This window comes from Hyla sarda, chromosome 1 (assembly GCF_029499605.1).
Source record: "Hyla sarda isolate aHylSar1 chromosome 1, aHylSar1.hap1, whole genome shotgun sequence".
In the NCBI taxonomy this organism is placed as follows: domain Eukaryota; kingdom Metazoa; phylum Chordata; class Amphibia; order Anura; family Hylidae; genus Hyla; species Hyla sarda.
The window spans coordinates 190278390-190422568 of record NC_079189.1 but is presented as its reverse complement, the minus strand read 5'-3'; the positions used below and the strand labels follow the sequence as shown (position 1 = coordinate 190422568).

The following is a 144179-nucleotide window of genomic DNA, read 5'->3' as shown; positions in this document are numbered from 1 at the left end:
GATAACCCCAAAGATAAAAGTCTAAGGGGTCAGATCAGGAGAACTTGGGGGCCATTCAACTGGCCCACGATGACCAATCCACTTTCCAGGAAACTGTTCATCTAGAAATGCTCGGACCTGACACCCATAATGTGGTGGTGCACCATCTTGCTGGAAAAACTCAGGGAACGTGCCAGCTTCAGTGCATAAAGAGGGAAACACATCATCATGTAGCAATTTCACATATCCAGTGGCCTTGAGGTTTCCATTGATGAAGAATGGCCCCACTATCTTTGTACCCCATATACCATACCATCAATTTTTGTGTTCCAACAGTCTTGGAGGTATCTATCCAATGTGGGTTAGTGTCAGACCAACAGCGGTGGTTTTGTTTGTTAACTTCACCATTCACATAAAAGTTTGCCTCATCACTGAACAAAATCTTCTGCGTAAACTGAGGGTCCTGTTCCAATTTTTGTTTTGCCCATTCTGCAGCACCTGAAACTACAGATACTGGAAGCCTGTGATAGCATTTTTCTCCTGCGGTGTTGCTAATAATCATATGTGGTACCATTGCATGCATAAATGTCTAACCTATTAAAATATAAGGTTAATAGATGGCATATAAGTAAAAAAAATGTTGGTCACTTCATATACCATAAAAAATTTATAAAAAGCGATCAAAAAGTTCCCTTAAAAAAATGGTACTGATAAAAACTACAGAACACGGTGCAAAAAATATCCACGTACGTGGAAGAATAGAAAAGTTATAGGGGGGTCAGAAGATGACAATTTTAACTCCTTAAAGGGGTATTCCAGGCAAAAACTTTTCTATATATATCAACTAGCTCCAGAAAGTTAAACCGATTTGTAAATTACTTCTATTAAAAAATCTTAATCCTTTCAGTACTTATGAGCTTCTGAAGTTAAGGTTATTCTTTTCTGTCTAAGTCCTCTCTGATGACACCTGTCTCGGGAAACGCCCAGTTTAGAAGCAAATCCCCATAGCAAACCTCTTCTAAACTGGGCGTTTCCCGAGACAGGTGTCATCAGAGAGCACTTAGACAGAAAAGAACAACCTCAACTTCAGAAGCTCATAAGTACTGAAAGAATTAAGATTTTTTTATAGAAGTAATTTACAAATCTGTTTAACTTTCTGGAGCCAGTTGATATAGATAAAAAAAGTTTTTGCCTGGACTACCCCTTTAAGCGTACCTGTACACCCTGAGTCCGCTCCCGTTCTAACAACAGCCGGCACCCGTGGCTAATAGCGCACGGCATTGATCGCTATGCCGCACGCTATTAACCCATTAGACGTGGCATTCAAAGTTGATCGCTGTGTCTAAAGTGAAAGTAAAACACTGCCAGTTAGCTCAGGGCGCTGTTCGGGACCACCACGAGGAAATTGCGGCTTCCCGAACAGCTGTAGGACAGCAGGAGGGTCCCCTACCTTCCTCCTCACTGTCCGATCGCCGAATGACTGCTCAGTGCCTGAGATCCAGGCATGAGCAGTCAAGAGGCAGAATCATTGATCAATGATTTCCTATGAGAAACCATTGATCAATGTAAAAGATCAGTGTGTGCAGTGTTATAGCCCCCTATGGGAGCTATTACATTGCAAAAAAAAAAGTGGGAAAAATGAAGTGAACAAAGATCATTTAACCCCTTCCCTAATAAAAGTTTTAATCACCCCCTTTTCCCATTTAAAAAAAACAAACAATGTAAATAAAAATAAACATATGTGGTATCAACGCATGCGGAAATGTCTGAATTATAATAATATATAATCAATTAAACCGCACGGTCAATCATTTTAATCGTATGGATCTACCTTCTTACTAAAAATGTACTGTGTAGAAACAAAAGCCCCAAAAGTTAAAACATTTCGTTTTTTCTTCAGTTTTGTTGCACAATGATTTTTTTTCCCATTTTGCTGTAGATTTTTGGGTAAAATGACTGACGCCATTACAAAGTAGAATTGGCTGCGCAAAAAATAAGCCATCATATGGATTTTTAGGTGCAAAATTGAAAGGGTTATGATTTTTTTAAAGGTAAGGAGGAAAAAACTAAAGTACAAAAATGGAAAAACGCTCAGTCCTTAAGGGATTAAACATATTAATTTTGGTGCATGTAGTTAGGATTTTTTTTGTAAAAGAAAAGAAAACTGGGTATCCTTGTAACCGTATGGATAAAATATAGGATAGTTTGCCGCAAATCTATATATATAAAACTCAATGTGTGTGTGTGTGTATGTGTATGTGTATGTGTGTGTGTGTGTGTGTGTTTGTGTGTATGTTCCAGCATCACGTCTAAATGGCTAAAGATATTAACATGAAACTTGGCACACATATGTTACTTATATGTCCACAACAAAAATAGGATAGGTAATTTAACCCTTACTCACCCCCATTTGCCAGGTTTGGGGTTTTTGTTTAAAGACCCATTCAAGTCTATGGGAAATATATGTTACTGAACAACTTCCAAACGACTGGAGATATTTCGAAAATACTTGGTCACATGTTACTTATATGTCCACTTAAAATATAGGATAGTTAATTTAACCCTTAACTATCCCCATTTGTGAGGGTCGGGGTTTTTGTTTAAAGTCCCATGCAAATCAATGGGAAATGTACAGTATGTTCCCACATAACTTCCGTACGACTGGAGATATTTCAATAATGCCTGGTACACATATTACTTACATGTCAAATAAAAAGATATGATAGTCAAATTAACCCTTACCTACACCCTTATATAAAAGATGGGTTTTTGTTTCAAGTCCCATGCAAGTATATGGGACTTCCATTACCTTACTCTACAAGCTCCTTTCTGCATCTCCTGGTAAATGTGTCAGTCCGACTTGCAAGCCACACCCCATCTCACAAAGGCATGTTCACATTTTATGTCCCACCGCTTTTATTCTCTACCCTTTTTGTGCATCGGTCTGGCTTGCAAATAACGCCCAGTCCCTCAAAGCCATGTCCCCTTCTATTTTCAGCTTACAATATCTTCATCACAAATCAGTCCCACCTGAGGACAGGATATGAGGATGGGACATAAGGACGGGATATTAGGTTGGGATATTAGGTTGGGATATGAGGTTGGGATATGAGGACGGGATATGAGGATGGGATATAAGGACAGGATATGAGGTCGAGGTAGGAGGATGGGAAATGAGGTCGAGATAGGAGGTCAGGATATGAGGATGGGATATGAGGTTGAGATATGAGGACAAAATATGAGGATGGAATATGAGGATGGGATAGGAGGTGGGGATAGGAGGTCGGAATAGGAGATCGAGATATGAGGTCGGGATATGAAGTGGGGATATGAGGATGGGATGTGAGGACAAGATAGGAGGACGGGATAGGAGGTCGGGATATGAGGACGGGATATGAGGTCGGGATAGGAGGGAGATATGAGGTCCGGATAGTAGGACGGGATATGAGGACCTGAGACCGCTCCCGTTCTATAACGCGGGGCCCGGCCGTATTAATCCTTTAGACGTGGCGTTCAAAGATGAACGCTGCATCTAAAGTGAAAGTAAAACATTGCCAGTTAGCTCAGGGGGCTGTTCGGGATCGCCGTGGCAAAATTGCGGCATCCCAAACAGCTCTAGGACAGCAGGAGGGTCCCTTATCTTGCCTCCTGTTGTCCAATCGCCGAATGACTACTCAGTGCCTGAGATCAAGGCATGAGCAGTCAAGCGGCAGAATCATTGATCAATGATTTCCTATGAGAAACCATTGATCAATGTAAAAGATCAGTGTGTGCAGTGTTATAGCCACCTATGGGAGCTATAACATTGCAAAAAAAAGTGGAAAAAAAAGTTAATAAAGATCATTTAACCCCTTCCCTAATAAAAGTTTGAATCACCCCCCTTTTCCCATTTAAAAAAAACCTGTGTAAATAAAAATGAACATATGTGGTATCGCCACATGCAGAAATGTCCAAATTATAAAAATATATCATTAATTAACCTCTTCAGGACATAGGGCGTATGGATACGCCCTGAATCCCGAGTACTTAAGGACCGAGGGCGTATCCATACGCCCGTGGGAATTCCGGCCCCCACCGCTAGCCGGTTGGGGACCGGAGCCGGATGCCTGCTGAAATCGTTCAGCAGGCATCCCGGCATATCGCCCAGGGGGGTCATTATGCCCCCCCATGTCGGCGATCGCCGCAGATCGCTGGACAATTCAGTCCAGCGTTCTGCGGCGATTCCGGGTCAATCGGGTCTCCGGTGACCCGGTGACCCGGAATTACTGGCTGTTCGGGGCCGTCTCTGACGGCCCCGAACAGCCAGAGCCTGCAGGGGTGAGGTGGCACTGGTGCCACCTCACGATCGCCCTGATTCGTCGGCCGGATTACCGGCCGACCAATCAGGGCGCCTGCTGCGGGTGTCACTCCCGCACCCGCTCCGCCCCTCTTCCGGAGGACGTGAGCGGGTGCGGGAAGACGACCCCCGGTGCTGGGGACCCCGATCCCCGGCGCCCCTGTTGGGATCGGGGCCCCAGGAGCAGCTGCGGCGGCGGGACTGACCTGCAGCGTCTGGATCGTTGGAGGTGAGTGACAGCCTCCTGCTGTTGCTTAGCAACAGCTCCCAGCATGCAAAAAGGGCATGCTGGGAGCTGTAGTTATGCAACAGCAGGAGGCAGACCACCACAACTCCCAGCATTCCCTTATGGGCATGCTGGGACTTATGGTTTTGCAACAGCTGGAGGCACATTCTTTCTATGGAAAAGTGTACCTTCAGCTGTTGTATAACTACAACTCCCAGCTTGCACAAACAGCTAAAGTGCATGCTGGGAGTTGTAGTGGTGCATCTGCTGGTTGCATAACTACAACTCCCAGCATGCCCGTTGGCTGTCGGTGACTGCTGAGAGTTGTAGTTTTGCAACAGCTGAAGGCACACTGGTTGTGAAACTCAGAGTTTTTTTTTACCTAACTCAGTGTTTCACGACCGGTGTGCCTCCAGCTGTTGCAAACTACAACTCTCAGCAGTCACCGTACACCATGCACCGTACATGCTGGGAGTTGTAGTTTTGCAACAGCTGGAGGCACACTGGTTGTGAAACACTGAGTTAGGTCACAAACTCAGTGATACATAACCAGTGTGCCTACAGCTGTTGCAAAACTACAACTCTCAGCAGTCACCGACAGCCAACGGGCATGCTGGGAGTTGTAGTTATGCAACAGCTGGATGTCCCCCCCAATGTGAACGTACAGGGTACACTCACATGGGCGGAGGATTACAGTAAGTATCTGGCTGCAAATTTGAGCTGCCGCAAACTTTCTGCTGCAGCTCAAATTGCCAGCGAGAAACTACTGTGAACCCCCGCCCGTGCGACTGTACCCTAAAAACACTACACTACACTAACACAAAAAATAAAATAAAAAGTAAAAAACACTATGTATACACATACCCCTACACAGCCCCCCTCCCCTCCCCAATAAAAATGAAAAACGTCTGGTACGCCACTGTTTCCAGAACGGAGCCTCCAGCTGTTGCAAAACAACTCCCAGTATTGTCGGACAGCCGTTGACTGTCCAGGCATGCTGGGAGTTTTGCAACAGCTGGAGGCCCCCTGTTTGGGAATCACTGGTGTAGAATACCCCTATGTCCACCCCTATGCAATCCCTAATTTAGGCCTCAAATGCGCATGGCGCTCTCACTTTGGAGCCCTGTCGTATTTCAAGGCAACAGTTAAGGGTCACATATGGGGTATCGCCGTACTCGGGAGAAATTGTGTTACAAATTTTGGGGGGTATTTTCTGCTTTTACCCTTTTTAAAAATGTAAAATTTTTGGGAAAACAAGCATTTTAGGTTAAAAAAAAATTTTTTTTTACATATGCAAAAGTCGTGAAACACCTGTGGGGTATAAAGGTTCACTTAACCCCTTGTTACGTTCCCCGAGGGGTCTAGTTTCCAAAATGGTATGCCATGTGTTTTTTTTTTGCTGTCCTGGCACCATAGGGGCTTCCTAAATGCGGCATACCCCCAGAGCAAAATTTGCTTTCAAAAAGCCAAATGTGACTCCTTCTCTTCTGAGACCTGTAGTGCGCCAGCAGAGCACTTTTCACCCCCATATGGGGTGTTTTCTGAATCGGGAGAAATTGGGCTTCAAATTTTTAGGGGTATTTTCTGCTATTACCCTTTTTAAAAATAAAATTTTTTTGGGAAAACAAGCATTTTAGGTAAAAATTATTATTTTTTTTTACATTTGCAAAAGTCGTGAAACACCTGTGGGGTATTAAGGTTCACTTTATCCCATGTTACATTCCCCGAGGGGTCTAGTTTCCAAAATGGTATGCCATGTGGTTTTTTTTTTGCTGTTCTGGCACCATAAGGGCTTCCTAAAGGTAACATGCCCCCCAAAAACCATTTCAGAAAAACGTACTCTCCAAAATCCCCTTGTCGCTCCTTCCCTTCTGAGCCCTCTACTGCGCCCGCCGAACACTTTACATAGATATATGAGGTATGTGCTTACTCGAGAGAAATTGGGCTACAAATAAAAGTAAAAATTTTGTCCTTTTACCCCTTGTAAAAATTAAAAAATTGGGTCTACAAGAACATGTGAGTGTAAAAAATGAAGATTGTGAATTTTCTCCTTCACTTTGCTGCTATTCGTGTGAAACACCTAAAGGGTTAAAACACTGACTGAATGTCATTTTGAATACTTTGGGGGGTGTAGTTTTTATAATGGGGTCATTTATGGGGTATTTCTAATATGAAGACCCTTCAAATCCACTTCAAACCTGAACTGGTCCCTGAAAAATACTGAGTTTGAAAATTTTGTGAAAAATCGGAAAATTGCTGCTGACCGTTGAAGCCCTCTGGTGTCTTCCAAAAGTAAAAACACGTCAATTTTATGATGCAAACATAAAGTAGACATATTGTATATGTGAACCAAAAAAAAATGTATTCGTAATATCCATTTTCCTTACAAGCAGAAAGCTTCAAAGTTAGAAAAATGCTAAATTTTCAAATTTTTCATCAAATTTACGGATTTTTCACCAAGAAAGGATGCAAGTATCGACAAAAATTTACCACTATGTTAAAGTAGAATATGTCACGAAAAAACAGTCTCGGAACCAGAATGATAACTAAAAGCATTCCAGAGTTATTAATGTTTAAAGTGACAGTGGTCAGATGTGCAAAAAACGCTCCGGTCCTTAAGGCCAAAATGGGCTCCGTCCTGAAGGGGTTAAACCACATGGTTAATGGCGTACGCGAAAAAAAATTCCAAAGTCCAAAAAAGCATATTTTTGGTCACTTTTTATATAATGAAAATATTAATAAAAAGCAATCAAAAAGTCCAATCAATACAAAAATGATTATTAGCAGCGAGATTGAGTCCACTATTACCAAACTCCAGATCACGGTGCAAAAAATTAGCCAAATTGAAAGGGTTATGATTTTTAAAGGTAAGTAGGAAAAAACGAAAATGCAAAAATGGAAAAACCATGAGTCCTTAAGGGGTTAAATGGGCACTCTCAATAAAACTAATAATTGATATTCCGTCTTATTTTGGTAAATAAAAATCTTTCTAATGTACTTTGTTTAAAAAAAATGAAGTTTTCTATGTTTAATTTGTGTTTAAAAAAGCTGCCACCAGGTGTCTCCCTACTTGTTCAGATCCCATTTCCCCCATCTATTGCACAGACTTTGGACACCTGCTGGCCTGTCAGAAGTCCAAACACAAGCTATGTAGTCTGGAATGCTGAGGGGGGGGGGAGGGGTTGTCCAGCCTTATCCAATCATAGCTCCTCTCACACTTAACTGCTGTTTGCTGTTGGTTGCAGAGTGAGGAAGGAAGTTTTCCCCTGTATGGCTTCAGATCATGTCACACGTAACACCCCTTCCCAGTCTGTGAACCTGAACCTGAGGCTGAGCAGAAAATACAGAGCAATATAAAGGTAGAAAACTTAAAAAAAATTATAAAAATAAAGGCAGGGGGTGATTTATCATACAGTGAACTGAGAGGATTATAAAATGTATCAAGTTAATGAGAAGTATTCTTTAAGGGGTTAATATAATGATCCACCCTAAATACATCAATATTGTTGACTTTACAATATTATTTTTTAAATAATTTGTAAGAATATGCATGAACTACATTGATTACCCTATTGCATTGTAATAACACAACTTTGCTATACATTTATTTGATGAGAGAGTCATCCTATCTTTTCCTGGTTCAACACTAAAAGAAGGTATTATTCCAGTATTCTTAAAGTGGAAATCATAGGATTATGAAATCACACATTATTAGTTGCAATGTTTTAACCTCTTAATTCATCTGCCCCATCATAAGCTTTCAGCATGTCATAAGATATTATCAAATGGCATCATCATCTACTTAACTTTTAATTGTCTCTACATAAAAAAACTGCAAATCCTTAAAGAATAAAAAACATGAGAAAAGACCAGACCATGATGATAAGGTAAAACATAGGGATTAATATGCCTAATTAACCCTAGAGGGTCCTGCCTGTAGGTAACCCTACCTACCTAGCGCAAGATGGCCACCCTAAAAAGGATGATCCTGCTGGCCTTGGTAGGCCCTGTATATAATGTATCAGGAGATCTCTTAGTGGAGTGCTATATTATTAGCCTGAGATGTGAGGTTGAAACCTAGGCTATCCCTCAATTATTCCTTAACTATACCTAGCAACATGGCTCAAGTCCTGCAGGAATGCATGGGAATGGAGTTCCTGCACTTTTCCATAAGAGGTACACTGTTCCCATTAGCAGTCCTGCAGGAACGGCCCTTGAGTGGAAATCTTGGGATAGTTCCCACACTTTTCCCCCAGGACTTGACCCCTGCCTAGCAAAGCAAGATTTCCACACTAACGCCTCATTCATATTGCTGTCAGACTCTGTTATTCGGAGTTCCGTCGGCAATCCGGCCAAAAGGATGGGAGTTTAGTGGAGAAAAAAGAAGTGCAAGCTCAATGAATAAGTGCAAGTGAATAAAGGCCGGCAGGACCCGGCAGTAACCGTTTGCATCCGACCCGTTTCAGGGTCCAATCGGCCCAAAAAAAAAAAAAAGAGACAATCAGACCCTCCCTTAATGGGTCAGATGCAAACGACTGTGTGAACATAGCCTAACAAGGGCAATATTTCACTGTAAACTTCGGTCCCGGCAGTTTAACCCTTACAGCTGTAAGTATTTTGACAGAGGGAGGGAGCTACCACTGTCTTCCCTGCAGTACCCTGCAGCCCGATTGCGGGATGCTGTGTGTGACCCCCGGTAGGCGGGGGCCTGCTGGACTGCCGGGACTGAAGTAAACTTCGGTCCCAGCGGTTTAACCCTTACAGCCACGTTCGGAAGTGACTGCGAGCTGTAAGGAGTTTAAACAGAGGGAGGGGGCTCCCTCTGTCTCTCTCCTGTAGCATCCCACAATGATCGCGGGGTGCTGCTAGTTACCTGGGCAGCCGGGGGTCTTTACAAGGACCCCCAGGTCTGTCCGGGTTATTGCCAGAGGCATGTCCTGATATGCTACTTGCCAGTGTAAAACTGGCAGGCAGCATATAACTGCAATGCTTTGGAATACTAAGTATTCCAAAGCATAAAAAAGTGTAAAAATTTAATATAAAATAAATAAAAGTGTAAAAACTATAAGTGTAAAAAAAAGGGTAAACTTTTTAAATTTTTTAAAAATTTTTTTATATAATGAAAAATAAAAATGCATAATGTGTAGGATCACACGGCGCACATCCGCAGCATTTTACATGCTACGGATGGCCACCAGCAGTCAAAATAATGAGCTCCCTGCTGCGGCTGTGTAGCTTTGTGTGTCCACTCATAGCGCCAGCAGTCATGAGCGGACACACTGAGCTATGCAGCTGCAGCAGTGATCTCACCCTTGTGACTACGGGTCGCATCTACAGTGTGAAATATGCTGCAAATGTGCTCTATGTGACCCTACACTGCGTCCCGTTCATACTGCATTTCAGCTACTGTAGCAGCTCCATTCATTTCTGAATGAGACTGCTACAGTATACATCGGCATCGCTTTTTTGACATGACAACGGACACCTATACTGCAAAAATGCTGTATGAATGGAGATTATCACCCAACCCCCCCCCCCCCCCTCAACATAATAAATCTTTTTTTTATTTTTATTTTTTTAACACCCAGTGATGGATTTATTCGCCATGAGTGGGTGCTTATTCTACAACATGACGGATATCTACATCAGGTACTTTACATATCACAGACAGCCGCGCGTCACTGCTAGCCGACCAAGGACCAATCAGAGCGGTCCCTGGTCCAGCCAATGCACTTGTAGGGGTGCGGTATTGCTCTGACAGCTCCGATCCTTTGCAGGCATCGGGTGGGGTCTATAATTCCTATAATTATGCCCTAAAAGCCAAAGGGGGCTCCTCTCCTTCTTGGTCCGACCGGGCGGTCAGGCAACCAGATATGTATAGGGGAACTGCCCTGCCCGGGGTGAACAGCGTGATAAAATATGGGGCGCATTTTCTCCAAAAGCGACTTACCAAAATGATGTCTCACAAATATAGAGTTTTGGGGAAAAAAAGCTAATTGCTATTTTTTTCAAGTGACTTTTAAATAATTCTAGCCACACAATAAGGGCTCAACATACTCACTTTTGCCCTAGGTGAATACTTTAGTGGGCGTCACAAACTCAACATACTCACTTTTGCCCTAGGTGAATACTTTAGTGGGGTCACTTCTGGGGGTGCGGTATTGTTCTGACAGCAGAATGCTTTGCAAGATGAAGTACGGCCTATAATTTGTATAATGATATCCTGAAAGCCAAATGGTGCTAATCACCTTTTGGGTCCGACCATGTGGCCATGCAACCAAATATGGTCTAAGCGGGGGTATTACCGAACACGGTACAAACAACATAATAAAATATGGGGTGTATTTTCTACTTTTCAGATGCAATGTATAAAAAATATGTCCCACAAATGATGCATTTGTGAGAAAAAAAAGAAAATTAAAATTTTTCCACTGATTTTGTAACCATTCCAGCCACACAAGAAGGACTCAAAGTTCTCGCTTTTGGTGTAGATGAATACTTTAGGGGGTGTAGTTTACAAAATGGGGTCACTTGTGGGGGTTCTTTATGGTTCTGGCAGCTAATATCCTTTGCAGGCATGAAGTGCAGCCTATAATCCATTCGGCCTAAAATGATGCCCTGAAAGCCAAATGGTGCTTTCCTTCTGGGTTCTACCACGCAGCCAAGGAATCAAATATGGCCTAATTGGGGATATTTCCAAACACAGGCCGAGCAGCTCAATAAAAAATAGTGGGCATTTCTTTCAATGTCAGAAGTGATGTACAAAAAATATGTCCCACAAATGATGCATTTGTGAAAAAATGCAAATTTCGAATTTTTTACACTAACTTTTTAATAATTCTTGCCAAAAAACTATGGTGTTAAAATACTTACTGTACCCCCTAGCAAATACCTTGAGTTTTTAAAATGGGGTCATTTGGGGGGGGGGGGGGGGGCGGTTTATGTTCTACCACCTTCAAATTTCTGCAAACCTTGCATAGAACATTAAAATAAAGATGTACTGTATTTCAAGTTAAATTGTTATCAGAGGAAGGAGAAGAAAAGACCAATGTAGTCCTGGCGCTGCTCACCAGGTTATCAGATGTAGAGAAAAGGCCAAATATACCTTTGGTTAAAATCAAACTTTAGTTTATTGTATAAAAATAATAAAAGGACATATGACACGTTTCGAGGGGGGGATCCCCTCTTCCTCAGATCGGGTGTGCATACATAATGACAGGGGTCCATATTTATATGACAAAATGGCGCCAAACACATAAGGGGCATGGCCCAGACGTGGGATGTTACAGATGTTACATAAAACAGTATTACAGAAGCAACAAATCAAAATGCAGAAGTATGGGTTAGTACGCATGCAGAGACCCAGATTACTTGCTCTGCTCAGTGCTGGTTATAGAAATAATATAAAGTAGTATAATAGATTTAAGGTAGTGGAGAGGAGCAGGAAGTAAGGTTGTCAGGAGCGGGGCACTGCCCACTTGTGCGCCGACGCAGGAGTCTTTATGGACGCGTTGCTATGGATGCCGGAAGTGTCAGGAGAGGAGAAATGTCCGTTCCTGCACCGGCGCAAGCGTCACTACGGACGCGTTGCTAGGGACGCCGGTCATATGGCATGTTGTGAGCCAATGGGGGCGCAGGGCATGTTTAGCTCCGTGTCCCATAGTAAACAAATGGGCGCAGCGGAGATACGAGCCTCATAGTAAAGTGAAGGCAGGGATGACATTATATAGAATCATATAAATCCAGTAGGTGGCATTCATTTATGCAAGGGGGCAGTGTTGAATATTAGTAATGCATATCAAAGTGAAAGCAGGCAGGAATTACATTGTATAGAATAATGTAAATCCAATAGGTGGCATTTATATAGTATTATGCAAGGGGGCAGTATTAAATGGATGGCGTACTGTAAAAGGACGTGTCAGTAGGCATGTGCAATGAGGGGCATGCCTAGAGTGGTAGAGCAGTAAGGACCGGAGGTAGGTAGTGGTGTTACATGCAGGTCCAAAAAAGGAGAGGGGGTTCATAATTTAGGGATATGGCACAAGATATAGGTAGAGAGGCATGCATGTGCTGGTGTATGTATGGGTATATGCATATATCTACAACACAGTGTAGGTGAGAATGTAGGGGAAGGAAGGGAAGTAACTACAGTGCTGATAGTTTTGGCCCTTTTATGGATCTAAATAAATATATTAGAAAACTTACCGTTAAAAGATTTTTTAACATGAAGGATCACAAGTTAGAAGCTACCGGATCACGGCAGTCCCAAAGGGGTGTAGCCCAGGCCAGGGCTTTTCCGGACAGAAGGCTAATAACAAAGGCTACCTTAGCACGTTCAGTCAGTAACAGTTCAGACATGAGCTCCAAATGCATGGAGCACTGTGTAACGAAGCCTCTGCATAGCTTGGAATCACCGTCATATTTAGAGGGTAATGGTAGAAGTAGCTGGGAGCCAGAAGACACTGCAGGAGCTGGAGGAGGCAGTGGGACAGGTTGCGGGTGCTGCTGCTGTTGCAAGGCCAAAAGCTGTTGCATCACAGCAGACATTTGGGTAAGTTGCTGCAACTGTCGCGCCAATTGCTTAGACTGATGTACCACAATGGAGGGAAGATCCACGACTTCAGGTAGGGGTACCTCAGCGGGATCTATGGCCGGATCTTACTGTAACACTCATATTTCAGAAGACAGGAACACCGGTGGATGTGGATCCGCTGGACGTGTGTGGCAGATGACTCGGACTGTACCAGGTGTCAGGATTCGGCAGGCTGGAGGTGGATCCTCTGTGTCAGAGAGGGATTGGCGTGGACCGTGTCGGTGGACCGGTTCTAAGTTGCTACTTGTTTTCACCAGAGCCCGCCGCAAAGCGGGATGGACTTGCAGCGGCGGTAGCAACCAGGTTGGATCCACCGGCAACGGCTCAACCTCTCTGACTGCTGAGATAGGCGCGGTACAAGGGATTAGACAAGAGCAGGGTTGGATGTAGCAGAAGGTCAGGGCAGGCAGCAAGGATCGTAGTCAGGGGCAACGGCAAGAGGTCTGGAACACAGGCTAGGAACACACAAGGAACGCTTTCACTGGCACAATGGCAACAAGATCCGGCAAGGAAGTGCAGGGGAAGTGAGGTATTATAGGGAAGTGCACAGGTGAAGACACTAATTAAAACCCATGCGCCAATCAGTGGCGCACCGGCCCTTTAAATCGCAAAGACCCGGTGCGCACGCGCCCTAGGGAGCTGGACCGCGCGCGCCGGGACAGCACAGACGGGGAATGAGTCTGGTAAGCGGTTCGGGATGCGCACTGCGAGCGGGCGAGTCCCGCATCGCGAATCGCATCCCGGCTGGGGACATTATCGCAGCGAACCCGGTCAGCGGGTCTGACCGGGGCGCTGCGAACAGGAGAACGCCGTGAGCGCTTCGGGGAGGAGCGGGGACCCGGAGCGCTCGGCGTAACACCAGGGAGCGGAGTCTAAGGAGTTTTGCCCAGAGCCCGCCGCAAAGCGGGATGGACTTGCTGCGGCAGGTGCCACCCAGGTCACTACCCCTGGCACGGCTCGACCACCACACAGGCGGCTGAGGAGATGCGAGGCACAGGAGGGATAAGGCAGCTCGTAGTCAGGATAGCAGAAGGTCAGGGCAGGCAGCACATTAGCATAGTCAGGACATAGCAGGAGGTCAGTAGGCAGGCGGCAGAGGAGTAAGGTCAGGTCAAAGAGCAAAGGATCCGATACACGGCAAGGCAACTCTCAGGAATGCTTTCTCTCAGGCACAAGGCAACAAAGATCCAGCAGGGAAGTGTGGGAGGAGGAGGAATTTATCAATGAGCCACAGGTGTACTACACTAATGGGCGCACTGGCCCTTTAACTCCTTAAGGACGCAGGATGTACTCAAACGGCCCCTTTTCCAAGTCCTTAAGGACTCAGGACGTTTGAGTACGTCCTGTCAAATCCCGGCCCCCCACCGCTAGCCGGAGGGGAGCAGGTGCCCGATGCCTGCTGAAATTGTTCAGCAGGCATTGCGGCATATCGCCCAGGGGGGTCATGATGATGATCGCTGGACAATTCAGCCCAGCAGCGGATTCCGGGTCAATCGGGTCTCCAGTGACCCGGTGACCCGGAATTACAGGCTGTTCGGGGCCATCTCTGACGGCCACAAACAGCCATAGCCAGCAGGGGTGAGGTGGCACTGGTGCCACCCCACGATCGCCCTGATTCGTCGGCCGGTTTACCGGCCGACCAATCAGGGCACCTGCTGCGGGTCTCACTCCCGCAACCCGCTCCACCCCTCTTCCGGAGGACATGATCGGGTGCGGGAAGAGGACCCCGGCAGCTGGGGACCTCGATCCCCGGCGTCAATGTTGGGATCGGGGCCCCAGGGGCAGCGGCGGCGGCGAGGGACTGACCTGCAGCGCCGGCTTGCAGCAGTTGGAATTGAGTGACAGCCTCCTGCTGTTCCTTAGCAACAGCTCCCAGCATGCAAAAAGGGCATGCTGGGAGCTGTAGTTATGCAACAGCAGGAGGCAGACCACCACAACTCCCAGCATTCCCTTATGGGCATGCAGGGACTTATAGTTTTGCAACAGCTGGAGGCACATTTTTTTCTATGGAAAAATGTACCTTCAGCTGTTGTATAACTACAACTCCCAGCTTGCACAAACAACTAAAGTGCATGCTGGGAGTTGTATTGGTGCATCTGCTGGTTGCATAACTACAACTCCCAGCATGCCCGTTGGCTGTCGGTGACTGCTGAGAGTTGTAGTTTTGCAACAGCTGAATGCACACTGGTTGTGAAACTCAGAGTTTTTTTTTTACCTGACTCAGTGTTTCACGACCGGTGTGCCTCCAGCTGTTGCAAACTACAACTACAAGCATGCACCGTACATACTGGGAGTTGTAATTTTGCAACAGCTGGAGGCACACTGGTTGTGAAACACTGAGTTAGGTCACAAACTCAGTGATACACAACCAGTGTGCCTACAGCTGTTGCAAAACTAACACTCTCAGCATGTACAGTCTGTCAGCGCATGCTGGGAGTTGTAGTTTTGCAACAGCTGGATGTTTCTCCCCCCCCCCCCCCCCAATGTGAATGTACAGGGTACACTCACATGGGCGGAGGTTTACAGTAAGTATCCGGCTGCAAGTTTGAGCTGCGGCAAATTTTCTGCGGCAGCTCAAACTGCCAGCGAGAAACTACCGTAATCCCCCGCCCGTGTGACTGTACCCTAAAAACACTACACTACACTAACACACAATAAAATAAAAAGTAAAAAACACTACATATACACATACCCCAACACAGCCCCCCTCCCCTCCCCAATAAAAATGAAAAACGTCTGGTACACCACTGTTTCCAAAACGTAGCCTCCAGCTGTTGCAAAACAACTACTCCCAGTATTACCAGACAGCCACTGACTGTCCAGGCATGCTGGGAGTTTTACAACAGATGGAGGCACCCTGTTTGGGAATCACTGGCGTAGAATACCCCCTATATCCACCCCTATGTAATGCCTAATTTAGGCCTCAAATGCGCATGGTGCTCTCAATTTTCAGCTTTTACCCTTTTTAAAAATGTAAAATTTTGGGGAAAAGAAGCATTTTAGGTAAAAATAAAAAATTTTTTTTTTACATATGCAAAAGTCGTGAAACACCTGTGGGGTATTAAGGTTAAATTTTCCCCTTGTTACGTTCCCCGAGGGGTCTAGTTTCCAAAATAGTATGCCATGTGTTTTTTTTTGTTTTTTTTTTGCTGTTCTGGCACCATAGGGGCTTCCTAAATGCGGCATGCCCCCAGAGCAAAATTTGCTTTCAAAACTAGGGCTAGGAACTCTAGAGTCTCTGTATGAAAAATTCAAATATCCATCTGCAGTGGCACGGTACCGAACTGCCCTGTGGCAGAGAGTCTCTCACCGTTAACCTTAGAAATAAAAAGAGGCTTATTTAGGCGGACAACCGGAATGCGGTACTTGTCGAACAAGGAGGCGTCAATGAAGTTGCCGGCTGAACCGGAATCCAAGAAGGCTTCAGCGGTGAAGAAGGACTTGGAAGAGAGGAACAACTGCACGGATATGATCCACACCTAGCTACGCCTCTCCCACGTTTACTAGGTGCGAGCGTTTCCCGAACGCGGTGGACGGAGAGGACAGTCTCGCAGGAAGTGGTCAGTACTGGCGCAGTACAGACACAGGTTCTCGTCTCTGCGACGGCTTCGTTCTTGCGGAGTCAGGCGTGACCGATCCACCTGCATGGCTTCCACGGCGGGAGGCCCGGAGAGAGGTTGAGGTGGACGCTGAAAAACGAAAGCCAGACGAGGGTAGCATCTAGGTTGAGCGTTTCCTTTTTCAAGAAGGAGTTCCTCTCGTCTCTCGGCGAAACGCTTGTCGATTCTAGTGGCCAACAAGATGAGGTCACTAAAGGTGGAAGGTAGTTCACGTGCAGCCAGGACGTCCTTTAATTCACTGTTAAGTTCCTTCTTAAATGTGGCACAAAGGGCATCATTGTTCCAGTTCAGTTCTGAGGCTAGGGTGCGAAACTGAATGGCGTAGTCACCCACGGCAGAGCCTCCCTGGGACAAATTTAGTAAGGCAGTCTATGCGGAGGTAACCTGGGCAGGTTCCTCGAAAACATTCCGGAACTCTTGGCAGAAGCTCTGGACAGAGGAGGTGTCAGGATCAGCGCGGTTTCATAGCGGTGTAGCCCAGGCCAGGGCCTTCCCGGAGAGCAGACTGAGGATAAAGTTTACCTTGGCTCGCTCGGAAGGAAACTGGTCAGACAGTAGCTCGAGGTGGAGAGAGCACTGTGACAGGAACCCTCGGCACTGCTTGGGATCTCCGTCATACTTGTCCGGTAGGGATAGGCGGACTCTGGAACTGGTGGCAACTGCAGGCGGAGGAGAGACAGCAGATGCAAACGGAGAAGCTGGCTGTTGCTGAGACGGCAGGAGCTGCTGCAGCATGGCGGTTAGCTGGGCTAGCTGCTGACCTTACTGGGCCACAATGGAGGTGAGGTCCACTAGGCTTGGCAGAGGACCATCAGCGGGATCCATGGCCGGATCTTACTGTCGCATACCGGCAGGACTGGTAGTGGATCCTCTTGACCAGAGAGGCGATGGCGCGGGATGTACCAGAGGACCGGTTCTAAGTGGTTACTGGTTTTCACCAGAGCCCGCCGCAGAGCGGGATGGACTTGCTGCAGCGGTAACCACCAGGTCGTATCCTCCAGTAGCAACTCGACCTTTCTGGCAGCTGATATGGCGTGGTACACAGGGAGCAGGCAGGAGCATAGTCGGACATAGCAGAGGTCAGGGCAGGCGGCAAGGGTTCAAAGGCGAGTAGGCGGTAGCAACGGGTTCGGCAACAGGCAAGGCAATACACACAATATGGAACACTTTCTCAGAGGCACTAGGGCACAAAGATCCGGCAAGGGCAGGAAGGGGCAGGTAACTTTTATGGGGAAGGAGCAGGGAACAATTAGCCAGCGCACCAATCAATGGTGCGCTGGCCCTTTAAATTTGCTGAAGGTGGCGCGCGCGCGCCCTAGAGAGCAGGGCCGCGCGCCGAGAAGTAGAACGAGTCGGCGTATGGAGCGAGGTGCTAGGTGAGTTAGACAGGGACACGGCGCGTGAGCGGGGACCAGCCGCCACGGCAGCCGCGTCCCCGACACAAGGAATCCCGTGCTCCTGGTCGGTATGTCCGAGCGGCAGATGCTGGGATCCCGGGGAGAGGAGGCGAGAACGCGGGCGCTCCGGTCCGGAGGCGGGGATCGGAGCGCTCGCTGTGACAAGCCAATTGTGACTCCTTCTCTTCTGAGACCTCCAGTGCGCCAGCAGAGCACTTTTCACCCCCATATGGGGTGTTTTCTGAATCGGGAGAAATTGGGCTTCAAATTTTGGGGGGTATTTTCAGCTATTACCCTTTTTAAAAATGTAAAACTTTTGGGAAACCAAGCATTTTAGGAAAAAATAACTTTTTTTTTTACATATTCAAAAGTCGTGAATCACCTGTGGGGTATTAAGGTTCACTTTAACCCTTGTTATGTTCCCGTTGGGGTCTAGTTTCCAAAATGGTATGCCATGTGGGTTTTTTTTTTTTTTTTTTGCTGTTCTGGCACCATAGGGGCTTCCTAAAGGTGACATGCCCCCCAAAAACCATTTGTTGCTCCTTCCCTTCTGAGCCCTCTACTGCGCCCGCCGAACACTTTACATAGACATATGAGGTATGTCCTTACTCGAGAAAAATTGGGTTTCAAATACAAGTAAAAATGTTCTCCTTTTTACCCCCTGCAAAAATTCTAAAATTGGGTCTACAAGAACATGCGAGTGTAAAAAATTAAGATTGGGAATTTTCTCCTTCATTTTGCTGCTATTCCTGTGAAACACCTAAAGGGTTAAAACGCTGACTGAATGTCATTTTGAAATTTTGAATACTTTGAGGGGTGCAGTTTTTATAATGAGGTAATTTGTGGGATATTTCTATAATGAAGACCCTTCAAATCCACTTCAAACCTGAACTGGTCTCCGAAAAAAAGCGAGTTTCAAAATTTTGTCAAAAATTGGAAAATTGCTGCTGAACTTTGAAGCCCTCTGGTATCTTCCAAAAGTAAAAACATGTCAACTTTATGATGCAAACATAAAGTAGACATATTGGAAATGTGAATAAAAAATTTTTGGGGGAATATCCATTTTCCTTACAAGCAGAGAGCTTCAAAGTTTCACCAATTTTTGGATTTTTCACCAAGAAAGGATGCAAGTTACCACAAAATTTTTACCACTATGTTAAAGTAGAATATGTCGCGAAAAAACAATCTTGGAATCAGAATGATAACTAAAAGCATTCCAGAGTTATTAATGTTTAAAGTGACAGTGGTCAGAATTGCAAAAAAATGGCAAAGTTCTTAAGGTGAAAAAGGGCTCAGTCCTTAAGGGGTTAAATCTTAAAGCTCTGGCACACTCTCGCCCTATGGTATGGGGACACGCACGCCAGAGCAGAGAGGCAGAGGCGGGGACAGGAGAAGCACCTGGTGAGTGACGGACTGGGATTCGCATGCAGGCGCTTCCCGCAATGCGAATCCCAGCCCCGCCGACAGCGACAGGTAACGGGACCATGCGCTCACAGCCAGCGTGTAAGGCCGGAGCGCATAACGTAACAACTATTTGGTCAGAAAACATAAAATGAAACCTATTAATGATAAAATATCCCAAAAAAAATTATTTTTTTAAATTTCATGATTTTTTGCACTGTGAAAAAAAAAATACAAATGATATCGGCTTACTTTTACTATGTACATGAAGTACAACTTGTGGCAAAAAAACTATGTCAGAATTATCATGATTGGCAAAACGTTACCAGAGTTTTTCTCTGATAAAATCAGACATCACCGATTTGAAAAAACAGGCTTGGCCTTTCAGGTGCGTACAGGTTTACTTGTATTGGTCCTTAAGGTGTTAATATACAAAGATATCTAGCTGGAAAGACCTTTATAGTATAGGCAAAATGTAGGTACAGAGAGTGGTCATCGCAAACATCTATGCAATCACCATGACTTATGCGTGGCACCATAATTGTGTCAATTTCAAAAGTATCTTAATTATGAGTCATGGCTCTCCTCAAGCTATACCTTCCTGCTGTCTAACTTAGCTTCATTTGTAAACTTTGGGTGTAGTACAGTAACTACAAATTATAATGTATTAAGAACATAAAGTAGAATTTGCAAGAAGAAATGCAGTCCTACTAATACCCTTAGTTATTGTAACATTCACGTTTCTGAAGACAGGAACTCCGGTGTATGTGGATCCGCTGGACCTGTGTGGCAGATGACTCGGACCGTGCCAGGGAGCGGAGTCTAAAGTGCCGCTTGTCTTCACCAGAACCCGCAGCAAAGCAGGATGGGCTTGCTGCTGCAGACAACACCCAGGCCGCAACCCCCGGCAACGGCTCGACCACACAGGCGGCTGAGGAGATGCGAAGCACAGAAGGGATGAGACAACTCGTAGTCAGAATAGCTGTAGGTCAGGGCAGGCGGCACAGTAGCGTAGTCAGGACTTATCAGAAGTTCAGTAGGCAGGCGGCAGAGAAGCAAGGTCAAGGTCACAAGAGCAGGAGATCTGGTACACGTCAAGGCAATACAAAGGAACGCTTTCTCTAGGACACAGGGCAACAAAGATCCGGCAGAGAACTGAGGAGGGTGGAGGAATATATCAACAAGGTGGTTACACTAATGAGCGTACTGGCCCTTTAAATCTTAATGCTCCGGCGCGCGCACGCCCTAAGGGACGGGGACAGTCGAGCCGAAGCAGAGAGGTGGGAGCAGAGTCCAAGCCCCGTCGGCAGCAGAAGGTAAGGGGACCATGCGCTCACGGGCAGCGTGTGAGGCAGGAGCGCATAGCGTAACAGTACCCCCCCTTTGGTCTCCCCTCCTTTTACGAGAGAGGAAACTCCTGAGAAGATCACAGTCCAGGATATTCAGGTTCCCAAGATCTCTCTTCAGTACCGTAACCCTCCCAGTCGAGCATAGTTTTTGCAGAAAGGATCTGTTTAACTTTGTAGACATCTGAGGAGCCGGAGACAGGTGTTGGGAGAGGATTCTTCTGAGAAAACCAGTTTACAACCAGAGGCTTGAGGAAAGAGACGTGGAAGGAATTGGGAATATGTAACGTAGCAGGTAGACGGAGTTTGTAGGAGACAGAATTGTTCTTTTGTAGAATCTGGAAGGGACCAAAGTAGCAGGGACCGAGCTTGTAACAGGGGATCTTGAAGTGGATGTATTTGGATGAAAGCCACACCATGTCACCAGGAGAGAAGGACGGAGGAGGTCTTCTACCTTTATCCGCTTGCGCCTTCATGCGTGAAGAGGCCTGAGACAATGATTGTCGGGTCTGTTGCCAGATGGTGGAGAAGTCACGGACCAGCTCATCAGCAGCAGGCACACCGGAGGAGACTGGGAGAGAAAGAGGAGGACGGAGATGGAGTCCATAAACAACAAAAAAGGGAGACGTCCTCGTGGACTCGGAATCCTTAAGATTATATGAGAATTCAGCCTAGGGGAGAAGGTTGACCCAATCATCTTGGCGAGTTGAAACAAAATGCCGAAGATAAGTCTCAAGGATTTGATTGACCCTTTCCACCTGACCGTTGGACTGAGGGTGGTAGGCCGAGGAGAAGTCCAGATTGATGTCCAGGCGGTTACAAAGGGCTCGCCAGTACTTAGAAACAAACTGCACACCTCGATCCAAAACTATATGCTGTGGAAGACCATGTAAGCGAAAGACATGCGACAAGAAGTACTTTGCCAGCTGCGGAGCAGAAGGAAGACCTGGTAGAGGAATGAAGTGAGCCATCTTGGTAAACCGATCTACCATGACCCAGATGACAATGTTATTATGAGAAGGTGGCAGATCGGTGATGAAATCCATGGCGATATGGGTCCAGGGAGTCTCTGAAATGGGTAAAAGCTGTAAGAGGCCTGCAGATCTTTGCCGAGGAGTTTTGTCACGGGCACAAGTTACACAGGACCGAACAAAATCAGAAACATCACATTCAAGATAGGGCCACCAGTGGTGCCGGGAAATAAGATGTAGGGCCTTGCGTATTCCAGGATGTCCAGCTGTTAAGGAAGAATGACCCCATTTCAAGACCTTGCTTCTCAATCTGGGGGGCACAAAGGATTTTCCCGGAGGAATTTGCTGAATCTCGGCAGGAGCGGCAGGAAACATACGGTCAGGAGGAATAATGTGCCTAGGCGTGGAGTCCAAACCAATGACATCAGAGGACCTGGAGAGTGCATCAGCCCTGATGTTCTTGTCTGCAGGACGGAAGTGAATGAAGAACTTGAAACGGGAAAAGAACAGTGACCATCTTGCCTGGCGGGGGTTCAAACACTGAGCAGACTGAAGGTATAGAAGATTCTTATGATCGGAATAGATGCTGACCGGATGAGAAGAACCTTCCAGTAAATGTCGCCATTCCTCCAAAGCTAGCTTAATAGCGAGAAGTTCACGATCTCCAATGGAGTAATTCCTCTCAGCAGAAGAGAAACTCTTGGAGAAGAACCCACAAGTTAAACTCTTACCCTTGGCGTTTACAAGCTAGAGAGTTGCAACCAGTGGAACAGTCAGATGACAAACAAACAAATAAAGAAGTACAATAATGGCAGGCAAAAGGAAAGTCAGGCAAAGCAGAGGTCAAACCAACTGAGTAATGGACAGTAGAAATGCCCACCCAGGAGCCATGCACACTGAACACCACACTGACTGGCCAGTGCTCCTGCGCAGCAGATAGGACAGAATGAGCTGTCATTCACCTGTGCACCGCTCTATTAAGTGCCGAGCCATTGCCACAGTGACACATTATGCTGCCACCTCTGGGCCTGGAGAGAGAAGGCTATACAGAAAATTCCGTCTGGATCAGGACAGTTCTTTCGTGCTTTTGGATCTTCTGGTTTTGGACCTTGTTCAACCATGTACTTGGTAACCCATTAGTCTACTGATTATGATTATTGGGGACCTCTTGGCTTAGAATTCTAGACTGTCAACCTGTTAACCCCTTGGCTTATGTTTTTTGTCTATATGTGACCTCCTGGGTTTTGACCCATAGAATATCCCTGGTTATTCTACTGCTTTCTCTCTTTTCCCTCCTGGTACCAACCTGGTGAGACAATCACACATCTCCCTTCCTGGGCTTCTGTGACAGTTTGCAGACTCATGTCCTTTGTCATTATAACCTAACTGCTCTACAGACACAACCTTGGTCACTGGCAGCCAAGTCTGTCTAACTTTGCATAAGGCTCTGGTGAAGTCACAGGGATAGTTTTAGGCATCCATATATGAGTGGATTATTGGCTGCTTTTTTAGGAAAAGTTCACTATAATTCAGGACTCCTATCTGCCATTAAACATGTAAATGTTTTATAGCATAACTGTGACCAGACTGTAGAGAGAACAGAAAATGGCCCAATAAAGGGTATAGGAAAAAAAAATCTATTTAGTCTCTCGGTTTTTGTGGTGGATTAAAGGGGTACTCCGGTGGAAAACTTTTTTTTTTAAATCAACTGATGCCAGAAAGTTAAACAGATTTGTAAATTACTTCTATTAAAAAATCTTAATCCTTCCAGTACTTATTAGCGGCTGTATACTACAGAGGAAATTCTTTTCTGTTGCAATTTCTTTTCTGTCACGACCACAATGCTCTCTGCTGACACCTCTGTCCATTTTAAGAACTGTCCAGAGCAGGAGAGGTTTGCTATGAGGATTTGCTCCTGCTCTGGACAGTTCCTGACATGGACAGAGGTGTCAGCAGAGAGCATTGCGGTCGTGACAGAAAAGAAATCCAAAAGAAAAGAATTTCCTCTGTAGTATACAGCCGCTAAGAAGTACTGGAAGGATTAAGATTTTTTAATAGAAGTAATTTACAAATCTATTTAACTTTCTGGCACCAGTTGATTTAAAAAAAAATCTGGAGTACCCCTTTAAAGGTGTTAAGAAAACTACTGATGTAAAACTGTTTTGTTTTATCACTTCAATTTATTGGTTTTGCAGTAAGTTTCTACTTTTGATAAATATTTTTTTTCCAATTATTTATGGTGTCCATGGAGTTTCAAATAAAATGAAGCAGAATAAATGTGTTGATGAGCAAAGCGTAGTGATAACATTAATCAGCCATTTATTGCTTAAGACCAAATTATAACCTGCTCATTTTCATTACGTGGAAATTAAATGTTAAATGTCAGATTGTATTGATTCTTGACACTTTCCGCATTAGCAATTATCTCTCTTGACCTTTTTTTTTGTAACTTGAAAAAATAAGAGTATAACAGAATCTGGAATCATATAATGAATAAGAAATGCTACAAACAACAATGTAAATATATATTGTTATAAGATTGCGAATCCATTACAGGGGTTTTCACCCAAGAACTAAAAGTAATTAAAAGTCATTTTAAAATGTTAAAACATTGTTTTATTCTTTTATAGTACCTATTGTATTGTATCTTTCTTGTTTTCTGTTTTCCTCTCATCTCTGCCCTGAATGAGCAGTATAGTGGATGAGCAGAAGAGGCGGCACATGTGACTCTCTAACTTCATACTACTGTTATAATGCATCACCAGTTTCCATGCTGCCCCTCCTCCTTTTTCTTGATGTCTCAGCGTGGGGTTACTTTTTTCTTGCAACCTAAAAATTTGTTTTAGTCTAATAAACAAACATGAATAGACTGTTACCCAGGAAAAAATACTGTAATATAGTAAAATAACATAGTCTCAGCATTTTCATCACTGCAAAGTTTCTGATAAACAGTGAGATAGTCAATGTACTGCATTGGTTTTAATGTCTCAGTCCCCAAGGATCCAGCTAAAAATACTGATTCAGATTCACATATGTATTCATTGGCAGATGCATCATTCTGTAGATGTTAAAGGGGTACTCCGGTGAAAACTTTTTTTCTTTTAAATCAACTGGTGGCAGAAAGTTAAACATATTTGTAAATTATTTCTATTAAAAAATCTTAATCCTTCCAGTACTTATAAGCTGCTGAATGCTACAGAGGAAATTCCTTTCTTTTTGGAACACTGATGACATCACGAACACAGTGCTCTCTGCTCACATCTCTGTCCATTTTAGCAACCATGCATAGCAGATGTCTGCTAAGGGCAGCATGGTGGCTCAGTGGTTAGCACTGCTGCCTTGCAGTGCTGGGGACTTGGGTTAAAATCCCACTAAGGACAACAACAAATAAAGTGTTATTATTATTATAATAATGTCAGCAGAGAGAACTGTGCTCATGATGTCATCAGAGAGCATTCCAAAAAGAAAATAATTTCCTTTGTAGTATTCAGCAGCTAATAAGTACGGGAATGATTAAGATTTTTTAATAGAAGTAATTTACAAATATGTTTAACTTTCTGCCACCAGTTGATTTAAAAGAAAAAAGGTTTTCACCGGAGTACCCCTTTAACATAGTTATACTGTACATTGAAAACACCAAGAGACACTATTATAGGCAAGGGAAAGCTGTATTGCCAAAACAGAAACATTTTAAAAGCATTACATGCATCATTGTTCTGTATCGGAAGATTATTCATTAGCATTTTTAAGCACAAGGAAAACCACTTCAAGGCATTTAAAGGGTTACTCAGAAACTTTAGTTGAATGTGAAATGCTGGTTCTGATATCATTGAGCCCATAAAACTTTGAAGCTCAAGAAATATTTCAGTCAAGGTAAGCATTTTCCAAAAAAAGAATTGTACTGACTGCTTAAAGGCTGAAAATAAAGAACAGACTTGAATTGAGGCTAAAAAAATGTAACAGATCTATTATTATTGGCTCTATGATATGATCTGTAAGATGTATGTTATGCACTTGCAGTAGAAATGTATTCTCTGTGTTTGTACTCTAATAGTACAAGATAGAAGAGAGGCAGGGTCTATGGGATTATAGGGCCTTCAACTTTGGGTCTATAATCCTCAGGTTCATGGTATCCAGAGTTTAGGAGTGCTGGTCTCTGCAGCTCAGAGCGTAAGAGCCTCAGTGAAATCTGAATAAGACAAATTTTGTAAGACCCTTGATGTATGGCCAACATTATTTATGTCCGCTAGTCATGATTAAAGGAAAACTGTCAGATATTTTCTCCCGCACTATCCACAGGTACTGACGTCAGCGCCGCTTATGAATATTCATCCCCCCTCCCTCCAGTTAGGAGCGGCGATGAGAGAGAGACTGGAGGGAGGGGGGATGAATATTCTTAAGCGGCGCTGATGTCAGTGCCAGTTAAGCTGCAGAAGCCCTGCCCGTGCAAGTTACAGACAGATTTCCACATATAATAAAACTACAATTGCGGGAAAAGGGCCGGGCGGATCCTGGCAAGGTAGGGCTCCTTGGAATCAGCGTCTCCTGCACTATCCATCATTACTTGTGGATAGTGTGGGAGAAAATATCTGACAGTTTTCCTTTAATATCCTTCTTCCTATTTAAACAGGAGAATACAGCAGCACACTGCTAGCACAAAGATACGGATAAAACATGAAATGCTATATTGCTACAATGCAAAATATGAACAAATGTAGGTGCTTTGCTCACCATTTGGCCAAATAGTTTGGACCATCCCACCGCAATAAGGTGACCTCATTGGGACTGACCCTATACCAGGCTTGTAAGGTCTGGAACATCCAGTACCTCATAAGATGGGTGGAGTGCAGGAGCCAACATGCAGGTAGCCACTCCCCCATATGTATAACACAAAAAAGGATAAGTTGGCCAGCACATACTGATACCAAACTATTGCATGGACCTGGCATACAGGTGCATGCTGCTAGGCTAAATATACATAAACAGGAGAATACAGCAGTACACTGCTAGCACAAATCTACAGATAAAACAAGAAATGCTATATTGCGACAAACTCAGATGTGTTGGGAAAATGATCCAACTGCATGATCGGATCATTGATATGAATGGGAGCATGGACATGTCAGCATATATGTGTCATTTTCCCGACATATCCATGCCTCCGAGACACCAATCATGGTGTTAACCAACCCACAGAAAGAAGGCCAGGACAACTTCAGATCAAGAACGAAGAAAAAACTTTTTTGGCTTAATATATTAAGGATTAAAGAGGGGACTCAGGTTTTTTTTTTATATTTCAATAAAGTTTTTCTTTTAAACCTGGTGTATGTCTGTGTCTTTTTTTTCCTACTTAACCCTAAAGTTTACCCTGCTCCATTATTACCTCAGTAACCACTTGCACTAGGGGTACTGGTAGCAGACTGGTAGTATTAGGCTTGCAACCAGTGTTAATTTTAGTCATCAGTTTTAATCATATTTTAGTCACCTGAATTGTTTAGGTCTAGTTTTAGTCGACTAACTGTCTAAAATCAGGTTCAGTTAAAGAGTAATGCTAATTCTGGAGAAGTGCTTGAATAAAGCAAACTGATTATATACTGCAGAAGTAAAAGGCTATTAGGATGTTATTACTTATGGTATTAAGGTATGGACATTGACTACAGGCAAAAAACATTATTTTTGATGGGATCTCTTCCTAAATCTACTCAACCTAATATTTTTGTCGAGTTTTAGTCAGTTGACTGAAATAACGATACACATAGTTATTAAGTTTAAGCCACTAAAAAGTGCTGTTGACTAAAACTATGACGAAAATGATTAGTTAAAAAAACTAACACTGCTGGCTATGGGCGAGATAAATGAACCTTGCCATCCTGGTTATGTTAAGCTGCAGATATTGGGTTTAGTACCTGGCAGAATAAAAAAAAAATAGAGAGGACCCCACTTTTTTTTATGATTTGTTTATTTAAAAAAAAAAGTGTGAGGCCTCCCATATTTTCCATAGCCAAAAAGGTACAAAAACCAAACAGCAGCAGCCTGGCATTACTATGGTGGCAATGGCCATTTATTTTAGCCATTGCCAGCTTAATAATTCCAGCCTGGTACTGCCCAGTCTTGGAACATTCATTTTTTAATGATTTGAGCTGGATGATACCTGGTTCTTCCTATTACCCCTGGTACTGGTGGGTACCAGGGTAATAATGGAAGGTTTTATGTAAGCCTTTTTATGGGCTTAAAGGGAACCAATCATCAGATTTTACCCTATATAATGCTTGGCAAAGCGTTATATAGGGTAAAATTGTTGTCCTCACCATCCCCGGGGGAAGCTCCTGCCCCCAGGGATGGTGAAGATATGAAGTTATAAACTAGTCACCACCGCTGCCGTAAGTAGTCACCTGGGCGGGGAGCTCTTCTCACCTACTCCCGTTCTTCGGCCAGGAGCGACGCCCCCTCCGCTTGATTGCTGGGCCGCGTCATTGTTCCGCTCACTGAACAGACAGAGCAGAGTGATGACGCAGCCCATCAATTAAGCGGAGGGGGTGTCACTCCCGGCCGAAGAACGGGAGTAGGTGAGAAGAGCTCCCCGCCCAGGTGACTACTTACGGTGGCGTTGGTGAATAGTTTTAACTTCATATCTTCACCATCCCTGGGGGCAGGAGCATCCCCCGGGAATGGTGAAAATAAAGATTTTACCCTATATAACACTTTGCCAAGCGTTATATAGGGTAAAATCTGATGATTGGTTCCCTTTAATGGTAAGACGGCTTCCACTACAATACCAAAAATAAATATGTAACAAGACACACGCATCAGATTTATAAGAAAAACTTTATTTAAAAAAATAAAATAAAATAACTAAGGTCCCTCATTAGACCTTTAATTTAAGGGATTGTTTGGTGACAGGAAAAACTGGGTATGGTGTCAAAATCTGTAATAAAGCAATTTGCTTATATAGTGTTACTAGCTGAGTACCCGGCATTGCCCAGTTTTTCCATCCTAATCCTTGTTGGGGAGGAAAATCAACAAAGGTGGAAGCTTTTGACTTCATATCCCATCCTCATATATTGTTGTCAAATCCCAACCCCACATCCTGACCTCATATGCCGTCCTCATATCTCGACCTCATATCCCTACCTCCTATCTCAACCTCATATCCCATGTTCCTATCCCGTCCTCATATTCCAACCTCCTATCCCGACCTCCTATGTCGACCTCATATGCCATCCTCATATCCTGACCTCCTATCCCTTCCTCCTATCTTGACCTCATATCCCATCCTCATATCCCAGCCTCATATCCCAACCTCATATCCCGTCCTCATATCCCGACCTCATATCCTGACTTCCTATCCCAACCTCCTATCTTGACCTCATATCTTGCCCTCATATATTGTTGTCATATCCCAACCCCATATCCCATCCCCATATCCTGTCTTCATATCTCAACCTCATTTCCTGTCCTCATATCCCATCCTCATATCTCGACCTCATATCCCGACCTCCTGTCCCAACCTCATATCCCATCCTCCTATCCCGTCCTCATATTCCAACCTCCTATCTTGACCTCATATCCCGTCCTCATATCCCGTCCTCCTATCCCATCCTCATATTCCGACCTCATATCCTGTCCTCCCTATCTCGACCTCATATTCCATCCTCATATTCTGTCCTCCTGTCCCGACCTCATATCCCTTCCTCATATCTCGACCTCATATCCCAACCTCATATCCCGTCCTCCTATCCCGCCCTAATATTACAACCTCCTATCCCGACCTCCTATATTGACCTCATATCCCGACCTCTTATCTCGACCTCATATCCTGTCCTCATATTCCGACCTCATATCCCATTGTCATATCCTGACCTCATATCCAGTCCTCGTATCCCGACCTCATATCCCGACCCCATATCCTAACACTATACCCACATCCTCATATCCAGACCTCATATCCCGTCCTCATATCTCAACCTCATATCCCGACCTCCTAGTTCATCCGTCTATTTCGACCTCATATCGCGACCTCCTATCCCATCCTCCTATCTTGACCTCATATCCCATCCTCATATTCCGTCCTCATGTCCCGACCTCATATCCCATCCTCATATCCTGACCTAATATCCCGTCCTCATATCCCAACCTCATATCCCGTCCTCATATCTCGACCTCATATCCCAACCTCCTATCCCAACCTCATATCCCGTCCTCCTATCCCATCCTCATATTTCAACCTCCTATCCCAACCTCCTATCTCGACCTCATATCCCGTCCTCATATCCTGACCTCCTATCCCATCCTCCTATCTTGACCTCATATCTCGTCCTCATATCCCAGCCTCATATCCCAACCTCATATCCCGTCCTCATATCCTGACCTCATATCCCGACCTCCTATCACAACCTCCTATCTCGCCCTCATATCACGTCCTCGTATCCCGACTTCCTATCCTGTCCTGCTATCTCGACCCCATATTCCGTCCCCGACCTCATATCTCGTCCTCATATCCCTACTTCATATCCAGTCCTCGTATCCCGACCTCATATCCCGACCCCATATCCTGACACCATACCCACATCCTCATATCCAGACATTATATCCTGTCCTCATATCTCGACCTCATATCCCGTTCTTATATCCCATCCTCATATCCCGACCTCCTAGTCCATCCGCATATCTCGACCTCATATCCCATCCTCATATCCCGACCTCATATCCCGTCCTCATATCCCGTCCTCATATCCCAACCTCATATCCCAATCTCATATCCCGTCCTCATATCCCGTCCACATATCCCAACCCCACATCCTGACCTCATATGCCGCCCTCATATCTCGACCTCATATCCCTACCTCGTATCTCAACCTCATATCCCATGTTCCTATCCCGTCCTCATATTCCAACCTCCTATCCCGACCTCCTATGTCGACCTCATATGCCATCCTCATATCCTGACCTCCTATCCCTTCCTCCTATCTTGACCTCACATCCCATCCTCATATCCCAGCCTCATATCCCAACCTCATATCCCGTCCTCATATCCCGACCTCATATCCTGACTTCCTATCCCAACCTCCTATCTTGACCTCATATCCTGCCCTCATATATTGTTGTCATATCCCAACCCCATATCCCGTCCCCATATCCTGTCTTCATATCTCAACCTCATTTCCTGTCCTCATATCCCATCCTCATATCTCGACCTCATATCCCGACCTCCTATCCCAACCTCATATCCCGTCCTCCTATCCCGTCCTCATATTCCAACCTCCTATCTTGACCTCATATCCCGTCCTCATATCCCGTCCTCCTATCCCATCCTCATATTCCGACCTCATATCCTGTCCTCCTATCTCGACCTCATATTCCATCCTCATATTCTGTCCTCCTGTCCCGACCTCATATCCCTTCCTCATATCTCGACCTCATATCCCAACCTCATATCCCGTCCTCCTATCCCGCCCTAATATTACAACCTCCTATCCCGACCTCCTATATTGACCTCATATCCCGACCTCTTATCTCGACCTCATATCCTGTCCTCATATCCCGACCTCATATCCCATTGTCATATCCCGACCTCATATCCAGTCCTCGTATCCCGACCTCATATCCCGACCCCATATCCTAACACCATACCAACATCCTCATATCCAGACCTCATATCCCGTCCTCATATCTCGACCTCACATCCCGTCCTAGTTCATCCGCCTATTTCGACCTCATATCGCGACCTCCTATCCCATCCTCCTATCTTGACCTCATATCCCATCCTCATATTTCGTCCTCATATCCCGTCCTCATATCTCGACCTCATATCCCAACCTCCTATCCCTACCTCATATCCCGTCCTCCTATCCCATCCTCATATTTCAACCTCCTATCCCAACCTCCTATCTCGACCTCATATCCCGTCCTCATATCCTGACCTCCTATCCCATCCTCCTATCTTGACCTCATATCTTGTCCTCATATCCCAGCCTCATATCCCAACCTCATATCCCGTCCTCATATCCTGACCTCATATCCCGACCTCCTATCACAACCTCCTATCTCGCCCTCATATCACGTCCTCGTATCCCGACTTCCTATCCTGTCCTGCTATCTCGACCCCATATTCCGTCCCCGACCTCATATCTCGTCCTCATATCCCTACTTCATATCCAGTCCTCGTATCCCGACCTCATATGCCGACCACATATCCCGACACCATACCCACATCCTCATATCCAGACATTATATCCCGTCCTCATATCTCGACCTCACATCCCGTTCTTATATCCCATCCTCATATTCCCACCTCCTAGTCCATCGGCATATCTCGACCTCATATCCCATCCTCATATCCCGACCTCATATCCCGTCCTCATATCCCGTCCTCATATCCCAACCTCATATCCCGTCCTCATATCCCGTCCACAAATCCCAACCTCATATCCCGTCCTCATATCCCAACCTCATATCCCATCCCCATATCCCATCCTCATATCCCGGCCTCATATCCCGTCCTCATATCCCAACCTCGTATCCCGTCCTCATAGCCCGGCCCCATATCCCATCCCCATATCCCCTCCCATATCCCGACCTCATATCCCATCCTCATATCCCAATCTTATATCCCGTCCTCATATTCCGACCTCACATCCCATCCTCATATCCCGACCTCATCCTGTCCTCATATCCTGACCTCATATCCCATCCTCATATCCAGACCTCATATCCAGTCCTCATATCCCGACCTCATATCCAGTCCTCGTATCCTGACCTCATATCCCGACCCCATATCCCGACCCCTTACCCACATCCTCATATCCAGACCTCCTATCCCGTCCTCATATCTCGACCTCATATCCCGTCCTTATATCCCGTCCTCATATCCCGACCTCCTAGTCCATCCGCCTATTTCGACCGCATATCCCGTCCTCATATCCCGACCTCCTAGTCCATCCTCCTATCTCAACCTCGTATCCCATCCTCATATTCCGTCCTCATGTCCCGACGTCATATCCCATCCTCATAGCCCGACCTCATATACCGTCCTCATATCCTGTCCTCATATCCCGACCTCATATCCCGTCCTCAGCCCGACCCCATATCCCATCCCCATATCTCGACCTCATATCTTGCCCTCATATCACGTCCTCGTATCCCGACTTCCTATCCTGTCCTGCTATCTCGACCCCATATTCCGTCCCGACCTCATATCTCGTCCTCATATCCTTACCTCATATCCAGTCCTCGTATCCCGACCTCATATCCCGACCCCATATCCCGACACCATACCCACATCCTCATATCCAGACATTATATCCCGTCCTCATATCTCGACCTCATATCCCGTCCTTATATCTCATCCTCATATCCCGACCTCCTAGTCCATCCGCATATCTCGACCTCCTATCCCGTCCTCATATCCAGTCCTCATATCCCAACCTCATATCCCGTCCTCATATCCCGTCCACATATCCCAACCTCATATCCCGTCCTCATATCCCAACCTCATATCCCATCCCCATATCCCATCCTTATATCCCGACCTCATATCCCGGCCTCATATCCCAACCTCGTATCCCGTCCTCATAGCCCGGCCCCATATCCCATCCCCATATCCTGTCCCATATCATGACCTCATATCCCATCCTCATATCCCGATCTTATATCCCGTCCTCATATTCCGACCTCACATCCCATCCTCATATCCCGACCTCATCCTGTCCTCATATCCTGACCTCATATCCCATCCTCATATCCAGTCCTCGTATCCCGACCTCATATCCCGACCCCATATCCCGACCCCTTACCCACATCCTCATATCCAGACCTCATATCCCGTCCTCATATCTCGACCTCATATCCCGTCCTTATATCCCGTCCTCATATCCCGACCTCCTAGTCCATCCGCCTATCTCGACATCATATCCCGTCCTCATATCCCGACCTCCTAGTCCATCCTCCTATCTCAACCTCGAATCCCATCCTCATATTCCGTCCTCATGTCCCGACGTCATATCCCATCCTCATATCCCGACCTCATATACCGTCCTCATATCCCGTCCTCATATCCCATCCTCATATCCCGTCCTCATAGCCCGACCCCATATCCCATATCTCGCCCCATATCCCGACCTCATATCCCGTCTCCATATCTCGACCTCATATCCCGGCCTCATATCCCATCTTCATATTCCGTCCTCCTACCCCGTCCTCCTATCTCGACCGCATATCCCGTCCTCATATCCCGACCTTATATCCCATCCTCATATTCCAACCTCATATCCCATCCTCATATCTGACCTCACCCTCTCCTCATATCCCAACCTCATATCTCGACCTCATATCCCGACCTCAAATCCCTACCCCATATCCCGTCCTAATATGCTGTCCTCATATCCCGTCCTTATGTCCCATCCTCATTTCCTGATATGTGATGAAGATATTGTAAGCTGAAAATAGAAGGGGACGTGGCTTTGTGGGACTGGGCGTGATTTGCAAGCCAGAGCGATGCACAAAAAGGGTAGAGAATAAAAGGGTTGGGGCTTAAACAGGTGGCGTGTATTTGTGAAATGGGGTGTGGCTTGCAAGCCGGACTGACACATTCAGGAGATACAGAGCTGAGTGGAGTAAGGTAACGGAAGTCCCATATACTTGCATGGGACGTGAAACAAAAACCCATCTTTTATATAAGGGTGCAGGTAAGGATTAATTTAACTATCATATATTTTTAATTGACATATAAGTAATATGTGTAGCAGGTATTATTGAATTATCTCCAGCCGTTTGGAAGTTATGCAGTAACATATATTTCCCTTAGACTTGTATGGGACTTTAAAGGGGTACTCCAGTGGGAAACTTTTTTTTTTAAATCAATTGTGCCAGAAATTTATACAGATTTGTAAATTACTTCTATTAAAAAATCTTAATCCTTCCAGTACTTATTAGCTGCTGGATATTACATAGGAAAATTATTTTATTTTTGGAACACAGAGCTCTCTGCTGACATCATGACCACAGTGCTCACTGCTGAAACCTCTGTCCATTTTAGGAACTGTCCAGAGCAGCATATGTTTGCTATTGGGATTTTCTCCTACTCTGGACAGTTCTTAAAATAGACAGAGATGTCAGCAGAGAGCACTGTGGTCATGATGTCAGCAGACAGCTCTGTGTTCCAAAAAGAAAATAATTTCCTCTGTAGTATTCAGCAGCTAATAAGTACAGGAAGGATTAAGATTTCCTAATAGAAGTTATTTACAAATCTGTTTAACTTTCTGGCACCAGTTGATAAAAAAAAAAAAGTTTTCCACTGGCAAATGGGGGTGGGTAAGGGTTAAATTACCTATCCTATGTTTGTTGTTGACATATAAGTAACATGTGTGCCAAGTTTCATGTTAATATCTTTAGCTGTTTGGATGTGATGCTGGAACGTACACACATACATACACACATACACATACACATACACACACACACACACACACATACCCACACACACACACATTGGCCCTGATTTACTAAGAGTGGAGTGTAGGTTTCCTTGTGTGTTTTAACCCCTTCAGGACTCCGCGTTTTTCAGTTTTTGCATTTTCGTTTTTTCCTCTTCACCTTTTAAAAATCATAACCCTTTCAATTTTTCACCTAAAAATACATATCATGGCTTATTTTTTGCGCCACCAATTCTATTTAAAATGACATTAATCATTTTACCCAAAAATCCATGGCAAAACTGAAAAAAAATCATTGTACGACAAAATTGAAGAAAAAATGCCATTTTGTAAATTTTGCAGAGATGTGGATAAGATCCAAAAAGAAGGATATCCCAGATGGCGCTTCTCCTCCCAGGAAAGATGCAATGCAGCAATCCACAGAAAATATAGGTTTATTGCAACATAAGTTTCAAGCCCGTGCTGGGCTCTTCTTCAGGCATAATGTTAGACATTGTATAATACATGGTTTAAAAAGCCCGGGACCAGAACTACAACCGGGTCAAAGGTCATCAAATGTTACATAAGATACTTAAAATTTTTAGAACAATAAGAAATAATGGTTATAAATGATTTGTATAAAACCACACACTTAAAATAAACATACAGAATATAAAATATATAATATAATGTGGTGTAGTTATTCCTCTGCAGCACTGGTACTCCAGCCAGTGGCCCACTCTCACAGTGACTGAATGAATGGCAACCATAGTGAGGCTGATAAACAAACAGTAGTAGGGCTGCACACTCTCACAGTGACTAAATGAATGGAAACCAAAGTGAGGCTGATAAACAAACAGTAGTAAGGCTGCACAGCACAGTCCCTGCAGTGCAGCATCATACGATAGCGATTGCTATGTTTGGGCTATCAGGTAGTGGTGAATTTTTTAAAATTAGCGTGTGCTGACACGATCCTGTCAGCCTGTGCGATCATTTTTACAGCGCTGGCACAGCAGTGAGTAGTATTTGATTAGTGCGTACTGACTGTAATGACAGGAGTGTGTTTCAGAAATACATGTGTGCGCTACAGGCGGCGATCCCTTCAGATATCGCCATCAGGAGTGCAGGCTCAGTTGTGGGCAATAAAAATTTTAAATTATTCGGCGATGTATACTGTGGGCTTTGAGCAAACATGGGAACGGAAGAAGGAGAGGGTGTGTGGGCTCGGAATGATAACCTGTAGGATTAGAGCAGGGAATGTGATGGAGGTAATGGGTGGGATGAGCGAGGGGGGGGAGGGAGAGAAATGGGAGAGCTAAGAGTATGATGGATATGGAGGGAGAGGGAGGGAAAGGAGAGCTCAGAGTATGATGGATGCATGAGAATGATAATTATATAAGAATGGTTATTGTGTGGTATTCCTAAAGGGAAGAACAAATGGAATCATATAATGGTTTTCACTGTTTCATTCCCTTCGGGAAGATGGTGGACAGTTTGTACATCCAGTACACTTCTTTCTTTTTTTTATATTTCAAAACGGTTAGCTCATCTCTCATCAGAGAGATGAAATTTTCAACTCCTGGATGCAAGATGGCGCAATGCCTGGACATGCTGTGGAGCATGAATTTATTTTTAATGTTCTGTCTATGTTTGTTGAGGCGGTTTCTTAATTGCTGGATGGTACGTCCCACGTGTTGTTGTCCGCAGGTGCAATTTAGTAGGTAAATGACAAAAGAAGATTGGCATGTGAGTCTATATTTTAGATTGTACTTCTCACCGATGCTGTTGGAGCTGAATTCAGTGATTCCATTCCTAATCTCTTTACAACACATACACCTTGCATGATTGCATCTGAAGGATCCGGGATGTGATGTGAAGTGGGTGGTGATGCTCTTATGTTGTTTAATGACGCTTGGGGGGAAGATATTCTTCAATGTTGGTGCTCGTCTGAACGTAACTTGTTGTGCCCTGGGTAATTTCTTGCAGAGTAGCTCATCATTGTGTAATATGTTCCCAAAATCTTTTTAATCTCTGTAGCAGAGTTGCAATAGGTGGTGATGAAATTAAGTTTTTGACTTTCATTGGTGTCCGACACCGCACTGGCAGTTCTGTCCGATTTTAGACATTCCTTCTGGGGATGGGCTCAGGGTAGTTCTACTCTTTGAACCGGACGGAAAGTATTTTAGCTTGTTTCTTAAAAGTTTAATTGTCCGTACAATTTCTCCGGACTCTCTTGTATTGCCCGTACGGGACATTTCTAAGCCACTGTTTGTGGTGGGCACTGTGATAATCCAGGTAGCTATTTACATCCACCTGCTTGAAGTAGGTGGATGTAATGTAATTTTCTTTATTATGGGAGATGTTAAGATCCAGGAAGTTTATTTTCTGTTCACTCATTTCAAGGGTGAATTTTATGCCCCATAGGTTGTTGTCCAAATGTTCTAGGAAACCTTCAATGGACTCTTTTGGTGTACAAAGATGTTACGTCACAAGTGATAAAGAATATGCCTGGTTCCCACTTCATGGTCAAGAGTTTTTCTATAAGCTGTGTTGAATCACGTAAATAACTGGGTAGCTGGATGATGTATTCTTGGAGAAACAGGTCGATATAATGAGATAGGTTACTTGCAAGACAGTTGGTATTGGAGATGATGGGGCCAAGTGAGTTATTAATGGATTTATGTATTTTTGGAAGGAAATAGAAATAAGGTTTATTGTTGTGTTGGAACTGTAAATATTTAAATTCTTTTTTTGTCCAAGAGACCCTTTTCCTGCTGTCTCTATGATGTTATGGTATTCTTTGGAGATTTTAATGAAAGGATCTCCATCATTTTTTTCATAGAAGGCTTCATCGGATAGTATGTTTGTAGCTTCATGCTCATAATATTGCAGGTCCATGACGACCACTCCCCGCCCCCTTGTCGGCTGATCTTATGACAATATTCTTGTTATTTTTCAAACCCTGGAGGGCCAACTTTTCTTTAGATGTGAGATTACTCTTTGTTTTCTTACTTTTGTTTATTTGCTGTTGAGTTTCTTGAAATCTTCATAAACGAGATCCTGAAATACTTGTATGTGTGCCCCCTGCGCATGCATCGAGTAGAAATTGGATGCCAGCTTAACCGGTTGGTGCTTGGATTTATCTGGAGATCCTGAGGAAATGGGGGCAGGGTCCACCTTACCACAATGGTCAGGTTTTGTTAGGAAAAAAGTTGTAATGTTAACTTCCGTATGAAATGGTTAAAATCAAGAAAAAGCTGGAAAGCATCACCCTTATTAGCAGGACAAAAAGAGAGGCCCTTCTCCAGTAAGGAGGTTTCATATGGATTTATATTTGCATATGTTGAATATTTTTATTTGTTCCTTATTTTTGTTCGGTTGGTCGCTGGATTCCTTGTTTAGTTCCACTGTGTGCATACCAGTTTTGCTTTTTCTTTTCTTGCCACCTCTTCTCCCTCTACTTCTGTGATTTTCCTTTTTGTTCTGTTGTGTATGAACATCTCTGGGATCCTGTAAGTGGTCTTGGGGGGTACCCCTATAAAAACCTTGGAGGGACTGTGACGGTGGCGGTAGAGGTTCCTGATTAGTGGGATCTTACTGGAGACAGAGGATTGGTTCCCTGTCCTGGGTCACTGGAATCCGAGGTCAATTCAAAGGGATCTAGTGGCAATATCTCAAGTAAAATTGATTGAGTAACCTTGGTCTTCTGTGGTCCTACGTCCAGGTTTCTCAGGTAAGGGGCTAGACACCCTTTGCTGTTTATATTGTCGATAATTATCACTTCAGATGCGGCAGAATGTGCCAAGCCTTCCTTATCCGGGGGATTAATGGCCTCATGGATAGAAGGCCAAAATCAATGAGATGTGTCAGAGTGTTGTCGCCCAGTGGCTCATCCCTCTTTGAGTTTAGGAGGGGGAACACAGTTGTATTTTTGATGATGTTTTCATTTCATTTTTTATATTTATTTGACAGGCTCCGGCTGGCTTGCAGAAATAGAGAGCTGGGCGTGCTCGGCTGTGTGGTTTTCACAGGGTTCCTATTGGGTCTAACCAGTGTCCCAGGGTTTAGTGGTTTATCATTCTCTCCCTACTTAAGAATTGGTGGAACAGGGGTCCTTGTCTCAGGGTTTGTGGATGTGTCTTTTTTGTTGCATTTGACAGTGGATGCACTAGGTGTCCCTTTAACGGCCCCATACCTGTTTCTGTGGGTCCCTGGTTTGTATTCGCTATTAAAATATTGCTTGCCATTATTGGTATTATTGTCCTGGATGTGGTTCCGTGGATGTTGTTGTTCCTGTTGGGTATCTTCCTTTTTGTATTCTTTCCTCTAATTATTCCATGCCCATAGGTTGCCTGTTAGGTAATCCAGGTGGTCTCTTAATAATTTAGAGGCCTTTTTCTTGATAAGTTCCTTCTCAGTTTTCTTCAGGCGGTTATTAATATTATTGTTAATTTTGTGATATTCTGGATGAGTTGTATTGGTTGAGTTGTTCTAAAACACCATTCATTTTCTCATTCAGAAAATGACATAAAACATCACGTTTTTTACAGACAAACAACAACATTTTGAAAGAACAAGAATCAATCAAATCATACCATTTTTTATGTAAATACTGTCATTCTTAAATGTAGACCCAAAGGGTATCCTCAGACCCCTGGGTATGATCTTTTCTTTGAGATAAATGTTCAAAAACCTAATGTTCACCTGATGTTGCATCTCATTTCTCAGGTGATCCTCAAGTGCTTTAAATACATCAGTCATGTTTCTAAGGTCCTCCTCACTAATACTCCGAACAACATTTTTACTGTGCTCGGTCACTTGAGTTGTCACTGAAGGATCAGCCATAAGCTGATTAATTAGTTCATACCGCTGGGTGAGGCGATTTCGATAATATTCCATAATTCCTCAGGTCAGGAACCCGCACTAGATGCAACAACCTTGGTGCACCTCAGATCCCTCCGGTGCTGATGGTACCAGAATAAACTGAATAAAATAAAAAACAAGAAAGAAAGAAAAACAAGGTGAGCTCCTAGTATAGGCGTTTAAACAGAGCTTCAATGTGCACAGAAAAAATTGGGGCTGATAAACAAACAGTAGTAAGATTGTACAGCACAGTCCCTCACTTTGGTTTCCATTCATTTAGTCACTGTGAGAGTGTGCAGCCTTACTACTGTTTGTTTATCAGCCTCACTATGGTTTCCATTCATTCAGTCACTGTGAGAGTGGGCCGCTGGCTGGAGTACCAGCGCTGCAGAGGAATAACTACACCACATTATATTATATATTTTATATCCTGTATGTTTATTTTAAGCGTGTGGTTTTGTACAAATCATTTTATAACCATTATTTCTTGTTGTTCTAAAAATGTAAAGTATCTTATATAACATTTGATGACCTTTGACCCAGTTGTAGTTCTGCTCCCGGGCTTTTTAAACCATGTATTATACAATGTCTAACATTATGCCTGACGAAGAGCCCAGCGCGGGCTTGAAACTTGCAATAAACCTATATTTTCTGTGGATTGCTGCATTGCATCTTTCCTGGGAGGAGAAGCGCAGTCTGGGATATCATACTTTCTGGATCTTATCCACATCTCTGCATCATTATAAACGATTGGAAAGGCTTCTGGACAGGACCCGTGGCTGCTGACCTCCTTTGCCATTGCGAGTCTACATGCTTTTAGCACAACACTATCTGGTAAGCTCACAATGTTTTTTGCGCACATAGAAGCTCTGTTTAAACGCCTACACTAGGAGCGCACCTTGTTTTTCTTTCTATTTTATTTTGTACATTTTGGGGGCTTCCGTTTCTACGCAGTGCATTTTTCGGTAAAAATGACACCTTATCTTTATCGTTATATTATCGTTATATTGCGGGAGCCTGCGCAGGATGTAAATATAGGTCCTGTGTCGTTAAGGTGTTACTTCCCTAAAAAAAAAATTCTGCAGTATTTACTAAGGTTTCCCTACATTTTCCGCTTTCCCTACATTTTGCTTTTTTTTACACTTGCTCTGATCTGTAGGGTTTTCCTCAGCTGAAATCCACCACATTTTCAGTGGTAAATGTCAGGAATATGCCACTTTTCTTTGACCACGCCCCCTTTTCCTGACAGTCACGCCCCCTTTTCAGTTTTCTTAATAAAATGGAGAGTTAGTCGGGGTTTTTTCAATTCTGGTGCAAATTCTGGTGCAATTCTGGTGCAATTCTGGCACACAACCCGACAAAATATGTCAGGTTTGCAATAGTAAATGAGGGCCAATTGAGATATATATATATATATATATATATATATATGTTATTATTATTATTATTATTATTATTATTATTAAAAGTGCACAGATCATGCAATTCAGTTGTGTTCTTGTGGAAGCCTAGGGTTTCCTTAAAAGCTGTGACATTAGCTTTAGGACTCATTAGATAAGTAGACATGACCCACAACTGTTTATTTCTTTTAATAGATTCCTTCACACTGCAGTGCTTGCTGACAACTGCTAACAGCTACAAGGTCAGGTGCCTGCCAGGAACCCAGTTGCCAGCAGTCACCAGCTAAAACTGCCATCGGGCTTGCGAGCCATTGTCTGTGCCTCTCCTTCCTGATGACAGATATATCCATAGATGAGACTGAGAACGGACCTCCTGGCTGCCTTATCTTTTTTTTTTATTTTTTTTTTTATTTGTATTTATAAAATTTTACAAACAATATTGCATTAAATAAACAGCATTATATGGAATCAACACAATTACTTAGAAAAGGTTAGAATTTCAATGTTCACACAAGATTCCATCATTTTGGGGGCTTCCGTTTCTACGCAGTGCATTTTTCGGTAAAAATGACACCTTATCTTTATCGTTATATTATCGTAATATCGCAGGAGCCTGCTCGGGACGTAAATATACGTCCTGCATTGTTAAGGTGTTACTTTCCTACAATTATTTTTCCGCTGTATTTACTAAGGTTTCCTTACATTTTGCTTTTTTTTTTTTTTACACTTGCTCTGATCTGTAGGGTTTTCCTCAGCTGAAATCCACCACATTTTCAGTGGAAAATGTCAGGAACATGCCCCGTTTCTGTGACCACGCCCCCTTTCCCTAACAGCCACGCCCCTTTTTCAGGTTTCTTAATAAAATGGAGAGTTAGTCGGGGTTTTTTCAATTCTGGTGCAAATTCTGGCGCAGACAGAATTTCTGACGCAATGCGCCAGAACCTGTCATACAACCCGACAAAACATGTCAGGTTTGCAATAGTAAATGAGGGCCAATTGATATATATACCGTATATATATATTTATATATATATATATATATATATATTATTATTATTATTATTATTAAAAGTGCACAGATCATCCATTTCAGTTGTGCTCTTGTGGAAGCCTAAGGTTTCCTTGTAAGCTGTGTCATTAGCTTTAGGACTCATTAGATAAGTAGACATGACCCACAACTGTTTATTTCTTTTAATAGATTCCTTCACACTGCAGTGCTTGCTGACAACTGCTAACAGCTACAAGGTCAGGTGCCTGCCAGGAACCCAGTTGCCAGCAGTCACCAGCTAAAACTGCCATCGGGCTTGCGAGCCATTGTCTGTGCCTCTCCTTCCTGATGACAGATATATCCATAGATGAGACTGAGAACGGACCTCCTGGCTGCCTTATCTTTATTTTTTTTGTTTTGTTTTTTTATTTGTATTTATAAAATTTTACAAACAATATTGCATTAAATAAACAGCATTATATGGAATCAACACAATTACTTAGAAAAGGTTAGAATTTCAATGTTCACACAAGATTCCATCATTTTGGGGGCTTCCGTTTCTACGCAGTGCATTTTTCGGTAAAAATGACACCTTATCTTTATCGTTATATTATTGTAATATCGCAGGAGCCTGCGCGGGACGTAAATATACGTCCTGCATTGTTAAGGTGTTACTTTCCTACAATTATTTTTCCGCTGTATTTACTAAGGTTTCCTTACATTTTGCTTTTTTTTTTTTTTACACTTGCTCTGATCTGTAGGGTTTTCCTCAGCTGAAATCCACAACATTTTCAGTGGAAAATGTCAGGAACATGCCCCGTTTCTGTGACCACGCCCCCTTTCCCTAACAGTCACGCCCCTTTTTCAGTTTTCTTAATAAAATGGAGAGTTAGTCGGGGTTTTTTCAATTCTGGTGCAAATTCTGGCGCAGACAGAATTTCTGACGCAATGCGCCAGAACCTGTCACACAACCCGACAAAACATGTCAGGTTTGCAATAGTAAATGAGGGCCAATTGATATATATACCGTATATATATATATTTATATATATATATATATATATATATATATATATATATATTATTATTATTATTATTATTATTATTATTATTATTATTAAAAGTGCACAGATCATCCATTTCAGTTGTGCTCTTGTGGAAGCCTAAGGTTTCCTTGTAAGCTGTGTCATTAGCTTTAGGACTCATTAGATAAGTAGACATGACCCACAACTGTTTATTTCTTTTAATAGATTCCTTCACACTGCAGTGCTTGCTGACAACTGCTAACAGCTACAAGGTCAGGTGCCTGCCAGGAACCCAGTTGCCAGCAGTCACCAGCTAAAACTGCCATCGGGCTTGCGAGCCATTGTCTGTGCCTCTCCTTCCTGATGACAGATATATCCATAGATGAGACTGAGAAAAGACCTCCTGGCTGCCTTATCTTTTTTTTTTTTGTATTTGTAAAATTTTACAAACAATACTGCATTAAATAAACAGCATTATATGGAATCAACACACTTACTTAGAAAAGGTTAGAATTGCAATGTTCACACAAGATTCCATAATTCCATACAATATACATGAGGAACCAATAAAATTACCCCCCCCCCCCCATTCCCACTAGACAAAGAGAGAGAAAGAGAAAAAAAAAAGAATAAATCATTTCATACAGAGACTTTCTATAATTCCATAGATGACTTGCTTTGGTTTCTGAGGAGAGACAATCAGAAATGAAAATGTTACAGTGAGCACTTCCAGCCCTTTGTATTGCCTATTTGTGGGGGTCTTGGCGTCCAGACCCTAATGGTCACTATGTAAATATATGTCAAAACTTTTTAGATTTTTACTCTTTTACTATTCCAATTGTCAATTACCATGATACTAACTGAAAAAATACCGAAAATGAGAAAATGAAAAGTAGCCAAGCCAAGACAAGCTATAGTCTTAATGATATCCAGCATTGTATCCATTTCGATATCTCCCTAAAACAGCATGGTAAATATATTATGTCTTAGTTTATTAATTAAATTGGGCTTCTTACCTAATAATTACTGTCTCATGCAAATCAGATAAATGGAAATGAAAATCGCTATGTATGGTTTGCTGGAACATACTGGTTATATCTTAAAAAAACAAAACAAGTAGTTTACAAAATGCCCTAATAATGTATTGAAGGTTTTTGACAATAAATTCATTATGTTAGGGGAAAATTCACATGTACTGTATCGGCTGTGGATTTTTCTGCTGAATTGATGTTGTCTACAATTATTTATTTGTATTGATTAACCACCATGAAATCTACAGCAGCAAATATGCAGCAGATACGGTACATGTGAATGTACCCTAAGATAATTATATTATTATAGAACTTATTATACATAAGTTCTAATTGTTTTAGGTGTAAACCATTTACTTTTTAAATACAAATTGGCTAAAGGTTACAGATTGGTTGGAACAATTTTTTTTTCAATTTATATATGCATATACTTTTACAACTAAGACAGATTTGCAACTGATTTTCATAAAAACATTTCTACCCTTTGGCATCTATAGCTTGAATGTATACACGGTATACTACAATGCAAGCTGCTTTCTAAGGCTAGAATTCAACTTGTTTTTTTGGGGGTTTTTTTGGGCAGGGGGTGAATAGGGAAACCAAAACGCCAAACCCACTTTGCATTTTTGGATTTTTGGTTTTTTTCCCCTGTCCCCGGCGTTTTTCTGCAATCTAAAATTGCATCTTGCTGAGACTATGGCATTGTTTTAAGCAAAAACACCATTGTTTTAGCTTCCCTTCACAGCCATACAGCTTACAGCGCAGCATATTGCTGCCCTGGGAGATGTCCCTACAGAGATCGGGACTTCAGCTGTGCCTCAGGTGTACAGCCGGGAGCAAAAATAATGCTGAGCAGTAGATATACGTTGTATATCTACTGCTAGGCAACAACGTACAGTGAGCCGGGGATGTGTATACAGTATACATATTGCTGGTTCACTTAACCTCTTGCTGAGCTGAGTGCTATTTGCCAGCCCAGCAAGGAAAGGGTTAACCAGGACTTCAGATCAATGCTGGTTAACCCTTTGGGGCTATACAGTATATACAGCAATATACAGGCTGTATATACTGTATACAGAAGCCATCCACTTACCCCATCCTGGTGCTCCGGCTGATACATGTAGCTCTGCCCCCTTGTGATGACATCATTAGCAGAGCTACAGACGGGAGCCAGGAGTAGTAAGTGGTAAGGCAGGCTCTGTTCATATTGTACATTTGCATAATGTGAACAGACCCTTCTGGCAATGTCTTCCAAAACAGAGAGACTCCAGTTGTTGCTAAACTACAACTCCCAGCATGCCCAGACAGTCAGGGCATGCTGGGAGTTGTAGCTTTGCAACAATTGGAGGCTCCCTGTTTGGGAAGGCAATGCATTATGCATGTACTAACCCATTTTTCCTGTTTTTTTTTCTTCTTGTTTCAGATCCGTGTATTATGACAGATTTGTTGGATTAAGGCGATGACCAGCATTTTTTTTCTTCTACTAAAAAAACTAACAAGGGCTTTGTGAAGGAGTGGATTTTTTAAATAAAAGAATTTTGCCATGTGTCATGTTTTGTTTATTTTTTATTAAAAATTGCAGGCTTAGTAGTGGAAGCTGTCATATAGATGGAATCCATTCCTCAGCCGGGGCTTAGCATTAGCCTCCAAAACAGTTAGTGCTAACCCCCAATTACCCCGGTACCCACCACCATAGGTGTACCAGGAAGAGCCGATACCAACAGGCCTGAAGCATCAAAAATGGTGTTTCTAGGCCTAGGTGGTAACAGGCTGACATTATTTAGGCTGGGCAGGGCCAGTAACAATGGTCCTCGCCCACCCTGGTAATGGCAGGCAATTTCTGCTTGGTTGGTATTTAGCTGAGAATGAAATTAGGGGGAACTACACTTTTTTTTTTTTTTCAAAAAAAAAAATTTGGACAATCTTAGTCAGATACCAACCAAGCAGCAACAGCCTGATGTTACTAGGGTGGGTGATGTTAATAGTTACTGCCCCCCCTAAATAACCTCAGCTTTTTATCGCCTAGTAACGCACCTTCCAGGAAACCGTGTGATGGTGGGATCCGGAGGTAATAATTGAGGGTTAGCGCTAGCAGTTTTGGGGGCTAATGCTTAGCCCTGGCTTAATAATGGACTCTATCTATAAGATGGCTTCCACTACTAAGCCTGTAAAGTAAATAAAAAGAAACACAACACATTGGAAAAGATTGTACTAACCCATTTTTCCTGTTTTTTTTTCTTCTTGTTTCAGATCCGTGTATTATGACAGATTTGTTGGATTAAGGCGATGACCAGCATTTTTTTTCTTCTACTAAAAAAACTAACAAGGGCTTTGTGAAGGAGTGGATTTTTTAAATAAAAGAATTTTGCCATGTGTCATGTTTTGTTTATTTTTTATTAAAAATTGCAGGCTTAGTAGTGGAAGCTGTCATATAGATGGAATCCATTCCTCAGCCGGGGCTTAGCATTAGCCTCCAAAACAGTTAGTGCTAACCCCCAATTACCCCGGTACCCACCACCATAGGTGTACCAGGAAGAGCCGATACCAACAGGCCTGAAGCATCAAAAATGGTGTTTCTAGGCCTAGGTGGTAACAGGCTGACATTATTTAGGCTGGGCAGGGCCAGTAACAATGGTCCTCGCCCACCCTGGTAATGGCAGGCAATTTCTGCTTGGTTGGTATTTAGCTGAGAATGAAATTAGGGGGAACTACACTTTTTTTTTTTTTTCAAAAAAAAAAATTTGGACAATCTTAGTCAGATACCAACCAAGCAGCAACAGCCTGATGTTACTAGGGTGGGTGATGTTAATAGTTACTGCCCCCCCTAAATAACCTCAGCTTTTTATCGCCTAGTAACGCACCTTCCAGGAAACCGTGTGATGGTGGGATCCGGAGGTAATAATTGAGGGTTAGCGCTAGCAGTTTTGGGGGCTAATGCTTAGCCCTGGCTTAATAATGGACTCTATCTATAAGATGGCTTCCACTACTAAGCCTGTAAAGTAAATAAAAAGAAACACAACACATTGGAAAAATGATTTTAGTAAAAAAAAAAAATACTCCCCCTCAGCCCATTAGCCATTTTATTAAAACAAAAAAAAATGCAGATCATCGCCATAATTCAACACACCTGCCGTAAACCACAGAATACACGTATCTGGAATGAGAAAACAAATACACAAAAAATTGTATAATGCATTGTCTTCCCAAACAGGGAGCCTCCAATTGTTGCTAAACTACAACTCCCAGCATGCACTGACAGCCTTTGGCTGTCTGGGCATGCTGGGAGTAGTAGTTTAGTAACAGCTGGAGTCTTATTATTAAGACTCTTATTAGGTTTTTTATTATTAAAAGTAGAGCAGGGAATCACCTTTGCCTGACAACTTAATCTTCTCTGCAGTCAGCTCTATGTCAATCCAATCAACACTATGCCAGTCCACATATGACCTACATGTCATGTCTGACAGTGTACATACAACCTACAAAAAACAGCCATATAATACAAATATATCCAGTTTTTCTCTCACACATTTTGATAAATCTGTGCCACTATGTACCAAACAACATAACAATTGAGGTTTGAGATATCGCACCAAAGCCACATTTATCTACAGTTCTCACAAATATACAATCTATGTATCTAAGAAATGAGATGCAAATAATTGCAATTTAGTCTGTATTGAAAATATTTGTAAACATATGTGGCAAGCACAGTGAACTGCAAGGAGTCTTTATGTTCTCCCATGTTTGCGTGGATTTCCTTCGGGTACTCCAGTTTCCTCCGACACTCTCCGAAACATACTGATATGTGAATTTAGTTTGTGAGTCCCAAAGGGGACAAGGACCAAATGAAGTGTACAGCTCTGCAGAATCTGTGTGCATTATATAAATAAAGAATTATTATCTTTATGTATATACAAACTGTAAGTACTTGCCCAAAAATAAGTGGTGGACAAGAATAATAAAAAGTCAAAGACATGAATTCAGTCTGAGCTCCTAAACAAACGATGTGACATCATCAGAACATAATAACACATCTGACATAATAATAAAACTGTAGACTACACAACATAACTGAAAAGTGTTGCAATGTGCAATATAGCAAACGTAAAGTCAGACAAATGTGACTTGTTCCACATTAATTTCTTGTGGATGATAAGACAGATAGCTGCCAATCAAATTATCATACATAAGTCAGTTCACATACGGCATGTTCTGCAATTAAACATCTGGCTCACAAGACCTAAGTAAAACACAGCAGCATACTCATTTTGCTAAGATATACAAAACAGTGAATATAAGGTTTATTTATTTACATATAGAGATGAGCAAACTTTAAAAAAAAATTGGACCCACCAGGCTTGCCGAACTTTTCCGAAATTGCTGGTTCGGTTTGGCTCGGTTTCACGTGAACCGGCAATGAAATAAGCCCCTAAATACATTTATAACACTGCCTAAAAGCTCTAAAGCCCTATATGACACTGCTAGGAATGTATTCAAATCGTTTTAAAGTGGTTTTAAGGCTCAGCTATGGTGACATGCGGTAACCCATCCGGTCATGGATTTTTAGGCTTATTCACAATAAAATAAAGTGGCATAAAGTATCTCTGGTTGTTGGTACGTACACAAAATGCACACGGAGGTATCAGAAGACGCAATGGCTTTTTTTCAAGAGTGCCAAAAATTATCCCTTTTTGGGAGTAGCAACAGGATTGGTGATGGTATCTCAACATAGTGAAAAAACTCAAGACAATGAAGAAAACGCTTTTGTAACATGAAAAAAAAATTGTACAAAATTCTCCATTTGGCAGTAAAGAAGTGTTGTTTTTTCACCTTTCAAACTGAATAGATTTTTTACATTTATCCCCCAAAAAATGTTGTTCTTAAATTTTGAAGGTTTAAAATGGTGGCTCAGTGGTTAGCACTGTTTTCTTGCCGTGCTGGGGTCCTAGGTTACAATCCCACCAAGGACAGCATTTGAATTGAGTTTGTATGTTCCCCAGTGTTTGTGTGGGTTTTTAAAGGGGTACTCTGGTGGAAAAAAAATTTTAAATCAACTGGTGCCAGAAAGTTTAACAGATTTGTATATGACTTCTATTAAAAAATATTTACCCTTCCAGTACTCATTAGCAGCTCTATGCTACAGAGGAAATTATTTTCTTTTTGAATTTCTTTTTTGTCTTGTCCACAGTGCTCTCCGCTGACACCTGATGCCCGTAACTGTCCAGAGCAGGAGAAAATCCCCATAGAAAACCTATGCTGCTCTGGACAGTTCCTTACACGGACAGAGGTGTCAGCAGAGAGCACCGTGTACAAGGCAAAAAAGAAATTCAAAAAGAAAATAATTTTCTCTATAGCATACAGCTGCTAATAAGTACTGGAAGGGTAAAGATTTTTTACTAGAAGTCATTTACAAATCTGTTTAACTTTCTGGCACCAGATGATTTAAAAAAAAAATGTTTTCCACCGGAGTACCCCTTTAAGCCATGGCTGGAAGTAGCAGCAGTAAGGGTGTGGTCGGACTACAGGGCTTAGTAGTAGCCTGCATACAGTTGGGGGTTCAAAAATTGATTTTATAAAAAAAATTACGCCCAGGCCTTGCTCAAAGAATCAGCAGTAAGAGTGAGGCCAGCCTATAGAGGATGGTGGTCACTTGCATACAGCAGGAATTTCAAGAATCGAAGTTTGTCAAATTTTGCACTGCATGCTCTGTGCTGAACACCGACAACTGCATGGAGTGGCCCACCCTTTGCACCACATGATTGTGCATAGCGGGGACTAGTGGTAGCTGTAGCCAGCGGACAGCAGGCAGTTGTAAGGTAGTGTTAGCTGTAGCTACCAGACAGCAGGCATTGGTGGACTGGGGATACTTGTAGCCAGACCTTGTGATACCTCCCTATATGCTGATGTAGAGGCCTAATTCCTACAGCTAGACACTGGCTATGCCTTACTTTCTTTCTGCAGATACGGCACTGTGCCTGGTTTTCTGCATTTGACAAGATAGTAAAGACTTTCTACACGGTAGGATACTGTAAAGAGCTAGGTACACCACCACCCGACTTGTTGCTCTTGTTCTAGAACATTTCTTTCTCAAGCCTGCAGATCCAGCACCAGTGTTACCATCACCTGCTCCTGAGCTGCTCTGACCAACAGGTTTGCTGACATCTTTATCCTTAACCCCTTAAGGACCAAGGACGTACCGGTACGTCCTTGGTCCTGCTCTTCTGATATAACGCGGGGTTACACAGTAACCCCGCGTCATATCATGGCGGGCCCGGCGTCATAGTGAAGCCGGGACCCGCCTCTAATAGCGCGCAGCGCCGATCGCGGCGCCGCGCGCTATTAACCCTTTAGCCGCGCGCTCAGAGCTGAGCCGCGCGGCTAAAAGTGAAAGTGAAAGTTCCCGGCTAGCTCAGTCGGGCTGTTCGGGATAGCCGCGGCTAATCGCGGCATCCCGAACAGCTGACAGGACAGCGGGAGGGCCCCTTCCTGCCTCCTCGCTGTCCGATCGCCGAATGACTGCTCAGTGCCTGAGATCCAGGCATGAGCAGTCATGCGGCAGAATCGTTGATCACTGGTTTCTTATGAGAAACCAGTGATCAACATAGAAGATCAGTGTGTGCAGTGTTATAGGTCCCTATGGGACCTATAACACTGCAAAAAAAAAGTGAAAAAAAAAAGTGAATAAATATCATTTAACTCCTCCCCTATTAAAAGTTTGAATCACCCCCCTTTTCCAATAAAAAAAAAAACACAGTGTAAATAAAAATAAAAATAAACATATGTGGTATCATCGCGTGCGGAAATGTCCGAATTATAAAAATATATCATTAATTATATCGCTCGGTCAATGGCGTGCGCGCAAAAAAATTCCAAAGTCCAAAATAGTGCATTTTTGGTCACTTTTTATATCATTTAAAAATGAATAAAAAGTGATCAATAAGTCCTATCAATGCAAAAATGGTACCGTTAAAAACCTCAGATCACGGCGCAAAAAATGAGCCCTCATACCGCCCCATACATGGAAAAATAAAAAAGTTATAGGGGTCAGAAGATGACAATTTTAAACGTATTAATTTTCCTGCATGTAGTTATGATTTTTTCCAGAAGTCCGACAAAATCAAACCTATATAAGTAGGATATCATTTTAATCGTATGGACCTACAGAATACATATCAGGTGTCATTTTTACCGAAAAATGTACTACGTAGAAACGGAAGCCCCCAAAAGTTACAAAACAGCGTTTTTTTTTTCAATTTTGTCGCACAATGATTTTTTTTCCCGCTTCACCATAGATTTTTGGGCAAAATGACTGACGTCATTACAAAGTAGAATTGGTGGCGCAAAAAATAAGCCATCATATGGATTTTTAGGTGTAAATTTGAAAGAGTTATGATTTTTTAAAGGCAAGGAGCAAAAAACGAAAATGCAAAGACGGAAAAACCTCCGGTCCTTAAGGGGTTAAAGGGGTACTCTGCTGGAAAACTTTTTTTTTTTAATCAACTGGTGCCAGAAAGTTAAACAGATTTTGAAATTACTTCTATTTAAAAATCGTAATCCTTCCAGTACTTATCAGCTGTTGCATGCTCCACAGGAAGTTATTTCCTTTTTTAATTTCCTTTCTGCCTGACCACAGTGCTCTCTGCTGACACCTCTGTCTGTGTCAGGAACTGTCCAGAGCAGAAGAGGTTTGCTATGGGGATTTGCTCCTACTCTGGACAGTTCTTGACATGGACAGAGGTGTCAGCAGAGAGCACTGTGGTCAGACAGAAAATAAATTCAAAAAGAAAAGAACTTCCTTTGGAGCATACAGCAGCTGATAAGTTCTGGAAGGATTAAAGGGGTACTCTGCTCCCCAGCGTCCAGATATTTAGTTCCAAACGCTGGGTGCATGATTTCACTCCCCGCCCCATCACGTCATGCCCCGTCCCCTCAATGCAAGTCTACGGGAAGGGGGGCCTAAATGTTCCGAAAGCTGGGGAGCAGAGTACCCCTTTAAGATTTTTAAATAGAAGTGATTTACAAATCTGTAACTTTCTGGCACCAGTTGTTTTAAAAAAAATAAATAAATAAACAATTCACCGGAGTACCCCTTTAAACCCCTCTACATCATCCCCACCACTCCTCTCAGTAAGAACTTCTGATGAGTGATCGTGGGCTCCTTGTTCCCTCTCAGCACATCCACCATGATGTCTTTGAGTATCACCACAACGCCTACCACCATCAGTCCCACTGGTGCTATGTTCGGCCACTGCATCCGCCTCTGCCATCTCAGCAACACGCTTCTAAGGCTGACCGTGACACAACTCCTCCTCCTGGCTAGTGCTAGTGGCTAGGAGAGGGAAGCAAAGACAGAAATGAGGAAACAGAGCATCTAGGATGGACATTTCCACCATGTCACGTGACTGTAGATGAGGAATCCACTGACAGGTGGCTTATCTTCATTTTGTTAGACTCTTCATCCTTCTCCTGAGAAGACCTACGACTCACCCAGGCCAGTATAGCCATACTATCCTGTGAAACCACACAACCTCTGGCAGGCAGTGAGAATATTTGCAGCCCCCCTTATACGTAATACTAGTAGCCCCCCTACATAGTTTTAGCTGCCCCCCTGTATGTAGCATTAGCAGGTCCCTGTACGTAGTGTTAGCAGCCTTCCATGTACGTAATATCAGCAGCCTCCCTGGTACATAGTTTTAGCAGCCCCCTTTTAGGTAGTATTAGCAGTCCCCTTGTAGATTGTATTAGCAACCCTCCCTGTACAGAGTATTAGCAGCCCTCCCAGTACATAGTATTAGCAGGCCCCTTGTACGCATTAGCAGCCCCTTGTATGTAGAATTAGCAGAGCCACTATATTAGCAGCCTCCCCTTTACGTAGCATTATCAACCCCCAGTAAGTAGAATTAGCAGCCCCCCTATCTGCAGTATTAGCAGCCCCCTATATGTAGTATTAGCAGCCCCCTTTTGTATATAGCAGCTCCCCCTGCAAACAGTAGCCCCCACCCCGTATGTAGAAAGTAGCCCCACTGTATATAGTAGTCTTCTGTATACAGCAGCTCAACCTGTATACAGTACCCCCCCCCTTGTGGGAAGTAAGTAGCCCCCTGTATCAAGCAGACTCCCCCAAGAGGTATTAAGTAGCAGATCGGTCTGCATGTAACCCCTCCAACACCCCCCATAGGTAGGTAGCCCATCTGTCCGATTCCCAGTCTAAGCCTAAAACACCGCCCAGGGGGAGCTGTGCACAAAGATTTAAAAAAAAGTGTAAAAAAAGACAACCTTACAACTGCTCCAGTGTGGTAATGTACAGACCTTAGCAAACTGTGAGAGATAAACGCAGATGCCTCTGTCACTGCGGCCACTCCCTCCGATGTTCCAGAGAGTAGAGGAAGAGACGCTCTGCGGCCACCTAGAAACACTGCAGGTGGCCACAAGAGTGATTGACGAGGCAAGGAGCCGATGGCTCTTGGCGTTATCAGACTCTGAACAAAGCTTCGCGGCAGCCCTGATGTGTTAGTGATATGTTATAATGCGACACATCACCTGCAGTGGCCAGCTGGGGGCATGGTCCAGCCCACTGGGCAAATACCTGGTGTGCCCAATGGCCAGTCCCGCCCTGGCTACCACTGATTGACTGAGTGGGCATTTCAGGAAAATCAAAAGCATCAGAATAAATCCCTGGATCAATGTTCTGTTCCTATAAATTAATTATCCATAACCTCTAATGTTATTACTCTCCAGAAAACAATGCCTCACATCTGCTCCTCATAGCCCCCTTCCTGGTAACACTCTGCCCCGTGACAAGCTTCACCCTCTGCCCCCCCTCCCCATTCCAACTTCTTCTGGATTGCCTGCCGCTGATGTAGCTTCCCAGGACTTCTCTTTTTTCCGGAAGGAAACTCAAGAGTTCTCGTCTCATTTGAAGGGACAAGGAGACAAAAAGAGGGGGAGACCTAAGGGGGGGGGGGTACTGTTACGCCGAGCGCTCCGGGTCCCTGCTCCTCCCCGGATCGCTCGCGGCGTTCTTCTCTCTGCAGCGCCCCGGTCAGACCCGCTGACCGGGAGCGCTGCACTGACACTGACGTTAGGGATGCGATTCGCATAGCGGGACGCGCCCGCTCGCGAATCGCATCCCAAGCCACTTACCTGTCCCGGTCCCCGGCTGTCACGTTCTGGCACGCGCGGCTCCGCTCTCTAGGGCGCGCGTGCGCCAGCTCTCTAAAATTTAAAGGGCCAGTGCACCAATGATTGGTGCCTGGCCCAATCAGTCTAATTAGCTTCCACCTGCTCCCTGCTCATATAACCTCACTTCCCCTTCCCAGCATTGCCGGATCTTGTTGCCTTGTGCCAGAGAAAGCGTTTTGTGTATGTCCCAAGCCTGTGTTCCAGATCTTCTGCTGTTGCCCCTGACTACAATCCTTGCTGCCTGCCCTGACCTGTCCGACCTTGCTCTTGCCTTGTCCTTTTGTACCGCGCCTGTCTCAGCAGTCAGAGAGGTTGAGCCGTTACCGGTGGATACGACCTGGTTGCTACCGCCGCAGCAAGACGATCCCAGGCTGGATTTTTCCTCCCCATGTGCATAACCTAAGATTTGTCAGTGTTGAATCTCATCTGCCACTTCCCAGCCCAATCCTCCAACCTATCTAGATCCATTTGTAACAGTGCACTGTCCCCTATTGTGTTAATCACTTTACAGAGCTTTACTATTCAACCGCTCTACAAGGTCATTAATAAATATATTAAAAAGGATAGGACTCAAAATTGACCCCTATGGTACACAACTAGTAACAGTCACCCACTCAGAGTATGTAGTTCTCTCTAGTTCTACCCAGAACCCTGGCTATTGTTTAATTGCCCTAAATGGCGAAAACCCCTACTCTTAAACAGTGCAGGGTCTTCACAGGTCAAAATAACAAAGTACAGCAACACAGTAAGGTCAGGGAAAAACAGTCAATACACAATAGGTAAACACGCATTAAATACAATACTACTTGGGAGATAAAGTAATCAGCTGAATCAGAGAGCCAAGAGGACAGCAAATGTATTAGAGGGTAAACCAAATACAGAGCTGAAGTCACAAAACCAGCTAAACAGAATAAGATGCAGATGCAGGTAAACGCTAACTACAGAGACAAACTCTTTTTACAAGCAAGGCCTAGTAGAACACTGCAGGCTTAAATAGGCAGAGCTAGCAAGGTGATGTCACACAAGGCATTTAATTGGTTAAAGAAACAGAACAAATGATAGTATAGGGTGTAACCACGGCAACCACAAACTCTGCATGCAGCAAGGGAAATTTAAAGTGATACACCTTTTCCAACAAGAAAGAAAGAAACAAGAAACAAGACAGAAACAAGATGAAGCAGAGAATAGCATGGACTGCAGTTTTGAGACAAGTGAGCATGGCTTTTTTTTTTTTCTTCATTTTTTCTGCACCCAGAAGCTTTTTGGTTAATATAGTTCTCAAACAATGGAACTAATTAAATATCTCGAGACTCTGCCTAAAACATATGCCAGCATTTAGACCCTGTTTACTTGCCATGCTACAGCATCAGTTACCGTATATACTCGAGTATAAGCCGACCCGAATATAAGCCGAGGCCCCTAATTTCACCCCAAAAACCCAGGAAAAGTTATTGACTCGACTTTAAGCCTAGGGTGGGAAATACATCATCCCCCCATGTCATCACCCCCCTGTCATCATCCAGACCCCCGTCATTAACACCATTGTCATCATCACCCTGTCGCTATCACCCCTGTCATCATCACCCCCGTCATCATCACCCTCCTTCATCATCACCGCCTGTCATCATTACCCTGTCATCATCCCCCCCTGTCATCATCCAGACTCCCGTCATCATCACCCCTGTCATCATCCCCCCCCCTTCATCATCACCGCCTGTCAATCCCTTCATCAATGGTCTTCAACCTGCGGACTTCCAGATGTTGCAAAACTACATTTCCCAGCATGCTCAGACAGCCATCGGCTGTCCGGGCATGCTGGGAGTTGTAGTTTTGCAACATCTGGAGGTCCGCAGGTTGAAGAATACTTCGGCCTTCGTCATCATTCAGACCTCCCTTTAGTTTTCTACTCACCTCCCCTCTATGCTGCAGGGACCGTCTTGTGGCCTCCCGGTGAAAATGGACAGCCCAGAACGACTAACCCTCCCCACCGGAAGGTCCCTGCAGCATAGATGGCCCGGACCAGCTCACCCTTCCTTCCCACCGAGGGGAGGTGAGTACAAAACTAAAAGGGGGTCTGGATGATGAAGAAGGCCGCAGTGGTCTTCAAGCTGCGGACAGCACAAAACAGCTCTTGACCTCCAATGCAACAACTATGCAAAATCATGCAATTTTCATTTATATTTTCTTAATAGTGGAGCTCAAAAAAGCATGCTAAAAACTTTACAAGCTGGGTATCCAGGAATAATAGAGAGGAAATGCTATCTGTGGACATGAGCTAGCAATCTAAGCAAATGTGTACTGAAATGAATTACTCATACAATATCATTCTAATAATGTCATGTTAGAGGAACACTGGTAATTCCCTTTAACACTAATGTCAAGCGTTCAGGGTGACTTGGACTGTAGCAATTAAACCATTTATGCTAATGATTCACAGTTTCTGTCCTCAGAGACCAATGGCTGTATAGCATTTAGAAATAAACAGTGCAAAGAATTTCCATCTAAATAAATAGCACAGTGGACATGAAATGTCAGGTCAGTATTTAATTATCAGTATCTACATGACACTAAATAACAACAATAACTTCAGGTAAATGATTTCTCCACAGGGATCGCCTTATGGGTAAACTCACACAAGGGGGAAATATTGAGTATAATACCTGCGGATCTTTGCGGGTAAAACCCCAGCAGAATATAGTAGCAAATGAGGAACACTGCAGAAATTTTGTGGACAAAGTATATTCAGAAAATAAATAGCTTAAAGGGGTTATCCAGGAAAACACTTTTTTTTATATATCAACTGTCTCCAGAAAGTTAAAAAATTTGTAAATGACTTCTATTAAAAAAAATCTAAATCCTTTCAGTACTTATGAGCTGCTGAAGCTGAGTTGTCCTTTTCAGTCTAAGTGTTCTCTGATGACACGTGTCTCGGGAACTGTCCAGAGTAGAAACAAATCCCCATAGAAAACCTCGTCTACTCTGTGCAGTTCCCGAGACAAGCAGAGATGTCAGCAGAGAGCACTGTTGCCAGACAGAAAAGAACAACTCAACTTCATCAGCTGATAACTACTGGAAGGATTAAGATTTTTTTAAATAGAAGTCATTTACAAATCTGTTTAACTTTCTGGAGCCAGTTGATATATAAAAAAAAGTTTTTTTTCCTGGAATACCCCTTTAAGTACACTTTTTATGCTCCTTAACATAGAAATTGCAGCACCAAGAAGGAAAAATTGTGGAATTATGGAGATTGCAGGATCAATAGACATGTTTATGATATGCAAATTATAGAAAAATGGAAATAAAAAATATTTAACACATCTTGATTTATTCAGTATCGAGTATGAGGGCCAGGCTCAGAAATACACACCTATACACCTTGGCATGCTATCAATCTGCTGTTTACAGCTCCCATTACAATTTCTAAACAATGACTTCCTAGATGTGCTAAATGTGAGACAAGTCTGGAGATGCTGCAGGCCATAGTACCTTATTTAGGCCATACAGGCTGCTCATAGTAGCACCGGCAACATGTGGCCAGGCATGTGTCATGTTGAAAATCGGCTCCAGGGACACTTAAATAAAATGGCTGTATCTCTGGTTCCACAACTATGTTAATGTAACGTCAAGCTGTTAATGTACCTGAATCGCCCAGAGTAGGATTGTTATGATGTTTCCATGTGACAGTGTCTTTATGGTATTGTCCACATGGTCTCCATAAAATGTTACAGCTATCACTGAATCCAAGATAAAAGCGGGACTCATCACTGAAGGGTTACACCTCCATTCCTGCCTCCATTGCCATCTTGCTCGTCACCATTATAGACTTTAATAGTTGTGGAGTTCTCAATGGAATATCTGTAGCTGGACATCTGGCTCAAAATCCAATGCTGTGCCGGCACCTTCTTATGGTTTGTGTAGACACTGTTCAATGCCCTAGGGTTGGTATGTGAAGTCCAATTTCCCTTGCAGTACAGACTAGATCAGTATGTGCCAATCCATACATGCAGAGGTTAACATCTGTGCACCTCTTGTCATTTTGTTCCAGTTTGTTGTTGGTCTCCCAACCACTAAGTCATACAACACTGAACAGCGCTGACATCTTGGCCTATGTGCGTAGCAATGAAAATAAACCAAGGATTCTCAGTTTAAAGGGTTACTCTGCTCCCCAGCGTCCGGAACATTGAGTTCCTGAATGCTGTGTGTGGGTTTCCGTGTTCACGCCCGCCCCCTCGTTACGCCACGCCCCGTCATGTGATGTCCCGCCCCGCCCCCTCAATGCAAGTCTATGGGAGGGGGCGTGACGGCCGTTGCGCCCCCTTCCCATAGACTTTCATTGATGGGGCAGGCCGCGATGTCACGAGGGGGCAGGCCTGAACACGGAAGCCCGCACACAGCGTCCAGGAACTCAAGATTCCGGTGTGTGATGGAATTTTGCGGACCCTGGGGAGCGGAGTAACCCTTTAAGGATTCTGCCCCCATCAGTTTGCGACAAGTGGTCATAACTGGCATGTCAACAGACAGGAGACATTGTACAATCATACTGCATTGACTAAATTCTAAGGTTTAATGTGGATGAACAAATTTGCTTTTAGTCTGGCTCTTCTACCATTAAAGCCCCTCAAACATGTCACAGATCTTAGCGATACCTTCTACTTTATTGATTTGTATAACCTTACAGCTTGTTCTTCTAGGTGTTGCAATTTCATTGTTGAGGAGTATATGGTAAGCATATTCTTTACTCAATTTTATTAATTTTTTATTAATTTGTAAGTTATCTATATTTTAAAAAGAATTCACACTGGCCACTAAGCATCACAATATGCTGACATCTTACTTTTCTTCAGTCCTCTCATTCATCACAGTCAGGATTACAATGAAAGATACTGTGATGTCTCTATTATAAAAACTCTAAACTGTAGATATGATCCATCATTCACAATAGGTGATGGATTCAACTCACTCCTCCCCATGCTGCACACTGATCTCTACATGTCACAGAACATACTCAGAACCCTCATCCATAGAAGTCAATGACATCTCCAGACAGCAATTACCCTTATCTATGTGGCTGTTTAACAGAGCAGATTGGCAGATATGGCAATATAGCTGCTACAATAATGATTTTAGAAAATAAACCAAATATATCATAAGAAAATAAAATCAGATTAGAAAGAAGAATTAGTTTTTACATATCTGTTTTCTTTAAGGAGTTTTATTAAAGGGGTACTCCCCTGGAAAAAAAATAATTAAATCAACTGGTGCCAAAAAATTTTACAGATTTGTAAATTACTTCTGTTTAAAAATCTTAATCCTTCTGGCACCAGTTGATTTAAAAAAAAAAAAAAGGATTTCCACTAGAGTATCCCTTTAAGGTTTAAAGAAAATAAATAAATAAGACACATACTTTATATAAATTACAAACAGGAAAATGAAAGAATAAAGTAAAAGGTAATAAAGTATAAACACTGCTAGACTCAGGGCACCCTAAGATGTTATGATGTACCCTAACTGTTTGAGGTGTCCACAGGTCCTCTATGAGTTTGAGCTGCAGTTTTGTGGCACGAAGGTGTCTTGTGTGCAAAGGAAGATAATACAAGTGTAAAATGCTGTGGAAGCAAATGGTAAAAGTGGAGTATAGGGTAGACCATGTATGTGCATAGGTCAGAGATCTTCTATTATGACCATTGCCTGGTTGGCAGAGGAATATACAGAGCATGCAGAACACTATTGCCTTATCTTTTTTTGGTGGGGCCTCAGAAGTGACTGTGCGAAGTGCTACTTAGCACATGAATAAGATCTATTGGCATGACACATTTTGTCAATTAGTTTGACAAGTTAAGTCCACTGTCAACTTCAAGAATTTTTAAGGGCTATAAACCTAAAGGGGTACTCCACTGCCCCAGTGTTTTGTTCCGATCACTGGGTGTGGGGGTTGTGATATCACGGCCACGCCCTCTTAATGCAAGTCTACGGGAGGGGGCGTGGCAATTCTTCTGAATGCTGAGGCGCTGATGGTTTGTGCAACATCTCTAGTCATGTACGTGAATGGAGTCATGTTGCGATCCACAAGTAGCCTCACCCCCACAGTCACAAAAAAATCCATTATGATCATGCGGATGCTGTGTAGCCCTAGTCTTAAGTGGATATTTTGTTTCATATTACTTTCTTTGATACCAGAAATGAACTTAACCAATCCAGGCTCCATTTAATTGAAAATGCAATGGTTTGCTTGCAGCGAGTGACCTTTGTGCAGTTTATGCTTGCAACAAGAAAAGTTAAAAAAAAAATGAAAAAAAGAGTCTCTCTCTTTTGATCCTTCAGGTCAAGTGAAATAAACAGAAATAATATGTGTCTGCTTATTTTATTTATTTATTTTTTTTTACCAAAAAATGGTTCAAAAATCTGTGCTGATAATTTTTATAACATCTGTATGGATATAGTTTGCAGCTTTCACACCTGAAAAAAGTCCCTCCAGTTAATTTAGGGAAAAAACAACCATCATAATAAATCTCTAGATCAATTACCTACCTTCAGTAATTTGGTGCATATTGTATTACTTGTAATATTGTTACACTCAACCTCACAACTTCCTCCTGCTGAGAGAATTATGGTTTCACTGCATTTACAGTAAAGAATCCCCTTCTGTGTTGGTGCAGAATCTTTCTTTGTTCTAGACATATTTTGATCGTTTTCATTGGTACTGTTTAGCCCCTTTCCATAATCTTTAAGACAACCACCAGTTGCATTGAAAAATTGTCTTCAAGAGCTATGGTCTTCCAAAAGAGAATATCCTTGATAAAGGGCTAGTCTTCTCAAAGATGTAGCAGGAAAAAGAAGTAACACGTAGCAACTCACCACTTCTGTAGAAACTTGTTTAATGGTGCAGGTTGGCATACAGCTGACACATAACAACGGGAACGATGTACAGGGAGGGCTAGACGTGGCGGGGGGAGCTCGAGACGATGGATCCTATTTCGCGTCCAGTGACGCTTCTTCCGGTCCTAGTGAGCCCAGGTGAGTCCGTATCTTATGCATCCCACCCCTCTCGGGGGTGGAGCCATTAGGTACGAACAGACAATGGGAAAAGGAACATATACGTAAGTGTTACACCAAATACAATGTGATCACCCAGTTAAAAAGTATCAATCAAACCTGTCACAGGTAAGGGGATAGATCATGTCGGTCATTCAGACCCATTGCGCCTAAAGCATTGAGTCGGCTTATCCAATCAATTTCTTTTCACATAAGTATATTATCGCGATCTATCCCCTGTCCCTGTATTAACACCCTTTCGATACCTGCAAACTTTACGGTAGTAAGGTCATTTTTGTGGACGTCTCTCATATGTGAGATGAATTTGGGGGCCCCTTTTCCAGTTTTTAAACTATATAGATGTTCTCTAATTCGTTGGTTCAACTGTCTTTTAGTTTTTCCTATATAGTAAAGACCGCAAGAACACATGAGGCAATAAACCACATGTGTACTGCGGCATGAAATAAACTGCCTTATGGTAATTTTAATTCCACCTAGTGAAAACTCCCGTTGTCCTAGATTATATTTACAATAGCTACAGTTTTTACATAGATAATTACCATTAGGAGCCGTTTTGTGTAGCCATGTTGTAGCATCCTGTTTATTTTGCCTAGCGGCTAATTTTTTAATATATCTACCTGCGTTTATAGGTAATAATGGGACGATTTTTTGCTATTTTTTCTAGGTCGGGATCAGCTTCGAGTATATACTAGTTTTTTTTGATAGCTTGGCTAATGAGTCTATTCATAGGTGAGTTATGGAACGCAAAGACAAAACGCTGCATCTTATTTTTTTGCTTTTTTTTCCTGATTTCTTGTCTGTTTTTAATCTCTACCTTTTCATAGGCCCTCTCTATAATTTGTATCGGATAATTTCGTTCTTTTAGTCTTTGTTTTAACTCTTCTGCCTGTACTTGGTATCCTGTGTTTTCTGAATTAATTCTCTTAAGTCGCATGAACTGGCTGTATGGAATGCTATTGTGGACGTGTTTGGGATGGGAGCTATTGTAATGTAGTAATGAATTCTGCATGATATCCTTCCGATATCCTGTAGTTTTTATTAGGTTGTCCTCTATCCAAATTTTAACGTCCAGGAAATCTAGTGAAGCACCTCCAAACTGATACGTAAAATACATATTTTGTTGGTTCTGTTCGTTCATGTACTTAACGAATTCCTGGAAGGTTGTTTCATCTCCATCCCACACTATGAAGATATCATCCACATAGCGTAAGTATTTTTTAATTTTAGTAATTTATGGGTTGGACTCAGAAAATACCATTTTGTTTTCTAATATGGCCAAATAAATATTTGCGTACGTGCAAGAAACGGGGGAACCCATCGCGTGTGGTCTTTTTGAGAATTTTCACTGCATTATTTCAGTTGCCAGCTTTTGAACTCGATAAGGTGCTACTATGTCTTCCTTGCACCATGTTGGAAAAAACTGCACTTACCATTTTATGCATGATATGACTAGTGATTGCACAGTTTTAGAACGATGTTCTCATCATGTGTATCTATGCTTCTATTGATGCATTCTTTCATGTTATTTGTCTTATATTCACTTAGTCGATACTGTTTTCTTCAGTTAAGTTTAATATTCTGTAGTCTTTTTCCATGTCAATTTTACTTATTTTTTTCCCTTTTAGTAATTAGCCATGATATAAAGAGGATTTACACACATAACTTAAGGGGAATCTATCAGCTCTATATCATGCTTAGAGCTGCAGACATGGGAAAACAGATCATAGGGAGATAAAACAAATGATACATGTTTCGTAACTGATAGCAGTTTGTATAGTTATAAAAACATGTCACCTTCTAAGCTCAAGAGCCATAGAGGTGGTGCTTAACTGCAACATGCACAATTCCTACTTTTCCTGGTCATCTCTGTCTTGAATGATTGGTGGATATGGCGTGACTTCCAGAACTGAGCCCTGTACATCAATTAAACAAGGCAGAGAGGGGTGGAGGAGGGAGGGGGCATGCATATTGCAGCTCAGCACTGGTTCTATAGTGCTTGAGATAGGAAGGAAAACATGGTTAAACAACTATATGCAAACAGCCATCAGCTAAGAGAAATACAGTATATAATTTGCTTTAACTCCATATCAGCTGTCTGCCCATGTCTGCAGCTCTGAGCATAATATAGGCCAGATTCCATTTAAACATTAGAATATATTAGTAAAGCAGTTAGAGCGAAGGACAAAGTTTGTTAATTATGTTCGATTTAATTATAGGGATTGACTTGCTCTATTTTGCCATTTTTACAATAGTAACAACAGAAAACAAAGCCTTATTAGTTGTCCTTATGAAAAAAAAATATATCAGAAATCAAACTATGTGAGAGTAAAACCGGAGTGATTTTCCCACATCAACCAATCACAGCTCAGCTTTCACTTTACCAAAATTAATCTAATTAGATTAAATGAAAACATAAAACAAACATGTGAATGATGAATTCAGAGGTGCAATAAACATGACATCTTTGGAAGTAATTCATTAATTTATTTATTTTTTACTAGAAACACATGTCCTGCTCTGTCTTTGCAGGAGGAGACTTCTGAGGGTGGAGGGATTCAACGGCGCTGACTGGAAGCAGACTCGTCAAGTAGGTAGGAAGATGGCTTTATTAAAACAATGCAACGCTTTTCACCGCAGGTGCTGCTTCATCAGGCATGCCTGATGAAGCCGCACCTGCGGTGAAATGCATTGCATTGTTTTAATAAAGCCATCTTTCTACCTACTTGACTTGTCTGCTTCCAGTCAGCGCCGTTGAATCCCACCACCCTCAGAAGTCTCCTCCTGCCATTGTCTTGCTCGGATGGGAAGGCTGCAGACTGGATCTACCACTCACTCACGCTGACCACTGTTGTGTGTGAGCTTACACAACCGCATTTGGTAAGGGCAATTCCTATCTTATTCTTGGACCCCACACCTGCGATATTACGCTATAGAGCGCTCTCTCTTTTTTCTTTAGCCTACTCTGTCTTTGATCTGTCTCCTGAACTCTGTTATGTGTAATAAATCCAGTCACCTTGTGCACATACTACAGTGTTACCTACAGGATATGTATTATTAACTCCTGCCTTTCTGTGAAGTATGAGTCCTTCATGTCTCCTCTATTTACAGTGGTGGTAGAAAGTGTGTGAACTGTGAACCCTTCAGAATTTTTGCTAAAATAGTTGACCTAAAACTATTTTGGATTTTTTATCTATTTTGGATTTTAAAAGTCAAAAAAAGTAGATAAAGAGAACCAAATCAAACAAAAGAATAAAATGTTTTACACTTGGTCATTTATCCACTGAGAAAAATAATCCAATATCTGTGAGGGGCAAAAGTATGTGCACCTTTGCTTTCAGAATCTGGTATGACCCCCTTGTGCAGCAATAACTAGTCTACCGGTAAATGTTCCCAGGAATTATATATTAGGAGAGCATATCATCTGAGCCCATTCCTCTGTATAAAATGTAATGCTAGTGGTTGGCAGCTGCCAGCTTGCAGGGTGTCACACTGCTTTTTTTTTGGCTGAGCTGTACACTAAGTTCCCCATCCTGATGCAGGCATCCTCTTCTGTATTTTCACAGGCAGAGACCATTTCTGGCACATCCCGTAGACGGCTCAGGGCTGCACTGGCTGTCATTTCATGGGTCCATGCACACCCAATTTCTGCTCTCCTCCAATCCCTGACATGCACCACCTATATGAGTAGTTTCTGTAGGGCCTAAGCAATAATTTAGTTTTGTCTACTAAGCAAATGTGTTCTGTTCTGATCTACTGTATCTGTGACTGACCTGTGCCTGTTATCTGAACCCTGCCTTGGCTTGACTCTGCTGCACCCTGCTGATTTCCCTGTGTATAACCTTTACTGTCGACCACACCTGTTTACTCATCAAGCCTGCTATCAGTCATTGGGGCATCACATATTACAGCTTCAACTCTGTTATGTTGGTGGGTTTCCTCTCATGAACTGCTTGCTGCATGTCCTTCAACAGCATTTACATTGGATTAAGGTCAGATCTTTGGCTTGGCCATTTGAAAATGGTATTCTTTTTTAACCATCCTGAAGTATACAGTATCTCAGTGCCCAGTCTACTTGCTACTAAAGTGAAAAGTTTAAATTCCAATCTCTAATCAAAAAAAGGTGCAAGTTTTGATTTCCTCCATGGTTTTCTCCATTTTGTTTTTAGAATAGATTTTTCATAATTTGTGTTTGTACTTTTTATTTTATTTTGTATATTAATGCCTGAAATGTTAATAGTTTGGCTTTGTTGTCCTAAATAGCCTAATTATCTCTCTAGGGCAGTGGTCTTAAAACTGTGGCCCCGCAGATGTTGTAAATTTACAACTCCCAGCAAGCCCCGACAGCCAGTGGCTGTCCAGGCAAGCTGGGAGTTGCAGTTTTGCATCAGCTGGAAGGCCACATTTTAAAAACCACTGCTCTATAATATAAGTTGTTATTTGTCCCTGAGTGTCTGGACTGTTTGAGTTATGTACCACAAATTTAGAATAAAAGACATAAGTGCACATCTACATTTTCTACATTGATCTTGTACTTCTCATCAAAATGTAATAAACTAACATGGGGTTTTAAGTACATATTTTAAATAAATTGTATAAGCTGACTGTCATGATTGAGCGTCATGAAACATCACAGCACGTTGAGCAGGGGAGAGTGAGCTCTAAGCTGACCCTAAACATCTTTCCCTGTCTACTTGCTCAACCGCTCTAATAGCGGATAACAACTGGGTGCCAGACCATTCCTATGTAAAGTGCAGGGGTGTCATGGCCAGCAAAATAAACAGATACTGTACAAGTAGGGGACATACAGTCAACAAAACAAATTACACAATATAACTGGAATACAAAGTAGCACAAAACAGATATCAAGAAAACTAGATAAACAGCAGACATGAAAATATGAACAAAAATGGTTAACTAGGAATTATATACAGCGAGATATATCCAGGGATGCAGAGGATAAAAAGGTTAGACTGCGGACAGACACCATATAACTCAAGGATGCAAACACTACCCTGTTTCCCCGAAAATGCACCCTACCCCGAAAATAAGCCCTAGCTGGATTAACTTACCTTAGTCCTCCGTTCCCCCATTGCTAAGAAACCAGCCTCGCTGTTCTCCACTGTTCTTGCTGCTTCCTGGTGCCGATGATAGGCTGAGCCCACTGTCATGTAAGAAGCCGGCCTGCTTCTTACTGTCACGATGCCGGCTGGCAGGAGATGGATCCTCTGTGCCAGAGAGGGATTGGCGTGGACCGTGCTAGTGGACCGGTTCTAAGTCACTATTGGTATTCACCAGAGCCCGCCGCAAAGCGGGATGGTCTTGCTGCGGCGGTAGTGACCAGGTCGTATCCACTAGCAACGGCTCAACCTCTCTGACTGCTGAAGATAGGCGCGGTACAAGGGAGTAGACAGAAGCAAGGTCGGACGTAGCAGAAGGTCGGGGCAGGCAGCAAGGATCGTAGTCAGGGGCAACGGCAGGAGGTCTGGAACACAGGCTAGGAACACACAAGGGAACGCTTTCACTGGCACAATGACAACAAGATCCGGCGAGGGAGTGCAGGGGAAGTGAGGTATACATAGGGAGTGCACAGGTGAACACACTGATTAGAACCACTGCGCCAATCAGCGGCGCAGTGGCCCTTTAAATCGCAGAGACCCGGCGCGCGCGCGCCCTAGGGAGCGGGGCCGCGCGCGCCGGGACAGGACCGACGGAGAGCGAGTCAGGTACGGGAGCCGGGGTGCGCATCGCGAGCGGGCGCCACCCGCATCGCGAATCGCATCCCGGCTGGAGGCGGTATCGCAGCGCACCCGGTCAGTGGATCTGACCGGGGCGCTGCGGGAGCGAGAGTGTAGCGAGCGCTCCGGGGAGGAGCGGGGACCCGGAGTGCTCGGCGTAACAGTACCCCCCCCCCCCTTGGGTCTCCCCCTCTTCTTGGAGCCTGAGAACCTGAGGACCAGATTTTTATCTAGGATATTGTCCTCAGGTTCCCAGGATCTCTCTTCAGGACCACAGCCCTCCCAGTCAACCAAAAAGAAGGTTTTTCCTCTGACCTTTTTGGAGGCCAGTATCTCCTTTACAGGAAAGATGTCTGAAGAACCGGAGACAGGAGTGGGAGAGATAAGTTTAGGAGAGAAACGGTTGATGATGAGTGGTTTAAGAAGAGAAACGTGAAAGGCATTAGGAATACGAAGAGAAGGAGGGAGAAGAAGTTTATAAGAGACAGGATTAATCTGGCACAAAATTTTGAAAGGACCAAGATAGCGTGGTCCCAATTTGTAGCTGGGAACACGGAAGCGGACATATTTAGCGGAGAGCCATACCTTGTCTCCGGGAGAAAAAATGGGGGGAGCTCTTCTTTTCTTATCAGCAAACTTCTTCATGCGTGATGAAGCCTGTAAGAGAGAATTTTGGGTCTCTTTCCATATGGTGGAAAGATCACGAGTTATTTCATCCACAGCGGGTACACCAGAGGGCAAGGGAGTAGGGAGGGGGGGAAGAGGGTGACGGCCGTACACCACGAAAAATGGGGATTTGGAAGAAGATTCAGAAACTCTGAAGTTATACGAGAATTCGGCCCATGGTAGAAGATCTGCCCAGTCATCCTGGCAGGAGGAAACAAAATGCCGTAAATAATCACCCAGGACCTGGTTAATTCTTTCTACTTGCCCATTGGATTGAGGATGATAAGCAGAAGAAAAGTTTAATTTAATCTTGAGTTGTTTACAGAGAGCCCTCCAGAATTTAGACACGAATTGGACGCCTCTATCCGAGACGATCTGCGTGGGCAACCCGTGAAGACGAAAAATGTGTACAAAAAATTGTTTAGCCAACTGAGGCGCAGAAGGAAGACCAGGAAGAGGGATGAAATGTGCCATCTTGGAGAATCGATCAACGACCACCCAAACAACAGTGTTGCCACGGGATGAGGGTAAGTCTGTAATAAAGTCCATACCAATCAGAGACCAAGGCTGTTCGGGAACAGGCAGAGGATGAAGAAGACCAGCGGGCTTCTGGCGAGGAGTCTTATCCCGGGCACAGACAGTGCAGGCTCGCACAAAATCCACAACATCCGTCTCCAGAGTCGGCCACCAATAGAAACGAGAGATGAGTTGCACGGATTTCTTGATGCCCGCATGACCTGCGAGATGGGAGGAGTGACCCCATTTGAGGATTCCGAGGCGTTGGCGTGGAGAGACGAAGGTCTTCCCTGGAGGAGTTTGCCTGATGGAGGCTGGAGAAGTGGAGATCAGGCAGTCAGGAGGAATGATGTGTTGCGGAGAGAGCTCTACTTCCGAGGCATCCGAGGAACGAGAGAGAGCATCGGCCCTAATGTTCTTATCGGCAGGCCGAAAGTGAATTTCAAAATTAAATCGGGCAAAGAACAGAGACCACCTGGCCTGGCGAGGATTCAGCCGTTGGGCAGACTGGAGATAGGAGAGGTTCTTGTGATCGGTGTAAATAATAACTGGAAATCTTGATCCCTCCAGCAGATGCCTCCATTCATCAAGTGCTAATTTAATGGCTAGTAGCTCTCGATCCCCGATGGAGTAGTTCCTCTCCGCCGGAGAGAAGGTCTTAGAAAAAAAACCACAAGTAACAGCATGCCCGGAAGAATTTTTTTGTAGAAGGACCGCTCCAGCTCCTACTGAGGAGGCATCAACCTCCAATAGGAAGGGTTTAGATGGGTCAGGTCTGGAGAGCACGGGAGCTGAAGAAAAGGCAGACTTGAGCTGTTTAAAGGCGTCTTCCGCTTGAGGAGGCCATGACTTAGGATTGGCATTCTTTTTGGTTAAAGCCACGATAGGAGCCACAATGGTGGAAAAATGTGGAATAAATTGTCTGTAATAATTGGCGAACCCCAAAAAACGTTGGATAGCACGGAGTCCGGAGGGGCGTGGCCAATCTAAGACGGCAGAGAGTTTGTCTGGATCCATTTGTAGTCCCTGGCCAGAGACCAAGTATCCTAGGAAAGGAAGAGATTGACATTCAAACAGACATTTCTCCATTTTGGCATAAAGTTGATTGTCACGAAGTCTCTGAAGAACCATGCGGACATGCTGGCGGTGTTCTTCTAGGTTGGCAGAAAAAATCAGGATATCGTCCAGATACACAACAACACAGGAATATAAGAGATCACGAAAAATTTCATTAACAAAGTCTTGGAAGACGGCAGGGGCGTTGCACAGGCCAAAGGGCATGACCAGATACTCAAAGTGTTCATCTCTAGTGTTAAATGCCGTTTTCCATTCATCCCCCTCTCTGATGCGGATGAGATTATAAGCACCTCTTAAGTCCAGTTTGGTAAAGATGTGGGCACCTTGGAGGCGATCAAAGAGTTCAGAGATGAGAGGTAGAGGGTAGCGGTTCTTTACCGTGATTTTATTAAGACCGCGGTAGTCAATGCAAGGACGTAGGGAGCCATCTTTTTTGGACACAAAGAAAAATCCGGCTCCGGCAGGAGAGGAGGATTTGCGGATAAAGCCCTTTTTTAAATTTTCCTGGATGTACTCAGACATAGCAAGAGTCTCTGGGGCAGAGAGAGGATAAATTCTGCCCCGGGGTGGAGTAGTGCCCGGGAGGAGGTCAATAGGACAGTCATGAGGCCTGTGAGGAGGTAGAGTCTCAGCTTGTTTTTTGCAAAAAACATCCGCAAAGTCCATATAGGCCTTAGGGAGACCGGTTACAGGGGGAACCACAGGGTCACGGCAAGGAGTACTGGTAACCGGTTTAAGGCAGTCCTTGAAACAAGAGGGACCCCAACTCTTGATCTCCCCTGTGGACCAATCCAGGGTTGGGGAATGGTGTTGAAGCCAGGGTAGTCCAAGGAGAATTTCGGAAGTGCAATTGGAGAGGACCAAAAACTCAATTTTTTCGTGGTGAGGTCCGATGCACATTAGGAGGGGTTCCGTGCGGTAACGCACGGCACAGTCCAATCTTTCATTGTTAACGCAATTGATGTAGAGAGGTCTGGTGAGACTGGTCACTGGGATGTTGAACCTGTTGATGAGAGAGGCCAAAATAAAGTTTCCTGCAGATCCGGAGTCCAAGAAGGCCTTAGTGGAGAAGGAGAAGGTAGAGGCAGATATCCGCACAGGCACAGTAAGACGTGGAGAAGCAGAGTTGACATCAAGGACTGTTTCACCTTTGTGCGGAGTCAGCGTACGTCTTTCCAGGCGGGGAGGACGGATAGGACAATCCTTCAGGAAGTGTTCGGTACCGGCACAGTACAGGCAGAGATTCTCCATGCGGCGTCGTGTCCTCTCTTGAGGTGTCAGGCGAGACCGGTCAACTTGCATAGCCTCCACGGCGGGAGGCACAGGAACGGATTGCAGAGGACCAGAGGAGAGAGGAGCCGGGGAGAAAAAACGCCTCGTGCGAACAAAGTCCATATCCTGGCGGAGCTCCTGACGCCTTTCGGAAAAACGCATGTCAATGCGAGTGGCTAGATGAATGAGTTCATGTAGGTTAGCAGGAATTTCTCGTGCGGCCAGAACATCTTTAATGTTGCTGGATAGGCCTTTTTTAAAGGTCGCGCAGAGGGCCTCATTATTCCAGGAAAGTTCTGAAGCAAGAGTACGGAATTGCACGGCGTACTCGCCAACGGAAGAATTACCCTGGACCAGGTTCAGCAGGGCAGTCTCAGCAGAAGAGACTCGGGCAGGTTCCTCAAAGACACTTCGAATTTCCGAGAAGAAGGAGTGTACAGAGGCAGTGACGGGGTCATTGCGGTCCCAGAGCGGTGTGGCCCATGACAGAGCTTTTCCAGACAGAAGGCTGACTACGAAAGCCACCTTAGACCTTTCAGTAGGAAACTGGTCCGACATCATCTCCAAGTGCAGGGAACATTGTGAAAGAAAGCCACGGCAAAACTTAGAGTCCCCATCAAATTTATCCGGCAAGGATAGTCGTAGGCCTGAGGCGGCCACTCGCTGCGGAGGAGGTGCAGGAGCTGGCGGAGGAGATGATTGCTGAAGCTGTGGTAGTAGCTGCTGTAGCATCACGGTCAGTTGAGACAGCTGTTGGCCTTGTTGCGCTATCTGTTGTGACTGCTGGGCGACCACCGTGGTGAGGTCGGCGACAACTGGCAGAGGAACTTCAGCGGGATCCATGGCCGGATCTACTGTCACGATGCCGGCTGGCAGGAGGTGGATCCTCTGTGCCAGAGAGGGATTGGCGTGGACCGTGCTAGTGGACCGGTTCTAAGTCACTACTGGTATTCACCAGAGCCCGCCGCAAAGCGGGATGGTCTTGCTGCGGCGGTAGTGACCAGGTCGTATCCACTAGCAACGGCTCAACCTCTCTGACTGCTGAAGATAGGCGCGGTACAAGGGAGTAGACAGAAGCAAGGTCGGACGTAGCAGAAGGTCGGGGCAGGCAGCAAGGATCGTAGTCAGGGGCAACGGCAGGAGGTCTGGAACACAGGCTAGGAACACACAAGGGAACGCTTTCACTGGCACAATGGCAACAGATCCGGCGAGGGAGTGCAGGGGAAGTGAGGTATACATAGGGAGTGCACAGGTGAACACACTGATTAGAACCACTGCGCCAATCAGCGGCGCAGTGGCCCTTTAAATCGCAGAGACCCGGCGCGCGCGCGCCCTAGGGAGCGGGGCCGCGCGCGCCGGGACAGGACCGACGGAGAGCGAGTCAGGTACGGGAGCCGGGGTGCGCATCGCGAGCGGGCGCCACCCGCATCGCGAATCGCATCCCGGCTGGAGGCGGTATCGCAGCGCACCCGGTCAGTGGATCTGACCGGGGCGCTGCGGGAGCGAGAGTGTAGCGAGCGCTCCGGGGAGGAGCGGGGACCCGGAGCGCTCGGTGTAACACTTACATGACAGTCGGCTCAGCCTATCATCGGCCTAGGCGGGACATCGCTGCGGCCAGTGATAGGCTGAAGGCTCTGAGAGGTCCCAACACCAGGAAACAGCATGAACAGTGGAGGGACCATGAGGCCGGATCCTTAGCAACGGGGGAACGGAGAACGAAGGTAAGTTAAAGTTTGTTTTATAATATTTGCAGCCCGGGCACAGGAATACAAAGTACAGCGCAGTGGCTGATAATTATTTGGCGGGGGGAGAGGAGCACTGCTCACGGGTGACATACGATACGATTAGTCCCCCCGATGTGGGGTGCAGCGCTGGGCTTATAAACCGGCGGGGGGGGGGGGACGACGTTGGGGGGCAATGTATTTTGTTCAATGTTCATACCGTAAAAAAAATAAGCCCTACCCTGAAAATAAGCCCTAGTGTGTTTTTTTGTGACTAAAATTAATATAAGACCCGGTCTTATTTTCAGAGAAACCAGGTAGAATTAAAGGAACAGATACAAAAACTGAGGAAACTCAAAATCTGAGGAACTGATGAAACTCCAAATCCAAAACAATTCGAAACACTGGTACAGATACTAAACAGATTCATAGAAGCAGGTGTGAACACACACCAACAGAGAACACATAACAAGATACTAGGGGTATAGACTAAACCTGACCAAGTACACATAGTGACAAGAATATCAGAAAATATAGCAAGGCTAAAAGAATAACAGGACAGAATACAATGGCAAACAGAAAATGCAATGTGCACACACAGACAAGGTGAGACTAAAACTCAGATCCTGAATGCAGGCTGAGCTGGGATTAACCCCTTAAGGACTCATGACGTACTGCTACGTTATGAGTCCGCTCCCAATCTATAACGCGTTGCCACGGCGTGATTGCAGTGCGGCGCTATTAACCCTTCAGACGCGGCGATCAAATTTGATCGTCTGAAAACTAAAGTAAACCGTTCCCGGCAGCTCAGTCGGGCTGATCGGGACATCGCGATGAAATCGCGATGTTCCGATCAGCTGGAGCGCAGGCGGAGGTCTCCTTACCTCTCTCCGCGGTGTCCAATCGTCGATTGATTGCTCCAAGCCTGAGCTACAGGCTTGAGCAATCGACCACCTATCTGACTGATCAGCATAGGAGATCAGAATAGGAGATCAGTGTGTGCAGTGTTATAGGTCCCTATGGGACCTATAACACTGCAAAAAAAAGCAAAGGTCATTTAACCCCTTCCCTATTAAAAGTTTGAAACACTCCCCTTTTCCCATTAAAAAAAAAACTGTTTAAATAAAAATAAACATATGTGGTATCGCCGCGTGCGAAAATGTCCGAACTATAAAAATATATCGTTAATTAAATCGCACGGTCAATGGCGTGTGGGCAAAAAAATTCCAAGGTCCAAAATAGTGTGTTTTTGGTCACTTTTTATGTCATGAAAAAATGAATAAAAGCCGATCAAAAAGTCCGATCAATACAAAAATGGTACCGATAAAAACTTAAGAACACGGCGCAAAAAATTAGTCCTCATACCGGCCCGTACGCGGAAAAAAAAAAGTTATAGGGGTTAGAAGATGAGAATTTTTAACATATAAATTTTCCTGCATGTAGTCCTGCATGTAGTTATGATTTTTTCCGAAGTACGACAATATCCAACCTATATAAGTAGGATATCATTTTAACTATATGGACCTACAGAATAAAGATAAGGTGTTATTTTTACCAAAAAATGCACTGCGTAGAAACGGAAGCCCCCAAAAGTTACAAAATGAAATCTTTTCTTCAATTTTGTCGCACAATGATTTTTTTTTCCGTTTTACCATGGATTTTTTTGGTAAAATGACTAATGTCACTACAAAGTAGAATTGGTGGCGCCAAATATAAGCCATAATATGGTTTTTTAGGTGCAAAATTGAAAGTGTTATGATTTTTGGAAGGTGATGAGGAAAAAATGAAAATGCAAAAACGGAAAAACGCTGAGTCCTTAAGGGGTTAAATAACCTGCCCATTGAGCTCACTGTTTAGGATCTATAACCCTTGCCAGACCAAGGAGCATCAGCAAAGACAGACAGGTGCAGACATCACACTGCCTTTTACATAGCCATCTTAATTAGATGGGTGTCTAACCTAAAATGCGTAGTTCTGCCTGGCAACCACCACTAATGCGACACTAACATCCACAGAGAGAGGGATCCAGCAGTCCGACACACCCAATGTTACCAGATTAAACCTCCCAGAAATAGGTAGGAACCCTTATGCAGTCTCCTTAAATAAAGAAAAACATAAATGATGGGTAGAAAGTGGAGAACAAATAAAGCTTGTATTTCTGTGGACTTCAAGGTGAAATGGCAGATTTTTGTTTGTGAGGCTGTGCAGTAGTTGCTTCATCCAAGGATTTGAACAATGTTCAAGAGGAATTGCAATTTTTGCTTTCCTTGTAATGATTATATACATAGTAAACAAAACATATTTACTATTTTAGAATGAGTGATCTGATTGACAGCTAACTTGAGCAATTACAAGATGACTTATTTCAGTGTGTTTAATGTGTTTTTATTTAATGTTGCCAAGGTACCAATGTAATGTCATAAACACATTACTATTTAATTAGGAACCATTAGAGCTGAACACTTTGTACAATTATCACAATTTGTTGCATGTAATTATAAGTTTTGCTGGACTGCGTAGACAATCTAAATCTTCCTGTCAAACAAATCATTTTGAGTGCATAGTATCCTATAATTCCCTTCATTTTTCTTAATTAAACACAGGATTCTGGGAGAAATAGTTTTTTGATAATACATATTTTGCTTGCCTTATCCCAAGACAATTCATATTATGTCAATGCTGTAAATTTCAAACACAACAAAAATTCCACCCAAGATAGTAACAGTTCCATCAATTTCAACCTGCAATCCCACTTTTTGATTCAGAGGTAGACAAAAAGGCCAAGGAGGCAGCTGCTTACTGCCCCATACCTGGGGGGGGGGGGGGGGGGTCAGGAAACTGTCAAAATAACATGCTGATATATCATTGCTATCAAAGGCACAGGACCCAGTGAATTTGAGAGCCTCAACATATCAAGTGACTACATTCGGGTCAAGTTTTGGCTGGAAATGAAAAGTGCTGCAAACCACACTTCTCAGCCAGAGCAGAATCTTGTATATGCTTGGAAAATGACACGAACATAGTGAATTGAATAAGTAAAACATAAGCACATTTGTTTTGGCCCAGTGCAGATATGCCCGAACTATTAAAATATAACTTTAATGAAACTGTACGGGGAATTACCTAAATGTAAAAAAAAAACAGACACTCCTCTGTGCTTACTCCTGTCCTGTCTATAAGAATATACAGTGAGCAGGGGCGTACCTAGAGCATTTGGCACCCGGGGCAGACACTTCTAAATGATTGCCCCCCCCCCCCCCACAGAGGTTCAATGAATGGTTTGCACATGGGATTAATCTCTTTTATTTTTACGTGAACACCACCATGAATCCCTGCCATAGTTGCAGCATTATCATATCCTTGACCATGGCAAAGGCTTATGTCGAGTCCATCTTCCTCCAGATGTTGCAGGGTATTTTCTGTGAGCTCAGCAGCAGTCTTTCCAGCAATAGGAAAGAAGCTCAAGAATGATTCTTTTACTTCAGCCTTGTCACCTTCAAATGAACATATCTGATCACGTCACACATCTGATCAATGTGGGACACATCAGGGGGGCTGTCAAAAGGAATCCCAAAGTACTTTGCTTTCTTGATATCAGCCACTATTTTGTCCTTCACGTGATTTCCTAAAAGACAAATTAATTCATTCTGAATATTTTGAGAGAAATAGGAAGTCATTCTCTTTCCAGATGCAACAGCATGTTTCAGTCTCATGGAATGTTCCTTTAAAATGGGATCATAGTTTGAGAGCAAATCTATCAATTCCAGGAAGTTTCTTTTGTTTGCTGATGACATGGTCTCTCTATGACCATGAAAAGGAAGATTCTGGTGAGCCATCCAAGAGGCGATGCAAAATATACCTCCATTTCCTTTTCTCTCTCTCCATTATTGTTTGGTGGACATGATCAAGGCATTTTTGTAGCTTCAATCCTGCTCTCTAGGTCTTCCATTTCTCCAAGCATGTAAAATGCTTCTCAGAAGCCTCATGATCAGACACCTTTGGCTTCAGCCTCCACCACAATTGAAACCCAGTAACTAAACTAGATGTACCTGTTAGTTTGTCATCTACAGCAAAAAGTCTGCAGCAAAAACAAAACAAACTCTGTTTTGATGGAGAGTGCACCATCCACGTTCTAAGAATTTTTTTGCCATTAGGCAGAGCCTTATAGAACCATGCAGTGGTCAGCTGTCAAATCTTCCCTTTTGATCTCTCTCCTTGTCTTTCAACAGGACTGAATGGCCTATCAGGGGTTTTGTAGAACGGGGCTGGTGAAAAACTTCTAGAAAACTCCTGCCCTGCCCCTGTCTACAAATCCCTGGTCTTCCCCCTTCTAGAAAACCCCTTCCCTTTCTTTCCCCTTATACAAAAACCCTGCACCCCTATTTCATAAAACTCAGATCCAGCAACCCCCACACATAAAAACCCTGCTCCCACCCTACACACCAAATCCATACCCCCTCCCCCTTCATATAAAAACCCTGCACCGCCATCACATAAAGTTCATACACCCCTACACATAAAAACCTGCACATCCCCATAATAAAAAAATAACACCTGAACACCCTCATTAATTGGAATCCCCTACACCCCACTTAATAAAATAAACCCCTGCACACACCCTTAATAAAATAAAACCCTGCACACCCCTTAATAAGATAAAACCCATTAACCCCCCTTAATAAAACCCCTTAACCCCCCTTAATAAAATAAAACCCTGCACCCCCTTAAGAAAATAAAACCCTGCACCCCCTTAAGAAAATAAAAAACATGCACACATCCATAATAAAACCCATTGACCCCCTTTAATAAAACACCTTAACCCTCCCTAATTAAACCCTCAACCCCCCCTTAATAAAATAAAACCCCTTAATAAAATAAAACCCAGCACACATCCTAATAAAACCCATTAACCCCCCTTAATAAAACCCCTTAACCCCCCTTAATAAAATAAAACCCAGCACACCCCTTAATAAAATAAAACCTTGCACCCCCTTAATAAAATAAAACTCAGCACCCCCTTAATAAAATATAAAACATGCACACATCCATAATAAAACCCATTGACCCCCTTTAATAAAACACCTTAACCCTCCTTAATTAAACCCTCAACCCCCCCTTAATAAAATAAAACCCTGCACCCCCTTAAAAAAATAACTTTTCATCTGCACCAAATAGAAACAAATCCAAATCCCCATCAATAAAATGAACAAATCCTTAATAAAATAAAACCCCTTAATAAAATAAAACCCAGCACACATCCTAATAAAACCCATTAACCCCCCTTAATAAAACCCCTTAACCCCCCTTAATAAAATAAAACCCAGCACACCCCTTAATAAAATAAAACCTTGCACCCCCTTAATAAAATAAAACTCAGCACCCCCTTAATAAAATATAAAACATGCACACATCCATAATAAAACCCATTGACCCCCTTTAATAAAACACCTTAACCCTCCTTAATTAAACCCTCAACCCCCCCTTAATAAAATAAAACCCTGCACCCCCTTAAAAAAATAACTTTTCATCTGCACCAAATAGAAACAAATCCAAATCCCCATCAATAAAATGAACAAATCCTGCACCCCCTCCCCCCTCTAATTAGACCCCCTCCCCCCTCAATTACACCTGCTCCCTCCACCCCTTAATAACACCACCTCCCTCCCCCCCTTAATTACAACCCCTCCCCCCCCATAATTACACCCCTCCCCCCTTTAATTACACCCCTCCCTTCACATAGAATTATTTACTTACATTTTGATGATGCCTCTGTCCAACCGCTGGTGATGGATCCTTCCGCTATTTTAAAAGATCTGTGAAGGTGGCGTCAGCATCGTGATGTCACATTGCCCACCACTGCAAAACTCCTCGCCCTGCTGCTCTGACTCCACAGATGCAGGTGCCGGGCGGAAAAGCATTGCGATTGTCGTGCAGCAGTGGATGGGGGGGGTTACTCCTTCATGGCACCTCCCTTGTGAGTGGCACGGTGGGCCGTACCCAGCACCCGCTCCCCCCTTGGTACTTCACTGACGGTGAGTGAAGGCGGGCTCAAAGCTTGCCTTGGACATGCCCCTTCCTGAGCAGTGAATGTTAAAATTACTGAGCAGCAGTAGAGAGGTGTTTTTAGCCACATACAAAAGCTAGACACATTAAAAAGACATATGAACAGAGCAACATATATGAGCCTAAATCTTTTTTTGTGATATGACAGGTATGCTTTACTTCCGTAATAGAGCTGTGCTTGCCTATTTGGCTTAGAAGCATAGCCAAACTCCACTTCATAGACAATAAATGAAGTGCTGGCTGCTCACTCCCAGTACGCTCCTTTTATTGCAGGGAAACGTTCTCCCTCATTCCTGTGATTGGGTGGGTCTCCACAGTTGGATCCTCCTCGATCCCCTAACTTTCAATTGCAGCAATAGCCCTTTAAGGCCCGTACAACATGCAAGAACCTAGAGATATCTGGCTAAAGCAATTTTTTATGCTTTTGGTGCACTTATATAAACCATGTATTCTGTGGGAGACAGCTGTTGAATGAGGAAAAACTTCCACAGATGAGAAATACACTCCAGCAGAAGTGTCACAAAGGGAATTTTGAGATTCTAAAAAGACATTATATGATATTCACAAGACAGACTCATAAAGCTTAAATGGTAAAATTTTCTTCTTCATGATCCCTGAGGGATGTTCCCTGAGGATATAAAGTTAGTAAGTCTCCTCCGCTAGCCCTGTAAGTAGCTCCCTGGGCGGGGAGCTATATTTACCTAGTCCCATCTGCTGTGTTATAATGGTGCCTCCTCAGCGTGATTGACAGCCCTCATCTACGTTCTGCGGGCCGTGCCCGGAAGGACAATCACGCTGAGGGGGCGTGATTAAAGCCAGCGAGGATGACATTAGGTATGTATAGCTTCCTGCCCAGGGACTACTCACAGGGCCAGCAGAGGAGACATACTTATTTCAAATGCTCATGATCTCTACAGACAGGTAGATGTTGAGGAGCAATATTTTACCATGTATAACATGTTGCAACTCGCACATTGTAGGAGTTTGAAGTACCAGATGGTCACTCACTGTAAAAAATTCCAGGAAATCATGGAGACACTTGGCAGCGTGATGATGGATGAATAAGTGAAGATATTTTATTTAAATAAAATAATAAAATGTAGATGTACAAACAACGCATTTCACGAGGGGGGCCCTCACTCCCTCAGGTCTATAACGTATGGTATGGTATATATATATATATATATATATATATATATGGTAAAATCTAATTAGTGGTTCCCTTTAATCACTTAGAGACCCAGGGCGTACAGGTACGCCCCGACGCCCTGGTACTTAAGGACCCAGGGCATACCTGTACAGCGGTGGGGATCGGACCTGGATGGCTACTGATATCTATCAGTAGGCAACCCGTGCAAACCCCTGGAAGGGGACCCCCCCAAATCGCCGGTCAATTCAGACTGACGATTTGCAGCGATTCCGGGTCAATCGGGTCTCTGGTGACCCGGAAAAAAAGATTGAATGGGGCTGTTCGAGACAGCCTCATTCACCCTTACCCAGCAGAAGTGAGGTGGCATTGGTGCCACCTTATGATCACATGACTGATCGGCCAGAACGACCGACCAATCACTGCCTTGCTGGCGGTGATTGGGGTGGCGATCGGAGCCAGTGGGGGTCTCCTACCTCTGCCTGGCCCGACGGGGGTCCCCTCAGGAGCGGCGAGGGCTGTCCCGGTGGCAGGAGCGGTGGAAGCAGCGGTGGCGGTCCCAGCGGCAGGATACAGCAGGAGGTGAGGCCTGTTCACCTCCTGCTGTTGCTTACCAACAACTCTCAGCATGGACAGCCAAAGGGCATGCTGGGAGTTGTATTTTAAAACAGCTGGAGTTCCAACTACAACTCCTAGCATGCCCTTTGTTAGTCTGTGCATGCTGGGGGTTGTAGTTATGCAACAGCTGAATGCAAATTTTTTCTATGAAAAGTGTGCATCCAGCTGTTGCATAACTACAATTCCCAGGATGCACAGACTACCAAAGGGCATGCAGGGAGTTGTAGCAGTGTGCCTCCAGCTGTTGCAAAACTACAACTCTCAGCATGCCTTCGACTGTCAATGCATGCTGAGTGTTGCAGTTTTGCAACAGCTGGATACACATTGGTTGTGAAACAGAGTTTGTGTCCTAACTCCTGAGAGACTGTACAAGCTGGGAGTTTTAGTTTTGCAACAGCTGGAGTTAAGTAACAAGTTAAGTGCATGCTGGAAATTCTAGTTTAGCAAAACTGAGTTAAGTAACAAACTCTGTATTGCACAACCAATGTGCCTCCAGCTCTTGCATAACTACAACTCCCAGCATGTATGGTCTGTCAGTGCATGCTGGGAGTTGCCATTTTGCAACAGCTGGAGGTTTGCCCGTTTTCTACTGCAAGTTTAAGATGCAGCAAATTTTCCGCCTCAGCTCAAACCCTGAGTGAGAAAATCACTATAAACCCCTGCCCGTGTGAATGTACCCTAAAAACACTACACTACACAAAATAAAAAGTAAAACACTACAGATATACATATACCCTTACACAGTCCCCCCCCCCACAATAATAAAAAAAAACATCTTGTACAGCACTGTTTCCAAACGGAGCCTCCAGCTGTTGAAAAACAACAACTCCCAGTATTGCTGAACAGCCACTGATGTCAACCATGATGGGAGTTTTGCAACAGCTGTAGACACCCTGTTCGGGTCTACACCAGCATGTTAGTGTTAGTGTAAAAAAATTTTTTTTTTACACTAACATGCTGGTGTTGCCCCATACTTTTAATTTTCACAAGAGGTAAAAGGAAAAAAAAGACCCCAAAAATTTGTAACACAATTTCTCCTGAGTACGGAAATACCCCATATGTGGTTGTAAAATGCTCTGTGAGCGCACAACAAGGCTCAGGAGTGAGAGCACACCATGTACATTTGAGGTCTAAATTGGTGATTTGCACAGGGATGGCTGATTTTACAGTAGTTCTGACATAAACGCAAAACAATAAATATCCATATGTGACCCCCATTTTGGAAGCTACACCACTCACGGAATGTAACAAGAGGTATAGTGAGCCTTAACACCCCACAGGTGTTTGACGAATTTTCGTTAAAGTTGGATGTGAAAATGAAAAAAAATAATTTTCACTAAAATGTTGGTGTTACCCTAAATTTTTAATTTTCACAACGGAGAATAGGAAAAAAGATCCCCAAAATTTGTGGCCCAATTTGTTCTGAGTAAGAATATACCCCATATGTGGATGTAAAGTGCTCTGCGGGCGAACTACAATGCTCAGAAGAGAAGGAGCGCCATTGGGATTTTGGAGAGAAAATGTGTCCAAAATTGAAGGCCATGTGTGTTTACAAAGCCCCCATAGTGCCAGAACAGTGGACTTCCCCCACATGTGACCCCATTTTGGAAACTACACCCCTCACAAAATTTAATACAGGGTGCAGTGAGTAATTTTTCATTTACACAGCCCATTGTTCCAAAGATCTGTCAAACGCCAGTGGGGTGTAAATGCTCACTGCACCCCTTATTAAATTCTGTGAGGGATGTAGTTTCCAAAATGGGGTCACATGTGGGGGGGTCCACTATTCTGGCACCACGGGGGGCTTTGTAAACGCACATGGCCCCCGACTTCCATTGCAACCAAATTCTCTCTCCAAAAGCTCAATGGTGCTCCTTCTCTTCTGAGCAATGTAGTTCGCACGCAGAGCACTTTACATCCACATATGGGGTATTTCCATACTGAGAAGAAATGGGGTTACAAATTTTTGGGGTAATTTTCTCCTATTACCCCTTGTGAAAATGAAAAATTTGGGGTAATGCCAGCATTTTAGTGAAAAAAAAATCTAATTTTTCATTTTCACGTCCGCACTTTAGCGGAAATTTGTCAAACACCTGTGGGGTGTTGAGGCTCACTGTACTGTACTGTGCTCACTGTTTGCTGTTCTAGCACCATAGGGGCTTCCTAAATGCAACATGCCCCCCAAAAACCATTCAGCAAAATTTGCTTTCCAGAAGCCAAATGTGACTTCTTCTCTTCTGAGCATTGTAGTGCACCCGCAGTGAACTTGACATCCACCCATGGGGTATTTCCATACTCAGAAGAGATGGGGTTACAAATTTTGGGGGGCATTTTCTCCTATTACCCTTTGTAAAAATGAAAAATTTGGGGGAAAACTAACATTTTAGTGAAAAAGAAATTCATTTACACATCCGACTTTAACAAAAAGTCATCAAACACCTGTGGGGTGTTAAGGCTCACTGTACTCTTTTTACGTTTATTGAGGGGTGTAGTTTCCAAAATAGTACGCCATATTTTTTTTTGCTGTTCTGGCACCATAGGGGCTTCTTAAATGTGACATGCCCCCCAAAATCCATTTCAGAAAAACTCACTCTCCAAAATCCCATTGTTGCTCCTTCCCTTCTGAGCCCTCTACTGCACCCGAGGAACACTTTACATATACATATGAGGTATTTCCTCACTCAAGAGAAATTGGGTTACAAATTATGGGGGGGGGCTTTTTCTCCTTTTACTCTTTGTAAAATTTCAAAAACTGGGTCTACATGAACATTTGAGTGTAAAAAATGAAGATTATGAAAACATCTAAAGGGTTAACACACTTTCTGAATGTCATTTTGTATACTTTGAGGGGTTCAGTTTTTATAATGGGGTAATTTATTGGGTATTTCTAATATGAAGACCCTTCAAATCCACTTCAAAACTGAACTGGTCCCTGAAAAATTCAGATTTTGAAATTTTTTTGAAAAATTGGAAAATTGCTGCTGAGCTTTGAAGCCCTCTGATGTCTTCCAAAAGTAAAAGCATGTCAACTTTATGATGAAAATATAGTAGACATATTGTATATGTGAATCAATATATAATTTATTTGTTATGTCTATTTTCCTTATAAACAGAGAGTTTCAAAGTAAAAAAAATGCAAAATTTTAAACATTTTCATCAGATTTTCCAAGAAATGATGCAAGTATCGACAAAAATTCACCACTGACATAATTATGACACGAAAAAACTGTTTCTGAATCAGAATGAAAAGTAAAAGCATCCCAGAGTTATTAATGTTTAAAGTGGTCAGATGTGCAAAAAAAAATGCTCAGGCTGGGTCCATAAGGGGCTAAACAGGCAACTTTTTGACATCCAGACCCCATCATGTCAAGCCTCAATAAATTCTTATATAACCATTATCATCTGTATCTTCTTCTGGATCAGTAGTTGTATTTCGAAAAAGGAGCAATGCCAATACTACTTTTCCCTTCTAGTACTGCACCCAGCTGAAAACACTGGATCACTCCAGTGTCTAAAATTGCACAACCTAATATGATCAATTAAAGGCGTACTCCAATGAAAAACTTTTATTTTTTTAAATCAACTGATGCCAGAAAGTTAAACAGATTTGTGAATTACTTCTATTAAAAATTCTTAATCCTTCCAATACTTATTAGCAGCAGTATATTACAGAGGAAATTATTTTCTTTTTGGATTTCTTTTCTGTCACGACCACAGTGCTCTCTTCTGACAACTCTGTCCATTTTAGGAACTGTCCAGAGCAGCATATGTTTGCTATGAGGATTTTTTCCTGCTCTGGACAGTTCCTGACATGGACAGAAGAGTCAGCAGAGAGTACTGAGGTCGTGACAGAAAAGAAATCCAAAAAGAAAATAATTTCCTCTGTAGTATACAGCCGCTAATAAGTACTTGAAGGATTAAGATTTTTTAATAGAAGTAATTTACAAATCTGTTTAACTTTCTGGCATCAGTTGATTTAAAAAGAAAAGTTTTCCATCGGAGTACCCCTTTAAATCTCAACCTGTGGACTTCTCAGTGGTTCATTTTCTTATCTAAACCAGTTTTACTTCAATCACTGGCAATTTGGGACTTAAAGGGGTACTCTGACGCTAGGACATCTTATACCCTATCCCCTATATAGGGGATAAGGTGTCTGATTGCGGGGGTCCCGCCGCTGGGGACCCCCGTGATCTTTCACACAGCACCGCGTTACCATCAATCCCCGGAGCATGTTCGCTCCGAGTCTGATGACTGCTGATCACGGGGCCGGAATATTGTGACATCACGGCTCTGCCCCCCGAGTGACATCACGCCCCCTCAATACAAGCCTATGGGCGGAGCCGTGACCTCACAATACTCCGGCTCCGTGATCAGCAGTCATCAGACCTGGAGCATGTTTGCTGATGGTAACAGGGGGCTGCGTGAAAGATCACGGGGGTCCCCAGCGGATGGACCCCCGCGATCAGGCATCTTATCCCCTATCCTTTGGATAGGGGATAAGATGTCTTAGCGCCGGAGTACCCCTTAAATGGCTGTCTATACATAACCAAAAGGCAAGGAGCTTCATGGAAACACAAAGCCAAACCGTATAATCTCTTACAGTGTTTATATTTTGTACATTTACGGAATTTACATTAGATTTATGGTGATTTCCTCCCAACATCCCAATATTCATTTGTTTTCTGATTCACTAAATTTGCAATCTTACAATATACTGTATTAAGGAATTGCATTAACCCTTTAAATAAAAATAAAAATATTTGAGGCCCATAAATATTTGTTCTGTGCTGAAGTATAATATTATTTGCATTTCACACTGGAAATCTGCTTATAACTCTAAAATAATCAGATTTGATCCATGCATCAGAGATAAAACATGCCTGCCGCAAATAATGCTATATCCGTATTTTGATGGTTAGCAGCTTTTGATGTTTACATCAGTAGAGGTCACAACATAAGCTAATCCCTTAGCTTGGTCAATTGTGAACGGCTAAATGAGTCTAAATTCAACTTTAGACCAAACAGCTAGGTTATCTTTAGCACATTTTCAAGCTTGAAAGTGTGGTGAGAATGTAAAGCAGATAATAATTACGATCATGTACAGCTGCATGCTCTGCCCTGCCCCATAATAATTATATTGACCTATACAGTTACATTATGGTCTTTTGATTTCTTTTTGGCCCGTACAATGTACAATGTATGCCAGCTAAACGATATAGTGCCTTGTATGACAAAGGTAAGACAGTGCTTAGGTGTCCTTGTTTTGTATTTGTGTATTGCAGAAAAAAAGCTGCAATATGATAGTCCAATAAATGCAAGTTATGTGATATGCTCTATAAATGATTTATTATCACTTAGCTTCACTGACCCTGGATAAACAGCTTGGGGCTGTGTAATATTTTGCCATGTTTGCCTGAGGTTTCCCAAGGTCAGAGAGAGCTTGTAAAAATAAATTGTTATTAGATAACATTGCCATCAAAAATATTTTACTGAGCATACATATCCTTACTCTTTAATACAAGATAGATTGATGGATAACGGACTTCATCAGGCTCTTTACAATCAGTTGGTTGAACCTGATGGACAGATGTTTAACATAAACATTCAACATAACTAAAAATAAATAAAATGATTTGCACCACGAAGACATGTGAAAATTCTACACATTTAATGTGAGTTACACAAGTAAATGGTATTCTTAAAAACCTGATGTTAATGCAAAAGTGGGCACGGCCTTGGGCATGAAAAAACTTTATATAATGAAACATATTTCACAATATTTTGGCTCATAATTTGGTGCACAGCTAAAGGTATACGTTGTAAAGATCGAAATACAGTCACCTTAAATGAAGGGATATGTACCGTATTTATCGATGTATAACACACATTTTTTAGGCTAAAATTGTTAGCCTAAAGTCTATCTGCGTGTTATACACCGATAAACTGTTGCTAGCCTAGCAGAAGCCGCTGCAGATCAATGATTTAAAGTGGGTGCCAGAGTCCCACCGCTGCTGCCCGATTCCCTCCCCCACCCCTGGTTTTATAGTTGCCTGTCCTGGGGCCAAAGTCCTGCCACCGCCGCTGCCCAATTCCCTCCCCCATCCTCGGTTTTATAGTTACCTGCCCTGGGGACCATGCTCCTTCAAGCTCCGGCGGCATCCTGTGTTGTTGCTGTGCGCTGCATAATGACGACTTACGTCCTCAACGCAACGCCACTGTCAGTGCACGGCGCACAGTGACAGTTCAGGATGCCGCCGGAGCCTGAAGGAGTGCGGTCCCCAGGACAGGCAACTATAAAACCAGGGAGGGGGAGGGAATCAGTGGAACCGTGACTCTGGCACCAGGACAGACAACTATAAAACTTGGGATAGGGGAAGGAATCGGGCAGCGGCGGTGGTGGGATTCTGGCCCTAGGACAGGTGCAACTATGGGGAAGGGAATCGAGCAGCGGCGGCGGGACTCTGGTCCAACAGAAGCCGCTGCAGTTCATTGATTTAAAGTTCCCCCTCCCATAGACATGAATGGAGGGGGCGTGGTGTGACGTCACAAAGGGGGCATGACGTTACGTCACATCTCCAGTCTCGGAAACGGGTGCTGCTGGGAGATCGTGGGGGGGTCCCAGCGGAGGGCCCCCCGCGATGAGACATTTTATCCCCTATCCTCTGAAGAGGGGATAAAAGTTTAGATCCTGGAATACCCCTTTAAGCTTTCTAATATACTTCATAAAAAAAATGTATCTCCTTTTTATAGAGATCATGGCTTATAAAAAAAAGTCCCCATACCATCCAGAACATAATCCTGTCCGGCTGCAGCAACATCTTTTTCTTAGCTGTAGCACAGGCTGGGACAAGTGTAGTAAGTGAGGGAAGGACTAGTACTCCTCTGTGCTCACTGCTTTCCTATTACACTGGAGCTTGAAAACATAGAGGAGAGGGTTATAGAGCAGCCTGCAGTGATTGGATGAAGAGACCCCGCACTGCAGACTCAGGGAGGAAGTGAATGCATTGTAAGTGAGGGTGGGCTCAGTGCTTGCCATAGACACACCCCTTTCTAAACAGTGGATGTTAGAATGACTGAGCAGCAGAATAGATGGCTTTATGAGCCAAATACTATACAGAAGCTAGACACACAAACAGATGTAAAGAATCTGCATGACCTTGTGAGTAACATATATAAGTATAAATTTTTTAAGTGATTATGTAGTGCACTTTAACCCCTTAAGGACCAGGCCAATTTTATTTTAGCGTTTTCATTTTTTCCTCCTCGCCTTTTAAAATAACTCTTTTTTATTTCCATCTACAGGCCCATACTTTGTAATGAAACCTCTCATTTTACCATAAAATGTATGGCGAACTCCCAAAATTTCTTTTTTAGGGAGGAAATTTAAATGAAAACCAAAATTTTGCACATTTTGGAGGGTTTCGTTTTCACACTGTACACTTTACGGTAAAAAGGATGTAATGTAATGTTTTGTAATGTGATGTAATGTTTCGGGTCGCACTGCAACCTGGGAAAACGTGAGACGACTGTAATTTTGTATGCTGTTAAAAATAAACGTTGGGGCAAAAATCACAGAAGAATTGCGAGATCACCATGAAACACAGGTACAGACAATGAACTACACTTAATTTACAGCCTCTGTAGCATAGTCGAATTAAAAAAATAAAACAATTCCCAGAATGCCCCTTATATCGTAGTGAAGGTGGTTAAAGGGTTGATTGTTGACCTCCTGGTAGGTAAGCACCCTATTTTTTCATATCTAGCTTTCACTGGGCTATTCACCTCTTAAGGATATAGAGCTGTGCCAGCAGGCTGTGACAAGAAGCTGAACACAGTGTCTTCTTTTCTAAAGGTCAGTGCATACCTGCCAACAATCTTGGCGGAACAATCCAAAGAACTAGGTTGATAAAATGATGACAAACCCATTTAAATGTTATAAATAGGGGCTTTACTTGGTTGTGTAACCATTGTTTCTGGGAGCAGGGTTTAAATATCTAAATGTTTGGTTTTTGAAATGTTATGATGTAGGTGCAAAGCGGTAAACAGGGGTGGACTGACAGGCCGGTCCATTCGGACGTGGTCCGAGGGCTCAGCCGGGTAAAGGGCCCGCTGCAGCTGCTGTGAATCCAGTACACTTGTCCCGGATCCCCAGTCAGACAAGCACTAGTTTCTGCTGATGTTTTTTTCTATGTAAATATCCCTGCTCTGCTCTTGCTCTGCGTAGACAGGCAGTAGCGCAGGGATGAAAGGCACCTCATTGATGGCTCCGCCCCAGCACAGGAAGAGGACAGATGCCGAGAGCTGACAGGCCTCCCAGGAACACAGCTTAGAGGCCGCTTCATGTGAGGGTGAGTTATGTCCCTGTGTCCTGCCTCTCTCCCCCGTGGGTACAACCTGGGGCTGGGGGGGGGGTGTAAAGTAGCAGTCCAGTGGGGTCACTTTTCCTCCTCCAGTGTCCACAGGTCACCAACAGGTCAGATTACCAGAACAAATTTTGGGAAAAATCGTAGCAAAAATGGTGCGGTTTTACCGCAATCTGCTGCTATGAGCAGACATGCTTCGATGTGCGAGTCGCCGCATGCATGCGCAGTATACTTGCACACATCGCGGCCACTCCCCCTGTTCCCTGAGCTAGGCTGAGAGCAGCCATGATGTGTGCTAGTATACTATGCATGCGTGCGGAGACTCGCACATGAAAGCATGTCTGCTCATAGCGGCGAATTGCTGCTATGAGCAGGCACAGATGGAGGCACCCTGTAGGGTCCATTGCCGATGGATCCGCAGTGTAAAATACGCTGCTGATCTGTCTGTGTGAATGAGCCCTAAGGACGCAAGGTGTACATGTAAGCACTGTGCCTGCTCCCACTGTGTTGTACAAATCATTAGCTGGAACCCTCGGCTAATGCCAGACATCACCAATCAGGCTGATGTCCGACATTAACCCTTTAGACGCCGCTATCAAAGTTGATGGCAGTGTCTAAAAGTGTTAAAACACATGTGCTAGTCAGTTAGGGAAACGGATCGAGACCACAGAGGCAAAATCACAGAGTGCCAATCAGCTGAGAGGAAGGCTGAAGGGGCCCTACCTGGCTCAGTGCCACCAGATCGTCGCTCCAAGAATATAAGCAGCCTGTATAAATAGATAACACTGATTAATGCAGTGCTATAGTACAGCATTGTTCAGTGTTTGCAAACAAAATGTGACATGTGACAGTTCACTAAAGGGACTTAAAATGAACCCCTTAAGGACTCAGCGTTTTTCCGTTTTTGCATTTTCATTTTTTCCTCATCACCTTCTAAAAATCATAGCGCTTTCAATTTTGCACATAAAATTCCATATGATGGCTTATATTCTGTGCCACCAATTCTACTTTGCAGTGACATTAGTCATTTTACAAAAAAAAAAAAAAAACAGCAAAACGGAAAAAATTCATTGTGTGACAAAATTGAAGAAAAATTTTATTTTGTAATTTTGGGGGCTTCCGTTTCTACGCAGTGCATTTTTCGGTAAAAATGACACCTTATCTTTATTCTGTAGATCCATATGGTAAAAAAGATTCCCTACTTATATAGGTTTGATATTGTCGTACTTCTGAAAAAAATCATAACTACGTGCAGGAAAATGTATATGTCTAAAATTGTCATTTTCTGACCCCTATAACTTTTAAATTTTTCTGCATACGGGCCGGTTTGAGGGCTAATTTTTTGCGCCATGTTCTGATGTTTTTATCGGTACCATTTTTGCATTTGGTATGACTTTTTGATCGCTTTTTATTAATTTTTATATGAAATAAAAAGTGACCAAAAATACGCTATTTTGGAAAAAATTTTCATGTACGCCATTGACCGTGCGGTTTAATTAATGATATATTTTTATAGCTCGGACATTTACGCACGCGGCGATACCACATATTTTAATTTGCACAGTTTTATTTTTTTTTATGTGAAAAGGGGGGAGATTCAAACTTTTATTAGGGAAGGGGTTAAATGACCTTTATTAACTTTTTTTTCACTTTTTTTTTGCAGTGTTATAGCTCCCATAGGGGGCTATAATACTGCACACACTGATCTTTTACCCTGATCCCTGCAAAGCCTTTAGCTCAGGCTTGGAGCAATCAAACGCCGATCGGACGTAACGGAACAAGGTAAGGGGACCTCCGCTCGCGTCCTAGCTGATTGGGACATCGTGATTTTATCGCGATAGTCCTGATCAGATCGACTGAGCTGCCGGGAAGCTTTTACTTTCATTTTTGACGCGGCGATCAACTTTGATCGCCATGTCTGAAGGGTTAATAGTGTGCGGCACAACGATCTGTGCCGCGCGCTGTTAGCCCAGGGAAAGACCCGGTATGAGGCGGGGTCATGGTGTGACCCCGTTTTAAACACCGGGCGCAGGGCGTACAGGTATGCCCTGCGTCCTTAAGAGGCTTTTTCATTTTTTCACTTTGTTTTTTTTCCTCCTCATCTTCTAAAAATCTTAACTCTTTCAATTTTTCACCCACAGAACTATATGAGGGCTTGTATTTTGTGCCACCAATTTTGCTTTGGAATCAATCATTTGTCCAGAATTGCTGAGTTTTGGTCACTTCATATACCTTCATATGTGAAAAATGTATAAAAGAAAAGATCAAAATGTCCAATCTGAACAAGAATGGTACCGATAAAAACTATAGGATCATGAGCCCTCATACACGGAAAAATAAGAGTTATAGGGGCAAGAGGATGATTTTCCTACAAAAAGCTATAATTTTTTAAAAGTAGTAAAATAATACAAAACCTATATAATGTGGGTATCGTTGTAATAATATACTATTATCATAAAGATAATGGACCAGATGTATCAACCTGTGGAGTGATTTTTCCACAGCAACCAATCACAGCTCAGTTAACGAGCTCTGGTAAAGTGATAGGTACCTCACACTCTTGAAAAAGCCAGTTATTACTGGCGAAACGATGAGTCAGAGGATAATTGATTTTAGCTCAATCCCGGTCTTTGAAATTGGATGGACCACGGAGATACGTGATGCTAAGTCTGTAGACAGCAATAGAGCAGAATACTGCTAACACATCTCTGTGGTCATTACATCCTAAGCATAGAATGCTACTAAACTGAAACAAATAAGGGATTGTAATTTTAATCACACACTGCTACCTGATGACAAATGAGCACCTTTAATTATAATTTGAAAATATTAAAAGTTAAGTTTTAGACCGGAGGGCCTTTATTCAGGGCTTTCCCTGAGGGGACTGACATCCCCAAGGTTGTTTATATAGTTATATATAATAATAATAATAATATATTATGCTTATCCCATCCAGTTATTGTGTGGTGGTATATATTTACTCCTTATATACAGCTATTATTGGTCATGGAAAATTATCTTACCTACGTTATATATATTTCATTTTATTTTGTATGTGGAAGTGGTGTATGAGGAGGGATTTGGGTAGAATAGGGGAGTGGCAGAGGTGTGGCCAGGGGTCGACATGGAGCCCTTGCTTTATTTGGTCCGGGGGGGCATGAGTGTTGTCAGTCCGCCCCTGGGTGTAAATAAGGGATTGCAAGACTGTCTTTTAACAGTCGAATTCCTGATTCAGAAGTGCAACAGACCACATTTAAAGTCCTGCAAAGTTAAAGTATATGGGGGAAATGGACTACATTCGATACAATAAAATTAGTCTGCTATTTTGTTTGTATCCTGACATGTGCCTCCAATATACTGCCCAAATTCCGTGTAAACCCAACCTTACTTCTTGATATATGAAAATTAAAAACTGAAAAAATAGGTGTAAGTAAGCACATGGCTAGATAGGGCTAGTAATAGTAATCCAGGTATACTTTTATTTCGTCCATAGTCTCTAAACCCCCCCCCCCCCCCCCCCAATTTAGGCCATGTCCGCTTTATTACCCCCAGTGGCCCATTTGCAATCACCTACCCATGTTACTGACAGCTGCAAGATAGAATTTATCTGGGCCCTTGCCGTGTTGGAAAAGCCCCATTTGCATATTATCAAGCTAAATTAAAATCTTAGCGTTGGAAAAGACAATGCGGAAAAAAAGTTATGACCAGAATCCTGATGACTACCACTATCTAGCCACGTGCTCATTTATATCCATGTTTTCCTGCTGACAGGTCCACTTTACATTTGTATATATTAAGAAAGGCAAAGGCACATGTCAGGACAACAGCATGATTGTAATGGATGGGGCCATAGTTAGGCTTTCTTGCTTTAAATTGAACAAATTTGAATTGTGTAATAGGATCATGGTCACTGACTGTATTTTGCCTTTTTAAAAATATTGTAGTTTTAACTATAGAAGCAAGTAAAGTTCCTATATTTCCACCAGTGACAAGCATCATAACTGTTATAGCTATAGGGACCTGAGATAACGGAGTAATATTCCAATGAATATAGCATAACAACTGTTCAATGTATTATCCAACAAGGTTTCTCCATTTGTGTGTCCTACAACTCTTAATACTTATCCTGAATGAGTTCAGAAAAACTATCACTCTGAATATGTTATTTGTGAATATTTACTTTATGGTCATTCTACGGGGCTGAAGCTATTTTTGGTAGGGTCTGTGAAAATTTGCTTTTCAAGTGCTTTCTCAATAAACAAATATCCAGAATTTTAGCTGTATTGCTGCCTTTTAAAGCAATGGCTGAAAAATAGGTTGCATTGTCCTTTTTGAAAAGAAATATGGAAATGTTGCTTGCCTCTTTTTTTTTACAGGAAGTACTTTAAATGGACACTGTCATCTGCAAAAATGTTTAACCCCTTAAGGATGCAGTTTTTTTTTGCACTTTTGTTCTTTCCTCATCCCCTTCTAAAAATCATAAAGCTTTCATGACTCATATGAGGGCTTATTTTTTGCGCCACCAATTGTACTTTGAAATTACATCAATAAATTCACCACAAAATTTACAGCGAAACACAAAAAAAATATATTTGTGGGGAAAAATTGGATTTTTTTTTTCCATTTTGTAAATTTTTGGGGCTTCCGATACTATGCAGTACACTTTTTGGTAAAAAATGACACCATATCTTTTTTTGTAGACCCATACGGTTACAAGGATACCACATTTTTATAGGTTTTATTTTATTTTACTACTTTACCACATTTTAACTACATGCATGCATACTAGTATGAAAAAATTGTCATCTTCTGACCCCTATAACTTTTTATTTTTCCATATACAGGGATGTATTTTTTGCACCGTAATCTGAAGTTTTTATCGGTACCAGTTTGTTTTGATGAGACTTTTTGATAGCTTTTTATATGTTTTTTAGGGCATACAAAGTGACCAAAAATACTCAATTTTGGAGTTTGGAATTTTTGTACGTGTACGCCATTGACCGTGTGGTGTAACTAACATTATATTTTTATAGCTTGGACATTTACGCACGTGGCGATACCACATATGTTTATTTTTAGCTCCATTTAAACACCGCTGTCAGTTTTTACAGTGGCAATCTAAAAGGTAAATAGCCGCATGTCGGCTATTAACGGTGGCCCCTAGCTACAAGAATCAGCTGGGGGCCAGCCGGATGACACAGGCTCGAGTTGGGAACCAACGCCATACACCGCTTGCCGTCTCAAGACGATCCGGCTCGTCCTTAGACAGCAACCGGTTAATATAATGTAGATCATTACATTATGGCCCTCATTTACTAAGAGTGTTGGGTTTTTACTAGTGGCAAATGTTGTTTCAGACTTGCAGGATTCCTTTCCATTTACTATGGGGATTCAAAGATTGACAAGTCGGGGAAATTTTCTGACCAGCTATTTCTTAGTGGAAATTTCCAGCCATTTATTTACAGCATTTTCTGTTAATTCAATAGTAAATAAGCAGGTTGTAAAACCATGCCACCTTTGAGACAGAACATGCCTTTTTTTGTTTTTTCACAATGCAGTGACAGGTTTGTTGGATTTTCCTGGCGCACACTGTATCACACTGGCGCAGATATGTCACAGACACTGTGCCCCAAAATAACTTGGAATAAACAGACAAAAACTAGTCAGTTGTAGCATATTAAGGGCCTTTATGTATATTTGTAAGATCCATTGGTTAAAAAATATGTATATTTTTGGGTGAAAAAATGCTGTTTTGTTGCTGAAGCTGCTGCCTGTGTTTGAGCAGAGACAATATACAGGAAGGGTGTGGGACAAGCAGGGCTCTGTGCGGTGAGGACAATCAGGGTTCTGTACAACTGAGGCCAAGCAAGGCTCTGTGCAGTGAGGACAAGCAGGGCTCTGTGCAGTGAGGACAAGCAGGGCTCTATACACTGAGCACAAGCAGGGCTCTATGCAGTGAGGACAAGCAGGGTTCTGTACAACTGGGGACAAGCAGGGCTCTGTGCAGTGAAAACAAGCAGGGCTCTGTGCAGCGAGGACAAGCAGGGCTCTGTGCACTGAGGACAAGCAGGGCTCTGTGCAGTGAAAACAAGCAGGGCTCTGTGCAGCGAGGACAAGCAGGGCTCTGTGCAGTGAGGACAAGCAGGGCTCTGTACACTGAGGACAAGCAGGGCTCTGTACACTGAGGACAAGCATGGCTCTGTGCAGTGAGGACAAGCAGGGCTCTGTGCAGTGAGGACAAGCAGGGCTCTGTGCAGTGAGGACAAGCAGGGCTCTGTACACTGAGGACAAGCAGGGCTCTGTACACTGAGGACAAGCAGGGCTCTGTGCCGTGAGGACAAGCAGCGCTCTGTGCAGTGAGGACAAGCAGGGCTCTGTACACTGAGGACAAGCAGGGCTCTGTACACTGAGGACAAGCAGGGCTCTGTACACCGAGGACAAGCAGGGCTCTGTACACTGAGGACAAGCAGGGCTCTGTACACTGAGGACAAGCAGGGCTCTGTACACTGAGGACAAGCATGGGTCTGTGCAGTGAGGGCAAGCAGGGCTCTGTACACCGAGGACAAGCAGGGCTCTGTACACTGAGGACAAACAGGGCTCTGTGCAATGAGGAAAAGCAGGTCTCTGTACACTGAGGACAAGCAGGGCTCTGTACACTGAGAACAAGCAGGGCTCTATACACTGAGAACAAGCAGGGCTCTGTACACTGAGGACAAGCAGGGCTCTGTACACTGAGGACAAGCAGGGCTCTGTGCAGTGAGAACAAGCAGGGCTCTGTGCAGTGAGAACAAGCAGGGCTCTGTGCAGTGAGAACAAGCAGGGCTCTGTGCAGTGAGAACAAGCAGGGCTCTGTGACATGCTCCTGACTCACACAGCAGGATGATTGACAAGCTAGGAGCCTGCACAGAGCCCCACACCTTTTTCAACCAAAAATATGCACATTATTTAACCAATGCATAGTACAAATATACATGTAATTTTATTATCTAGATTATAGAAATAGTTTTTGCAAATGAGGTACACTTAACATATATTTTTTGAAAAACAAGATTTTGTGTAAAAACACATCCATGTACAAATCTTTTCCATAAACTCCATTTGTGTGAACTTTTCTGGCCACTAAAAAGTAATTTGGAGAGTTAAGGAAGCATCACTGCACATGTCTGGTGAGTCTGCCTCCAAGCCTAGATATTAGTTCTTAACCTTCATGGAGGAAAAGGTTCTTGTATGCAGAGAGTTGAGAGACCCGTGAAAGGCTATGGGATTTGTTAAGGATATATCCGTTCTGCACTGGACTTAAAGCTCACCTTTATGCTGAGAAATTCTCCTAAAAAAAAAAAAACTTTTTTTTTTTTTTTTATCACGAAAAACATTTCCTTTTGGATTGCAATGTACCTCTGAGGATTATATGGTAAAACAGAAGCTAATGTTTATTGCCAAACTCCTCCTCAGTCATCAATTTCACAGTCACCTCCCTAGGCATTCCTTTATCCGGAACCTCTATTGCTTGGCCTTGTGTCTTAACCCCCCTCTGTGCAATCACATTAGTGTAAAATACAAATGGAGGATATTTATGAATTCCTACCCACAGTTACATTAAAACATTATTAATTACATACATTTCTTTACTGCTGTGAATATGCATTGAATTGAGAAAGTGCTGGGTTATATATATATATATATATATATATATATATATATATATATATATATATAATGCATTGTAACAATTAAAAAACAGAAATGTAAAAATGTTTCCGCAGAAAAATATTATGCTGTGGATGTCATTTGGTCATAAGATATGCAAAAAATATAACTGATTAAATCTGCGTTAATCACATTCACAACACAAAAAAACAAATTTCTAAAGAAAACCAGCTGTTTTGTATGATGTACTGTTACTGCGGCTGCAGGAGTTTTAGTGCTACATTAACCAGTCAGTGAAAAGTTTTCTGATAAAACAAAATGTTTGTTTACTGCGAAAAAAGGCTAGGATCACATTGTGCTGGGGGACTTGCAAAGTTTTACTTGAATTAGACAGTTCAAGATTGCGCCACATTTTTAACAGTGACTCAGGCTGTTGGAAAATCTGACGCATCTTTCACTGTGCGCTCAGTCTATATCTATACCCTAATGTGATATAGGTAAAGACTTTAGCAAATTTTGCAGAATTTAAGCACGGTCCCTTACCTGCCCTTTTGCTGAGGTCATGCCCCTGACGTCACTTACAAGAATGGGAAAAATACAACCTATTTTTATATACTGGGGGAGATTTATCAAAACTTGAGCTGAGGAAAAGTTCACCAATCAGATCACTTCTTTCCGTTTTGAAAAGGAATCTGAAAATAAAAGAAGCAATCTGTCAGGGACTGACCGGGGGACAGGAAGAGTGAGCCCTAAACTGACCCTAGAACCATCTCTCCCTGTCTACTTGCCCATCCACCCTAAAAGATGAATAAACAACTGGGTGCTGGTCCCTCCCTGAACTAAAGTGCTGGGGCCTAATAAAAACACACACTAATAAATAGTCAGTCACCAACCAGAAAACAAACAGGAAAATACAACTCTATAATATATAAGTTCAGAGGACACAGATCATCAGTGAGCAGCACAGAGGACACCATCAGCAGACATGAACAGAGGACAACATCAGCAGACATGAACAGAGGACTCAGTGGTCATGACCAGAGGACTCTATAGATCTGTGGTCATGAACAGAGGTCATTATAGATAAGTAGACATGTACAAAACTCAAGAGATCAGAATACAAGAACTAATAACAAATAGAGTTCAAAACACCAGACAGGAAAACGGATAAGTCAACAGACTATAGGAACAGACAGGAATATAGCATAATCCCCCAGAAAGTCAATGGACCAGAAACAGGGATCTATAGCTAAACAGTAATTATCGCAATCCCCCAGATAACCTCCAGTAGAGACGGGAATGTCTTGATACTTGAACGCAATCTCCCAGAGTCCACCTTGGAGCACGGAGATATCTTGTACTAATTCTCAAATCCCCGGACAGGTAACAGGGATATCTAGATACACAGGATATAATTATAAAACACTGCTCATACTTAACAAAAGACAGGAAACTGCAATCCCTCAGGAACGTCCAGTAGACTCCAAGTCCCCATGGACCAGAAACAGGGATGCCAGATAGGACACTGTTCACACTTAACATGTACAAGTACAAAGGACAAAGATCAGATCAACCAAACAGAATATAAATATAGGACACAGTACACACTGGAACACAGAATCAGGATACCAAACAGGGATAACATACAGAGCATACTCAGACATAGTGTGAACAGACACATAACAGAAAGGATAATAAATCCTAAAACCAACTAAACAAACACAGCTTAAAATCTACTAAGAGCATGGCACATAAAATGGCAAAACCCAGAAAATACAAGGTGCTTGCTAAAACAGATATAGTAGATAAAAGCACAAAACAAACACCCAGCCTCCATTAGCCGCATGTCCAACATGTTAGCAAGCCAGGGTACAAAGAAGTTATCCGTAATCACTAGCCACCAGAGGCTAGCCTGGGCTGACATTAAATAGACACACCCAAAAGGCTATTGGCTAACAGACCCTGGGCTGAAACAGCCAGAGACATTTAACTCTTCCCTACCCAGGGAAGATAAAAATTGTTCACACACAGCAAAACCAATAGGCTGTGTGTGAACACAAACCAATACAAACACGACACAATCTGATTAGTTGCTATGAGCAACTCAGTAACTTTCCCTCAGCACATGTCTTAATGAAACTACCCCACTGTGTCCACAGATATCCACTTTCCCATAGACTTATAAAGAACACTTTTATTTTGCAAATACTGATGCAAATTTTCAGCAGTTTGACGCATTTTTAAAAATAAAATATGCATGAAAATATACTGTGTAAACATATCCTGGGGGTGGTTTTACCCTTTTAATGAATTTTTTTTAGTCAAATTCAGAAGTCAGTACAGCAGGAAGAAGTCCTACTTATTTACTTCTCATTTGTTTTGAACCTGCTTCTGTCTGTGGCTAAAAAAAAAATTGTATGAAAAAACTGCCACAAAGACTGTGGCAAAAAAAAAAAAAAAAAACTACTCTGTGTGAAACCACAGTAATAATGGCGAAAATTCTCCCACAATCTTTTGCCATGTGAGAATACCTGTTTACCAAATTGTTGGATTGACCATGAACCGACCTTTTTGAGATACATCTTTCAGATTTCTCTAGAACTAGCAGTGATGCATTTGTATTTGTCATTTTAGACTTGGGTTTCTAGCACCCCTAGAAATGATATGCAGCTATCTGCTTCCCTTTAACGGAAAGATAATTATATTAATAGAAATTAAGATGATGAATTTGGATGTAATCGTACAGATTCAGTAGGGAACAGGAAATTAAGTAGTTTTGACTTTGTATAGTTACCCCATTCTTTGGAGCCCACCACTGTGTCCCCCTTAATTACATGGATGGTGATGCTGGAAATAGGGCAAATTACCCAAAGAGAGAACAATTGTTTAATTATTTAGAACACTTAACTAGTCATTTCCAAATGATATTAAGTGTAACATTGTCCAATTAGCACCAATTTATTGAAGCCCCAGTCTAAATCTGTTAATTATTTAGTTACTTTAGCTAATGAATATTCTTTACATATGATACTTTGTACTTCTGCCTTTGGGTGGCACAATTTATTTTAATATTTAAATGAAATTCCATCTAATTTGGCATAGATAGAACTATTGATAACAAGAGATACAACTAGGTGCAGCCTGTCTTGTATATGAGAACAGTTTATTTTGACATAATCATTATTTATTTTTCAGACTAAAATTTGGCAATATACAATCACATTAACTAATGAACTGAAAGAATGTGCAAAATGTATTTACCGTAGTCGTATTTAACAATTAAGTCTTCGGTGTGTTTTTAATTCCAAAGTTGACCATTTTTTTAACTCTTAGCTACAGCCCATATGTAGGATGGATGGATAGGTGTGCGTTTGGGAAATATGACAGCGGTTTAGGAGCCGGCTGTTTTATAAAGAGGACACAAACTGGCAGCAGCTGGTATTGTAGATAACTGTGACGCTCATTTAACTTGATATCCGGGTCTATAGCAACCATAAAGGCAAGGAATGGAGCAGAAAAAAACGGAACCTTGTGTGGGGACTGATGACAAAATCCAGACCATTCAACACATTTGTGTTTGAATGGTCTGGATTTTGCGATCAGCGCCCACACAAGGTTCGGTTTTTTTCTGCTCCTTTCCTTGCCTTTATGGGAGAAGGCTCTATCCTCCCCGATTGGACCAAGGGCTTTGCAGTTTGCTGTTTTACAACTTCAAGTAACCTTATGGGGTGATACGCCTGCTTTATCTGCTAACTGGTGAGCGACTAATTTATAGAGACCTCGCTACTCTAGTCCCTGCTGGGACCCTGGTGTCTAGGATAACAAATGAGGTGCTGTCCTCTTTCCTCTCCCCCTTTTTTCTTCCATTATAGGTATAGCAACCATAAACCTGCTAGGTTGCACAGATGGAAGGAGCTTCCCATTTTACCCGATCTAACTTTTGGTTGTAAAGGCAACTGGGGGCCCAGTTAATGCCTCTGTGTGTCCCTTGATAATACTCCTATGATACTCCAGTATTTTCATTATTTCCTCCTCTCCTTCCATTTGCATAATCATATGAAGGCTTGTTTTTTGCAGGACCAATTGTACTTTGTAACAAAACCCCTAATTATACCATAAAATATATTTTTATGTTTTTAGTTTATGCCAAAATTGACATGTTATCTCTTTTTGTCCGGTTAGTCACAACAAGGCTTAGTTTGTATTGTGTTTGTTCTGTTTAATTGCTTTTTAAGAGTTACAAACTTCAAAAGAAATTCTTTAAATTACCATATTTTGACTCCCATGACTTATTAAAGTGTACCTGTCAGATGCCACAAAAAAACTGCTATATGTTACTCAGTACCTCATCATGATCATGTATATTTAATTTTAATGTCTCTATCCCCCATATTCCACTAAAATGTTGCATAATAAACTACTGCATAATAACATAACTTCCCACTGTCTTTCTCATCTTTCCAGAGGGGATGGGAGGGCTGTCCTTCTCTTGCCTGCACTGTGATGACTCCTCCCCCTTCCTCACTCTACTCACTCACTGCTGTACCAGCGTAGTTCCCCTTTTATGCAGTGGTCCCCAACCAGGGTGCCTCCAGCTGTTGCAAAACACATGGACTGATATATCAGCCCTTTGAATACTGTAGTAGTTAGTTGCTTGAAGGAACTTAAGTTTGATTCTGGAGTACCCCATGTAACCAGCAGTTCCCTCCCAACCAGGGTGCCTCCAGCTGTTCCAAGACTAACGGACTGATATCCTTAAGCCCTTTGAATACTGTAGTAGATAGTTGCTTGAAGGAACTTAAGTTTGATTCTGGAGTACCCCATTTAACCAGCGGTTCCCTCCCTACCAGGGTGCCTCCAGCTGTTGCAAGACTAACGGACTGATATCTTTCAGCCCTTTGAATACTGTAGTAGTTAGTTGCTTGAAGGAACTTAAGTTTGATTCTGGAGTATCACTTCTAACCAGCGGTTCCCTCCCAACCAGGACTGATATCTTTCAGCCCTAAAAAGGCTTTTTTGGGTGCTGTCCTTAAAGCAGATATTACACTAGTGCTTTAGGAGTAAACTGGACCCTGAATACACCACCAAGCAGCAACCTAGCTATTGCTTTCCCTATACAGCAGGAGCAGCTTCTCTAACCCTCCACTTCCTAAGCCTGCAGCATGCTAAATGAGGCTAAAATGGTGTCCGTGCAAGAGGTAGGAGGGTCTGGAAGGGAGGGACTGATGCTGATTGGCTGTAATGTGTCTGCTGACTCTGACTCACAGGGTCAAAGTTTACTGCAATGTTAAAGTATAGGGGGCGGATCGAACTTCACATATGTTCGCCTGGCGATGCGAACGCGAACATGCGAAATTCGCCGGGAACTGTTCGCCGGCGAACAATTTGCGACATCTCTAGTGATCTTCAATTTACATATTCCTTCCCCTTGAATTAAGGTGCACTATAATCAGGCTCTGTACATTCTGTGGCCGAATTATATTTGCACTCATAGTTTAGTTATGCTTCAATGAGGATGTGCATATGTTTGCTCTGTAAATGACATGCAACTCATATAAATGTACCTCTTCTAAAGGTTAGTTTTATCATGGCAAATGCATAAGAGCATGAAGAGTGCATATGACATACTAAACTCTACGACTAAAGTGTGTCAAGAATATTCTCTTTGCCTAGGATGTCATAGATTCTTTCTGGCCACTCTGACATAAATGCTAGATTGGTGGAGTGCTGCAGTATTGGTTGACCTTCTGAAAGTAAAGTCACGAGACATGAATGGAGGGGGCAGGGCGTGGTGTGGGGCAAGGACCTGCGAGTTGCCGAGTGCACTTGCAGTGTACTCAGACATCGCGGAACCGCCGCAATGTCTGATTATACTGCGCATGTCTGCTGCAACTCGCAGGCCCCCCTGTGTGTCTGCTCTGAGCAGTAGATTGCCGGAGGCGAGGAAACAGCTGGATGCACACAATGGGTCGGGTCACCGCTGGATCAGCAGCGTAAATTATGCTGTGGATCCGTTACGTGTGACCCTACCCTTACATAACAATATCTTGCTAGCCTTAGAAGCAGCTGCTTGACATTGCATGCTGTTCTGTAATTTATGATCTACAAGTACACCCAGACCCTTCTCTACCAGTGACTCAGTTGATCCCGACACAAGATATAAAACACATGCAGGTTTTTTTGTACTCAGATGCATAACTTTAAATTTATCCACATTGAACCTTATTTGTCAAGTGGATGCCCAAACATTCAGTGTGTCCAAGTCAGCTTGTAACATTTTCTATAAACTGAAAGAAAGAAACAAAAAGAAAGAACCACTAACAACTTGAAACCAGAGTGCGAATCATTGATCACCATTGCTTTCTTGTTGCTGACCTTGCCTGTGTGTTCGTTTGTCTCTGCAGTCCCTATTGGTATTTCTGACCTTAGCTTGTTTAATTGGATAAACTCTTTGCCTCTTGTTTTGTTCCAGACATGCCTGACTGTTACCCTTATTGCTTGTCTGAGATTCTGCACTAAGCTAAAGTCGTGAACCTCATCCAATTGGTAGTCCGCCACTTAGGGTTCTGTAGGCAAGGACAGTGGTTCTGGGTGATACTGGAGCTGTATTCTTTCTGGCCTGATGTTACATGATGCATTTAAAAGGTCCAAGTCAACAAAATAATCCAAGATGTAGATATTGCTTAATATGCTGCATCACTGAGTGATATATATTGAATCAGGATTATAACTATTATTATTATTATTATTATTATTAATAATAAAATTAATAATATTTGATTACTATTGGTTTCATGCCTTGTAAATTTTATCCCTATGCAGTACTGTTGTTTCATTGATGACGTGGTTTTCAGACTTTAGTTAGATTCTCTTATCTATTAATTATTCTTGGCTTTCACCTTTATAAAAGTATTCCCATAGAATCCAATTAGGATTTTGCTTTTAATTCTTAAACTATGCTGGAGAGGTGATGGTTTGGCTGCTTTGAGTAATACTACTGTTACAATATTGCATTCTTTTGCATAGTTTTCAACTATGTGTAGTGCAATAAAGCACCATGAGGGGCATTTACCTGTGTATTTAATCACTTGGGTGTAATTAGCTACATGTAAGCTTAAAATTTTACTTTATATAATATTTTTATTTCATTCAAAATATTGTATACAAACTCTGTTTTTCGGACCAGTTATACTCTAGGGTAAATATACATTACTTAGTTCTAATGCGGTAGGGATGTAATCCTTTGGGAGCCCACAAGGAACTGAAATGAAGAGGTTATCTGCTTTATACAATTCCCCTAAAAGATCATTACAGTTGGTCTCACTGCTTTGACCCAAAATGGTCAGGCTGTAATGTTTCACAGAATACTATTGCAACTGTTTGATTCCTTAATGGTATCAACAAATTAGAAATAATGAGTTACACAATTCTTAATAACATATTAGAAATAATGTATTACACAATTCTCAATAACATATGTGATCTGTCCTTGTAAGGCATAGGCCCTTCATAAAGGTATACTATTTGTAGCCACTTTTTCTTTGTCAGATTGATTTAGGTTCCTACAAAATTGTAAATGCCAAATGCCATGCTTGTTGTTCTTTAAGAGATATTACCATCATAAAATCTAATGATATATGTTGGATGTTCCATAATGTGAAAGGGGGTTATCCACCATAAGGTGATTTTAGTATGTACCTGCCAGACAGTAATGGACATGCTTAGGAAGGATCCAAGCTTGTCTTGGGGGTAAAGGGCTATGTTGTGAGATTACCATAACGCTGAGGTTATCTTTTTGTGTATTGGCTATTTCCTGTTGGAGTTTGTTCCTTTAAACTACAAATCCCGTCATTCCTTGTTTATAAGTGTGAGGTCACTTTTCTTTCTCCCACACAGGCTGTTTGCCTGCACTAATCTCAATATACTGGGTTATAGTGCAAGTGAATAACACTAAACCATGTAGCTAAAAATTTACAATTTTATTAAATCCTCATAAAAAAAAAACAATAACAATACTATAAATAATTAGTAGCAATACAAAAGAATGAAGAAGTTCTCCTATGATGAACAACTGTATATCCCAACGCGTTTCCCCGTGTATCTTATGATATACAACGGTTCATCAGGGGATGGCAACAACAGTATAAAAATATATACCTAATAGGCACAGAGATATGGAGGAACAATATATATATAGATAGCGTGCAACACATGGACAAAGGCACAACTTAATGCACAGAAGATGGGAGGACAATTAGAACTATACATATTTATAATACATCAAAGCAAACATATATACAGTACAAAGCACATGAATGCAGACAAACGACAGCAAGGCTTATTTGTGGCTTCATTTAAATATCCTCCGACTGATGTAGCGACCTCTAGGTAGTTGGATAGCAAAAAACGAGGTCACTGATAGAGTGAGGACCCTAAGATAAGGGCTACTCCACAAAAAGAGAGAGAAAGGCTTAACAGATGGCCCCCTGGAATAAAGACCTGATAATAGTTGCTTCTTAACTACAGATAGCTCCGGACCTCAATTGTCCAATCACCAGGATCCTATATGACCCTCCAAATTTTTTAGATAAAGAATTCAAATAATAATACCACCTAGGTAAAAAAGCAACCTCTATGATGTCCACATAACCACAGTTTGTCCAAAAGATGTCCAGCCATTATCCATGTGTAGTTACCCCATATCAGAATGCCATAGGCATGATACGTCCGTCTGCGGCTGGCAATCCACGTTGCAGATCGTGCATATATAGTGCAAGTGAACAGCATTAAAATGCGAGGTCACTTACTTGTGTTAATGAAGTATAGACAGCATTAGAGGTCTTTAATCTTCTAGCTGCATTGTACAGCTTTGTGCTCTCCTGCCTCCTTCATATTCTCTGCTCTGACCTGCCCCTGTAATGAATACCCAAAATATTTACTCTCACATTGCTAGGACATGAGAGCCTGCTGGCATCTGCGCTCTGCGCAAATATAGAGGAGACAGGGGAGCATGGCGAGCCAGCTCCCCGCCTCCCTTGCACAGAGCTGTCTATACTTCATTAATACAAGTAAGTAACCCCACACTGTTCACTCACATTATAACCCAGTATATTAGGATTAGTGCAGGTGAACAGCCTGTCAGTCTCCCTTTAATGTAAAAGTCGCAGAAAACATTGCAGTAGGTCTGTTTTGTGGATATATTTTGTTTTAGTTTATACACAAAATGCTTTGTTCACTTGGACTATGTTTAACCCCCAAAGGAAATGAAACATACATGTAAGGTAAAAACAAGTTTGTTCCCTACCAAGTCCTTTTAGTAATGCTGATTTGCTATCAAATACTGACCACTTGGAGTGGTGACTATTTGTGGGCCAGCACCATGAAAGGGATGCCATGTGACCTAGAGACAAGAGTTGTTTACTGACAGGGGATGTCATAGTAAAGATACCAGTGGGGCATACAGAGAGGCAATCCAGAGAAGGGCACTGGAACCGGAGAAACACCTCCCAGCAGGATTGAAATGCAGAGACTGTGGGCCAGATTTATTAATTTGTCAGAGGACAAAAACTGTCTGATTTGCCCATAGCAACCAATCAACGCTCAGCTTTCATTTCATCAGAACAATTTGAGACATGAAAGCTAAGCTGTGATTGGTTGCTATGGGCAAATCTGACAGTTTTTAATGGAAGATTGATAAATCTAGGCCATATGTGTAAACAGGAAACCAATTTTCTTAAGACAGAGCCCAAACGACAATCATCTCAGAACTTTCTTTTGGAACTAAGGGCTGAGGTTTAACTAAAATCTCTAAGCCAGTAAAAGTTACCATTAGTTAAGTTCGTATCTGAACTGTCCTTTGCCTGTTGGGCCATCACTCCTGCAACGTAGTCTTTTCCTGACCCTTGTCTTGGTTATTTGTTATTTATAATTTGATACATCTGTAAGCTTTTCATAACAAATATCAGGGATACTCAACTATTTTTAGTGTGGGTCCCCTTATCTAGGTCTTCTATCTGGTGAAGGTCCGAGCTCAACGCTAAGGCCTGGTTCGTCTAAGAAATAGGTGCTGCCTGCTTTAGGACATTATTATTAACCTAATTCTAAGGGAAAAAAGAGTGACTGAAGTGTTGAGGACATAAATCTACTGTTCCCTGTATTGCATGAATACTACCACATATAGTGCCTCTAAATATAATACAGCCCCAATGTGCCCCTGAATATAATAATGCCACACACTGTGCCCCTGAATATAATACTCTAAAATTCGGGGCCGAAGACGAGGGCACAAAAATCTATATAAGAGGACTTCCCTAAAACTTAAAGGGTACCTCTGATGATTTTGTTACATTTTATAATCTGTATTTTCTGCTCAGTCACATTCACAGACTGGTAAGGAGTATTACCCAGCAGGCATGACATCATCTGAAGCCATACAGGGGAGAACTTCTTCACTCACTACACACAGCCCACACTCGGCTACACACAGCCCACAGAAGTTCAGTGTGAGATGAGCTATGATTGGCTATGATGACAGTGGCCATTTAACTTTAATTGTAAACTACCTCTAAAATAAAGTGACTTGAAATAGTCTGAATGTTCAAATGTGATTGGTGGATGTAATACTCCACATTGGAAATAATATAAGTGAGGCTGCAGTTCTCAACATGCATGCAAACAACAACACTTAAAATGTGCCCTCCTCTACATGTTTCCCCGCTGTTACGCCTAGCGCTCCGGGTCCCCGCTCCTCCCTGGAGCGCTCTCGGCGTCTCTCTCCCCGCAGCGCCCCGGTCGGTCCCGCTGACCGGGAGCGCTGCACTGGCATGGCCGTCGGGGATGCGATTCGCACAGCGGGACGCGCCCGCTCGCGAATCGCATCCCAGGTCACTTACCCGTCCCGGTCCCCTGCTGTCATGTGCTGCCGCGCGCGGCTCCGCTCTCTAGGGCGCGCGCGCGCCAGCTCTCTGAGACTTAAAGGGCCAGTGCACCAATGATTGGTGCCTGGCCCAATTAGCTTAATTGGCTCCCACCTGCTCCCAGACTATATCTGATCACTGCCCCTGCACTCCCCTGCCGGATCTTGTTGCCTTGTGCCAGTGAAAGCGTTTAGTGTGTCCAAAGCCTGTGTTACCTGAACTTCTGCTATCCATCCTGACTACGAACCTTGCCGCCTGCCCCCGACCTTCTGCTACGTCTGACCTTGCCTCTGCCTAGTCTTTCTGTCCCACGCCTTCTCAGCAGTCAGCGAGGTTGAGCCGTTGCTAGTGGATACGACCTGGTTGCTACTGCCGCAGCAAGACCATCCCGCTTTGCGGCGGGCTCTGGTGAAAACCAGTAGCCTCTTAGAACCGGTCCACTAGCACGGTCCACGCCAATCCCTCGCTGACACAGAGGATCCACCTCCTGCCAGCCGAACCGTGACAGTAGATCCGGCCATGGATCCCGCTGAGGTGCCGCTGCCAAGTCTCGCTGACCTTACCACGGTGGTCGCTCAGCAATCGCAGCAAATTGCCCAACAAGGACAGCAGCTGTCGCAGTTGACCGCCACGTTACAGCAACTTCTGCCTCTGCTACAGCAGCAACCATCTCCTCCGCCAGCTCCTGCACCTCCTCCGCAGCGAGTGGCCGCTCCTAGCCTCCGCTTGTCCCTGCCGGACAAATTTGATGGGGACTCTAAACTCTGCCGTGGATTTTTGTCTCAGTGTTCCCTGCATATGGAGATGTTGTCGGACTTGTTTCCTACAGAACGGTCTAAGGTGGCGTTCGTAGTAAGCCTTCTTTCAGGAAAGGCCTTGTCTTGGGCCACACCGCTCTGGGACCGCAATGATCCTGCCACAGCCACAGTCCAGTCCTTCTTCGCTGAAGTCCGGAGTGTCTTCGAGGAGCCAGCCCGAGCTTCTTCTGCCGAGACTGCCCTGTTGAACCTGGTCCAGGGTAATTCTTCAGTGGGCGAGTACGCCATCCAATTTCGTACTCTTGCTTCCGAGTTATCATGGAATAACGAGGCTCTCTGCGCGACCTTTAAAAAAGGCCTATCCAGTCGCATCAAGGATGTGCTGGCCGCACGAGAGATTCCTGCCAACCTGCAAGAACTCATCCATTTGGCTACCCGCATTGACATGCGTTTTTCTGAGCGACACCAAGAGCTCCTCCAGGAAAAAGACTTAGATCTCTGGGCACCTCTCCCACAGTATCCATTGCAATCTACGCCTGGGCCTCCCGCCGAGGAGGCCATGCAAGTGGATCGGTCTCGCCTGACCCAGGAAGAGAGGAATCGCCGTAGGGAAGAAAATCTCTGTCTTTACTGTGCCAGTACCGAGCATTTCTTGGTGGATTGCCCTATCCGTCCTCCACGTCTGGGAAACGCACGCACGCACCCAGCTCACGTGGGTGTGGCGTCTCTTGGTTCTAAGTCTGCTTCTCCACGTCTCACGGTGCCCGTGCGTATTTCTCCTTCAGCCAACTCCTCCCTCTCAGCCGTGGCCTGCTTGGACTCTGGTGCCTCTGGGAATTTTATTTTGGAGTCGTTTGTGAATAAATTCAGCATCCCGGTGACCCGTCTCGTCAAGCCGCTCTACATTTCCGCGGTCAACGGAGTCAGATTGGATTGCACCGTGCGTTACCGCACAGAACCCCTCCTGATGTCTATTGGACCCCACCACGAAAGGATTGAGTTATTTGTCCTTCCCAACTGTACCTCTGAGGTCCTCCTCGGTCTGCCATGGCTCCGGCTTCATTCTCCCACCCTTGATTGGACCACCGGGGAGATCAAGAACTGGGACTCTGCCTGCCATAGGAAGTGCCTCTCCCCCCCTCCCAGTCCCGTCAGGCAAGCCTCAGTGCCTCCTCATGGCCCCCGTCCTGGTGTCACACTGCCCCGTGCCAGGCTTCGCCCTCGGCCCTCCCTCCCCATTCCCACTCCTGCTGTACTGCCTGCCGTTGAGGAAACCCTCCATTCTTTCCCGGTGTCCTCATCCCAGGGGAGGCAGTTACCGGACAAAGAAAAGGGGAGACCTAAGGGGGGGGTACTGTTACGCCTAGCGCTCCGGGTCCCCGCTCCTCCCCGGAGCGCTCTCGGCGTCTCTCTCCCCGCAGCGCCCCGGTCGGTCCCGCTGACCGGGAGCGCTGCACTGTCATGGCCGTCGGGGATGCGATTCGCACAGCGGGACGCGCCCGCTCGCGAATCGCATCCCAGGTCACTTACCCGTCCCGGTCCCCTGCTGTCATGTGCTGGCGCGCGCGGCTCCGCTCTCTAGGGCGCGCGCGCGCCAGCTCTCTGAGACTTAAAGGGCCAGTGCACCAATGATTGGTGCCTGGCCCAATTAGCTTAATTGGCTCCCACCTGCTCCCAGACTATATCTGATCACTGCCCCTGCACTCCCCTGCCGGATCTTGTTGCCTTGTGCCAGTGAAAGCGTTTAGTGTGTCCAAAGCCTGTGTTACCTGAACTTCTGCTATCCATCCTGACTACGAACCTTGCCGGCTGCCCCCAACCTTCTGCTACGTCTGACCTTGCCTCTGCCTAGTCCTTCTGTCCCACGCCTTCTCAGCAGTCAGCGAGGTTGAGCCGTTGCTAGTGGATACGACCTGGTTGCTACTGCCGCAGCAAGACCATCCCGCTTTGCGGCGGGCTCTGGTGAAAACCAGTAGCCTCTTAGAACCGGTCCACTAGCACGGTCCACGCCAATCCCTCGCTGACACAGAGGATCCACCTCCTGCCAGCCGAACCGTGACACCCGCCATCATCAGTAGGAATTAAGGCATTGTATTATAAATGAATAAAAAGATTTACAATAGGAAAATAGAAGCAAAATAGAAACAAATATTTGTTTCAGCATGTGGTTCTAATCAGAAAAAAAAAAATTCACTGCTGCTGACATTGTGGTGCCAGATGCCACAGAACACCTTCAGAGGTCTTAGGGATTGTTAAATATATGATGATCTGCAATGATCATACACTCTTTGCATTACATTATGACTATGACTATACATCCAGGCAATTTAACCCCTTCAGGACCAAGCCCATTTTGGCCTTAAGGACCAGAGCGTTTTTTGCACATCTGACCACTGTCAATTTAAACATTAATAACTCTGGAATGCATTTAGTTATCATTCTGATTCCGAGATTGTTTTTTCGTGACATATTCTACTTTAACATAGTGGTAAATTTTTGTCGATACTTGCATCCTTTCTTGGTGAAAAATCCGTAAATTTGATGAAAAATGTGAAAATTTAGCATTTTTCTAACTTTGAAGCTTTCTGCTTGTAAGGAAAATGGATTTTACGAATACATTTTTTTTTGGTTCACATATACAATATGTCTATTTTATGTTTGCATCATAAAATTGACGTGTTTTTACTTTTGGAAGACACCAGAGGGCTTCAAAGGTCAGCATCAATTTTCCGATTTTTCACAAAATTTTCAAACTCTGTATTTTTCAGGGACCACTTCAGGTTTGAAGTGGATTTGAAGGCTCTTCATATTAGAAATACCCCAAAAATGACCCCATTACAAAAACTACACCCCCCAAAGTATTCAAAATGACACTCAGTCAGCGTTTTAACCCTTTAGGTGTTTCACACGAATAGCAGCAAAGTGAAGGAGAAAATTCACAATCTTCATTTTTTACACTCACATGTTCTTGTAGACCCAATTTTTGAATTTTTACAAGGGGTAAAAGGACAACATTTTTACTTGTATTTGTAGCCCAATTTCTCTTGAGTAAGCACATACCTCATATGTCTATGTAAAGTGTTCGGTGGGCGCAGTAGAGGGCTCAGAAGGGAAGGAGCGACAAGGGGATTTTGGAGAGTACGTTTTTCTGAAATGGTTTTTTGGGGGCATGTTGCATTTAGGAAGCCCCTATGGTGCCAGAACAGCAAAAAACACATGGCATACCACTTTGGAAACTAGACCCCTCGGGGAATGTAACATGGGATAAAGTGAGCCTTTATACCCCACAGGTGTTTCACGACTTTTGCAAATGTAAAAAAAAAAATAATTTTACCTAAAATGCTTGTTTTCCCCAAAAATTTACATTTTTAAAAAAGGTAATAGTAGAAAATACCCCTAAAAATTTGAAGCCCAATTTCTTCCGATTCAGAAAACACCCCATATGGGGGTGAAAAGTGCTCTGCTGGCGCACTACAGGTCTCGGAAGAGAAGGAGTCACATATGGCTTTTTGAAAACAAATTTTGCTCTGGGGGCATGCAGCATTTAGGAAGCCCCTATGGTGCCAGGACAGCAATAAAAAACCCACATGGCATACCATTTTGGAAACTAGACCCCTCGGGGAACATAACAAGGGGTTAAGTGAACCTTTATACCCCACAGGTGTTTCACGACTTTTGCATATGTAAAAAAAAAATAATGTTTTTTAACCTAAAATGCTTGTTTTCCCAAAAATTTTACATTTTTAAAAAGGGTAAAAGCAGAAAATACCCCCCAAAATTTGTAAGGCAATTTCTCCCGAGTATGGCGATACCCCATATGTGACCCTAAACTGTTGCCTTGAAATACGTCAGGGCTCCAAAGTGAGAGCGCCATGCGCATTTGAGGCCTAAATTAGGGACTTGCATAGGGGTGGACATAGGGGAATTCTACGCCAGTGATTCCCAAACAGGGTGCCTCCAGCTGTTGCAAAACTCCCAGCATGCCTGGACAGTCAACGGCTGTCCGACAATACTGGGAGTTGTTGTTTTGCAACAGCTGGAGGCTCCGTTTTGGAAACAGTGGAGTACCAGACGTTTTTCATTTTTATTGGGGAGGGGAGGGGGGCTGTCTAGGGGTATGTGTATATGTAGTGTTTTTTACTTTTTATTTTATTTTTTGTTAGTGTAGTGTAGTGTTTTTAGGGCACAGTCGCACGGGCGGGGGTTCACAGTAGTTTCTCGCTGGCAGTTTGAGCTGCAGCAGAAAATTTGCCGCAGCTCAAACTTGCAGCCAGATACTTGCTGTAAACCTCTGCCCATGTGAGTGTACCCTGTACATTCACATGGGGGGGGGGCATCCAGCTGTTGCAAAACTACAACTCCCAGCATGCGCTGACAAACTGTACATGCTGAGAGTTTTAGTTTTGCAACAGCTGTAGGCACACTGGTTATGTATCACTGAGTTTGTGACCTAACTCAGTGTTTCACAACCAGTGTGCCTCCAGCTGTTGCAAAACTACAACTCCCAGCATGTACGGTGCATGGTGTACATTGACTGCTGAGAGTTGGAGTTTGCAACAGCTGGAGGTACACCGGTCGTGAAACACTGAGTTAGGTAAAAAAAAAAACTCTAAGTTTCACAACCAGTGTGCCTTCAGCTGTTGCAAAACTACAACTCTCAGCAGTCACCGACAGCCAACGGGCATGCTGGGAGTTGTAGTTATGCAATCAGCAGATGCACCACTACAACTCCCAGCATGCACTTTAGCTGTTTGTGCAAGCTGAGAGTTGTAGTTATACAACAGCTGAAGGTACACTTTTCCATAGAAAAAATGTGCCTCCAGCTGTTGCAAAACCATAAGTCCCAGCATGCTCATAAGGAAATGCTGGGAGTTGTGGTGGTCTGCCTCCTGCTGTTGCATAACTACAGCTCCCAGCATGCCCTTTTTGCATGCTGGGAGCTGTTGCTAAGCAACAGCAGGAGGCTGTCACTCACCTCCAACGATCCACCCCGGAAAGTCAGTCCCTCGTCGTCGCTGCCGCCGCTGCTCCTGGGGCCCCGATCCCAACAATGACGCCGGGGATCGGGGTCCCCAGCACCCGGGGTGCACGTCCCGCTCACGTCCTCCGGAAGAGGGGCGGAGTGGGTTGCGGGAGTGACACCCGCAGCAGGCGCCCTGATTGATCGTCCGGTAATCCGGCCGACGAATCAGGGCGATCGTGAGGTGGCACCAGTGCCACCTCACCCCTGCAGGCTCTGGCTGTTCGGGGCCGTTAGAGACGGCCCCGAACAGCCAGTAATTCCGGGTCACCGGGTCACTGGAGACCCGATTGACCCGGAATCGTCGCAGATCGCTGGACTGAATCTGCGGCGACCGCCGACATGGGGGTGCATAATGACCCCCCTGGGCGATATGCCGGGATGCCTGCTGAACGATTTCAGCAGGCATCCGGCTCCGGTCCCCAACCGGCTAGCGGTGGGGACCGTAATTCCCACGGGCATATGGATACGCCCTCGGTCCTTAAGGACTCGGAATGCAGGGCGTATCCATACGCCCTATGTCCTGAAGAGGTTAAAGTTATTACATTTAGGCATGTAATACATTTACAGTATTAGGGTACATTCACAGATACAGGATCTGCTGCATATTTTTGCTGCATATTTTTTGCAGCTAATTTTACTATCCATTAACTTCAATAGGTGGCAAAATCAGCTGTAGATAATATGCAGCAAAAATATGCGGCAGATCCTGTACCTGTGAACGTATCCTAAATACTTCTTCTTAAAGAGGTACTCCACTGGAAAACATTTTTTTTAAATCAACTGGTGCCAGAAAGTTTAACAGATTTCTAGATTTGCGAAAGAAAAAGAAAAAGTATAATCACCACCTCAAGGCTAGTATCAGGCAACCTGATACATGATAAGCAAAAGGAATTAGATAAAATACATGCTTCAATTTTTGATGAAATAATTTACAAAATGTATTCAATAACATAGACAGATAAAATATCTAAACAAATAAATAAAATAAAATAATGCATCCACAGATATAAAACCATGCAATAAATGTAATGATATATGCAAGTTTCTGCCAAATCTATTACCACAGGGCCCTTGTGGAATGGCATAATGTCCCGCACTGAAAATGTATAATTTATGCTAATTCGTTTGATAGTCCGGCATCTGATGGATCAGAATGATGGAGTGACAGTTCACAATATTACTCTGTGTCTCCCAGTCCAAATAGATAAATATAATTACCGGCTGATGGTGTTACCTTCGGCACATTTATATCCTCAGGTCCGCATTCGGGACGATGGTATTCTGGTGTCAGGACGCTGGCATGCGTCTCCGCAGCTGGTATGCCTGCCACAGACCCGTAGTTTACCGATGTAGTCATGTAGTTAGAAGGTGACACCTTGGTGATGTCCTGGCATGGACCTTGTGTGGTTCGATGGCGTCTGACGTCAAAGACACGTGATAGATGATTGAAGTAAGCTGCCGGGGTGAACTGCCGAATGAGCCGGAGGCAGCGGGCTGCAAATTGGGAGGCTACAGATGTTGCAAAAGGTAATTGCCGGAAAATCCGTTCAATATAGAAAAATAGTTCAGTGCAGACTGGTACAATAGTGGCAGTGCGTTTCTGGATGCGTAAAATGTACTCTAGACGCGTTTCAGTGCTCTTAACCATTCGAGGTGGCCCTTTCTTCAGAAGAGATTTCTAATTTACTTCTATTTAAAAATCTTAATCCTTCCAGTATTTATCAGCTTCTGTATGTTCCAGAGGAAGTTCTTTTCTTTTTGAATTTACTTTCTGTCTAACCACAGTGCTCTCTGCTGACACCTCTGTCCATTTTAGGAACTATCCAGAATAGGAGCAAATCCCCATAGCAAACCTATCCTGCTCTGGACAGTTCCTAAAGTGGACAGAAGTGTCAGCAGCGAGCACTGTGGTGAGACAGAAAGGAAATTTAAAAAGAAAAGAACTTCCTCTGTAGTATACAGCAGCTGAGTACTGGAAGGATTAAGATTTTTAAATAGAAGTAATTTACAAATCTGTTTAACTTTCTTGCACCAGTTGATTTAAAAAAAAAAGTTTTCCAGTGGAGTACCCCTTTAAAGGGGTACTCCGGCGCTAAGACATCTTATCCCCTATCCAAAGGAAAGGGCATAAGATTCCTGATCGCGGGGGTCCCGCCACTGGGGACTCCCGTGATCTTGCACACAGCACCCCTTTAGAATCAGTCCCCGGAGCACGTTTGCCTGGGTCTGATTACTGGCGATCATGGGGGCCGGAGCATTGTGACATCATGGCCCCGCCCCATGTCACAGCTGTCACGCCCCCTAACATAGGCTTGCATTGAGGGGGCGGAGCGTGTCATCACACGGGGCGGGTCCGTGATGTCGCAATGCTCCGGCCCCAGTGATCGCCAGTAATCAGACCCAGAGCGAACGTGCTCTGGGGACGGATTCTAACGGGGTGCTGCGTGCAAGATCACGGGGGTCCCCAGCAGTGGGACCCCCGCAATCAGGCATCTTATCCCCTATCCTTTGGATAGGGGATAAGATGTCTTAACGCCGGAGTTCCCCTTTAAGCAGTGGTTTTTAATTGTGTTAAACAGATAAAAGTAAAGTTAGCAAAGTTATGGCTAGCAGTGGGATATCTTTTCCCTGTAACAACTGTAAAATAGCTATGAACATCACGTTTTTAATAGTAGCCTCTTATTTGATAACGTTTGACCCTTTCAATCATTTGCTATCCCAGTAGAAAGTCTTGAGTTATATACTGTACATGCATAGGTCCCATTTACTTTAATGGCATAGCTTAGTCAACTTATGACTTCATTGGGGGCATTTTGTGCATGTATACATTTACTGTGTTGAACTTCAAAACATGGTGTGCTATACTTTTAAGTCCTGCTTTATAAATGTATATGTGCAGGAAATAATCATAGTCACTAGTTGACTACATTTTTGGCTATTAAAGTAAATGGGGCCCTTACCGGTAGGTGCACATATACATTGATATTCCATTTTGAATGGTTGGCAACATACATGTGAGGTGTAGGAATGAAATTGGAGTGCAAATGAGCCTTAGGCCCCCAACTTCTAGTACTTTGTGGGGTACAAAAAGTAAAAAAGAAAAGTAAATTGAAGACGTAAATTGACACACTCACTTGCACAGGCCATCATCTGCTGAGAACTTTATGTAAATGATGGTTTCAGACACACACTCTTCTTGTGTGCAAGCTGTATTGCATCAGTGAGTCATGCAAAGTGCCAGTTGGTTGCATTTTGGCCTTAAGGATCTGGCCAGTTTTATTTTCCTCCTCACCTTCTAAAAATCATAACTCTTTTATATTTCCATCCACAGACCCCCATTTTTGCGTCCCCAATTCTACTTTGTAATGGCCACTTATTTTACCATAAAATGTACGGCACAACCAAAAAAATATTATTTATGCAGAAAAATTGAAAAGAAAACCGCAAATTTTGAAAGGTTTTGTTTTCACGCTGTACATTTCACATTACAATTGACATGTTTTCTTACTTCTGAAGGTCAAAGGTTAAAAAAAATCTCACACAATTTTAACAAAATTAGTATGTTTGAAATTGCTCTATTTTGACCACCTATAACTTTCTCATTTTCCCGTATACAGGGCGGTTGAGGGCTCATTTTTTGGGCCATGATCTGTAGTTTTTATCTGTACCACTTTTGCTTATATTTTACTTTTATACATTTTTTTGTAAATAAAATGTGACAGAAAAGCAGAAATTTTGGACTTTTTTTTACGTTTACGACGTTCATCATACGGGATAATTAACAATATATTTCAACAGTTGTCTATACACTCTTATAGTCCCCATAGTATACTATTTATAGCAATCACTTGATTGCTAATATTGTTCAGTGCTATGCATAGGGCATAGCACTGATCAGTGTTATCGGCTATCTTCTGCTCTGGTCTGCTCGATCTCAGACCAGAGCATAAGACCCCTGGAGATCGATGGAGGCAGGGGAGGGGACCTCCGTCCGCCATTATGCATGATCAGTTCCCCGCGGCAGTGCTGCGGGTGATCCGATCATCCATTTAAAGTACTGCACTGCCGCAGATGCTGTGATCTGTATTGGTCACCATGGCATACATTTACATCCATTGTCGTTAAGGGGTTAAAAGCAGTAAATGCTCTGTGTCTAAAGTGTCAATCACAGAGCAAGAGCCCTTCCTGCTGAAAGCCAGAAGAGAGAGGAGGCTCTGTTTTGTTATGAGTTTAAAAAAAAAGGCAGATGAGAACATGCCTAAAAGGTTCCTGGCTATTCTCACCATGTGTCCTAAACTAGTATCAGTAAAGTGAAGCAGAATATAGACACGTGTGCATCAAATCTATCGTCTTTACTACAGTAAATATACATATTCACTTAAATATCTAACTCTTATGAACATGTATACATTGGTATAAATTTACTACTTTGCCTTCCCGAGCTTTTAACATTTGTAACATTGAAATACTTTGCAGTATATAGCATAACATCATTATTAAAATAATAACACAATATGGTAGATATGTTCATTATGTAATGTACATTTTCCTGACAAGCTGCATTCATCTTTTGTAAAATATTTAATGTTAGTACTTTGCCTATACCATTTGTATCATTTTGTACCAGATTTATATACTGGCCATCTTCTCTGAGAGCTCTAAACCTTTAAAGAACCATGTCATTCAATGCAATTTTGTGTGGGTACTTTAATGTGATCTCACTTTATATGTATCTACTGTAAATATTTGCTAACATTAATGAATACAGTTACATCAAAAATAATACAGTTATGTGGATGTGCATTTTCCCAGAATCACCTATTTCTAATTGAAATCATGTATTCAGGGCCTGGCATATGTACAACCTGTGCAGCTGTACAAGGACCCAGCATGCACGAGGTCCCTCTGCCACCTTAAAACCATATTTTAATTAAGAACTGTCCAATCCTGACAATTTTGGCCAGACTGTCTAGCTCTCTAATGTTTATGGAGGGCTCCTATATCTACCCCCAGACAAAGGATGAGAGAAATATCAGGCATATTGGATATTAAAGGAGTACTGCAGTCTTATACATCTTATCTTCTATCTGCAGAATAGGAGATTAGTGTCTGCTCGCAAGGGGTCCGAATGCTGGGACCCCTGCGTTCTCCTGTACATGGCCGTGGCTCTCCCCATGCAGGAGGCGTGTTGGCCACAGCATGACGCCGCAGCTGACACCCCCCTCCATGTATCTCTGTGGGAGAGGCTGAGATGCAGCATTCAAGAATGCCCAACTCTCCAATAGAGCTGAATGGAGAGAGCATGTCTGTTGACCACACAAACATCAGCCGTGAGGTCAACCACACAAACATCAGCCGTGCAGAGCCGCGGCAAGTCTGAGGTCCCGTACGGGAGATCGCAGGGGTCCCAGCTGTCGGACCCCCGCCATCATACACGTATCACTTATCCTGCGTATAGGGGATAAGTTGTCCATGGCTGCAGTACTCCAAAAGATAAGCCACCACCAGAGCTGTCTAGCAGCGACCTGCCTCCCCTCTCCTTATTGTTAATACATGAATATTTAGCCAAAAAATGTTCATGTTAGGGGGTAAACAGGGAGGGATGTCTTCGGTCAACATCTATTGAAACTATTGTGCATGGACACCTTTAGTCTATGTATTGCATGTAAGGGATTCTTCTATTTAATTCTATTGTTCAATATTACTGGAGAATTGCTTTAGAGATATAAGGGATTATTATTATTTAATATTAATTATTATTATTAATTATTATTTATTTATTTATTTATTATGAGGGAGACTGCTCTATTCTTAGAGAGCAAGGGGTTGGTATAGTAACTTTGCACAGAGGGCCCTTTGTATTCTCCCCTGATCTACTTTTGTGTTTATTTGTTTATTAATTCTCTTTTTGCCTACAACGCATTTTACCAAAAGGTAAAAGAACAATGTAAAATGTGTTCTAACAATTATTCAACTATAAAGACAAACAGTTTTCTAACAATAGTTGTCATTTTAATATTCATTATCTAGAGATATATAAAGAGGGAAGCCACTGTATCTTTAGATTGCATTAAGATTCTAAGCATCTCAGAGGAGGTTTATGGACCTCTTTATCCTGGTTATTAGTTGTCTGCTGTGCCTCTGCTCCATTTCCTCTCATTGTATTATAGTATGGGTTACAACCTTGGAAAGCTAACAGGATCAATTATTGTTACCACCTCATCTCCTAATGCGCTCCAAGATTATTTAATACATGTATAACCCTGGAAAAACAGTATGTATGTTTTTTTTTCACACATTAGCCTTTTCATGGCTGTACATTAACTGTAGGTGTGATAAGTGATTTTATTTTTTTTCTAAAATATTAATTAATTGTGAAATGTATGTATTATTAGAATTCTAAGTTGGGTAGAAGGTGGGTCAAATTAATGCTCTACCTTACAAGAGAAGGCCTGAGGATATATCCTTTTGAAATACTTCAAAGTTAGTAAAACGCCTCACTTCTGTGGGGCTATAAAGACGCAGCAATTTTTCACATTTCTATAACATCCATAGTTTTACATGGACATAGTTTCCATGGAGAACATTTGTTGCGCCCCTAAACATACTACTGCCACACACTGTTCCCCTAAATACAATACCACCACACGCTGTTCCGCTGAATTCAATACCACCACATTCTCTGCCATATGCTCTCCCCTCTGGTGAACAATTATGCCAATGTATCCTCTTCAAACAATTAATGATGCCACTGTCCCCCTAGTAAAATGAATCCCTCCTCCTTAATAGCGATGAGCGGCATGAGCCATATTCGTATTCGTGATATTTTGCGAATATATGGACAAGTATTTGTCCTATGTTTACCAAATTTGCATATTCGCTATGTTCGTTCTCTTTTGTTTATGCGAAAATTCGTAATGAAATTCGTATAGTGTCTTGCAGATGGGGGGGGAGGGAACACTTCAGGAACCGATTGACAACCAGATTGAACAGGTGTGCCATGCAGGGCACATGCCTCAGGCTTCCTTGTCGCAGAGCAGACAAGATGTTCTTCCCATTGTCTGTCCCCAAGGTTCCCATTGACAGTTTTCGTGGAGTAAGCTATGATTCAATTTCTTGATGAATGACTTTTAGCAGTTCCACTATTGTGTGACTCGCCAAGGCAAACCATGTGAAGAACAGCGTGTCACCGCCGTGCCCTGTACACATTGTATGCTGAAGGGGCACTGAGACTTGTCCATACAGGGGAGGCTGAGGACACGGTGGAGGATGAGGAGGCGGAGTCGCACACTGTCACAGAACCATCGGCCTGAGAGCGTGGAGGATTATGCAGAGTGACCTGTCGAAGTTGGTGTTGTGGCTGTGCAGGAATGACATTCACCCAGTGGGTCGTAAAGGACATGTTTTGTCCCTGACCATAGTTACAGCTCCAGATGTCGGTGCTACCGTGCACTTTGTTACACACTGACAGGCTCAAGGATTGGCCCTTCCAAAAAATTGTGCAGGGCTGGTACTGCCTTCTTCGCAAAGAAATGACAGCTTGGGACTCTCCACCTCGGCTCCGCACAAGCGATCAGTTCTCTGAAAGGTGCTGGGCTAACAACTTGAAAAGGGAGGGACTGCAGCACCAGCAACTTGGACAGGAGCAAATTCAGCTTCTGCGCCATTGGATGAGTGGGAGCATACTGTTATATCTTGGACATGGCTTTGCCGATGGATTGCTGTCGGAATGACTGACTCAAAGCAGGAGGAGCAGGAGCATCTGGAGTGACAGAAGTTGGGTATGACACACAGCTCCCTTCGGTTGAGGTGGTGGAGCCTTGACTGGCTGCCCGCCGAGCAGAGGAAGCGGCAGATGTCTTCTCCATTTCTTGGCCGGGCAGCAGCTGCTGACTGTCCTCCAGCAGATCGTCCTCATATACTAAATAGAGGAGCTGAACCCACAGCATAAGATACTTCTCTGGGGGAGGGAAGGGCATAGGACAGAGGCAATGGGAGGACAGGGACTGCTCGCAGGCCATGACAACTGAGGGTTGTGTCTGAGGAACCCATCGACTGTTGACTGGGGGTGTCAGATGTCACTTGTGATGAAGTGGATGACCATGTTAACCAATCGATGATGGCAGATGGGTTGCTGGTGGAGACACGACCACTAGATGATACCGAGAGCTCAGGCCTCTCGCTGCGACTCCTGCTGCCACTCGCCCCGAGTCTGCTGCTACCTCTGCCTGATGAATTTAGGCCTCTGCCACTCCTCTGTGCACGTCCTGGCACTTATCTGCCTGACATATTTAGTGCGTATAGGGCAGTGCAGAAAAATAAATGAAAGGGAGGCCTGCAGTGTAAAAATGACTTATAGTCACAAATGGTTGCTCAGCTTTAATAGGTTCAGACTCCATTGAGAAATATTGCATATTTTTTTATTACCTAAGAAAGCGCTTGGAGACGCCAAAAGCTCTGGCATTTTCCACAGAGCATTTTTTAAAAGGACACCCCAATCTAAAATCAGGAAACAGTATGGGCAACACAGCAATTTTTCCTTGTCAAAGGGTTAGATAATTCAGCCACATGTTGCTATTTATAGGACCGCGAGCATCGGAAGGGTGCTCGCGTAATATACGGCGGGTTTCGGCTGCTAGCAGCAGCCGGGGACCCACCCGTAATGGCCAACATCCGCGATCGCGCAGATGTCCGCCATTAACCCCTCAGATGCCGTGATCAATACAGATCAAGGCAACTGCGGCATTGCGGTACTTTGATTGGATGATCCGATGGCCCGCATCGCTGCCGCTGCGATCCGATCATCCAGCATGGTGGCCGGAGGTCCCCTCACCTGGCTCCGGCCATCTCCTGGGGTCTTCTGCTCTGGTCTGCGATCGAGCAGACCAGAGCAGAAGACCCCCGATAATACAGAGCAGTGCTGTGTCCTATACATAGCACTGCACAGTATTAGCAATCAAAGGATTGCTATAGAGAGCTATAAAAAGTGTAAAAAAAAAAAAAAAAGACTTCCGGTTCCGGCGCGGCCTGATGTAGACGGCGAGCGCTTGTGCTCCTCCACCCCCGACTCCTACCAGCTAAGTACCGCTGCACTAACGGGCCTCAGAAGTCCCCGAACACCGCCCGACACCTCAGCCGGACCGAGGGGATGGACAGGTACCTCCAACGTGGCGGATCCTCCGGTACATCACAGCCCGCGCCTCCCCAGCACACGCCACAGAGCGCACCTGTCATGGCGGCGGCAGCGGGACAGAAGCTGCGACCCGCTTCGGGAGTCCCCACACTGCCACCAATGAATGATACCCGTGTGGGGACGCCGGGGACTGACGGGGCGACTCCGCATGGCGGCTCCCAACAACCGGCACCACCTGCAGTCCCAGAAATGGCGCAGCCCGACTTTGCAGTAATGGCGGAGGCCGCATCGGGGGAGACATCACGGCCACCACGAACGGAGAGGCAGTTAAACTCTGAGGTAACCGCAATGGAAGTCAGCCTGCCAGCTGACCCACACTTGGGACCACACACTGCCACCGTGGGCCCCTCACTCCCCGGGATTACTATTGCAACCCCTCAACTTTCCTCAGGGCCGGCCTTTTCCATAGACTACCAGCACCTGGCGAATGAAATGGCGTTGCGTATTACCCCAACTGTACGAAATATAGTGGAGGAGGTCCTTAAAGCAACTCTCCAAAACCTAAAACTAGAAGTACAGGAACATACTGGCCGCCTGTCAGAATTGGAGCACAGAACCTCCCAATTGGAGGATACCGACACGGCTGCAGCTAAACGCCTACATGACATGGAATTAGAGATGACCCGCATTGGCGAGAAAATGGAAGACCTAGAAAATCGCTCTAGGCGCAATAATTTACGTATAGTGGGGGTTAAGGAGACAGTAGCACCTCTTGACCTGCAACGCTTTTGTGAGCGAGATCTTCCTAAGTCGCTTGGCCTGTCTCATCCCTGCAGGGTGGAACGAGCCCACAGAATTGGACCACCTTCACACCCCCAGCCTAACCGACCATCTTCCACTCCGGAGGCCCGCCCCCGTCAAGTCATTCTGCGACTACTGGACTACAACGACAAAGTTGATATTCTGAGGGCGTACCGCCGTCTGACACAACCCCTGGAAATTCATGGAATGCGCCTGTTGATTTTTGAGGACTTCTCGGTAGAAGTGGCGAAACGAAGGAGGGCCTTCAGCACTGTTTGCACTAAGCTATTTCAGGCGAAATATAGATTCCAACTACAGTATCCAGCCACGCTGAGGGTGTTCCATCCTGACGGCTCTACTACCACTTTCAAGACTCCAGAGGAAGCATCTTCATCAATAGACCAGCTGCTGTCCTCTTCCTCCACGTCATCTTCCCGTCCACCGGCTCGGACACCCACTCGTCGCTCAAGGTCACCAAGGAGGAATCATCGTTCCCGCTCAGCACCTAGAGAATCGCAATTCTCCGCAAGCCAAAGACACCGACGTAGACGTCATCGCTCTCCAGGTCGTGGCTATGACAGCGACAGGCGATCTTCACCTGACTGACCACAGCTGTTCCTTGTTCCTTGTTCCTGATGACTTCACCTTCTTGCCTTTGAGCCTTCTGCTGGGACTACGGGAATGATGAACCGGACGTCCAGGTTTTCTCTTTATTTTTATCTTCCTCGCCTATATGGCGCTGTTATACAGAAGGTTTCCAGTGTTGCCATATTCCAACCCGGCTTTGGTGCTGTAATGTTGCACGGCCGCACAGCAGGGTTGGCCTTTCACCTGCCTGACTGAGGACCTCGACTATCTTAGAAGGGGTTGGGGGGAGGGGGGGGAGCATGGGCGTCCAGAAATGTGTGATATTACTTTGATGCCTATGTCGGCCGAAAAAAGGAAGTCCATCATCCAAAAGGAAGGTGTTGCTAAATTAGCAACACTTTCTAGGATATTCTACAGGATGGTTAACTGTTATTTGCTTGTATACTGTTTTTGTTTTGTTTGTTCTTTCCCACAGCTCGGAACCCCTAGTGAAAACTACTGCCCAGTTTATTATCGGGCACCTATCCTGCCTTACAGATACTTTACACGGTATTACTTATTCAGGGTCATGTTTGGTATGCCCCCATTGCTGCTGTGCCCTTTCATATCTACTTACACATATAATATCTGCACAGCCCTCCATGAGGGATTGTCTGGATTGTCTTGATTTACCATGCCTAACATAATATCGTGGAATGTCAAGGGTCTTCGCTCCCCCCAAAAACGAAGACTTTTTATACGATACTTGAAACGATTCCACCCGGACATTGTCCTCCTCCAAGAAACCCACCTAGCTGGCTCAGATTTTTTTAGGTTACAGCAGCAATGGGTGGGGCAGGTGTTTGGTTCTCAGGCCCAGGATGGGAAAGCAGGAGTGGTCACCTTGATCCACAAATCTTTTGCATTTGGTCTTATATCACACGACACTGATGATGAAGGCAGGGTCTCACATTTACGACTTGACCACAATGGAGAGATCTTTAGCATTTATAACATATACGGTCCCAATGGGGAAAATAAGTCCTTTTTTCACGCTCTAGCAGACAGAATTCATGACGATAACACGACGAACAAAATAGTGGGGGGCGACTTTAACACAGTCCTCGACCCCCTAGTGGACAGAAAGGGCCCGACATCTCAAGCAATCCCCATACGTAGCAGGGACTGTGTATTGCCCCCTTTCTTGGACCAATTGGGACTGCTAGATGTGTGGAGAATGTCCCACCCGGACGATAGGGAATTCACCCATTTCTCCAATGCTCACTCTTCCTGGTCTCGTATAGACTATCTACTGACATCTCCGGAACTTTACCATAAAGTTAGCTCAGTAGACATTGGAGAACTGGCGTTGTCAGACCATGCCCCTCTCTGTCTACGGCTCCTGCCCTCCTACCCCAAAGGGACAGATATTCTTTGGCGTTACCCCTCACTGCTGGCCAAGGATGATACCTTCCTCGAATTACTTAGGGGTTGGTGGTTAGAATATACCGTATATAATGGGGAACACCGCTCAGACCCAACTCTGTTCTGGGAATCGGGGAAGGCAGTATTAAGGGGAAAATTGATGGCACACGTGGCCCACCTAAAACGCACCTCTCTGAAAAATCTGAATGAAGCCAGTGCTCGACTAAGGGATGTCTATGCCACCTTCGTAGCCCACCCTACTATTCAGAACCGGGAGGAATGGAAATCGGCTAGAGCCAATTTTGAATTATGGTGGGATAGAAGGGAACGCCTAGGGAGGTCCCACTTTGAGGTAGATCTCTTTAGACACGGTAACAAATCGGGACGTCTACTGGCCCGTATAGCTAGGGGAAAGATACCCACCCCTCACATAACAGCACTTAAAGACTCCTCGGGAGTCACGCACAAAAACCCTCACTCCATTAACAAATTGCTGTCCTCCTATTATAGCTCGCTTTATGAAAACTCTCCCTCTGACCTTTCGGCGGGTGAGGCCTTCTTGAAACGGGTCCAACTTCCCACACTGACGGAAGAACAGAGGGAGATTCTTAATGCACCGGTGTCGGTGGAGGAAATACAGGGAGTTATCGGTCATCTCCATAACGGGAAGGCCCCGGGCCCGGACGGGTATTCAGGCGAATTTTATAAAGCCCTATCAGAGCAGATTGCCCCAGTCTTAAGGGATATGTTTCAGGTATTCATGTCTACGGGATCGTTACCCACAGAAGCCTCTCTTGCACACATAAAAGTTTTGCCTAAACCGGGTAAGGACCTAACTGACCCAGGTTCCTATCGTCCGATATCTCTAATTAACCAAGACATCAAGATTCTATCAAAAATTTTAGCTGACCGTCTTTCTCGATTCATGCCAGCTTTAATCGGTTCCCATCAAGTGGGCTTTATTAGGAACAGATCAGCTACCATGAATTTGAGAACGGTTATGGCGGTTCTAGATCGCCTACAGCATCAGCCCCAGAGGGGTGAAGCTCCTGCCTTGCTCACTTTGGATGCTGAAAAAGCATTCGATAATGTAAAATGGGATTGGCTGGGACTGGTGCTGGATGCGATCGGTATTCAAGGGTCATTTAGGAATTACATTTCTGGGATTTATGCAACCCCCATGGCTAGAATACACACGCCTGGTATCCTATCCACACCCTTCCCTCTCTTTAAGGGCACCAGACGGGGTTGCCCACTCTCTCCCCTACTCTTTAATTTAGCGTTAGAACCCCTGGCGCTCTCCCTACTGTCTGAAAATATTTATCCTGGCATTAAGGTGGGGAAGAATGAAGTAAAATTGACAATGTTCGCAGATGATATTTTATTGTTCCTGGATGGCCCGACTGCTTCCCTAGGACGCATTCTTGAACATCTGAGAACATTTGGGGCGTTCTCGGGTTACAAAATAAATGTGTCTAAATCGGAACTTTTACCCCTAGGTCCTTTCCGTCACCAGTGGCTTCCAGAAATATCAGGTATGGGAGTCCGCATTGCTGACTCCTCCATCACCTACCTAGGTATCAAAATAGGGAGAACGCCCGACACCATATATAGTTTAAACTATACTCCCCTCTTCTCCAAGATTAAAGCTGAATTACGTAAATGGGAAAAACTCCCCCTGAACTTTATGGGGAGATGTGCACTCATTAAAATGGTTAGCTTTGCGCGTCTCCTATACCCCCTGCAAACCCTACCACTTCTGTTAAAACATACTGACGTGAAAGGCTTAAACTCAGCATTCACCAAATTTATCTGGGCGGGGAAGAGGCCCAGAATCGCACTAAACAAACTGATGCTCAATAGGTCTGATGGGGGACTGAATTTTCCCAATGTGAGAGGATACAATCTATCATGTCTTTTTCGATTTGTAAATGACTGGATACATGGATCCTCTTACCATGCTCTTTACGGTCTAGAGAGTGAATTGGCGGCCCCATGGAACCTAGCAGTCCTCTTACATACTACATACTCTAAACTCCCCTCCATAGTGAAACGCTCTGTACTGCTGAGGGATACGGTGGCATCTTGGAAGGAGGTCAGGAAGTTATATGGACTGCCTTACCTCTTATCCAAACATCTACCACTGGCGAATCATCCAGAGTTTCCCCCAAGACTTCCTCCTGGGGTGCTTGGCCTTTGGTCAGACAAGGGCCTCACGAAGGCCAGGCACTTTATGGACGTTACTCAGAAACGATGGCTCCGACCAACCACACTGCTCTCCCTACACAACCTTCCCCCGTCTCATGCATTCCCTATACAACAGATATGCTCCTTCTTCTTTAGTCGATTGCGTAACCTGTCCAAAGAGGCCACAAAGAACGAACTAGATTATCTTATTGGTTCGGAACCCCGTAAATTGTCTATCTCTATGATATACACATCCCTTAGGAAAGTACTACTGAAATTTACACCCTCTTCTATTTTTTCAGCGTGGACCTCATGGGTACTAGGAGACGATATTTCGGAATGTATCTTGAATGGGTGGAATATCATCCGTAAATGCATTATCAATGAGAGATGGCGTGAAACCTACTACAAAATGGCTCACAAAGCCTTATATGGGTTTAACATACTGCCTTCCCCGGATTTCCCCGATCGTATCACGGCCTGCCCTAAATGTGCTACCCCTTTGACGAATATGTGGCATGAAGTTTGGACGTGCCCCCATACAGAAAGATATTGGCAAATGATTATATCATATATCAGAGAGAAATGGGAAATGTCACTACCACATACACCAAGAGCCCTATTGTTTCATCAGTTTAGACCACCTGACTTGACCGACCAAGGCCCCACCAAAACACCCCAACTAGTTCACATTGTCCTCTTAGTGGCACTTAGGTGTATCTTCGCAGCCTGGCTCTCCCCTTCTGTTCCCACCATCTCCATGGTCATATCGCAAATTAAACTGTTATGTGGGATAGATAGGCTTGATACTGAACGACACATGAGCACAAACACAGCAAAATATTTCGCCAAATGGCAAGATTTTATTGTTGCACACTACACATCAGCTGAAATCGAGGACATAGTTAAGCCCTTTAGCTCGACAGACTGGTACTGTCTTGGGGTTTTGAGTGATTCACTGGGTCCATTACGACTTACCTCTTGACCTTGACTTCTAACATACTACGAGCATGGCACGACTAATTTGAGCGAGGCAAATGAATATTGTGATACTGCCGCGCATTTCCACTTGGGTTATCCATTAGCTGTGTGGAGTTTACAGTTTCTGGTTTGTAATTTATTGAATGTTCTTATGGCTCTTATTCGACGATATTCCGCACTTAACTATCAATGTGTGATGTTTGTTTATAACAATGAAAATTCAATAAAAATTTGTTTAAAAAAAAAAAAAGTGTAAAAAAAAAGTTGAAAAATGTAAAAATAAAAAGTTTAAAAAAAAGGGAAAAATCTCCTCCCCCAATAAAAATGAAAATTGTCAGTTTTTCCCATTTTACCCCCAAAAGGCGTAAAATATTTTTTTAAATAAACATATTATATGCGTAAATGTCCGAACTATCAAAATATAATGTTAATTATCCCGTACGGTGAATGGCGTAAACGTAAGAAATAAAAAAATCCAAGAATGCAGCTTTTTTTGTCACATTTTATTTTAAAAAAATATAAAAAATGATCTAAAAGTTTTATATATGCAAATGTGGTATCTAAAAAAAAGTACAGATGACAGCGCAAAAAAGTTGCCCTCATACCGCCCTATATACGGAAAAATGAAAAAGTTATAGGTGGTCAAAATAGAGCGATTTTAGATTACTGATTTTGTACAAAAAGTTTTAGTTTTTTTTTTAAGTGATACATAAATATAAAAGTATCTATCCATGGGTATCATTTTAATCGTATTGACCACAGAATAAAGAACACATATCAATTTTACCGTAAATTATACAATATGAAAACAAACCCCTCCAAAATGTGCAGAATTTTGGTTTTCATTTAAATTTCCTCCCTAAAAAATTTTTTTTGGGGGGTTTGCCATACATTTTATTGTAAAATGAAAGGTTTCATTACAAAGTACAATTGGTCATGCAAAAAAACAAGCCCTTATATGGGTCTGTACATGGAAATATAAAAGAGTTATGGATTTTTGGCGAGGAGGAAAAAACGAAAACGCAAAAATAAAATTGGTCTGGTCCTTAAGGTGAAAATGGGCTTGGTCATTAAGGGGTGAAAGGGGTATTCCAGGAAAAAAAGGCTTCTTTTTTTTTTAATCAACTGGCTCCAGAAAGTTAAACAGATTTGTACATTAATTCTATTAAAAAATCTTAATCCTTTCAATAATTATCAACTGCTGAAGTTGAGTTGTTGTTTTCTGTCTGGCAACAGTGCTCTCTGCTGACATCTCTGCTTTTCTCGGGAACTGCACAGAGTAGCAGAGGTTTGCTATGGGGATTTGCTCCTAAACTGGGCGGTTCCCGAGTCAGGTGTCATCAGAGAGCACTTAGACAGAAAAGAACAACTCAACTTCAGAGGGTCATAAGTACTGAAAGGATGAAGATTTTTTGATAGAAGTAATTTACAAATCTGTTTAACTTTCTGGAGCCAGTTGATATATAAAAAAAAAGTTTTTTCCTGAATAACCCCTTTAAAGCAAAACTGTTCTTTAACAAAAATGTGGATTTGTAAATTACAAATAAACAAGATTTTTTGCATTTAATTTGGTAAAAAGATGGAAGAATTTAGTAAATGTAAAGCAGCGCATCAATAAAGTTATGACCCCACCGCTGGCGCTTATATATATATATATATATATATATATACCCCCACCAGCGCATTAATAAATTATTACCTCCGCCAGCGCATTAATAAAGTTATGACCCCCGCTGGTGCTTATATATATATTTATATATATATATATATATATATATATCAAAAGTTTGGGCACCCCAGGTAAAAAATTGTATTAATGTGCATAAAAAAGCCAAGGAAAGATGGAAAAATCTCCAAAAGGCATCAAATTACAGATTAGACATTCTTATAATATGTCAACAAAAGTTAGATTTTATTTCCATCATTTACACTTTCAAAATAACAGAAAACAAAAAATGGCGTCTGCAAAAGTTTGGGCCCCCTGCAGAGTTAATATCTTGTACTGCCCCCTTTGGCAAGTATCACAGCTTGTAAACGCTTTTTGTAGCCAGCCAAGAGTCTTTCAATTCTTGTTTGAGGTATCTTTGCCCATTCTTCCTTAAAGAAGTCTTCCAGTTCTTTGAGATCTCTCGGTTGTCTGTCATGCACTGCTCTTTTAAGGTCTATCCATAGATTTTCAATTATGTTGAGGTCAGGAGATTGTGAAGGCCATGGCAAAACCTTCAGTTTACGCCTCTTGGTGTAATCCCCCATGGATTTCGAGGTGTATTTAGGATCATTATCCATTTGTAGATGCCATCCTATCTTTAACTTCAGCTTTTCCACAGGTGGCATCAAGTTAGCATACAAAATTTGCTGAAATTTTATTGAATCCATTTTTCCTTCTACTCGTGAGATGTTCCCTGTGCCACTGGCTGCAATCCACCCCCATGCTTAACAGTTGGACAGAGGTTCTTTTTTATTAAATTCTGTTCCCCTTCTTCTCCAAACGTACCTTTGCTCATTCCTGCCAAAAAGTTCAATTTTAACCTCATCGGTCCACAGAACTTGTTTCCAAAATGCATCATGTTTGTCTATATGTTCATTTGCAAAGTTCAAATGCAGATTTTTGTGGTGAGGACGTAGAAGAGGTTTTCTTCTGATGACTCTTCCATGAACAAGTATTTCTTTATAGTGGAATAGTGTACCATAACTCCAATGTCTGCCAGATCTTTCTGGAGGGATTGTGCAGTCTAACGTGGGTTTTGAATTGTTTTTCTCACAATCCTGCGAGCTTTTCTGTCTGATATTTTTCTTGGTCTTCCCGATCTTGCTTTGACTTCCACTGTTCCTGATGACTGCCATTTCTTAATTACATTCCGAACAGCGGATATTGCCATCTGAAAACGTTTTGCTATCTTCTTATAGCCTTCTCCAGCTTTGTGAGCATCAACTATTTTCAGTTTCAGATTTCTAGACAACTGCTTAGAAGAACCCATGGTGCTGATTGTTGGGGCAAGGTCAGATGAGTCTGGGCATTTAAAACCTTTGACATTGACATCACCTGGTCTTCCCAGATGATGATTGAGAACAAGCCATGACACTGGCAGGTCTCAGCTTTGCAAAGGTGGTAGTGCATGCTATAAATTCTGCAGGGTGCCCAAACTTTTGCAGACGCCATTTTTTTGTTTTCTATTATTTTGAAAGTGTAAATGATGGAAATAAAATCTAACTTTTGTTGACATATTATAAGAATGTAAAATCTGTAATTTGATGTATTTTGGAGATTTTTCCTTGGCTTCTTTATGCACATTAATACAAATGTTTACATTTTACATAACTTTTTATCCCCACTGTAGATATACTATTCATTCATAGCGCTGGAGGCTGCATATGTATATAGATGTGCTGGGGAGGCAGACATATAGCGTTATCTGCCCCCCACAGCGCTTCTATATACATATGCAGCAGCCGTGCTATGAATGAATAGTATATCTGTCAGCATCATTGGCCGAGCGGCTGCTGGAGGCGCTGCTGGCAGACATACTTGTCACATATAGCGCATTTGTGCAGCGCTATATGTGATATCTGTCAGATCGCATCCAGCAGCCGCCCGGCCGATGATGCTGACAGATATACTATTCATTCATAGTATGGCTGCTGCATATGTATATAGAAGCGCTGTGGGGGGCAGATAACGCTATATGTCTGCCCCCCCTGCACATCTATATACATATTCAGCTGCTGCGCTATGAATGAACAGTATATCTATCAGGATCATCTGTCCGGCGGCTGCTGGATGCGATCTGATAGATGCACTTGTCACCTATAGCGCTGCAATAGAAAATTAGGACAATTGCGCTGGTGGTGTCACATTATGCGCTGGCGGGGGTATAGATATATACATTTATATGCACTGGCGGGGTCATATTATGCGCTGGCGGGGGGTATAGATATGTACATTTATATGTGCTGGCGGGGTCATATTATGCGCTGGCGGGGGTATAGATATATACATTTATATGCGCTTGGCGGGGTCATATTTTTATTAATGCGCTGGCGGGGGTCATATTTTTATTAGTGCGCTGGGGGGCTAGATATATGCCCCCCACAACACTTTTAATATACATATGTCCCCTCACATCGTTTATTTTTAAATACCCCGCAGGGAGCCCTGATTGGCTCCTCAGTTCCGGCCATTCAGAGATCCCCGCGGGGAATTTGAAAGTGAAAGTAAAAAATACATCGTGATCACAGGGTTGTGGACCATGCTGCCCGATTCCCTGCTTAATAATGTCTGATCAGATCGGGTCTCAGAAGTGAAACCTAGTGCGATCAATCCCTCAGCCCCTGTACTACAACCCCCATCATGGAACAGAATCTGCTCCATGATGAGGGTTGTAGTACAAACACTAATGTAGCCTCCCCAGCTGTCTGCAGACTCCGGCAGCCAGGGAATTACTACTCCCATCATAGAAACAAGTCTTTTCCATGATGGGAGAAGTAGTAGTCCCGGCTGTGGGAGTCTGTAAGCAGAAGTGTTAAAATGGTGGGTTGTTAGAACAGGTCTTAATAGCACGTAGCAAGGGACTAAACTGTGGGAGGATTCTGGCGACGTTTTCAAAAGGTTGCCTCTACCCTGGTCTATATTTGCGCATTTTTTTAATGATATGCGCCGAATAATGCACTTTATTTAAAAAGGTGCATATAGTAAATATCTTCCACGGCCTAAGTCAAAATGGAATTTCCCTTCTCTCAGTCATTTTTGCTAAAATGGCATATAAGAAAAAGGCGCAAAAAAAGGCGCAAAATAAAAAAAAAACGCACAGATGCGCCCATTCACAGCAAGAATAATGACGGGAACAGCTTGATGAATCTCCCCCTAAGACCCCGACTGATCAAAACTTTTAAAATGTCTCTATGACATATCAAAGTTTTTTTTAACCCCTTAAGGACCAAGCCCATTTTGGCCTTAAGGACCAGGCCAATTTTATGTTTGCATTTTTTTGTTTTTTCCTCCTCGCCTTCTAAAAATCATAACTCTTTTATATTTTCCTCTACAGACAAATATGAACAGTTGTCCTTTGTAATGACCACTCATTTTGCCATAAAAAGAAAAACAAAACCCCCAAAAAACACTATTTGTGTGGCAAAATTTAAAAGAAAAACGGAATTTTGCTAATTTTGGAAGGTTTTATTTTCACGCTGTACAATTTACATGAAAAATACCTATTTCCTTTATTCTGTGGGTCACTACGATTAAAATTATCCCCATGATTACATACTTTTCTATAATTGTACCGCTTAAAAAAAATCTCAAACTGTTTAACCAAATTAGTACATTTAAAATCCATCTATTTTGACGACCTATAACGTTTAAATTTTTTTGTATAAGAGGCAGTATGAGGGCTCATTTTTTGTGCCACGATCTTTACTTTTTATTGATACCACAGTTGTATATATAAAACTTTTAATACATTTTTTGTAAAATTTTTTTGCAATTTTGGACTTTTTATTATAATTTTTTTTAACCTTTACACCGTTCACCATATGGGATAATTAACATTATATTTTGATAGTTCGGATATTTACGCACACCGCAATACCAAATATGTTTATAAAAATTTTTTTATGCTTTTGGGGGGGAAATTTATGTTTTACCTTTTTATTGGGGCGGGGGGATTTTTCATATTTCTTAAACTTTTTTTTTTTTTAATTTAACTTTTTTTTTTACACTTTAATAGTCCTCATAGGGAACTATTTATAGCAATTGTTTGATTGCTAATACTGTTCAGTGTTATGCATAGAGCATAGCACTGATCAGTATTATCGGTCATCTTCTACTCTGGTCTGCTCTATCTCAGACCAGAGCAGAAGAGCCCGGGAGACGGCCGGAGGCAGCTGAGGAGACTTCTGTCCACCATAACAGATGATCGGATCCGTGTGCCATCGCTGATGTCCACCATTACCGGTGGGTCCCCGGCTACTGATAGCAGCCGGGACCTGCCGTGCATGACACGAGCACCAGTCAGGTGCTCGCGGTCATGTTCATGACGTAAATGTATGTCATGGTGTGTTAATTACCTCCGCACCAATGACGTACATTTAATTCTGATGTCGTTAAGGGGTTACAGCGGCAGGTACACATTTTACATCTATATTGTGTCAAATAGTAGCTTTTATACCCAAGGCATATTGTTTGCTACACCATGATGGTTTCAACTTTATGTTTTTTTTCCCCACTTTTCTCTACACAGATATAATTTGATGCTGTAGCCCTGCACCTCCTGGGGCCAAACATCAGATGGAATACAAGCCCCATATGACCTCACCATTGCCATTCCTAATATTTTCATGAATGGTATAAGAAAGCTGTGTAAATAAAATACATTTTTACGCTGTTTGGGGATAAAATGGGAAAAATGGACGGGAATCTTTCCAATTTTTTTACTTTTTTTTTTTTTACACTTTAAGGCTAGGTTGGGACTACGGAATTTCCGTCTGCAATTCTGCTTTGAAATTGCAGGTGGAAATTCCGCTTGCTAAAATGTATAGTGTAGTGAATTTATGAAGCGGAATTTGTGAATGGAAAATCCGCTTGGAAATTTCCGTCTGAAGAATGGCGTTGTTCTTCAGGCGGAAATACTCGCGGAACACATTGCAGTCTATTGGAGACTGCAGTGTCTGCACGGTGTCTGATTCAGTCAGCGGTGGCTGCACTCGGAATCTCCGGGGCGGAAATTTTCTGCCTGGAGATTCCGTAGTCTGAACCTAGCCTAATAGTCCCCATAGGGAAAATGTAAACTATTTTGCTTTGCATTATTAGAACGTATAATTTTTGCCACAATGATATCCACCCTGTAAATAAGCCTTCATGCCTTGCTTTGTGACCAGCGGTGCTCCATTTCTTCATTTACCTTGGATAGGAATTCAAAGGCAGGTGATTTTATATACACAAGCACCATATGCATTGAGACATGCAGAACCAGTACTACAATACAGTGACCCCTCGACCTACGATGGCCCCGCCCCCGACATACGATAATTTCAACATGCGATGGCCTCTCAGAGGCCATCGCATGTTGAAGGCAGCATCAACATACGATGCTTTTGTATGTCGGGGCCATCGCATAAACGGCTATCCGGCAGCGCTGACTTCTTCAGCTGCCACCGGATAGCCGTTTACGGTGCCCCGTGTGGTCTGGTGATGATCACTTACCTGTCCTCTGGGCTCCGGCGCGTCCTCTTCAGGATCCCCTGCATCGTCGGCGCTCTCCATCGACGTCATCACGTCGCTGTGCACGCCGTCCCATTATCCAATAGTAGCGGCTTGCGTAGCGACGTGATGGCGGCGACGGAAAGCGCGGATGCCAGGGAAGCAGAGGCCTTGCAGGAGCGTCGGGGACACCTCGGGGATGTGGCGACAGCGATGGACGGCGACATCCAGTGCAGTGGTGACGGTCCGGAGCGGCGGGGACAGGTGAGTACAACTTCCTCTAACAGTGGTCTACAACCAGCGGACCTCCAGATGTTGCAAAACTACAACAACCAGCATGCCCGGACAGCCAACGGCTGTCCGGGCATGCTGGGTGTTGTAGTTTTGCTACATCTGGAGGTCTGCAGGTTGTAGACCACTGTCCTATACTTTACATTGCACGGATCCCTCAACATGCGATGGTTTCAACAAACGATGGTCTGTTTGGAACGGATTACCATCGTATGTTGCGGGACCACTGTACCTTTATTATATACTCTGTTTTATAAATAATTTCACTGCTTCATGTAAATGTATTGTTTGAAACCACCAAAAATAAAAAAAAGCTGCTGATAGGGAACTGTATTGATATAGGACATTGTCCCCATCTACTATTGTCCATTAACAAATTAGAAAAGGAATGAAAGCCTCACATGTGCAGATGCCTGTCTTAGAGCAAGTGTGTATTCAGCAGAGAGAATTGACAATTGTTTGGCTCTATTACAGAGAAGCCTGCACTGGCATTTCAGACACCACCCACCTAAGAATCATAATTTGAAAAGGATGTTGATGGATTATAGAGGATCCCTCTGTCTGCTCCAATTAGGATCAACATTTTCTCTTCTTGTTCACTGAGCTTTTAGTTCTTAAATAGCTGAAAAAACGCTGCCCCCTGCTGGTCTGCAGAAAGATTTACTGTTCATGCACATGGTTTCATTTGCAATGTTTAACAAAAAACGAAAGCGATCATATTAGCATTGAAGAGACGAATTCCCATCAGATTTTTCATTATAAATAATCAGTTATAATAATCATTTTTTTATTATTATTTATTGTATTGAGGTGATCGTATTACGACAGCAGGCAGGTATAGTTTATATCCAGAAATTTGTATTTAAAGTAAGAACGTCCATGGTTCTAAAGTTAAACATGCTGTTTTTGAAAAAGTTCATTTGACTGCCGCCTGGCAAAATGGCTATGATAATGTAATCTGATCCCCACATGATAACCAGCTGTAAATGCTTCTTCCCCTGCTTCTCTGCACTAAAATATGAGCACAGTTTATCAGGAGCTGCAATATAAAGCAAGCGCTTATAAATCTCATGTTAGCTCATGTGGCATTTTATCATCCAATTACTATGTGTGACTTATTGCTGTAGTAACCTTGGCTGGATTAAAACGGCAAGATTTTAACTCTTTCAGCTGCTTCTGCTACTGGATACTATTCATTTAGGTGAAATCTGGGGCCCTTGGGCGGATCAGAATCTTGACGGTGGATTCTCTTATTGAATTGAAATCATTCATACATTCTATACATGCAATGAGGTATCCCAATGACACTGGCAGAGATTGTCCTAAATAACCCTACTCGGTCCAAAAACTAAAGGATATAGTTGCATAATGTGCAGCTGCCTTTCTAAAGGTTCTATAGTTTTCTATATAAGTAAAGCTTAAAGGGGTACTCCGGAAAAAAAATGTTTTTAATTAACTGGTGCCAAAAAGTTAAACAGAATTGTAAATTACTTCTAGTTAAAAATCGTAATCCATCCAGTACTTATCAGATGCTGTATGCTACACAGGAACTTCTTTTCTGTCTGACCACAGTGCTCTCTGCTGACACCCTGTCCATGTCAGGAACTGTCCAGAGCAGGAACAAATCTCCATAGCAAACCTATCCTGCTCTGGACAGTTCCTGACATGGACAGAGGTGTCAGCAGAGAGCACTGTGGTCAGACTGAAAAGAACTATACAACTTCCTCTCTAGTATACAGCAGCTGATAATTACTGGAAGGATTAAAAAATGTTATAAAGTAGAAATTCACAAATCTGTTTAACTTTCTGGCACCAGTTGATTAGAAACAAAATTGTTTTCCACCGGAGTACCCCTTTAAGGGCAGTGATGATGCAGTGTTAGGCTAGGCCCACCCAGGGGAAAATATATGGTGGTAATTTACAAAGACTGGCATATAACACACCAGTCTTAAGTAATATTGCACTGGCTTCTGGTTTGCTTCAGAGATGCAGGTGTATGCCATGGTTTTAGGTCCGGTCAGAAAACCAGATACGGGAAGAAATGTGCCGACCGGAGTCACCGTTTGACTCCTGTTGGCTCATTGAAATGCATTAGATATGGGCCAGGTCCGGCTGAGATACGGGAGCACCCAGTTTTTGCTTCCCCCAACCGAATCCGGCAGCCGTACAGTGGAAACTTAGTGTGAACCCCCCTTAATCTGGTATGTATGGGAAGCCACTCACATTACACTAAGCCCAAGAAGGCAGCATAAAGGTTTTGTATTTTTTTTGTGATTTTTTGACACATGAAGCCAGACATACTGGCTTCATAATTTCTCCCCACTCACTTTACACCTACACCAAACATGTGCATGACTGCTTTTCATTACATCACATGCCAGGTTGTTATTATGTCACGTGTAGGACATAAACTCTATTGTCACAGCTGGTATGTTAGAACCTTGATCTCTCCTTAGGATCCTCTAGTACTCTGTTAAGCCAGACCATCCCAGTCTAAAGATGGATGATGTGGACAGCCGTAAGAACAACTAACATAACGTTGAGTGTGGAACTGGCACAAATCATTTTGTGTCGTCCAGGCACTGCAACAGGCCTCCTCAGTGGAGGCCCGTTGAAGTGCCTTAGTGGCATGAAAGATTTGTCACCAGTTCCATGCTCCCCGTTTTGTCTTACACTGCCAGAATAGGAAGGCAGTTACCCATCTGTAGTTAGGTGAACTCTGAAAAGTGAAATGGACAAAACAGATTCCAACAGAGGTCATGCAAGATTTATTGATCCCGGAGGCAAAAAGCCTCTTAGTCTGATCGTGTATAAAAGGAGAAACTAAGCTGACCAAAGACAGTCAATAGTCAAGTCTGTCCTTAGTCAAGTCTAGCACAAGTCAAATCCTTTACAAGACCAGTCAGCACAAAGTCAGATCTTCAGTCTAGTCAGTCACTAATCAAGTCTGTCTAAAGTTGGTCCGTCTCAAGTCTAAAGTTAAAGTTACTAAGAAGTACTACAAGTCACATAATTCCTTAAAGAAAATCTTTCACCACTGTTACCTGCGCTAACCTGTCGGTACCGACAAGTAGTGAAGGTGACACTGATGACAACGGTACTTGCCTTGTCCCGTTCCGTGCAGGGGATCTCCTGTAATCTTGTCTGTTAACTTTAGGTCCGGGCCCGGCCTGGGGCATGGGCGGAGCTTAGTGACGTCATCGCTGCTGTTCTCTAGCAGCGGGACCGAGCAGCGAGCAGCAGCAGTGACGTCACTAAGCTCCGCCAATGCCCCAAGCCGAGTGCTCGTAGCTGATGCTATCGGACAAGATTACCAGAGATCCCCTGCATGGAAAGGGACAAGGTAAGTACCGTTGTCATCAGTGTCACCTGCACTACCTGTCAGTACCAACAGGTTGATTTATTTTAAGACTGCGGCAGTGGAATCTCACTAGTTAAGTAGCTCACTAGCTGTTCTAGTGTAATTCAAGTGTCTACTCTTCAATCTGCATCAACTGAACTGTTTGCTGTATTCTGGACCTGCAACTCAGTAACGCTAAAGCTTTTGGAGTCCAATTTAGTGAATGGCCGCTTCAATTGAAATAGTGGTAAGTGGAACTGTTATAGTACAACCACCATCACCACTCTACACATAGACTACTACCTTACTTCTAGCATCACCAACCTGACAGCCAGCCAGCCTGGTTTCCATATCCATAGTTTCCAATCCTCTGTCTACACACAAGTAGTAGCCTTTCCAGTTAAAGCCTGGTGTGTCTGTATAATGTACACTGAAGAATGTTTGTAATGTGTAGAGAAAATTACATTCTATCAATATTCCTTACTAGCTGAGTACCCGGCGTTGCTCGGTTATTCCTTCCTAATCCTTGCTGGGTAGGAAAAGCAACAGAGGAAGCTATTGACCTCATATCCCGTCCTCATATTTTAAGGCCTGTAGTATTATGCAGGAATAATATGCAAGAATTCACTAGGCTCCCTCCTAGGCAGTTTTCTCCAAGCTGCTCAGCTCAACAGGTCCTTCAGCCACAATCATTGCTCTTCTGCTCATGTACAGGTCATATAGAACCTATAGGTGTGTAGAACACACCAGAATGTGACAACCCCAAGAAGTAAAACCGAATACGCTGCATGGTTAAAAATATTTTATTAAATAATTAATAGGGTATGCATACAAAATCAATCTATACATATAAATAATATTTTATAAAAAAAAATTTAAATATATAGATTAAAAGAAAGGGGATACTGGGGTGGAGAGTCCTGACTAGGAGAACAGGTAAGGAAATAAATATAGTATAAAAATATTATTTATATGCATATATTGATTTTGTATGCATACCCTATTAATTATTTAATAAAATATTTTTAATCATACACCATAGTCAGCTTTACTTCTTGGGGTTGTCACATGCTGGTGTGTTCTACACACTTATAGGTTCTATATTTAAGTGTTGGTTTTTGTGAACACCTAACTTATAATTTAGCAATTGTTGATTTTACTGGAGCCTACATATAGGAAGGACAGTTTGTTTGTCATGTACAGGACACATGAATGTGACATTCAGCATTCTGCAGATACAGAGCAGGTCCTGGTCGGACTGTCACTGCCGTTGTGTTGTGTGTGGAGATCTAAGAGTGGAGTGTAGTTTTCTTTGTTGGTTTTGATTCCCAACAGGTATTTTCTGATGGTATTTACTAATGTTTCTCTATGTTTTGCACTTTTCTCTACGTTTTGCTTTTCTTTACAACTGCTCTGAACTGTCGGGTTTTTCAGAGCTCAAATCCATCACTTTTTATGTGGGAACATAAGTAAATATGTTGGGATTTTTTCCAATTGTTGGAATCACACACTTTTGTCATGACCACGCCCCTTTCCCAAAGAGGCCACACACCCTTTTGAGTTTTCCTTGGAAAATTTAGATTTTTGGGTTTTTTTTTGTCACAAATTCTGGTGCACAAAATGTGCAACACAATTTGGGTGCAAAACCAGAGAAAAAAGCGTTGGGATCACATTAGTAAGTAACCCCCAATATTTCTGTTTCATAGTAAAAGGGCACCGTGTAAAAGCAAAAACCCTCCATAATTGAATGTTTTATTTATATCCCCTCCCCCCAAATAATATTTTGTTTGCGCCATACATTTTATGGTAAAATGAAAGGTGTCATTACAAAGTACAACTGGTAGTATAAAAACAAGCCCTCCCATGGTTCTGTGGATTAAAAAATTAAATAATTCTGATTACTAAATGCAAGGATAATAAATTAAAATGCAGAGTTGAAAATTGACTGTGTCCTCAAGGCCACAATGCAGCTAAAAGCCCCTCATTACAGATATATATATATATATATATATATATATATATATATATATATATATATATAAATATATATATATATATATATATATATATCAGTTATCATTAATAGGTTAAAGATTGTAAACCTAATATAGAGTCTGGCTAAAAAGGCTTATTAGGATATATAGATATATACAGTGGGGCAAAAAAGTATTTAGTCAGCCATCAATTGTGCAAGTACTCCTACTTAAAAAGTGGATAAGTATTTGGTCACATACAAACAAGCAAGATTTCTGGCTCTCACAGACCTGTAACTTCTTCTTCAAGGGTCTCCTCTGTCCTCCACTCTTTACCTGTATTAATGGCACCTGTTTGAACATGTTATCAGTATAAAAGACACCTGTCCAAAACCTCAACCAGTCACACTCCAAACTCCACTATAGCCAAGACCAAAAAGCTGTCGAAGGACACCAGAAACAAAATTGTAGACCTGCACCAGGCTAAGAAGACTGAATCTGCAATAGGCAAGCAGCTTGGTGTGAAGAAATCAACTGTGGGAGCAATTATTAGAAAATGGAACACAAACAAGACCACTGATAATTTCCCTCGATCTGGGCTACGCACAGGTCTCACCCTGTGGTGTAAAAATGATCACAACACACAATGGACCTAGTGAATGACCTGCACAGAGCTGGGACCAAAGTAACAAAGGCTACCATCAGTAACACACTACGCTGCCAGGGACTCAAATCATGCAGTGCCAGACGTGTCCCCCTGCTTAAGCCAGTACATGTCTGGGCCCGTCTGAAGTTTCCTAGAGCCCAAGTTGCCCAGCGACAGCCGCAAAACATCACTGCTCTAGAGACAAAACTCCCGTACGTGAGGAAACTTAAAATGTCACCACCGCTGCTCATTTCCCACGCCACCGCTTATCTCCCCCCCCCGCCACAGCTCATCTCCCCCCTGCCGCTGCTCATCTTCCCCCGGAGGCGGCATAGAAGAGATGGGTGGCGGGGGAGAGATGGGCAGTGGCGGCAGGGGACAGATGAGCGGCGGGGGTTAGATGAGCGGCGGTGGCGGGGGACAGATGAGCGGCCGAGGCAGCGGAGTCGGCAGGCTCCCAGAAATATTAAACTACAGTGTAATTTCATATTTCCCTGGGATGTAATTGGCTGGTCGGTCTCGGCCAATCACAGCCCAGGCCGGGAAATATGAAATTACAGTGTAGTTTAATATCCCTGGGAGCCGACCGGCTTTGCTCCTCAGCCCCCTGCCCGCAACTACCACCAGCGCGCTAACCGTTGAGACAACAACTCCCAGCATGTCCTCTCAGTGAGGACATGCTGGGGGTTGTAGTTGCAATGGCTGATAGTTGCGGGTGGGTGACCGTGGGTGACCGCGGAGTGGAGCCGACCGAGGAGGGGAGACTCCCAGGGATATGAAACTGCACTGTAATTTCATATTTCCCAGCCAGGGCTGTGATTGGCCGAGACCGACCAGCCAAACACAGCCCAGGTCGGGAAATATGAAATTACAGTGTAGTTTCATATATCTGGGAGACGGCCGGTTCCGCTCCTCGGCCACACTTCTGCCCGCAACTACCAGTGGTTGCAACTACAACTCCCAGCATGTGCTCACTGAAAGGGCATTCTGGGATTTGTAATCCTGTAACAGCTAAGGTAGCTGGAGGGTGGGAAATATGGAGAGCAGAGGGGGACATGAGCGGAGGGGGAGGGCGGGAGAGCGGCGGGGGACACGAGCAGATGAGCAGAGGGGGGAAGCGGTGGGGGACATGTTCTGAGGGGGGGGGGATGAGGGTCTGGGGCAGCGGAGCCGGCCGGCTCCCAGAAATACTAAACTACACTGTAATTTCATATTTCCCGGGTGGTGCCGTGACCAACTGGCCAATCATGGCACCGCCCAGGAAATATGATATTACAGTGTAGTTTCATATTCCTGAGATGCCTCCAGCTGTTGCTAAACTACAACTCCCATGATGGGAGTTGTAGTTTGGCAACAGCTGGAGGCATAGATCTTGTGGTGAAATTATTGATGTCATAAAATTGGTGGTGCAAAAAACAAGGCCTTATATGTAAGGTGGAAAATTGAAAGCGTTATGATTTTGAGAAGATGAGGAGAAAAAAGTGAAATTTCAAAAATAAAAAACATGCATTGCATTGTAACGGTGAGTGACAGCTGACACGGACCAATCCAAAACGGCCCTGCCCATATAAGGGAGCGGCGGCCATTACTCTCTCTCTTTTCCTCGTGGGCTGCTGATGAAGGAGGATCTGCGCAGCTGTCATCAGCAGTGACTAGGCCCAAGCCTTGCGGCAACAGCCATCTTTACAAAACTGTGAGTTATCTCAATCCCTGTTAACTACGCAAGATCACCGGACCTAAATAGACCCCTAAATCCGGACGGATCCCTGCACCAATCCTAATTCTAATAATCCTTTGGATAAGTCAATGGTCCTCAGCATCTGTCAATCACTGCCGTGCTGTATAGAGACTGTAACGCTAAGACTGTTGCTGTTAATTGGATGTACCGCAAGTACCTCAGTAAAGTTTATGCAAGTTCAAGTTCATCTCTATTGTGGACCTTCATTCATTTAAGCACGCACCTATTGTTTCTGGGAAGGTTGGCGATAGGCCGAAGATTTACCTCAGCGTATTAACCCTCACCCTGGCGTCACGAGTGACAAGGGTTAAATTAACCCCTCAGATACCGAAGCAACACCCCAACTACACTACACCCCAAGGCAGTTACCACAGTTATGTAAGCCAAATTTATCAACCCCCTGTGATAGTAGGATAAATATGTCCCACATAAGCAAAACCAAAGCAAAAAAAAAAAATGCCTACAGAACTTGCTTACCAAAGCAACGATGATAAATGTCCCCGAATGAGTACTGCAGACTCAGTTGTGATAAACTACACACTATTTGGGGAGATTTATCA

General features: G+C 43.4%; 1 pseudogene; it reads right to left on the bottom strand.

Annotated features, from left to right (window-relative positions):
• Positions 1–40226: 40226 nt before the first annotated feature.
• LOC130355540 (zinc finger MYM-type protein 1-like) lies at positions 40227–114990 on the bottom strand (annotated as a pseudogene).
• Between the last annotated feature and the right edge of the window lie 29189 nt (positions 114991–144179).